The sequence below is a fragment of the Scomber japonicus genome, chromosome 4 (genome assembly GCF_027409825.1).
Source record: "Scomber japonicus isolate fScoJap1 chromosome 4, fScoJap1.pri, whole genome shotgun sequence".
NCBI classification, from domain to species: Eukaryota; Metazoa; Chordata; class Actinopteri; order Scombriformes; family Scombridae; genus Scomber; species Scomber japonicus.
Genome location: NC_070581.1, coordinates 24355686 through 24458235, shown reverse-complemented (window position 1 = coordinate 24458235; position 102550 = coordinate 24355686). Strand labels below are relative to the sequence as shown.

The following is a 102550-nucleotide window of genomic DNA, read 5'->3' as shown; positions in this document are numbered from 1 at the left end:
TCACAATTGAACCAACATGATGGCACCTTTCAGTGTATTTGGAGCCTAAGACTATTTTTACATTGAGTAAGTAATAACACCAGTTTCCAAACATTTTACCAGGTAGTTCCAGTCAGGGATCATATATTAACCCTTCGTGGGAAGTGTAATCAGGGAACTTTGTTGGGGGGAATTTGTTAAGAACTTAACCAGGAAGAGGGGAGGTGGGGGGAGAGGGAGGTTGGGGGGTAGGTGGGGTGGGACAAAGGGGATGTGGGAGGCAATACACAATAACCAGAGGAAAGAAAAATAGCAAGCTTCTGTGATTGACTCTAAAACAGCAGAATCAAGATCAAGCCGTGTAAGCGGTGAAAAAGAGGAAAAGAGAAACAAAACATGAAATAAATAAAAATGAAGCATTTCTAAGTGAAAAGGATAGTGCTCATTTTTAGAATATTAATACAAATTTTTAAGCTTACAAAAAAAAAAAACAAGAAAAGGTTGATGAACCCCAAAGTGATCGTGCCATTGTGGTTTTTGTGGTGTGGTCGACTACGGCGGCCGAGCATGCTTTATTAGAGCTACACTACTGGTCACAGCACCTGCAGGAGGCTTCAACTGCATTCCCACACGAACAAACACTATTCCAACTGTGTCCTACTGCAGATGAATCTCCCTCTGAAGAGAAAACAACCTACAGAACCACAGAGCCTTCAAAGTTTTATAGCTTACTGAAGTGTCACTAAAGCTACCAAAATTGAAAATTAAGTAACATCTTGAGGCAGTTCTGGGTTGACCCTCCTGAGGATATGGATAATAACACATGCACAGACACGCACATACATACACACACACACACACACCTGACTCTATACTGGGGCTTTAGTGTGACCTGTGAGAAATGGAGACATAGATAGCCAACATATCTACTTAACACACACACACTCATTCTCAATTGATACTGATATCTACCTGACTGGCAGATAGTTTTACACATAAAACAATATTTTCAACAACCACACATAAAAAATTACACCCTTTTCAGTTTTTTAAAACTCCTTTTTTGAGATCTACTCAATCAAATAAGGTTGTGGAGGCAACAAATCATGCCATATCATCATAAAATAAACCTCAAATGCCATGCACATCAGCAAATACTAATGTATTCTGTTTTACAAGGAAGCATTCTTAATCTAAGTAACCAAATTACTAAAAGACATCTCTAAATGTACATTTCTACAATGCGACAGGCAACTGTATGACTATGTGCTGTATCTTCATGTCTGACATTAGCACCAAGGTTTCTTTCTTTTTTATAAAAAAGAACAAATACAGACACAGAAGACACAACAGCGTTGTGAAGGCAAATGACTCGTGAAGCAAAATCATTTCGATTGAGTTAAAGCAGCAGTACTTGTAACATTTGCGGTTATTAATTTGCTTTTGACGACCTGAGTTGTGTACTGAAACTGCATGTGACTGTGACCGTGTGCGCTCCTCTCCCAACATTGGCAAACGACTGCAAGCATGCTCGCGCAAAAAAAAAAGGTTCCTCTACAGAAGTGAAGAAAGAAGGCCTAAACGTCTTCAAGTATTAATACAGTTAGGCCTATAAAAACCGCTGGACACACAGTATTAGAACCCAGAATAAACTCTAGGAAAGTTGAAGAGCAGTTATGGTTAGTTTGCATGTTTTCCCCCACAAATATAATATATATATATATATTCATATGTATATAAATAAAAATTCAGTGCTGTAAAAACATCTCCAACTCCATAGGATCTGACCCATCGTAGAAGGCTTAATACGTTTTACTCTTACTCTTCTCATGGCTAAAACTACTGCTGGAAGTATGTAAACTGAACTGGATCTCCTGTGTTAATAGTCCTTCATTGAGAATACAACACTGAGGAAGAGAAGACTTGTTAATATCGTTTCAATTTTTCTCTCTTTTTTGGTTTAACTGCACACAGAGAAACGTATCCTGTTGTGTCGTCTTGTTTTTTGGTAGCAGCAAAGCACCAAGTTTGTGTCAGGCTCTATGTGTGTCAGTCCCTCTGTGTGAGTCTGCTGTGTGTATGTGTGTGTGTGTGTTTGTGTGTGTGTGTGGCATCACTCCATAGTCTCTGTGGGTATATCTGTAAGTGTGTTTGTGTGTGTGTGTGTGTGTGTGTGTGTGTGTTCATCTTTGCATGTGTATGTTGCGGTCTATGAAGAGCATGGCTGCACGTTGGTGCCGTGGGCTGCGTGGGATTGCAGGTCGATGGCTTGGGCTGGCTGCTGTCCCGGCCGGGCGTTCATCAGTGTCAGGTTCCTCACGCAGCCTGTCATTCCCGAGGAAAACTTCCCTCCTGTCATAGCAGCCATGTTTGGTGCTCCACCTGTCACACGAGAAAACACAAACATTAAAGAAACAGTGATAAACAAATAAAACACATGATGGTTTTGAAGAAATGTTCTTCTCTGATATGACCATAGACTGTATAAAAGAAATGGACGTAACATCCGTGACGTCACCCATTGGTTTGTGGACTGCTGCTTGGAAGCTAATAGTTTCCAATCTAGGCAGCGCCATCTTGAAAATTTCAGGTGCATGCTGGGAAAAATAAAAACACAGATTCTACTTATATGGGCATGAGGCAGGGCCATAGGCGGAGCCATGGGCGGAGCGGGGAGGTTGCGATTGGTTATGAGGGCTGGATCTCGAGGACATTGGGCAATAAACCTGTCAATCACGATGTAGCCACGCCCTAATGCACACTCTGCTTTATCGTCTAATATAAAATCAGGGAGGCCAAAATTTCACAAATGAACATCATACTGCATTGAAAAAATAAATAAGCCAGGTAGCTTCACCCAATTGGAAGAACAGAAAATCAAATAGATAACATACATTTTTCAACTTCTGCAGTGAAGTACTTATATGGAGGCCCAAAACTGACAAAATGTAGTAAAGGTTATCAAACAAGCCGAAAATACAACTCCATACATCAGCTAGCTTAACTGAAAATACTGATAGCTAAACAAAGTGGGCACCTATTTCCACTATGGATAATGAAGCCTGTATAGATTATTAGCCAAGTTAAATTATTGCTAGTTAGTACTAACCTGCTATATTTATGGTTGATTTCTAATTTGTTTCTCGTAACACACCCACCTTTGATAAATGCCATAACTGGATCTACTGTATTTCTGTGCTGATTAAGGATAAATCAGCCAACGGTTAAATCTCCATTCTAACTATCTAACTAACACTAACCCTGACCCTAACCCAAAGAAATAGGAAAATGAAGGAGTTGGAAAAACAAAATTGATTTTACCAACTGAGACTTTAACATTTATACTCCATTAATATTATTCTTTGATGTATTAAGCTATATTTATGACTTTTCTCACTTTCAGCAATCCGTACTTTCAATCCACTCACCAAGGTATATACTGCCTTTGGTGTTGACCATGACCTTTGTGCCCTTAGACTGTCCATGTAGTGCGGCTCCTCCATCGATCTGGATGTATCCCTCTTTTCCAGTTCTGCAAAGAAAGAGACACACAGCACGAACTCATCACGAAAACTGTGCATACGCTATCAAATCTTAATGTTCAGGGAGTATTTGATACTGCATGCATGGTGAGAATAATGGATATATTTGATATTGTATATTATAAAAAACAGCTATTAGGTAGGTTGAAGCAATGAGGATTTTAATAATAAATGAAAAGAATCATTGTAGCATTTATTTTTTATTACTGCTGACAATATATGAAAGGATGCTGAGGTATTGTAGGTGTTTTTAATGCTCCACATTACAGTGAACACAATGCTTCCTTGCTTAACGCAGTTGAAAGACAACATTGGTATATAAAGAAGTTACCAAAAAGAATAGAAGATATCATCAGAAATCCTGCAAAATGTTGTTCACTTGTACTCAATTAAAGTGACCAGCTATACTCTTGTCATTAAGACTTACTGGTTGTGGTATTGAAAGTCCTAATGGTTAGTTTGTACATGTATACAGTGAAATTAAAGGGCTGCCGGATATAATATTAAATCATACCTGACTGCTGTAACCTTATGCCATCTCCCATCATTGATCGACCTCCGGGACAAGATCTGTGCCTCTCCGCTGCCCAGCTGGTAACTGGATATCATACAAATCATCAACATTACTTCAACATTAATATGAGCTTAAAATAATAATAAATCATCCAGATTTAAACAGAATTACAGAATTACTGGGCTTAATCACCTGAAAACAAGGTGTCCATTCTGTAGACCGAGGCTAATGAAGTCCTTGCCTTTGCCATGTTCTCCATGTTCCTAGAAAGCAATGTGTCGAGTCAGCAGAGGAAGATGATGTGCGACTGAATACTGTGAAGTACTGACTGGCTGCCCTGTAGTAATTATCCGCACCATGTTCTATAATAGTAAATATGAGGCAATGCAGAGAGAAGTCTCCCTACAGAATTTAAATAAGTGTGATATAAAACCTTCCATGCAAAATAACAATGACAAGAGAAGCCTTCATGCTCATTGTGCAATATGATCACAGATACTTTTCAGAATTGTGTGGTTCAACAGAAATATCTTACAACTGTTGTGCACAGTTCTTGTGTACATACAGTATTGGTATGGTCAAATAAATAAGGAGTGTCTTGTGGTTTGAGTGGATACCTTTTTACTAGCATGCACCTTTCGCAAATTGCGTGCGCCAGTGGTCTCCTGAGGAAAATGGAGGGTGAGTTAGAGAAGCAACATGCATTTATTTAGTGGTGTCAGAAAGAGTCAGGCTCGCAGCCAACATGCCCGACAACGTCACAGTCTCAGCGGCACAAGAATGAATTAGACAGTGTGGTGATGATGATGATGATGATGATGATGATGATGATGATGAATACCTGCACAACAGCCAGTGAAACACTAAAATGAAAGAAATTGCAAATGAAAGAAAATGTAGTATGTATTATTGTTTCATGTGTAAGTGCAAAAACTGACACTGAATGTTATGAGAACTACTTAGTGATGTTTAAGAGTGCTGAAGTGCAGTGGTAAAGGTTAGGATGAGGATTAAGAGATGACGGGAAACGATGTAAGTATCAGACTTAAGATTTGGAATAAACCATGCCTCAGTCTTACAGTTAAGTCTTGTCTCAGGAACAAGACCAGGACCTTGACTTACCACTCCCTGCCACAGGATCAGGCCCTCAGAGGAGCCGGTATTGATTTCCAGTTCGATGGTCTCTGGCGAGTCATGTGCACTAAAACAGACAAGAAATTATAACAATCTTACCCTTGAAGCATTGTTACACCAACTCCTACTACACAAACACTAAAAGCAAAACAGAGTGTAAAACAGACTTGACTTACCCTCTTGGGAAAACTCCTCTAGGAAGGGCGATGTATCCATCATTATTGAAATGAGCTGCATACTGATAGGGTGAATCTACAAAAAATATAGTAAAATACAAAATCAAAACAGCATTCAAATTATAGTGAGGCTGCTGTGAACTTATCCTAACTGTTATGGTGCCCTCCAGTGGCGAAAGAATGGAAGAAACCCTGTAAGATAGAACATTTATAGACAAAAAGAGGAATTTGTTCTATTTTATTTGTTGACACTGAGAATATGCAGCTTTTTAAAGAAGAAATAGCACATTCTTCCTGTTAATGAAAAGTTATTGCTCAGTTGAATACAATGAGTCTTATATAGTCTTACATGGTCCGGTATGACCAGCAGCTAATGTCAGTAATAGATATCTGTATCACTTAACTGTTCTCAACATGCTAAAATATAGCATGGCACTAGTGCAAGTAAAAAAAGATTATAAGTCAGAAAATTGACTCATTAATGTCAGTTACATATCCATATATGTCTAGCTTGATAACATAGCACAGCAAGTAAGTCTGAAGCACCAACATGTCTAAGTTTAGTTTCAAATTAGGTTATTTCTTCTCTGAAAAGTTACATAGCCACACTTTAAATATAATATAAAATAAAATATTGTTTTACATTTCATTGCGTGCCCAAAGTCCATATGCAAATTTCAAAACAAAAAAAACAAAATCTTCAGCGCAACCAAACCAGGCTCCATGATGCAGACTCATTTGACTGTTACTTGTCATTCCTCACACGTTTCATAATCTCTGACCTTTCACAGAGATCGGACTGAACTCACCAAAACCACGGCTCCATGCACAAATACCACATTTAACAACCATGACACTGTGCTCTCAACAGACACTTTAAGTTGTTAGTAACAGCACAAATGTGTGGAGACATGGAGCAGATTTAATGTTCAGACTTCAGAAAGTTCCAGACAGAAAAACAAATATTTTTTGTTGTAAAGAAAAGCAGTTTTAAAGTAGATGGCAATAAGATTTTATATGGTGAGAACTGACACAATGACAGGGGAAAAGAAAAATAAGGGGAATTCCACATTTCCAGCATTTCAAGTATGAAAATTGTGCCATGGGTCAAAAAAGAGGCAGCACGGATCACTCGATCTCCCAACAGAAGTCTATTAACCTGTTCACTTTTAGCATAGATGCAGAATTCCCCTCTCCCAACTTTCCAATGGGGATAAGAGGCTCAGTTGTCAGTTGAGTACAGAGACGCATGTTTGGTTTGTGTTTTTTGTGTGTACGCATGTTAGATGATAAGACAACTTGGGTTGAGCTCAAAAGGGATGCGGGGCCGTGCGAGCTCAGACGGGCCCCTGTTAGTCACGGTCGCGTCAGGCAGACTGAATATTGAGATACTGTACCATTCGCCTCGCTAGCTTCCAAATTCCTCGGGGCCTCGGGGAAGCTGAAGAACTGGCCTGTGTTTGCAGGATATAGCCATGAGAGTGCATGGGTGAGACACACGTAATCATTTAGGGTTAACCCTCCCAACATGCATGAAGTGCAACGCTGGGAGTGGACTGTCTGATCTTAGAGGGGCTTCATACTGTGGAGAATTTGAGTCGTATAATTTCTGTAGGTATGTCTAGTCTTTTTGCTTTGATGCTGAGTTTCTTCATCTACAGGATGCAGGTGTATGCAATAAGTAATGTCCACTGTGCTTTTACACAAACTGGATGCTATTGAAATTGTATTGTTATAAATTCACAACAAATACTATACAAATACAAATCAGCAATTTCTGGCTTTTGTTTGGATTTAATAGTGATGAACATGTAGCCAGTCAATACTTACTTTCTTCACAGTTCAGGCCTGTGTGGCCGGGAGTACACACACACTGGCCGTTGACACAGCTGCCGCCATTCTGGCATTGAAGGTTGCTCAGGCAAACGTATTTCACCACCTCACAATGGTCACCTGCAGGGTGACACACCAGCCATGGATGGAAGGTCAAGGGTCAAGGGTCAAGATCACACCAAAGGCAGAGCGAGTTCATATTGTTAGGAGATTACAGTATATTAAATATGAGGAAAGGAATAACTGTTTTTTGGTTTTACCCATTTTATCTGTATAATGGACTTTTTTTGTCATAGGGGAAGATCTGTTTAAACTAGATTTTATGTCCTGATACTCCTCTAAGTTTCATGTAAACGTTCAGATTATAAATGTGAAATGGGCAGAAAACACAAAGTGATTAAAAAACAGAGTGCTTGTAATATAAGACATACAGTATACATAGATTATAGTTTAGATTATAGTATAGAGTGTCAGGAATTTTGGGCAGATCTGACTTTGCTAAATTGGGACACAAGACTGAGAGCACTAACCTTCAAAGCCATCCTTACAGAGGCACTGGTACTCATATTCAGCACTCAACATGCAGTGACCACCATTCTGGCAGGGCCGGCGGTCACAGGGACTGTCGTCCACACACTTGCGAATGGATCTGTCTTCTGTGAAACTGTAGGACAGATCCACCTTCTTGTTGTTGATGGCAACCTAATCAGACAGGGCACAGAAGTTTGAGCTACCACACCAAAAAAATATTTTGTAACTTTTGTTTCATTTCCTTTTATAAGCACAGCGAGATCTCACCTCTCCTATACAACCCTCAAACATCTTGCTGACATTGGCGGGCTTAGGCAGGATGTCCATGTCGGGAACTCCTCCCAGGTACATGGCGGTGTGGATATTGAGACCCTGGGCATTTCCTGGAGATGTCCTCCTCTCCACTGGGCCGTGGTCGACCTTCAGGTGGCCGGCCTTCTTGTTCCGCTCGGCCACAACTGTGTGCCACTGACCCAGAGAGAGTGGTTCTGTACTCCGAAGGACTGCTTGGCCTGAAAGTGACAGAGATTTTACTGAGTTAGGGATGTAGTGGTAATCAGTATTGTCCATCCAACTATTTATTGAACAGTGTGCCTGTTTTTTCACATATCTCTAATCTAAGTCAAAAAGTCTCAAGTTGATCAGCTACTCTGACTGTAAAACCTTAATTAGTAAAAATGTAACACAAAAGACTGTCAGTCTGTTTCATGTTACATATAGTCAAATTAAAGCAAATACAACAATAAAATACATCATCTTTCAAAAAAAAGTGTCATAAATTTCTGCTAATATTTGCTTATCACCACATCTCACTGCATGTATAGATAGTGTTTCTCAGGAGGAAGTTAAATTAAGTTTTGCACAGCTACAGTTTACTTTACCTGTGCCCAGTTCATATCTGAACTCTACGTGCCCGCCCACCATGGAGATGGCTACAAAGTCCTCCACTTTCATTTTCTTCCCTCCACAGAAGAACACCAGCCCATCTCTGTCCACTGGTTTGAACTCCAGCTCAACACGCAGGTCATCATGGATGTTGGTGAGGGGAGGATAAGCTATGTATGACTCGGTACCGTCAAACAGCGGAGTGGTGATCAGTTCCCCTTGTGAAGGCAAAGAGGAGGAAAATATATCAACATCATATCTCTTTCACAAAATGTGGAATATTTTTATGGGAGATAAGAGCAACTTCCTGTCTTACCATCCATGCATTTGTCTCCAAACTTGCCGAGATGGCAGCGGCAGTAATATCCCAGGCCGTTTTGCTGGTTGATGCAAGTGGCGTCTGGTCCACAGGCCTCTGTTGTAGTTCATGTCACAAAGGATCACAAATAGAGATAAAAGACTAGTTAATGGTGCATCCTGATAGATTTCATGGTAACATTCAGGTGCTTTGATCTGTTTCTGTGGCTAGTTGGAGATTCACATATACCTGAGTGGCAGTGCAGGGATGAGTGGTGTTGGCAATTGCTGCCTGTAAATCCTCTGGGGCAGCCGCACTTGTACAAGCTGGCATCTAAGTCCTCGCACCTCCCTCCATTCTGATAATGATATGAAAAAAAAGATAATTGTATAAGTGTTTAAACATAATAGATTTACAAATAAAAGTATATGGCATTGTAACTGAATGTAGCTGACCTGGCATGGGCGATCTTTGCAGGTGGGACAGTTTGTGACACCGGTAGCGCTGCGGTGAAGATCTTTGAAAATGACCTCCTCACCTTGAATGATCAGCTGACGGATACAGCCTGCATAGTACCATTATGAACAGGTCATCACACACAGAAAACATTCTGCAGCCCATTTTTCTATCATGGTGTAAACATAGTTATTGAACACCTGAATCTTCCAAAATCAGAAGCAATCCAGAACCAATCCAGAACTAAACTCAACAAATGATCTTTATTTACCACCACTGAATGCAAACAACAGTCTTTAGAATAGTTGGATCACATGGGAAGTACAAGTATGGTGGGTTGTGAATATTAGGACTTTGAGTGAGTGGTTTATTAATATCAATGCACACTGTTCTTTACAAAAAGGACAGAGAAACTTAACTAGCTTGAGCAGCAGACGTGGCTCGATGCTTCAGGCGTAGATATAGGCTATCATAACTATACTTGGAATAGCATCAGATGATCAAGTTAAGGCTGCTGGGAAAAAAGAGCCTCGAAGGATAACAGTCACATCTTACCAACAAACCCGGTTTTAATGCCCGCAGTTTTGGCGAGGACTGTGTAGTTGGGATAACCCCCCACATGCAGCACCTCATTCAGATCCAAGCCCTGGAACTTGCCCTGAGGAGAGGAAATGTGCATTTATGGATTATATTAACTGATATACATTACATCAAATGCACATACATGTACTGCAAATGACAATACATTGATAAAAGTACCTGTGAACTGCCATTAATGGGCTCCCCTCCATCTACAATGATATAGCCCAGGGTGTGGTTACGATACAGCTCAACCGTGTGAAACTCTCCCAGTTTGATGGGGTTGGGGTCGCGTATGGTGGCCATGCCGGAGCCCACGTCAAACCTGAGGAAACACAGCAGATTTGGTTAATAATAATGATTCACCATGTTGTATTGTAGTTAATTGGGAGAACTTCTAAAATCAATATGAACGGACCTGAACTCTACCCGACCACCCACAAGTCCCAGAGAGATAAAGTCAGCTCCTGTGGTACTCCTCTGGCCATTGTAGAGGATCATACCTAAACCACAAAAACAAGGTGAGTAAAAACTTAATCCTATAAATGTATACCCTATAATAATATCCATCTTAATAAGTCAATAGTTTTAGTAGTTTTTAAAAAAAATGTATGCAAATTATGTTTTCAATTTTCTGGGGTTAGTGTTAGGCTTTCTCTCAACTTTAATTCTACTTTATTTCTCTAAAATCCCTGAAATAATAATCAGATTCCAACAGTTTTTCACAAAAAATCACAATTTTAGACTAAATATCAGAGTAAGTGACTTGTTAGGATGGACATTTTTTTGCAATACGGTCATTCACACGCAAGGTAAACTCTTTGAAAGCAGGGTGGTAAAACAGCATGCTATGGTGAGGCAAGTTTAAAGCCAACCAAAGCCAAGTTATAACCTGCCATCCGATGTGAGCATCAATGGACGGCAGTCACTATACTACCAGTCATAGTTTTGTTTTTTCTCTTTTTTTTCTCCACATGCCAGGAACACATGCTTGTACAGTATGAGCTACACAGGCTCATGGGGAAATGGGAACATGCCCTCTTCTATCTATATCATCGCTGATGTTTCTGAAAAAGGAGTAATCCAAAGAAAATAGATTGAAAATGTGCGACACAAAGTAAGCTTTAACTTAATATGCTGTGAGTCTTTGTATCACACATTTAAACAAAAAAGGCAAGTGTGCTCAAATTGCTTTTGCAGTGTGTTTGTTACAGTTTGTTACCTGATGGATGGGATCGAATGAGACAGTAAAAATCCAATCATCACATTTAAGTTGTCAGTTACATAAAAATAGCAAAACTAATGTGAGCACCCTTATGATTTTCCAATACATTTACTGTGATGTCTTCTCATGTTACTGTCATATCCTAACACATCTGGTACCAACTGTCAGTAAGCCAAAAGAAACAATACAAATACTTGCAAAGACAATTTGAGCTCGCTCTCTCTTTTTTCAGAACTGCAATAATGTTTAAAGAAATGTGTGCTTTAAACAGCAGTGCTGCTACTGTATGTAGGCAGTGTAGAAGCTGATAAAGTAGACTGAGAATAAAGGTAGGTTTGTTACCTATTATTAAGCTGATGACTAAAATGTTTCCTTAAAATGGTTTAGCGATTATAACTGAAAAGTCTGTATAAAGACATAGGCCATGCACCATCTTGCATCTCTTTCACAGCCCTAAGTCAGCTTTGAGCTGGATGCATTATGTGAAAGTCAGATGCGGCCAAAAAGCAGTACTACCAACATCAGCCTTGAGTTCCTGCGGTTCTCAAGCACTGAGACTCACCGGCGTACAACATGAGACCTTCCCACCACGTGGGTGAGGTGAGGAAGAGAAGGAAGGCACAATGGGAGGAAGATGCAAATTACATCATTGTATACATGAAGAAACATAATAAATATAATACACGCCAGTATGAAAAAAACATGTTTCAAGAAATGTCTCAAATATAATACACTTTACAATTAAACTATCAAGCAAATTTAAGGTTTTAAGTCCTCACCATCAACATTATCAGGTCTAAAGTTGATCTTAATGCTGAAAGCCTTGTAGGCCTTTTTGATGGTAGGAAGAGTGAGGTAGGACAGGGGATCCTGGGGAAAGTATGGCATCACTCTCTCTGAAAACATACATAATAACATGGTTAGACACAGACAACTGCACAGTTCATACTCAAAATATTTAATTTATTTACTAGCATGCTTTCCTACTCTACTCTCAGATATATATCGACTCTGCAGACTAACCATGAACTTCAAGTTTAGTAAAGGCGTCCACTTTGCCCTGTTTGTTGGAGGCGGTGCAGACATATGTCCCCGAATCCGCTTCAGTGACCCGAGGAACTGTGAGCACATTGACGTCCTGGAAACACTTTGGAGGAAGCTCTCCATCCAGCTAGATAAAGGAATAGACACATTGACACACACAATATGGTCAAACAACAAAAAATACTCTCTCTTCAAGCTAGGTTACTCCTACACACTTTGAAATTGATATAAATGATTTCCAAACATACAAAAATGTAGGTTACCTTGGACCATTTGATGTCAGGTACAGGGTATCCAGAGGCCACACAGGGCAAGACTGCATCAGACCCTATTGTCACCTCCTTAGTTTCTGGCAGTGCAGCAATCTGAGGAAGTGCTGTGCAAACAGACAAAAAGCACTGATTTAAAGGAGGATGTTGAAAGTTTACCTGCCCGCATAATACATTATAAGTGTGTGTACACGTGCATGCATTTGTGTACATTATGATGAAAAAAGCGATAAAGGAAAATGTTCTCCTGTGCACTCACACTGGACATTAAGGACGACCTGAGACTCTACTGAGCCTACATCATTGGTGGCTGTACAGCGATATTGCCCGGCATCAGCCTCCGTCACATTCTCGATCTTCAGCATGCCCCCTTTCACCATAATGTGAGTTGGCAGAGAGCCGCCAACTTTACTCCACTTCACTGTGGGCTCAGGGTCACCAACAGCCTGGCATTCAAACTCCACCGAGTTTCCAATCATCACAGTCTGCACTGAAGTACGCACATTGATCATCACCTTTGGCAGGGCTGTGGAGATGGAAGGAAAAGACGAGCAAAAAAAATTGGCTTTTTATTTGGTTTTAACGCAGTAATATATATTAATACATTTGCTGTGAATTTAACAGACCTTGGATGGTCAGCCTGGCAGTGTCCTGAGCCTGTCCAAACACACTGCTGGCTCTGCAGATATAAACACCTTCATTGCTCTGCTCGAGGTTCTCAATCCTACAAAGGAAATGAAATGACATGAAAACAAGCTATGGTTCAGTTCTAACTTTATATCCTACAAATAAGTAACTAAATCAATGGAATTTATTGTTTCAGCCTATCAAACGATAAGTCTGGTGATATTATTTGATATATTTTAACCCTAACCCTAACCCACGAAAAGACCACAACTATCAATGAACAGATCCTACTAACAAGTACTGTCTGTGTATTCAAAGCATCTTAAGCTGTTTTTCTTAATTATTTCAGACTGCCACAGAACCAGCACAGGTTTATAAGTCACCTGAGCACTCCATCCTTGATATGATGATTTGGTGGCAGGGCACCTCCTTCCTTCAGCCATTCAATTTTGGTTTCGACTCCACCTGCTGCTGAACAGGTGAACTCCACAGCACTGCCCCGACCCCTTACCTCCACCTGGGGTGACACACGGACTGCCAATGGGGCTACAGAGGGGAAAGAATGAAATATAATTTAGTTTTTGTTGTGGTTTAGGAAGATCACCGCTATGACCAAAACCTCCAAAACCAATGACATTCCCATCATCCTGTACTTTGTATTTTGTGCTAATTAGCATATGTTATACTAGCAACCTAAATTAAGATGGTGAACATGGTTAACATTATACCTGGTTAGCATTACACCTGGTTAGCATAGCTTTCAGCATGATAATGTTACCATTTAGCTCTAAGTCCCAAAAACCCTATAGAGCTGCTAGTATGGCTGTAGACTGTTTTGTTTGCTTGTTTTTTATATAATATGTTATATTGTCACTATAACTTACATCTGACTGTGACTTTAGCTATCACTTCGCTGTTGCCCACTTTGTTGCCGGCCACACACTTGTAGCTCCCAGCATCCTCAGTGGTAGCCAGGTTGATCTGGAGATCCCCATCGTTAACCTGGGCTCTTGGGGGCAGGTCTCCATCCAACTTGGTCCAAGCGTAGGTCAGTGGTGGAGTGCCATGGGCCAGGCACTGCAACCGGATCACCTCCCCAACCCGCACTGCCACATCATTGGGCAGAGAGGTGGCATATGGAGGGGCTGAATGGAAATAGGTGAAAAAAGGTTAATTAAGTTTAAGTGATTTCTCAAGAGTTTCTCGAAATGATTTAAAAAAATAAGTAGTACACAAAACACAGTTAATTTCAACTAAATCTAGCTTGGGATCATTCATCATCTTTCCTAAAACAAACAAATAAAATGGCAGCAAACAAAAACACTCACTCTCTACATCGAGCATGATGGTGACTTCAGTGGTGCCCATGTTGTTGGTGGCAGTACAAATGTATTCTCCAGAGTCTTGACGGCCCACGCTGGGCAGCACCAGGCTGTTGTTCACTATCTTATGTCTCCAAGGAAGAGGAGACCGCAGCTTGGACCAGGTAATTGTCGGGGCTGGGAAACCTTGAAAGGGAGAGAACAGAAATCTCATTCTGAAATGCCTAATTTATAAACAACAATTAAACCATTTTATTCTTGTTGCATTAACTTTTGCTGACAGTTAGTATGGATTGTTTTATGCTCTCTTTGGTATAATGATGCTTACCGTGGGCGTCACAGCGCAGTGTTGTGGTCTGTCCTTCCACTACAACCATCAGCGGCTCAGGAACAGAAGCCCTGGGCACAGAGGGCACTTGAGATCCTCCCTCAACGATCACCTCCACCCTGGTTTCAGTGGTGCCCTCATTGTTGCGAGCTGTGCAGACATACATGCCACTGTCTTCTAGGCGTGCCACAAGTATCTGCAATGGAGAAAAACCATCATAATACACACAATTTTTTAAATATGGAGTAATGGATAAGGTAAACTGTTCTGCTAGTGATCAGATGTGTCAGTACCTGCATGACGGCATTGGACTCCATTGGTACAGGGCTGCTCAGCATGGTCTTACGGTTGCTGTCCAGCCTGTGCCATGAGACTGAAGGGCGGGGCTCTCCTGATGCCTGGCACTCAAGGTTGATGGGTTCACCCACTCTGACCTGCACGGGCCCAACAGGGGTGACGGTGGCGATAGGAGTCTCTGAGGGCACAGATACAAAAAACTGGTATTGCTCTGTATGTGAGAAGCCACTAGGGGGAACCCTTCTCTTAGAAGTTTGGTCTGTGTGATGATGGAAATGTGAGGAGTTCCTCTACAGAAAAATAGTATGCATACTGATATGCAGGTAGCTTACCTTTGACAATCAAAGACACGATGGTGTGGGTGATGCCGAATGGGTTGCTCGCCACACAACGGAAAGCACCATGGTTGGCAGGGCGGGCATTGGCAATGGTAAGAACAGAACCATCAGGCCCAACTTTGACATTATCTGTGGAAAGGAGCAGCAAATTAAATATTAGATGTGGTTTCACTGATTTTATATGCGAAATTCAGTTTATTCATTATGGGTAGTGCTAATCAGCGTGTGAAAACACTTATTTTATGTCTTCTGTGGGTTGCGAGGGAGCTTTCTAAAGTTGGAAAAAATAAGTGACTGGGCTTGAAATTTTAAAATCTTAACGTCAAGTCAAACTGGAGAAAGAACTATTAAGCTGCATAATAGTGAGTGTATGATCCTGTGTCTTTTGGAGCTAAAGTCAAGATATCTTAGCCTCTAATGCTTGAGAGTTTAATTTGTCTCTGGTGAGTCCCCCAACTTTATAAAAGAGAAAAACTAAATGGCTTGAGTATTTTAAGATATGGTGAGTTATCCCCTATCTTGGATCTGAGGCTGCTTGAAGATATTCAAAAGGGAGTTAAAGAGTTTAAGAAATGTTTTGGGAAGATTACAATGAGTGGCTGAGCACAGCCAAATTCACTTTTTTTCACTCTTCTGAACAGACATCACATCAGTGAGCGAGGGTGCAAATGTGACAGCGGAAGAAATTACTGGATACAGCACACACTGCAAAGCAAACATACTGTATGTTTCAAGCAGAAAAGCCAAAAATAGAAACCACCATGTCATGTTTTCTTATGAGGCTAAATGGCATGTAATATTTTAGTAATCCAAAAATTATTCCCGGGAAAAAGGATGTGAGCTCTAAAATATTTGTTAGAAATTAGTCATTAAATGAAGTAACAGAGGGGTACTTCATGGGTGGATTGCTGCTATAATTGCTTGTAAATAATGATACCATAAACTCAGAACTCATTAAGCAGATTTATTCCTTGGAGGATGTGTGTATGTGTGTGTGTTGTGTGTGTGTGGTTATTACCTGGCAGTGCTTGGTTGTTGGCCAGTTTCCATTCCAGTCTGACAGGCTGGGCTCCGCTGTACACCCTGCACCTGAAACTGGCCGACTCGCCCACACGCACTGCAGCACTGTGGGGCTCGATGGCGATGATTGGACTCTGAAGACCTGCAGCAGAAACCAGGAGTTTGGTCTCCGGACAAGATTCTATTTGAACATAACTGTCCACGATCTCACTTCATTTAGCTGACAGATTATTCACAGAAACTTGTAATAAATTATTATACGATGTGGCCATGGGATAAACTGGCAGCTCATAACACTGCTGTAGTCCAGGAAGCAGTGAATGAGGTTGAGATCATGGGACAGTAGCAGGGAAAATCATTCAATCTGAAGTCACACTTGTCTCCACTGGAAAGTACGACTGGAAAGTTCATTCATGAAGTGAGGCAGTGTTAGTGTGAGAACAACACCCTGCCATGTAATGCCCTTCCCTCAATGTGTTCTCTCCAGCCTCTGACTGATTCTGCCATCAACTGAAATTTCCTTGGTGAGAAAATAATCACTGCCTGACCTCACTGTAGAGTACATCTGGATTAAATAGTTGAAAAAAAGAGCAAAATGGTCTCTTTGTTATTATTCTACTGCAATACAATAAAAGACTCTTGTCAGTCTACGAAGTGACAGAGTCCACATGAAGTGCCGGCTAACTTACGCGAAGAAGATGAAGTGACAGATACAGAGACAGAGGCCTGGTGGATATGAGATCCTGGGTTTCCAGTGTGTCCCTGCGCCCGACAGATATACTCTCCTGAGTCCTCTTGAGTGGCTGACAGGATTCGCAGCTGACTGCCACGAACCTGCACACAGCAAACAAGACATGGAGTTACTTCATTTCAGATTAAGAGAACAGAAATATCAGAACACCAACATTAATATGAATATAGATTTTACTAATAATAATACAACCACTTCTAAAACCTCTACAACTGCCAAAAACTTACAATACAATCCTGTTGATAAAAATGTATATGGGATTGAAAAACCCTGGAAAAACAAAAAAAAAGCATATACACTTTTCTATAGGTGTGCATTTTAAGAATTAGCAGACCTAAGCATAATTGACAGACTAATAGAAGAACTCTAACTGCACTTTGGACAGCAAGCATCTGTAGATTCATGTGCCTACTTGCTCATACACTTAACAAGCTTCAAACTGAAAGGTCAGAGCTGTGCAGTGATTCTGACTCAAATATTTTTCTTTCAGGGGTTTTGGAAAGTTTTTGCTGCTTAACATTCAAAAGATGTAGAAATGAAATACCTTTACCAGAATGTAAGACATCTCCAGTAAATAGGGGCACAATGATACACATACAGTTGTGCGTGAGAGTATTTGCTCTACCTGGTGGTTGGAGGAAAGGCGGCCACTGGCTCTCGTCCAGGTGACTTGGGGTGGAGGATTTCCAGGAGCAAAACAGTTGAGCTCCAGACTCTGGCCTTCCTGGACATCAGCTATAGATGGCTGGATGCTGACAACTGAGGAGGCATGTTCTGCTGCACGAACACAAACATTAAGCATGCACCACATTAGGTTTAAAGATTCACTTGCCAAAATTTTGAATGATTCACAAATCTTATGAGGTGGGCTGATTCTGTTTGGCTACCATGAGTCCTCACCTTTAAGCACAGTGACTTTAACAGGTGCACTATTTGAGCCAATGCTGTTGCTACCGACACACATGTAAATGCCGGAGTCGGACATCTCGATGTTCGGGATGATCAGAGTACCGATGTCGGTGCGGTCCATGCGGGCCTGGAGAGGATATGATTTTTTTCTCATTTTGACATCGAAACAGAAAAGTCACATACTGAAGACAAAACTCATCACTTACTTGTTTCATGTCCTATGAAACAACACAAATATGACATTACGACATGACTACTGTAGCTGATAGTAACACAAAAGCACTACGGCGTAGATCTTTTAAGACAAGACAAGAGTTGTTATTGCTACAGTTCAGACTATCTGTAAATGGATTTTTGATCATGATTCTATGGCACTCTTACTTTGTACATGAACCTGTGTACAAAGTAGTGCCAACATTACTACAATGATTGTTGGTGTTATAATTTGTTAATGTATCGTGATTGGTGATAATTAAATTGAATCTATATGAGACAAAGAATTGATGATTGATGATTGTATAAAGTGATGACACCATTAGGACAGTTAGAATCAACAGTTGGTGACACATTGATTTGAGCCAGAGTATACTTAACAAACCTTACAAAGCATGTCTTAACTACAAAATATTTGACAATCTTGGAATAATCTCAGCAAAATAACCACCATTAAAAATGTCAGGCAATATAAATAAATATCAATCAAGAACCAAAGACCTGCACCAGTTTCAGGACTCATATTTAAGGGCTATGTGTCTCATGACTTTCTAGCTCATGAACAATCAACAACTTGACTTGTTTGTACACTACTCCACATGGCAGCCAGGGGCCCAGCAAGACTGAAAATAAGCTTTTATTAAGTTTGGAAACACCTCAGAGGGAGGGGAATCAGGAGGGGAGGGTCTGGGGAGGGATTACTGTATCCGGGGGTTGTTGGGGCATCCATGGACAAAGCTGCTTAGCTCCGGCCCATTCAACCGTGAGGGAGGCTAAACCGAGCAGTGGCTGAGGCGGGCCCTGGCTCAATGTGTGTCTGAACCCATTGACGAGTTTTCAAAGCAAGCCGTTTGCTAGAGCATACAGAATTTCTGCGTGGTCGCACGGCAGAGCCCGGCTCCCCCTGGGAAAGGCTGACACAACGCAGTGACTCTCTGAGGCAGAACTAAACAGGCCTCAGAGCCCTCACCGAGCCGAGGAGGGCTGTGCAGAAACCAGACTAACACAAAACCCCCTGGAGCAGGGGGGCAGTGGGCTGCGCCTGGCACAGAGCAAAATATGTCTGAAATACCTACAGTACCTACTGTATACTTAGTCCTGTTAATACACTCAGTGGAATGATGAGAGTCAACTTGGTGCTGAGAGCCCAAACACGTCAGCATGGTATGATGTGGACGGGACAAAACAAAGGACTATGTAACACTGTTATTAATAAAACGCAACATAAAAACAAGTACTGCATGCATGTACACTAAGAAGTCAATAAGACTCAACTAGTTGGTTTGAATATTATTGACATCAGCTCTAAATGGACTTTGTGAGCAGCTATGGTAAATTAATGGGTTTTACAAGGTGTGAATTAAGGACATTTGATCATGCATTTAGTTGACAATGTGTGAAGACGACGGTCAGTGGAGGACAATGGATGTGAACTACGAGACGGAACAGACAGACAGTGGACAGATGGACAGACCTGCAGCTCCTCAATACGTCTCTGTAACACATCGATACTGTTGCTTTTAAACTGATGGAAACCATGAGAGGGAATGGCCTGAGCAAACGTCAGAATAGGGTGGGATCAAAAAAAAAAAAAAAAAGAGGGAGGGAGGAGGGGACAAACAGAAGGGAGGGAAAAATACAGGTAAATTGTCAAAATGCTGAAACACTCATAAAAACTGACACAGTATGATGAAATACCATCGGCACTGGACACACCTGAACAGCACAGCTGAATTTGAATATAGTTATGGTTTTAATTAATCCATGTTAAGTCATTATTCAGGCATGGAGACAGCATGAGGGGTCTCACCTGTGGAGGGATTTCTCCTCCATTTTTCAGCCAGGTGAGCTTCGGGGTGGGGGCTCCTGATGCTCTGCAGTACAACCTCAAGGTGTCGCCCTCGTGGACTTCAACATTTTGGGGACTGACTTGGACTTGGGGCTGGGTACCTAGGCCACCTGGGTTGGACTCTAACCAAAACAATGCATGATTATTTAATTATAAAATATAACTGCCACAATATCTTGAGCTTGACAGTTAATATGTCAACAGATGAATTGTTTGGGGCTTGTTTTACTTTTGTGATAAAATAATTTACTTGTTTACCTGTGTCATACTATAATGTGTTATAGTGTTACAGTAGCACAAGTAGAAAAAGTCATTAAGTCAGGAAATTGGCTTAGTAAAGCAATATCTCCCTTCAGTTATCTAATATTAGCCACCATAAGCTACTGATGATACCAGATCAAGGAAGACTGCAGCAGCAAATCCCCTGAGTGTACTAACTTCAGCATAGATGTCTTATGTTGCTTATGAATGCAACTTATCATTCACTAGGGGAAGATTGTGTTGTGTCTTCTTTTATAACATAATCTCACTATAAAGCAAGATGGTGATGAATTAAAGACAGTATTTGTTCTCTGTACAGGTCTCAAAAATTCAGATGATTCAATTGTGTTTTTCAAAAATATAGACCAATTGAAAATGCATTGAAAACTGGTAAAATAATCTGTTTCCCTTGTTTTTAGAAGAAAAACTTACCACACACACATCCATCACCTAAGGAGACATTGCATTGACTTTCCTTCCTTCCTAACCATAAACACTAAGTGCCTAACCTCAACTTGTACCCCAGCCTCACAAAACCTGTTTAGGTAAATCAGTACAACATGACTATATAAACAGATGTATGTCCCCACAACTCATATGAATAATACATGTCCACACACACACACACACAAACACATAGCGTACTTTGGATGAATAGAGAAGCTTGTGCTGTGTGCTCCCCATGAGTGTTCAGGGCCTTGCAGACGTATTCTCCCTGATCAGTTGAGTCCACTGCTGTGAAGGTCAATACACCACCTCTTATCACAGCTCTGGGACTCATTCTGTTCCCTGGACCTCCTGTAACAATCACAGTTACACCCTGTCACTGAGGACATAATCAGCATTGAGGCGATGTTTCAAATGCGGGTTAAGATCTTTGTGACTTTGCATCATTTAAGGAGATTCACAAAATAAGCTAAATGATAACAGAAAATAGCCTTTGTACAAAAACTATGACTATAACTCAACAAGATATGTACCAAAAGCTGATTAAAGGGGAATTCTAGCTGCTCATACCGATCCATTCGATGGCAGGGGTTGGATTCCCAGTCACTGTGCAGCGAAACTCTGCCCTCTGGCCCTGCTGGACATTCAGCACTGAGGGAGTGATGGTGGCAACAGGCTGAGCCCCCTCTGCAGCTACAGAGGAAGACACATCAGTCAAACACTGACTGAAAAACCAAAACTTCCCAGAAGTACAGCAAATGGAGAAATAAAGCATGAGGTGGTGGAGCAGAATATGAGACCTTGTCAGGAGTATGAGTCCTGTGCTTGGACATTATACAGATTAAACTGTGGGGATGCTTGTGATTATAATGAATTGCTCAGACTGAGAGAGAGTGATGACCTCTGCCCATGCCCCCACCCACAGCCTTGGCAGTCTAGATCCTCAGAGCAGATGAAACAGATGAGATGTGGCAGGCAGGCCTTGGCATGGCCCCTGGGCATATTGCTGTCTGCGCCAGTTTGGCTGGCTGCTAGACTTCGTATTCAATCCCGTATGATCCCAGGGTGACAGAGCAAAAGAAAGGCCTCTTTCAGTTGCAAGGGAGGAGTATGAGGCTATCTAAGCAGGCTGAAAACCTCTGGGACTGTTGTAGCCTGGGCGGAGCTGTGACTCTCTGACCTTAGTGATACCAAACCCCAGAGCAGAGAGAGGAATCATTGCTCTCTATGGGACATGGGGGCAGACATGGGGGCCCCAAGTCTACACTTAACACACAAGTAACCTCTAAGAATGGCGAATAATTTGGATTGTGACTATAAAGATGTTTTGTAGTATCTCTGACATGGTTTTTAAATGGTTTCATAGAAGTGTCACTGCATCAGGAAATTAAATTTTAGGGGCCAGTTCACCCAGATTAAGAAAAAATAATTTCACACTTCACTACTTCTAGTGGTACCTCTTCAAGAAAATAGTTTTGGTTTTATTTGTCCAAGTTTTGATACAATGAAGTTAAATTAAACTTCATGTGTACTATTGAAAACATTGACAAAAGACATTCGAGCCAGACCAAAGTGTCTACGGTCATACGAGAGGCTCAGTGAGGCTGGTACTGAGACACAGTGGTGCTTTGAGCTAAAGGCTAATGACAGCATGCTAACGTTTACTAATTAGCATGAAACACAAAGTTCAGCTGAGGCTAGGCTGGATGTCGTTAGTTTTTGACTGAAAAAACCAAATTGATTTATAGATTGGTTAACTGATCAACTACTACTAAGATTTGCTACTTTTCTGTGTCATACATGCTAGTATCTTTGGGTTGTTCTGTTAGTGGAACAAAATAAGTACTTTGACGGTATCACTCTGGACCTTAGGAAACTGTGTTGGACAATTTTCACAAATTTTCAAAGATTCATCAAGAGAATAATCAGCAGATTATTCCATAATGACAATAACTGTTATTTGCAGCCCCAGTTGCAGGTATTGAGTAGAGAGGGACATGAATGGCTGAACCAAATTTCATGACTATCTTGACAACAGATTTTGATATATTTCGGTTTGGGGTGTTGGACAAATCAAATGCCATTGCTGTCCCTGGAACCATGCTGCTAGTATGGCTAATAGTAATGTGTCTCTCCAAAGATAGTATCCCTATTACTCTGGACAATAGCCACAGATTACACTGTCAACAGTTTTCATAAGGACTATTTCTTATCCAGAGAGTAGCTCCATTCACCACCACTGTATTTGTATGGCAGCAGAGAAATATCAAAACATGGACAGATACTGTAAAACAAAACAGAACAGAACCAAAAACTTCTGCTTGGCAAGATATCACTAGTGTTGAGACAGAAAAATATTTTTCTTATATTCTGGGTAAATGGATCCTTTGCCTTCTCGATGACATATGCAGTACGGTTTGACTTCCATCTCTAGATATCACATTTGTCATTTTAAGCACAGCTCCGTTTGACACTTTGAAAGTGGACACCAGTTTGCAACCCACATTCAGCTGTAATGTGATGTAATGAGGTTGTGATGGGATGTATTAAGCACAGTATGATGTTTGAAGCCCAGATGACATATATTTCTCAGTGCAGCAAGTTTCCTTAGGAGAAAGAAGAAAGCGCAGGAGGAAGAAAGGGAAAAAAGGGACACCTCCTCTCTCTGAATGTGGAGACCTAAAAAAATATACACATCTAGGACTAACATTGTATTAACTGCGGAGCTAAATCAGTTGGCAAGATGTAATAAAATGTCAATTTTAGGGCTTAATGAGCAATTAAACCTGCTGATGTAACAAGTTGCTATATTTTAACTCCATTAACTTAAAGTGGTGCTTTTATATAATCAGTAACAGGCTTTATTATATTTCTGTCCCATTTAGAGGGACATTTTATAATATGTTGACAACTTTCTAAGCTTTAACTGATTCAATTATTTGCTGTGATAAAGCATCCTGAATATACTTCTGGATAAATAATGGGTTCATTGTTTACAATGCATGTTTTGTGGATGCCTCTAGTTACTGTATAACACTGACAGTTTTATAATAATGGAGAGTAGACTCAACATTCATGAGGAGTGCCCATAAGAATGATCATGCACTTTTTCCTGCAGTGATGGACCCCAATGAACCCAAAGAGCCAGGTGGGAGCCAGTAATGCTCATGTACAATCTATTAAGTTTGACGCTAACATAAATTAAATATGACTAATTTGATCATTTTACACCACTGAAAGATTTAGGTCCCAATGGAACTGCATACTAACAGCACATAAAACAGCCTGGATGCTCCGGGCTGGCATGTGTGAGAGTGAGTGGAGTCAGTTTCAGTTTGTTGATTGTACATGGTCGCTACCAGGCCACCATATATCCATGCTGCAGAAGATGAGTGCATGCATGATATAGAGAGGGAGAGGCGGGTCCCTTCAGGGAGCCCAGCAGAGAAGAAACCATGCCCATGCGGACTTACGCTTTCTGTGTCCTTCAAACATTTCATAGGCTGTGTAAAACATCTGAGTCTGTGAGGCTTCTGGAGATGGGGGAGGGAAGGAGGTAGGGAGGGAGGAGGGGACAGGTAAACTGACAGGTCAGTTCTCCGGAGTAACAGCCTTTTACCTCCCGGACACACTTATAGTATATCCATTTCCAAACGTGGGCCGCCGTGGTTTTCTCCAATTGATTCCAAAAAGCACCACACACATTGTAAACATGCTAAAAAAACATGAACTTGAATTCAAATGGCACCAACATGATATCAAACATCTAGGAATTTTTTAATTTTTCTATTTCAGCTCATGATGGATTTTCCTAATTATTTAAAGAAATGTTTTGACCATGACTGTTGGTGCCTTTAAATTCATAGCAATATGCAATCCATTTTCATACTTACCTGGTACATGTTACCCAAAAACGAAGTACTGAGGAGTGTTTGTTAGAATGACCATATTGTTTGTATTATTACATGCTTATCTCACACTGAAACACTTGTAAAATCAACATCATGGGTTATAGGATAAACAAAAAGAAAAAAGGATTCTCAAATATGCTTCTTATCCTGTGTATTCATTATCAAGATACAAATACCATAACACACACAAACAGGCACAACTATGACAACTTTGCAAGAGTAAAAAAGAGGTTTGCAGAATAGCCACACGAGACATGCAGGTTAGTAGCAAGAAGCAGTTTTCAAACATATAAAATGAAATATCATAGTTTCATTTTCAGCTGGTAAAAGCATACAGCTTGTGGTTATCCTAAACTGTTCAAGATAGTGTGAGCCCCATTCATAAAATTAGCAAATCACTTTGATCTATTGTCATTATTTTAATCATTTTTCTCTTTTTCACAAAATATTTTCACAGTTATGATAAATACATTACAGTGTGACATGTGTACATTACATCAGTTAGGTATTCTTTAATAAGAAATATTAAAAAATGACTAAGATCTTTACAGAAGCACCTTTGGTTTTATTTGCATCATATAGCCTTTGAATCAATAAGAATTAACAAAAAAAAAGGAATGCAGACCAAATAGTAAATAAAGTGGTTTGAAATGTGACCTGTGAATTTTGAGGTGTAAAATATTCTGTTATATATAAAAATAGTTTCTTAGAAAAACACAACAAAGTAATTTCTCTAAATAGCCTAAAAGTAAACACACATCATACAAGGCAATTGCATTCAAATGGCCAATTCCCTTTAAAACAACTTACCAAAGAGAAAGAGAAGAAATTCTAACATTTCTGATATATTTGATTTCATGGAAACATTTCAGGATAACATATTTCAGTCAATCAAAGAAGACAATGTGTCAATATTGACAGGATGTATATAAAAAGACCATAATATACAATTGTAGCTGATTATTGACAAAATTAGGACTTAAAAAAATGTTTTCTTCCGCATTTCAAGTCAGATCTTAAGTATTTTACCAACTTAAACTTACGAATAACAACTGATACAAACAGCTCAGACTTCTGCTGACACTGAAGGAATTAAAAGATATTTCCACAGGTTTAACCAACTGCATGGCTAATAGCACCATTTTGTTCATTGACATTCATGATCAGGATGACCGGGAGAGTAACACATCAGGCAGTAATTTCAGGAGGGAATACTGTATATATATATATGGAGCGGAACGGCACAAACAAATCAAGAGTATTGGGCTTCTTCCTATTTCTCCTCTCTTGCAGATACACTGAAGTCCTCTTTCAATGTCAGTCGCAGAGTCACTATAGACCCATCGTGGCAGCCACATTCCTCCTCCTCATCATCATCATTACACTCTACAGCTCAGGTAGGGAGGAACTCCAGGAGCCCAAAGTTAAAGATAGACACCAGAATCCAGCACCCTTCTAGTAAAAACCTCAAGCTGCTCTACCAGTAATTGATAAGCAAATAAACCACCACCAATTAATTTGACCCGTATGGGGAGGAAGGAGGAAAGGATAAAAGGATAAAATAACAGCAGCAGCTTCGAGTTGAGTATTGGCAGAAAGTATCACCCACAAATCATTGATCAAAAAGAGCACACATTTTGGCCCAAGTTTAGTGGATGTGTTGTGACTTTGAGCGCTGATTAGTTACATTTATAACTGCATTATATTTGACCCCATATGTTATCAGGAAAATGTAATTTAAACCAAACCCACAAGCTGTATTTCTTCATATAAAGTACAGGAAAAAATCCATTAATAAGAAACAAACAAGGCAGCAAGCTTTAAAAAATGCAACAAGAAGAGCTGGATTGGCAGAATGATGTGAAGATGTGGCTTATATTTTGGTATCTGAGAGCAGAAGGCAAAAGCATTTGGAGTTAGAACTGCAAGCTTATTATTATGCTGTTAACGCAGAGTGTTTACAGTGCACAATGTGAAATGTAGTCAAACAGAGAAGCATGCACCATTCCAAGCTGAAGGGGAAAACTCCAAGTTTAATGGGTGGGGGGTGTGGGGGGGGCTATGGGAGCCAGAGCTGGCAGGGTGGCGGGGAGTGATGGGTTATGGAATGCGGTGCCGTGGATCACGAACCTGGCACGTAGAGGATGGCTTTGCCCTCATCCATGGCAAACATGTTGGAGCCAGTGCAAATGTAAAGTCCAGCATCCTCCGGCTGGACATTCTGAATCGTCAGGATGCCGTTGAAGTCCATGGCACGGTTGGGAAGCTTCCCGTTACCCAGCCTGGTCCATACCAGAGTATAGGCTGGTGACTGTGGAAGGGTGAGCGAATAAATACAGAAAACTTATGAGCTGCATGCAATTGCCCAAGAATGGGACAAAAATTCTAAATATTAGGCTAAAAGGTTGTATTCTGCTTACAACATCAAGGCAGGGTGCACCAATGCTACCAACACGTAATATAAATACTAATTACACATTTAAAATAAAAAAGGATAAGTTTAGAAATTTAGGGTTAGAGATAGACACTACTCTCAAAACATATATGCTAAATACAGTATGGAGCTACAGCCAGAAGATGGTTAGTTAGCTTAGCATAAACACTGAAAACAGGGAAAAACTGCTAACCTGGCTCTGTCCAAAGGTAACACAATTTGCCTAACAGCAGCTCTAAAGTGCATTAATTAACTTGCTGTATTTCATTTTTTAAATCTGGACAAAAAACTAAGTTAAAAGCAACAATTTGTGGTTTTACTGGGGGTTATGTGTGGTCGAGAGCAGTGACTTTTATTGACCCATTGAATAAACCAGTATCAGCACTCACAAGCTAGTCATTAGCTTACTTGTTAGAAAACATTGTGTAAATAGGCAAACTATGACTTTCTCCAACAATGTATGTGATTTTGAGCCAAACAGCACTTCATTTGGTTCATAACTGTAATTTTGGAGGCCAAAGAGGGATCTCAGAAGTATCATAATTATCTACACAGGTTAAGACTACATTTTCTGACTCGCATCAATTTGTCACTGTGAGTTTTTCAACAAATCACTGCAGAGGTGGCAAATGAATTTCTACTTTCAACTTTAGACCTCTTGCTTTTTTCATATTGCTGTTAAGTCCTTCAATTACTAGAATGCCTCACAGCAGATTTGTTACTTTTGAACAGAGCCAGGCTTGCTGTTTCCCATTTCCACTCTTAATTATAAGCTAGCTACCTTCATATTTAGTGTATGTGTAACATGAGAGTGGTATTGATCTTTAAAAGCCAATAAGAGTATTTCCCAAAATGTTTGATTATTCCTTTAAATGCAAAATGATTTAATATAAAATGAATGAATAATAATAATAATAATAATAATAATAATAATAATAATAATAATAATAATAATACTAAAAAAAAAAAAATGTGAAAAGTGTTACCTTGCTCTTTGCAGTACAAATGAAGCTGACAGTGGACCCCACCCTAACAGTCTGGGCTTTGGGCTCCTCAATTGTCACCTCAATGGGTTTGAAAGGGACACCTGGACAAATGCAGAGAATTTATTACCATTTTTAAAAATTTCTGTTACATTATTTAATAATTTGATACAGTTCGAGTACTGCAATTTACAAAAAGCAAACTGATGAACAAAGATTAAACATCAAAACATTTTAATGAAAGGCATAGTCAAGGCAAAGTCTGACATAATATATAAATGAGCTCTGTATCAAATCAGGTCTGCTCCACATCAGATGTAAAGCCTTTATTTAATCAGTAGTAAAGTAAAAAGCTACTTCAAGTTCACTATAAAAATAACTATCAATCCTGAAGGACACATTTGATCCAAAAAACATATTTTGCCAGACTTGTTGTGCATATCTTGCACTTGCAAAACTCCAAATAGCAAGAATGTGCATTTGAAAGAGGTCTTAAATAATCCATGCTTCAGCAAACCCACCGGTGCTGTCTATTCATATTCTTGCGATAAGAAGCATAAGGGGAAAAACATATTTGCTCATCTGGCAATTAAACCAATACGCACTGGTGACAACAATTTCAGCACGGCTCCTGTTGGTGCTGTGCTGGTCTCTGCAGGTACAGACGTAAACACCGGCATCACTCGGCTGAACAGTAGGGAAGTACAGTTCTGCTCCTGCACACACACACACACACACACACACACACACACAGATTAGAAACACACATAAGCTGTCATTCTGTATGTCATCTCTAATAGTAAGTATATCAGTTCTACAAAATATGATCATGTCTTCATTTTACACTAGTTGTGGCCATGTTGTTGACATTTGTGCCGTACCTTGTCTGCGTCTGTCAGTACTGTGTGAGATGGGACGTCCATCCTCTCTGGACCAGTGGAAATAGTGTGGAGGAGAGCCAGACACCTGACACCGCAGAGTGACAGGCCCACCCTGGGTAGCCAGGACCCTCTCCGGATAAACCTTCACCACCAGGGAGGCTGCAGCTGCAAAGAGCAGAGATCATAACAAACTCATCAGGAATATTCTCTGAAAACATCAACATAAAAAGCATCAGAGTGACTTTCACAATGTCAGGTCAGGCAGTAAGATACAGTAGATGTTTCATTTCTGTTTTGAGAAGAAAAACTCGATGAACAAGTTAAGCCAAATCGGGTCAGGGAAGAGTGTAAAATAGCTGAGGTGTCCCCATGGCCTAGTAGTGTAAGACTCATACAATGCTATTGTAATGCCCCCTGTTTTATTGGGGCTTACACGTCATTCCCCTCTCATATCCACCTCTACTGAACATTGTTGAATAGTCAGTTTAAGGCAGTGGTAGAATTGCCTCACTTAAAATCTTCATCAGACTGTATTGTTATTTGGCTGTGAAGGATGTTTGTTCGTATTATTTTCAGTTTCATTTGTGTTGTGGGTTTATTTTTCATCTCGCAGGAGCATGTGTGTATTTTGATGTTTAACTTGAGGCCAAACTTAAATGTATCCTGTGGAGTTTTTGACTGCTAGTAGTCCCCATGCTATTGCTAACAGTTGGCAGAAGTAGGATGGAAAAATCACAGCAAAGTAACACTGAATGGAAACAGAGGTATTTGTTAACAATAAAACTACACAGGATACCTTTAAATATTCTTTACAAGAGTAGTCACAGGTTTGTGAAACAGTTCCAAACTGGAGTATGTAGTCACGATTAATGAACCATGAATTTTATTGCTAAGTTCTACTTATCTTAGCTTCTTTTGCAAAGTTTCACTTCTGGTTTTTTTTTCTTTTAGCAGCATCATACTACAGACTATAACTCAAGCACATACAGCACAAGCATTTATATACAGTACCAGTTAAAAGTTTGGACACTATCAGGGAGAATTTGCCCAAACTTTTATCTGGTACTGTATATATTTTAATGTTTTTTAACATTATCATGAACACAGTTAAGTCATATTTCTACTATAATGAAATGTGGCCTTACCATCATATGGACGACATTTCTGCCTCTCCTGTGGGTTGCCAATATATCCAGGAGCACAACTGATGATGGTAAAAACAGACAGGAAATAATTGAATGATTGTCAATGATAATGTTTTATCTAGTCTAATCTAGTAATCTAATTCATTAATTATAATACTTGCTGGTTATGACACTCGTGGACGTTGCATTCATCCTTCTGTGCAATTTATCAAAATTAACTGCTTGAAATGACTTTTAACTTTTGATCCACATTGGACCTACATTGAGAGAATGCAATGGGTCACCCTTACCGTTCACAGTACTGGCCAGTGTATCCAGGCTGACAGGCAGTACACTGGTAGCCTCCATTTCCAAGGCTCTCACAGGTTGGAGAGAACCTTTTACAAGAGTTACACACATAGACAAGAAGCATGTCAGCTTAATCTTTTGCTGTGAAATGACTGAAGACAATTACATATGCTTCACAAATTTCCAAAACATTACTGTTAGTATTTTCAAGGCAAGTGATGGCAAAGGAACTAAAATATGCTAAAAAAAAAAAAAAACATTTACACTGGAAGCAGATGTCTGAAACTACCGTATTTCACTGAAAGATTTATTTATGTTACAAAAAACAAATTCTAATTTTAGTTGTATATTTATATTATATATTATATTTTTATGTCATGTCTACCCCTGTTTAATCACCTGTTATTTGTCTTCCATCACCAATACAAAAAAAACCTGGAGTGAATAATTTGTTATGCTAGATAGACTCTGGAGTAGGTTAGCCTGGTTGGCCAGAATTCAGAGGCCAAATGTACTGTAGCTTTTTACTGGCACTGGGCAACAAATTCCTGATTTGCTAAAAATGAAATAAGAGTGGATACAAAATCAGATGATGTCATTTAGGAGCTATTTGATGATAGTTGCAAGAGACATCTTAATAATGGAACCTAATCAAACTCAAGAATTTGCCACAACTTGGAATTTGCTGTAAAGAAGAGCAAGTGAGCCGGACAAGAGTCTTGAGCTATAAATGGAGGTGGAATGTGAGGTCTAGGTATCTGTGCCAGTACTCACTGGTTTTCTGGGTCAGTGTGAGGGCAGGCGCAGGGCTGGCAGTCCTCTGGAGTGCCAACAGTGGGGTCGCCAAAGAAGCCTGGGGCGCACTGTTCACAGAGCTCACCCTGAGTGTTATGCAGGCAGCTCTGGAAGGAGAACCATATCATGTTTAGAAATCTGTGCCACAACAATACAAATATCAGTCATGTAATTATTTAGTGCTTCATACCGTGCAGATGCCAGTTTCAGGGTGGCATGAGTCAGAGTGGCCATTGCATTCACAAAGCTCACAGTGACCCAGGTATAAGCCTCCCCCAGTGCGAGTATATCCAGATGCGCAGTCCTAAAACAGACAAAAGGGATTCAGATACATGAAGGATCATTTTAGTGAAGTGCAGTCAACCTGTATTGCCTCCCCTTAGTTCAATGGTTCATTGAGAAAGAATGAACCATTACCTGGCAGGAGAGTCCCTGGTACCCAGGTGGGCAGCGGCACTGCTCCACTTCGAGGGCCTGTGCCAAGCCACTGTAGTTGGGCACCGCAACTTCCATGCTGATATCAGAGATACTGGAGGAGCGCATCTCAGAAGCGTAAGATGCTCGGATCAGGATGTCATCCAGATCAGCCAGGACCATCATCAGGTGTTCTCGGGTGGCAGGCATGCCATCGGGACGCCGCCAATTTTCCTACAAAAAAAAAAAAAAAAAAAAAAAAAGACAGTAATTGTTATTCTAATGCAATAAAACCATGTAATTACAAGGGTATTTCCTATTGTTCGGTCTATTATTGCATAATAGTAGTGTGAAATTTGCCAGCCAGAGGTCAGGTTCAATCACAGACAACTTCACTTCAAAAAGCCAGATGCTCACTGTGTCACTGGGCTGTTGCCACTCACCTCTCTGAAGACAATCTCAAACTGACTATGCTCCTTCGAGCCAACCAGCGAGTTCCTATTCCAGGTCTGGAAGGCTACCAGAGTGATGTCATTACCCTACAGGAGCAACATCAAAAAGGTAAGGGAACACTTCAAATGCATGTAACTATGGAAGAAAGCTGCCAATCAGCATGAGGTCATACTCACGATAATCTGGACGTTGGCATCCTCAATAAAAGTTCCTCTTGAACCAGGCACATAGGAAATGGTGTATTTGAGTTTACCGCCATAGGAACCCACCTAAAACATGGTTAGCAAGAAAGAGACTTTAGATCTTTTGACAGGTAAAACAGTGCTGCAATTTCCCCCATTATGAAACAGAAAGATCAAATGTAGCAAAAATTAGTGCCAGGTGGTTACTTGAAGCTGTTTCTTCCGCATGTGAAAGTAATCATGTTAACAGACAAAATGTTCATTTAATGCCACAGAAGACAATGACAGGACTTCTGACATTTGTACTTTGAACTCTTCTTGAGTTAAATGTCAAATCAAAAACAGCAAAGCATGTAAAACTCAAACAGCAGTGAGTGTTTATCTTCTGTATAATTGTGTGTGACAGAGGAAGTCTATATGGATTATTAACAAAAAAAAGGAAAATCTGCTTTTTGCTACAGTGGAGGACCAATGAAATTCAAAAGGACACATGGAGGAAGGGGTCATGGGGAGTATAGACAGGTGAAGAACTGGTGAGGATGAGGGTTGAACGACAATGGGAAGGTTGGAGGAGGTGCAGTATTTTCTGTGACCTCAAGGGTTGACCCAAGGTTAGGGGAGTAGGTCGCCCCCAAGTTTTCAAAGTTACCTTATCCCCTGTGAACTGCGCTGGGAGCTGCCAGTAGAGCAGATCATCCTGGAGCAAGCTGAAACCTTTGTAGACCAGAGCGTACTGAGAGGCAAAGGAGGAAGGAGAGGCATAAGAGAATAAGCCACGGACTTAGAGAGAGATAGGCAGAGAGTCTAAATCACATGCAGGCAGAGAGGAAGTACAAGCAAGCAAGCATGGTGAAGAGTAACCCCACAACAAATGTGTGACATACAGCTCAACTTTTTAAAACATTTCTTTTCTCTGGTATAAGTGCTATTAAAACATCTATTCTTTGGCTGGTGACAGTTTGATAAGAACATGGAAGTCATGCTTTTGTTCTATCTAACAACTAAAACAACAACTTCCACTGTCATTAAAGTGAAAATGACAGCTTTAGATGTGCTCAAGAGGATGTTTTAAACCAGACAACAGTGTAATGACAGACTACTGTAAAACCAATGTTGTTCTCAAGTGGACAATTACAGTGCACTCTATGATGGTGAGTGGGAGCTATTGAACAAAATACCACCCAGTAGAGAAATGGGATTATGGGAATTATGCATTCAGTGTAAATTCTGCACTAAACCAGTAGAAGACCATTTTTAACTTAACTGCCCTAGGTGTTAATTAACTGTTGAAAGCAACATGCCAGTTTCCTATGTGCCATGAGTAACACATCAAGTCAGTCACTCAGTCATGCCACTTTCTACCTTGCTGCTGTCCCTAGAAGCACTAGCAGAAGTCTTTCTCACTGTGTTCTTGCTCTGAAGACCAAATATAAATACAGCAAGTCACAACCAAGAAACAAAAAGTCTCTTTAATAATACATATAAACCTCTCGCAATCCCTGACAGAGTGTACCTGCAGATGAGGAGAATGGCCTGGGGAGTAGGGTTGGGGTCTGGTTGGTCTAATTGAAGAGGAGATACCAGATGAAGAAGAAGGGGGGCTCAGGTTACGTAAAGACCATTGAGAGGAGGAGGAAGAAGAAGAAGAGGAAGCTGGGACCCGAGAAGATGAAGAGGATGAGGCAGATTTAGATTTAGAGGAATGGGGAGAAAAAGAGGAAGGGGCGAATGGAGGGGAACCAGCTTGTCGACGGGTGAAGTTAGAGAAGAGGGCCCAGACCTGATCATCCAGCTGTCTGACATCACCCTGGAGAGGCGGAAAGTGGGGTACCAGAGTTGTAGAGGATACGTAACCATGGGAACAGTCAATGTGACAGTCAAGCGGTTTAGATGTTAGTTCTGCCGCATTGTACACTAATGATGTACATCACTGTAGGAAGGTGAGCATGCTGAGTTGTGCTTTCCAGTTTGGATCTAGATTCAAACTACGCTTGGACATGCTGCGCACACGAATAACTGTCAGGCTCTTGTGAACTGTACTCACTCCAACAATGAGATCACACAGATAAAACACTTGCATCAACAACTTCTTGCACTTGATAAACTTTCCTGGGACTTTGCATGCCAACTCAAATCTTGTGTCATTCACACACATGCAAATGCACACGCAGAGTCTAACAACGTGATCCTGCTTAGTGAACTCCCATCAAACCGAGGTGAGTCTTCATGCTGCTACATACATCTATGAGCACACAAACTCTCTGTGTGTTAGCCTATAATGAATTCTTATTAGATGTGTGAGTGTTGCCTTTACTACCACAACCTACAGTGCATTTCATACCAAATACCTGGCTAGCTCTTTTGGGTCTGTGGGAGCCTTTACGTTCAGAGGCCATTAGCTTCCAAATGGAAGCATCCTTCCTTAGCTGCTCCTCTGGCAAGTACGAGTCACTCTATTGATGTGGATAAAGCAAGCTCTTTGATCACTTTCCTTATCACTGGGCTGATGGTATTTGGTTTGATGGTGTTGTGGCAGTGTTATTCAAGCAAAGTTAAACTGTATGAAGCTCTTTAATGGACCATTAATGATCAACCATTTACATGGCTCATGTGATGTGGAGCAGAATGCAATTTCTATGTGCAATATGCACTGCGATGTAAATGGTAAAATCTAGGAGACATTTAGGGGCTACTTTAGTAGCCAACCGCATACATTGCTGTCAAAATACCATGCATGTAATAACAAATTCAGTCAGCATCAAGAAATCATCAGAGGCATAAAACACAAGGCGTATCAACAACATATGGAGAAGCACCACGTCAAAATACAATGTATGCCTTTCATTATAAAACCAAATGCCACATCAACAAGTATTTGAAGCATGCCAGACAATGCTGTACTTCAAACTCAAAAAATTTGATTAGATTTCATATTGCCAGAACACAGTCACAACATGACAACCACTGACAATACCTGCTCTGCTCGTTTTATACGAGAGGAGAAAACATCCTTCTATAGAAAGTGGAAGGGCAAACACAAACAATGGAGAGCTATGTTAGATAAGTGAAAACTGGGGCCAGGCCGTCAAATCGAGGCACATTATTTCACCTCATAAATGGCACATAGACCAGATGAAAAAAAAGAACAAATGCAGACAGAGGTTGCAAACATACAGGGAAAGCAATTTGCACAGGTTTGCTTAGAAAGACAGAATGGCTGAGGTTTGAAGTAAGAAAAATTTAAGATGGCAATAGAACAAGAGTGGTCTAAAAGTTTCTGGCGAGTGCTGCTCATATATAGCTCTACTGGGTTCATGGTCTTGTTTTGGCTTCTTCCTCTGATTAAATAGCTGTATATGCTCTTTCACACTGACCTTGTCTCCCTGGTAGCCTCCAGGAAGCTGCCAGTACTGAACCTCCTGTCCCAGATTGTCAAAGTTGCTGTACGACAGCTGAGTGCCTGTAGTGGAAACCTCCACTGAGAAACCATTAGAGATGCGGTTGGTGCGTTGACGATTGACCAGAGCAAATTCCTGGAAGTTCCCTGGTGAAAAGACTGAGGACACCTGCAAGAGCACATTTGAAAATACAATCAAGATTTTGAAACAAAATTTCATGAAAATCAAAAAGAAAATGCAAGCAGTTATTTAATGGTGTGAGGAAAAGTGCACCAAGTCCACAGAACACTTGTGGTTATGAATTGACAAAGCACTAGAGACATGTTTCTTTGGTATTAATAGTTTGTTGATTTGTTTTTATCTCAAAACATATACTTATGTATATTGGACTCAATGTCCTCAGTTCTACTGGCTGACACTGACTACCTTTGCAGATAACAAGCGAAAGAAAGTTCCCAAGGTGCCTGTCCAATTAGAGTTCTTGGATAAATAGAAGAAACAAATTATAGAAAAGCAGGAAAAGAGTTCATGCTGGATTTGCCAGACGTTTCGGAAGCTACTATCCAGCAGTATTAAGAGTGTTGGATGTTTTTTCCCCCAAATTATGGTGCAAAAATGAGAAAGCTGACACTAAATGTGAAGTCAATATATGACCTTCACAATTCTCACCCTTCTGTTCTGGGAAGACAGCCGTTCTCCTTGCTGTTTCTTGCTGTTAACTCTGACTTATCTGTGAGTAGGTGCACAGAAATAATTGCCTACATGCAAAGATATCACTTGATCTCCAGCCAGTGTTACTGATGTTATCTAAATGGCTAGGAACTTCTTAAGGCTGGTGTGATGGGGGCAAATTTAGATTTCCTTGAATTTAGACCACACATTTTGTCTCTCAGATGTAAAAGTGTAACCAGCTTGCCGATAAGATCTTTACTGTTGCATACCAGCTTTATCCATTGGAAACTTATTTATGGTTTGGTTGTACAGGGTCCTGTATAAGTAACCACTTCTTGAAGTATTTCAAGTAGTTTACCTTTTGAATGTACCTGTTGCAACACTTATAAGTCTTACCAGGTCTCTGTAGTAGGTAGAGCTGGAGCACTGCTGGGTGACGCCCATACAGAAACAGGACAGGCAGCCATCTTTGTTTTTCGGGCTAAAATGGAAAGTTCCGGACTTACAGTCGGAGCAGTATGGGCCGTCAACGTTCATCTGCAACACAGTGCCATTTTAGTCAGATACAAGGGAATCTGTCTATTCAAATCTGACAAGAAGGAATGAGGATGCCAAAAGGTGACAACAACCAGAGAGTTGGTGTTATCAAAATGCTTTTTGGGTTTTCCCACCTTGCAGCGACACGCACCACCATTGCAGCCCTCACTTCCTTCTCTGTTACAGTTGTAGCAGTTACCTGTAACAGGGCAGTAAAAGAGATAGTCACAGTGTGTAATACTTCTAAATTGAAAGACACTTTGTTAAATTCAGATTAGTGACAATAAGTGAGTATTTGCAACTTCAGTGAAGATAACAAATGAGTCAGAAGATGAAACAATGGATCAAAATACATTATGTACCATTGTCATCATTGCCAACATGGCATCTTTGTCCAAGCAGTGGGTTGCCAGTGTATCCTGCAGCACATCTGAAATAAAGATAGACAATGTGTTAAAGTAAATATTTCCAGTCAAAGAGGATACATGTTTAACCCAAAGAACAATGAGGCAGGAAGCTGGGAAGTCTGCATGAGGTGATACACTTGATGAAATGTGTCCTTAAGGGAGTCTTCATGACCCAAGGCAGACCTCAATCACAAACAAAGGACTGAGTCATTCAGACAAGGAACATCATAGCTATCCTTTTATTCCATCCAGTATGCAAACGTCACTGCATTACTGTAAGCCATTTATTCAACTGAAAACCCCCAGCTCTGCATTGTATACAACCAGTCTTCCCAGAGAAAAAAAGATAATATTATATTGCTTGCATTGAAGATGGATGAAGCATAGCCACTGCTAAAATATTCAACATATCTCAGATGTTGATTCCATCTCTCATAAATGTGTCACAGCTGAAACTGAGGATCACCTTTGTACAGGAACAGAAACAAACAGAAAATGACCACCAGATACATAAAATAAATAAAAGCTTCACATATAAAGAACTGACATCAGAACAAAGCAGAAGTGAGCATAGTTGGTATGATGAGCCACAGGACAAGATGCTAAACTACTAAAGAAGAAAGTTATTTCTGATATTCTGACAAAGCAAAGCAATTTGCATTCAACCCAAGCAAGCAACAGCACTGCCACCAGAGCAAAGGCTGACCCAAGTACAAGTCTGTGCAGGTTGCCCTGACGATAGCGGCTGTCAGTCTTACCTCACCTGTCCTCTGGAAGGTCCGCAGGTCAACAGTCAACAAACTGCTATGAACTTGCTTTGGGAAACCCTATTCAGTCTAACTTTTAAGACATACAGTAATTTGTAATGTGTAGTTGTCTTTTTCAGTCATTCCAGTCAATGTTGCTTGGATTTAAACATGGGTGATAATGTCCATTATGTCAGGATATTTGAAAATACATCATGGTATGGTAATGTAAAAATACTTAAAAAGAAAAAAAGTTTGTACCTAAAGGCAATTAAGAAAGGACATACAGATAAATATAACATGACAAAAATGTTGTTGTAAGTTACATTAACATGAATTCAATACAGAACTTAAACTTTTATTTCTCCTAAAGATGATATAGCAGTGATTTTGGAAACTGGATCAACGCATTCCAAAAAATTCACAACAGTTGTTGATATGACTGGTCAGTGAGAGACCACTTCTCTTTCATGAAATTGACTGTAGATATTCATGGTTTTCAGGCCCCTCTGAACATTCGTCCAGTGCCAGCACTGGGCCAACAGGTATAAAACCACACTCCATACTTCAAACATACCATTTGGTATAAGAGATCAAACTACATAAGGGCTGAGCCAATTCCACTTTGGCCACCACACCATGAGCTTACTGCTAGCACCCATGTCAAATGATTAACTTTCTACATAAAATTTCCAAAACAAAACACTGGATTCCAGTGAAATATACAGAGGGAATTTCTGGTCCCCTGAGGAGTAAGTCCTAGTTGTTTTAGTGAACCCCTCAATGTCTACTTTTCACCAAGATACATAATCTACCTGGCAGCATGCCACGAAATTTGCTGAGCACATTCATGCGCCCAAGAAGATTAATCCATCAGAAAACAACATTGGAAGACTACAGCTCCATGAAGCTGTACTTCGGCAAAGCTGTGCTGGCTATGCAAGCATGCCGATGTTCAGAAGGTACATTTCTTACCATGTTTACCATATTACTTTAGTGTATTGGAATGCTCACAAACATATGCTCATTAGCAGTAAGCACCAAGTAGAGCTGATAAGACTGTCATGAAGTATTTGGTCATGAACAAAAACATTGGGTAAATTTTTACCTGCTAGTAGTGCTAAATGAAAAGAGAATCACCAACATCATTACGATTCATCCTCTAGGGACCACAAATGCCCATACAAAATTTCATCCATCAATCTGGACCAAAGTGTGTCACTAGCAGCATGACAACATTCCCAATGTCATGCTGCTAATGTTATTTAAAATTTCCTTTTAGCCTCATTACAGTTCAAATTTCTGTGAATAACAAAAATATGCATGTCATTTGATGAACAACATATTACATTAACATGCAGCACCCAGCAGGGTATTACGATTGTTGGTCTTGCCCATCATGTACTGGTTCTTTATCATTGGAGCTTCAGAAATCTGACATTTTAACAAATTTTCTATAGCAAACAAAAATACACACAAGCTTAGGCTCAATATTAAAGTAATAGTGTCCCAGGAAAACTTTACATCTTCAGTGTGAACTGTTCTTCGGAAAGCTGAAGCCATCCTCAATATGCAGAACATATTTCCTTTCATTGATTAAAAATACTCAGCACAGAACACATACCCTCAAAAATAAGTGATTTTGTCTTACAATGACAGGGTGCATTGGAGGTGAAAGGTTTTTCCAGGACACCAACATATATCACCTAAGCCACCCTTGAAGACATACCCATGTAAATGCACGAAAACATGTATGATGGGCAATGGATTTTAAAAATGACCCTACAATGGGTTAGGGGTTGATACCTGTAAAGCTTGAGGTAGTGTGGCCATAACACAAAAAACAAATGTACACATATAGTATGAGAGGTACTAAGCCTAATCTCTCTCTTCATAGCAGGGTTCTGTGCAATAGTTCTGAAAGTCATAAAATACAACTTAAAAGCCATTAGAATCAAATATAAAAATCATAACACCACATCAGTATGACATTAAACATCTGTAAAGTCCTTCTCAAATAACACAGTGTCATAAAAGCAGTCCATAAAGTTCAATAGATGTGATAAATATGGAGCCAAGAGATAAAAACAGTAATAATAATAATAACAACAATAATAATAATAATAATGAAACATGACGAGTTATTCCCTAGTAATCAGGGATAATTCTGATAGGAATGGCCAGCCTTCCCAGGACGACGTGAAGAGACCCATCTTGATTCTTTTTCTGCTTTGCTGACTTGTCTCCTTTTAAGAGCTTCAGTAAGTCCAAAACACCAGAATTGTGAGAGGTTGTCTTCGGCTGAGGCTTCTTAGCTACTTTCTTCGCAGTAGAAGCCAAGGGTTTTGCGGGACTTGATGTCCTTTTTTGACTTGATGTTGTGTTCGATTTCTTTTTTGTTGTGTTGGACTTTTTCTTCGTAGTGGTAGCCTTGGTAGTGGTTGTGATTGTATCCTTAGCAGACTTCTTTGTTTTGTGAGATGAAGAGACTAACTTATGAGAGTTGTGGTTAGATTTACCTTTGTGTGATTTCTTTGAATCATCATCTGAGGACTTTCTGCCATCTTGGACTTTCTTTGAAACTGGTGCATCTGATCTAAATGCTGTATTACGTCCATTGTTTTTCACAGGTCGCGCAGAATCCTTTTTATTAGCCTGGTCAGATTGTTTACGCACCTGCTTGGTTCTTGCAGGTGGCTCCAACTGAAATTTAGTAACTGTTGCTTCTTCTTTAACTTGCTTCGGTTTTGTTTGGCCTGGCTGCGAAACACGTTTAGCTGTCACAGCAGGCTTCTTGGTCACTGTTCTCTTTGTTCCAGGCTTCACTGTAGCTTTAGGTTTAGTTTTAGACGTAGTCCTGGGTTTTTTCGAGGTTGCCCTTACCTTTGTTGCCGATCTTGAGCCTTTACTTTTGGATGTCCTCATGACCACCTGCACCTTTGTGGTTTTTTTCACTGGCTTGGTAGTGGCTGCTGGTTTGTGTTTTCCGTTTCTCTGTGGGGCAGTGGTGAGTTTCTTTTTAGGGAGGCCTGGGGTAGGTATGCTTTTGGGCACTGTGGCTTTACTGACTGGAGGCTGTGGTGTTGTGTACATTGGTAATGCTAAGACTGTGGTGAGGGGAGGTGGAGCCACCCTTTCTTGGGCCGAACGGGAGATGTGTCTAGTTCGTTTCATCTTGTTCATCTCCTGAGCCAGGGCTGTGAAACCATCAATCAGGATCTCTAGCCGTCCCTCGAGTCTGCTCAGACGGGTCTCCATATCTTGGTAGCTCTCCTCAAGCGCGTTGACTTTTACGTTCTTCGCTGGAATCGACTGAATAGCAATGAGCTCCTTCAGTTGGGTGTTCAGATCACCCTGTTGGTTCTCCATAGTATGAATGCTATCCTTCATATCAAGGATGTTGCTTTCCAGCATGCTTAGACGCTGGTTAAAGGTATTCAGGTGAATCCTGAGCAGATGCTGGAAGCTGGACTGTCTGCTCTCTGGGTGGGGTGTGAAGCGTGGAGGTAGTCTGGTTACTGATCTGTTGGGAGCAACTGATGTAATGTGACCATGAGCAGGAGTGGACAGTAAAGACCTAGCAGGGGTGACTGTTGTTCCTATGGTAGTAACAGGCCACTTCTTGTCATTGTCATCACCATCATCATCATCATCACCACTGCCCAATGTTACTATCTCTTTCTCCCAGCTGAAATTGAATACTGCTTCAGCTCCACATCCAACAGGTAGGAAGTCCTCTATCTGCTTGTCCAGGAAGTGGTCCCCACAACTGTCTGCAGATGGCATCTCTTTTCTTAATGTCAAAACAGCAGAATCAGGTATGATGAAGGCAGAGACGTTAAAATTAAAATGATTTATAAGTTGCGTTTTACACCCTTTTCACCTTATCATCTTTGCCCTCGGAGTGGCAAAGATTCATTAGTCAGACAGGAGTCCTCATAAATGTCACATCTACATTTATGTCGTAGAGGCCCAGAAAATACATTTGGCCTGTGCACAGAGATCACATGAGCCAACACCTTCAAATTTTGCTACAAACAAAGCGCACAGCTGAAGCAGAAAGCAACCTTTGAGAAGACTTAAGAAGTTAAAGCAAAGGACAGAAGAAAGCTGAAGTAAGACAAAAGCCAAACAATTCCTCAGGACATATAACATTGTTCTTTCTACTTTGGTAAATGTATTTTCTACAAACAATGAAATCTGAGTGATGACATTCACAGCACCTCAAAAGGCCCCTAATCCTATAACAAAGATACACAATTCTACCACAGTATAAATGACCTTACATTTTGCAAACCAACAAATCCAAGAAAATATCCATCAGCAGAGACACAATAGAAAATGTCAAAGGTACGTTAAGAGAATGGGTGGCAACGATTTGCGTCTCCCATCCCCCAATTGACACCGCTCAATCACAGCTGCCATGAAAAAAAAAACCACAGACATGCTTATATCCCTTTCCTCTGAATAAAACCAGTGGGTGCTAGTGCCAGCCCCTGCTAACCTTGCTGCCTGCCGGCCCGGTAACCCCAAACACTGAGCAATATCCAGATGACCGTGAGAGGAAGGAAGAGAGGAAATGGAAAAGCAGAAGGAAGAGGGGAGGGGGACGTACCTCTCACAGCGTCGACCAGTGTATCCAGGGGGGCAGTTGTCACAGGTTGGCTGACCGTCTGGCTCCAGGTAACAGGTTGGGGAGAATCTATGTGAACAGAAGATCTTATGAATATGCAATTGCAATAAAACATACAGTTTTATCTCTTGTTATTATGGTGCATTTAAGTAGTGTTTCTTCAGCTGTTGCACTGCAGACAGGTTACTTAATCAAATCTGGCACTGAACAGAATATGCACCTATGATCTAAACTTGCTCAAATTGAAAAGACTTTTAGACATGAACTCACTGGTTGTTGGATGTGGTTCCAGGACAGGGACAGGGCTGGCAGGCCTGAGGACCACCTGTGGCGGGATTTCCATAGAAACCAGACTGACAGCGTTCACACCTTGGCCCAGCGGTGTTATGGAGACATAGCTTTTGGTCAGGACACAAAAATATAAAGAGGAGGTGAGATCTGCTGAACAGTTGAATATACCGCACTTAAGAATGACAGTGTGTGCCCACATGTTGAGATTCGCCAAGTAACCATTAGCACATTCCAGTGCAGAGATGAAAGCAGGTTTAACATTGGCGAGAAAGGAAGAGTAGCATGAAACCTACCAGACACCTGCCGGTCTCTGGGTCACAGCTGCTGGCGTGCCCGTTGCAGTCGCACCTTTCACAAGTGCCCAGGTAAAGGCCAGAGCTTGTGCGAGTGTAACCTTCATCACACTCCTGCAACAGCATAGAAAAACACCTCAGGTGAGAAACAAATGATGACAATGAAGAATATGTCTTTGTTCCATTGCAGTAGGTAGACAGACTGCAATTAACATCAAGGGCTGCAGTGGAAAAAGTTAGACGTGTTATTGTGCTATTCGTAACAAGTTGGGGCAAATCTGTGATCGCCTTACTTTTGTGTCTCTCTTCAAACTAAAAATAAACTAGAAATGAAAGTTCATTCTTGACCTTGGAAACTGAAGTGATAAATAAATAAAAAATCTTAAGCGAAGGTCCAAGCTAATTTTTTTATGAGCTTTTTAACCAGATCTCAAGTCTTTATCAGTTTATGAGGTTTGCTCAGATGTCATGGGGATTGCGTACTCCATTTGCTGATGAAGATCACGAGATGCAGATTAAAACATAAAAAGGGAAGTGGATCCTAAGTTAACTAGAGCTGAAACAATTAGTCAATTAACTGAGTCTATTAACAGAAAACATTCTCTAGTTACAGCTTCTCAAAATGGTAAGATTTACTGATTTACTCTGTTTTATACCACTTTCATTTTTCAATGTTTCTGAATTGTTTTTGAATTTTTTCATCAAATAAATGATTAACTGATCAATCAAGAAAATTATTGTCCGGTTAATAGTGAAAACAATAAATAGTTGCTGCCCTGAAATTAAGTGTTTCTGTTGAACTAAAAGTAAGCTCAACTACTTGTCTGAAATCTGTGTACCTGGCAAGAAGGTCCTCTGTATCCCTGTGGGCAGGCACACTCTTCCACCTCCAGAGCACGTTCATTACCAGTGGAGTGAGGAACAGCAACGTCCATCCTGATGTCTGAGATACTGTTTAACACAGGAAGAGCACAAAATACACATGTGGAATAAGAAAATTGCCATACTACTACTACTTATCATATTTAAGTAATTATAGATAAATTGAGTATACGTGATTCCTATTTGTCATATATTGAGGTATATGTATAATGATATGTGTATTGTCAGAAGAACCTCATCATACCTGCTCTCAGCCATGTTGTCTGCGTAGGTGGCCCTGATCATGAAGACAGTAACATCAGCCAGAGCCATCAGGAGGTGCTCACGGGTGCACGGCTGCCCATCAGCACGACGCCACGCAGACTACCAGGAGGTAAGCAGAGTAAAGTTAGCCTGCTAACATTGACAAATGACTCAGATTCAGCCACACAATACCCCTCCATCACCAATGAAACACACCTCTCGGAAAGTGACAGTGACAGTTTGTGGGACACGAGGGAGGGCCTTGGTCTGAGAGTAGTGTTCAAGGAAGATGCCATTGCCCTGGAGAACCACATCTGGCTGACCGTCAATCACCAGTGAGCGCTGAGATGGTTCAAAACGAACGGTGTAGCGAAGCTCTCCACCATAGGCCGTCACCTGGAAGCAACATGGTGAAAAGGGAAGCTTATCACAACAAAACTCATCTCAGAGGTTGAATGGTGGAAAGGTATTTCACCCCTATGATACTGTGGAGGAAGTCACAAGATGTTGTCGATGAATGTTGGGCTTCACTGTGAATTTAAGCCAAACATTCAAAGAAGGCTCACACTGTGGATAAATGGAGCCTTTTCACTTAACATGTTGGGGCATGACTGACTAGGACAGAAAGGGCAGAGAAATCTAGCTCAACTAACACTTTTTCTTTCTCTCCCCTAGCCTGCTCCCTACTTTGTTGTTTAATCTCACCTTATCTCCTCTGAAGCTCTCAGGTAGGACCCAATAGTAGATGTCGTTGGGGATGTTGGAAAAGGAGCGGTAGACAACTTCAGAGGAGCCCCTCTGAGAGATGCCTTCAGAGATAGTTTTAGTGTTGGCACTGTTGGAGAGGGAGAAGAGCTGCCCGTTTACGCCTCCCCGCACCTGAGAGACACAAACAGTTTATCAGACTGAGATGGGAACTGAAATTTCCATTCGCTCAAACTCCAGCCCAATCACTGCTTGCATTCTGAATCTTACCATTTAGTATCTGAAAGGATTTGCTGATACAGCATGACTGCACAAACAGTGAGTCAAACCTTAGCACCAAAAATATTCACCCCTCCCTCTACCATTCAAAGCTCAACAGCTTACTGTACCTGATCTCTATTCCAAGTGGAGCTGGCGCACTGTTTGGTGACGCCCATACAGAAGCAACGCAGACAGCCATCAGGGTTGGCCTCTGACAGGTGGAAGAAACCAGCCTTACACTCGTCACACTGAGCGCCTGCCACGTTGTTCTGCCACATACACACAAAGAAATATTCAAAACAGCTGCACATCTATCTGTCTGTCAAGCTTTTCATTTTCATAGAAGATGACAGCAGAAAAACGTATTTTTATGAAACAATATATGGTTATAATATAATCCCAATGTTTCACTTTGCACTTGACCATAGTGTATGTATACCTTGCAGCTGCATGGCCTGCTGTTAGAGTTGATAGTTCCTCTGTTATCACACTTGGAGTTCACTGCAAGGAGAGAGCAATGGAAAGATGATGACATGTAGGAAGGAAAGTGCACCTGGGAGTGTTCCAGCAACTCTGCATACCTGAACCATGATCACATACTACAGTCTACTTTAAGAAATACCAGGGGGAAAAATCTGATGGTAATCATTACACAGGGTTAAGACCCCCTCATGGTCATATCTGTGGATGACTGAAGTACACAACAGGTAAAAAAAAATCCAGGTGAACCTTCGGTCGATTTTATGGCTGCAACTGAGGTTTTCAATAATCTATACTCACGGTTAGGGACACACTTTCCATTAGGCAGAAGGGGGTTACCCTGGTAACCAGAAGCACACCTGAAATAAATGTGTATATGTGAGATATGATTGACCAAGTTACCATAAGCATTTGTTATGGCTCTTTATTCTTGTTACAATCAATCGTCATTCTTCAAAAACATAGATAAGGTTTTGTAAGTTATATTATCAATAATCATCACGATAACATAATATAGTATAAAGATTACGTTTATCATTACCACCAATCATAATACATTGATACCACTTCTTATAAACCCCATCACCACTTCAAAGTATTTAAACTATTTCACTTTTCTCACTTTTCACAGCGTCTTCCTGTGTAGCCGGGCCTGCAGGCATCACATGTTGGCTGTTGGTCAGTGTCCAGGAAGCAGGTGTCAGAGAACCTACAAAGAGCCATGGGTTAAAATTTACAGCAGTGAGTTAATGAGTAGCATGTTGAATGAATAAACCAGTAATCAAATATCTGAATGAGCTCAGTCTTTGGGGTTAAATAATAGCTGGGTGAAACTGCATTCCCAGCCATGCCTTGATGTGGGTAACCTTGTGTGTTCCCTTATCTGTACTGTAGATGTGTTCTGTGTGTGTGTGTGTGTGTGTGTGTGTGTGTGTGTGTGTGTGTGTGTGTGTGGTCTGAGTGGGTGTCTATGACCTTACCGGCGTGAGGTCTCGTAGTACGGGCAGGGGCAGGGTTTGCAGTCATCGGGGCGACCTCGGCTCGGGTCACCAAAGTAACCGGGGCGACACTTGTCACACTGAGGGCCCTCTGTGTTGTGCTGGCAGCTCTGTGGCGGGGAGAACACACTGCTCATTCTCTCACTCAAAATAGTTTAAGCAGACAAACATCTTTTATTACTCACAAGCTTCCTCCTTCAATAGTTAACATTAAAAACGTGATGTGCGGTATACCCTTATAAAGGACAAGATAATCAAAATGATCACATGTGGGTAACACCATTAGACGAATGGCTTTTTACCAGACAGTGTCCGCTGATGGGATCACAGGCGCTGGCATGTCCATTACAGTTACAGCCGGCGCAGGTGCCAAGATAGGTGCCACCGGGGACACGCTCAAAACCAGAGGAACACATCTCACAGGACAGGCCTGTGTATCCGGGAGGACACCTGGGAATGATAAATATGATTTTTATCAAGCAGGGTTTCATTCTGTTCAAACAGTTTTAATACAAACTATGAAGAGTCAGATTTCTTAATTTTGTAAATGAAAAAACAGCTGACTGAACAGCTGAAGAACAGTCAAAATGTTTTAGGAAGTTTACAATGGAGATACTGACAGGAAACAGGTAGAAAGGGTTTAAAATATATTTTTGTAATTTGCATATATGGATGTTTCTGTACTATTGTTCAGCAGTCTTCACTATAAAACACACTGAACATGTCTCAACAAGTTGCTTTTATTGTAGACTGCTAGCTGACAGCTTGTAAGGATCTGCTCTCCAACTTAACCTCAGTATCATGCTCCGATCTTTACTTGAGGGTTTTTTTTTTCTTACCTGCACTCTTCAACATTCTTAGCATGACCCATGGTGCTGAACTCCACGGAGGTGATATCCATGACGACGTCACTGAGTGCTACGCTGACCATGTGGTTGTCATAAATGGTGCGGATATTGATGCTGTCCAAGTTGGCCAGTGTCATCAACATGTCCTCGCGGCTCACAGGCCGGCCATTGGAGTGCTGCCAGTTTTCCTAAAACAATAATAAGCAGATAAACTGAGCAATGTATATTTGCTCCAAAATTATTTAATCATTTTTGAGGTGAGGAAAGTTTGTTTTGTCGAACCATTACATGTTAGATCACAGGCTTTTACAAATTCTTTGCTTGTTTTTGTTTGAATAACTTTTCTCAACCAAAGACCTACTTCAGTAAATTTGATCTCTTTCTGGTTGACCACTCGGGCGGGGGTGCCGTTGCCTCTGCGGTACACAAGCCTGTGTCCATTTCCAACAAGCATGACATCCGGCTTCTCCACAGGCTCAGTCAGACCGCGGGCCAGTATGTAGCGCACCTTAAACTTCAGGGATCCTCCATAGGAGTCGATCTAAACACAGATGGAATGATTTTCACATTTGTGGTAACAAGTAAAATAAAATTTAGCCTGTAAAGAATTTTCCTCTATACCTTGTTGCCAAGAAATTGGCGAGGCAAGGTCCAAAAAGAGTCAAGGTTGAGGAAACGACGCGACAGATCGACAAGCTGGAATTCTTCCATCTCAGGGTTGATGATGATCTGAGTGGAGGAGAGAGGAGGAGTGCCTGGCCTGGATGGGTAAGTGACATTCACTCCTGGAGGGCAGAAACATAAAAGATTTATTCAGCTTGTGCTCTTACGGTTAGGGTTTTTCCATTTGGCAATATATTATCTCTGTTATCATAAGCCTCATGGTTTCAGTGCCTTTGTAGTCTCCATCATCATTGAAACGCAGACTCATCTGGTTGCGGTAGCGGCCGGTGCTCTTGCAGTTCTTGGTGATTCCAGCACAGAAGCAGGGCACACAGCGACCCGACACACTGAAGTGACCCTCAGGACAGTTGCCTGGAGAGAACAAGATGAGAAAAAAGACACAAGGCAATGTATAATCTTACTGTAACTATAATTCATTCATAGTTTGTTGACCTGTGGTTAAAAAACATGAAGGGTCAGTACCTGGGTTTGGATTCGATGTGAGAGTCAGCACTCCGTCAGGGATACCAAACACTAGGCCTTTAGCATTGATGGCCTCACAGGTGTATGCCCCCTGATCTGATTCCTTCACGTCACGAATGATGAGGGTGCCACGCCCATTCTCACTGGTCATGGAGATCCTAAGAACACAGAGATACAACACAAATCATCACTTCATCTCTTATAGTAAGCAAGACTATCCCGCCCTTTTCTCATTTGGCCTCTATGTCAACTACAGAGGAAGACTCTTATTTCTGTCTCTCCCTTTTCCAGAAATATAGTTGTGTACAAATTCATCAACTTTAAGTGCCTAACCACACACAGCAGGTTACACCCAGAATCAACATTATGAAACAGCTTTAGGAAAATATTTTTTATTCGCAGAGGTCATGATTGCAAAGCTGCAGTTACACCACAAATATGCCAGTAATTAAAATCACAGGTTTAAATATGATTTGAGGCAGCATTGAGATGCTGATCTAACACAGCTGGCAACCATAAGACTGTGGTCTCAAAAAAACCTTCATCGAATGTCAGGTGAGAGTAGTATACGAAAGAAAATTCAGTCATTTTCAAATCGTCATGGTCTGCTGCAGATCAATTAGGCGAGATTGGCTTTAAGCAGATGCAGATGTTTTGTTTGAGGCAGCTTTCCAAAACAGTGCAACACATGTTTTCACTAAAATAGTACCAAATTAATATTTAAACATTCAGAGCATTCAAAATCATTTCGACAGTATTATTTTAAACCCTGAATAATCTGTAATGCTGTTAGTCTACTGAGTTAGATTTAATTACAGTACTGATGAGGTGTGGAGAATTTCTCATCAAACCCACCTGCCACTGACGGGAATGTGTCCCCAGTTAAGTCTCCAGGTGATGATGGGTGTTGGCACTCCGACAGCCTGACAGGTGAATGTCACCGTTGACCCCCGCGCTGCCTGAACAGACTCCTCTGGCGGGCTTGTCACAGAGGGAGGGCCTGTAATGTGTCAAGAAAATGAGTGACGGTGTTTAAGCCACATAATAAATGAACATGTGGAAGAAGGTTGGCATGTGACTGGAATTTGCCGATCCAGTGAATCTCATAAATGCCCCAAAGTCAGAGGAAATATAATTTGCTGCTATGGACGGACAATTCCCTTTCAGTTCTCAGGAATGGACAGTTCACAAAAAGCTCAGTGTCTCAGTCAACACATGTGTGAAAAGAGTCTGGTTCACAGCAAATTAGTCACAGTATACAAAGGAACTCAGAGGGTGACTATAGAGACGAGCCAAAGAAGCAGAGAGAGACGAGTGCAAAAAAAAGTGTAACAGAAAAAGAGTGAAATAAGCGTGAGAGAGAAAGAAAGATGGTAAGAGCAGTGGACAGCTGTTGGTGTGAGACTTACTGCAGCCGTACTCATCGGAGCGGTCAGGGCAGTCTGGCTCTTCATCACACTGGTAACTAGCTGGGATGCAGCTGCGATCGCTCAGGCATTCAAACTGCTCAGGAGCACACCTGTCACCAGGACCCTTGGTGGCTGCAGGAAGGACAAAAATGGAGATTTAGAGCAGCTTTTAATCACTCGTAAACATTAATGTCAATTCAGGCTCAAGAAAGGGTTTAAATCAAAATAAAATGAGACTTACGGCAGTCTGTTTCATCCGAGTTATCCTCACAGTCATTGTCTCCATCGCAGCGCCAAAGTTTGAGGGCACAGCGACCGTTTTTACATTTGAACTCGTTAGGTTCACAGGGAGATGGTGTACCTGTAAAAAGCCAGAGTATAATTACAGTAGAGTGCATGTTGATGTTCGACAATATGCAAATAACCAAGGCTGTATTACTTACCACATCTGAACTCGTCGCTTCCATCCGAGCAATCCCTCTCTCCATCACAGATGTAGTCTCGAGGGATACACTCTCCGCTCTGGCATGTGGCTTGATCCACTCTGCAGGGTCCAGGTATGCTAGGTGGGCGTGGGGGCTTCTTGGTGGTGGTTGTGGTGCCAGGAGTTGGGGTGACTGGAGCGATTGGCCGTTTTAAATCTAAAACAAATCTCTGGTTAAACCTAACAGCTGTGCAATTGGAGATACTGGATTCTACAGGAAGTACAGATGTTAATCTAAGTGAATATATCAACACATCACCAAGCCACTATTCCATGCTATAGCCGACCATGTTACAACCTGCCGGTCAGTCAAGCTGAGGCCACTCACCACAGTTGATCTCATCACTCATGTCTCTGCAGTCTGCTCTGTTGTCACACAGGTATTCCATCAGGATACATGCCCCATCACCACACCTGTGTTCATCTGGCATGCAAGGTCTGATGCCGGGGGCGACTAAAAGAGATGCAGATGGAGGAGGATGGGGGCGATGTGTAGAGGGATCAAAGACATGCAAGCCAAGACTACAGTACAGCCAACACACTACACTAATGTCATATCACAGCACACATAAAAATAGTGATGTGGAAAAACAACAGCATCCTGAGCCCCTCAGCTATCAGATAACTACAGCGAGTGCATCTCAGGCATGTTGTGAAGACTATCTTTCTTCACAATTTTCAAGGGATTATTCAAACATTTTTTTTATATTTGTTTTGCACAAAATGTTCTGCCGGGTGTAAATTCTGTAACCTGATATATAAACAGATAGGGTAGCTAGATAAAAAGACGCAGATAGATCAAAAGGTAGATAGACAAAGTGATATATAGACGTTCAGGCAGAAAGACCAGATAGAAAGACCGACTACAGACAGCCATAGATACTAGATGAAAGACAGGCAGACTACATAGATAGACAGAACCCTATTATATGAAGTGAAGTACATGAACATAAAATTGCCATTATGCTTTATCAGTGACCATGCCTGTATACAGAGCTGGTGGTGCAGTAAACAGCAGTATTCCTAATCAAACTCATGCCATGCAAAGATCCTTCTTATTCACTGTGCACTACTGAACTTGAGGGGCCATACTCAGAGGTCTACTTTACTTTGGTGCTTCCATGCAAAACATTCTTTAAACCACATGACCATTACTTGTACTTCAAAGTCAAAGTAAAGATCATTGTAAAATTCCAACATCATGACAAAGGAACTGCTCGACTGTTCTTTCTAAAAGGCACTACAATCATCCTACAGTTTCTACAGTACAGTCGGCTCATTATGCAGCACGCATGACACAGTACAAACCTGGCACTGCTATAGGCTCCACTGGAGGCACAGGTAGAGCTACAAAACCAGAGGGAAAGGTTAATGACACCGCCTACCCCTCTGGTGGAACATAATTTGCTGTCAACTTACAGCAAATTAATGTGTAAAAGAGTCAGTCACCTCATGACTGTGTTACATACTGTTGCTAAGGTCCCTGAGGCCTTACCTTCCCCAAGCTGTCTGAACTGAAAGCCCTGGACTGATGTCACGTAGGAAGCGATGGCTCCCTCCTTCACCACATTGTACAGCACGCTGTAGATCTGCTCTTCATTGCTGTTGTAGTCAGAACCCACATCCAACTCCACGAATACATCCACGCCATCCTCTCTTATCACCTTCCTGCAAGGAGCAAGAAAGGCCAGTGAGACCACAGTGTGTGTGGAGTGTACTGCAGAGGGTTATACCGGAAAGTTCTTCAGAGGTAAGGTTTCTCTTTGGAGGAATTGCTCACTACAGTCTTGATGAATTGCTGACTACAGGCCTACACTGTTGGCTTTGTGCAGTTTGGAAAGAGAGAAAGAAATATCACCTGGCCAGGGTTAGACACCCAGGCAGCGACACACAGCTGCATGGTATCTATACTTTGGGTGACACAAAGTGTGATTTAAAGGATTTGTGTTCTTACTTAATGAGGACCACGCTGACTGTCTGCACACCTGGAATCCTGTTGTACTCTGACTCCAGCTGTGGAGGGAAAACCAGACTCGGTTAGGTGGAAACAAGCCTGAGCCTTACTCTCAGACAAAAGGTCACACATGCTTAAATCAACAAAGTCATAAATCACATGCATGAACCTTATATGGTAGTTTTATAATATACTGTACATGACCACCACTCAGTAGGCTTTATCATATGAGGAAAGAACGTACCGTGTCCACCACTGCTTCAGAGATCTCAATAAAGGCTGGAGAGAAGATGTCTTCAAGCTCAGGGCCGTAAACCAGGGAGTCGGTGAAGTTGACGAGAGCTCTGTAATAATAAACTAGAAACACAGAGAAGGGAGGAGAATCTGTCAGCTAAACCACACAATAACTGACAACAACCACAGGCTCAGCATTAATGTCCATCTGTTGCAGAATTTAGTGATTATAAGCCTTATTCAGGCAGTACAGTAAGCTGTAAAGTCTATTAAAGACAATATAATACTGTTCGGGAATTATTTTTCCAAGGAAAGCCTTTGGTGAAATGTTTGAGAAAGAAAAACTGAAGAGCATGACTGCGGCTTATATAAGAGCCACATACAAATTATGGCGTCTATTTCCATATCTCAATTGTGGTTGGGTCTCCACCAAAACCAACAACTGCAGTGTTGCACCACACATAGGCCCTAACAAGAGGCACACGCTGAAAAAGGCAGTCTCTGCCCCCACATACTCAAATATAACCATGAAATTACAGTATCACAGCATGTCTTCCTCTCCAACTGGGTCTTTCTGTGGAAATGGACAAGGAGATGCATTCTCGGCATACTCACAAAAAACATAAGACAGATACTGATAAAGCCCCTTTGTCGGAAAAACAGCAATGAGTGCACTGTCGGAAACCTACTCAATCAGGGCTCAAGACTTAAGCATCCCATTGTCCACAGAAAATGTGTTTGGGATAAACGTGGGATGCCTCTGGGGCTATATTTTTTATTTTATTTAGTTATTTATTTTAAACTACTTTGGAAATAAACTGAACCAAGTAGATCTGTCTGTCTATCTATACGACACACCCACATACTGTAGGTTAGGTTTATGCATGAGGGAGGTTGTTGCGTAGTGTAGTGCATGTGTCATGTACTAAAGTCGGTGTGCGATGTGCTAACGTGGGTGTGTCATGTAGATCTGAAAACTGAAGATAGACCCTTCTTATCAATACAACGGAGCAGGTCTGTTATTAAAGCTACTATCACTGTCAGGCTACTCCATGCGAGACCTGAAATGTTCCCAAGGTAATGGTCCATCTATCCCAACATCCCAAATAGCTTGCTGGCAGGGCCTTGCAAATATGTTGTGCTGGTTAACCAAAACATAATGCTAGCCTGGCTGTGTGTGAGTGTATTAGCTAAAGCATATATTTACACGATTTCAATATATAGGTCTTCTTCTTTTGTTCTAATCTAAGACTTGAACACCTATCAAACATAGCATGTACATAGACAGTAGTGATGCACACCATTGTACAGATTGCAGTTATATCGGTAGGCACCACGGTTAATCTGTGGATCGGGCAGTTGGGGTCATAAAAAGTAGTGCGGGTGGTGAAATAACACATCATTAATGAGGAAAATATTAATGATATTTTCTAAAATGTGGACATAGCAGAGAACAGAGATGATGATCTGCAATCCAGTGCTGCTCAACTTCATTTTCTTTTTTTAATCAGGCACAAATTACTGACTCACAACTAACCAAATAAACAACTGGAAATACTAAGAAATATACAGACAATAATAACAATTATCTCTACAATCATACAACAGAGACCGCTGGAGAAATTGGGGCTCTCAACACGCTACAGTCTTTCCAGTCCGCTGTATTGCAAAGGCACAGTTCACCATGGAAACGCTTACACTTAGCGAAAGCAGCATGTCTAATCATAAAAGTAAATCATTAAAGAAAACTCTCACGCATCAACAAGGGCAGATTAAATGATTTTTTTTGTCAGCCGCAGGCAACCTCTGTCTTCCTTTACAAAGTACAGAAACAATATTTTGATTTTAAAACACTTAAAATTGTTTTTCGGGACTGGGCTGAAAAAAAGTTTGTCTGGACTCTGTAATCAATTCAAACATTCAAATACAAAGTATGTGGACATCAGCCAAAATAACACAGCCATGAGTTGGCACAATGATCTCTTGATTGAACGCTGATGATATCAGAGAGTTGCATGCTCAGTGGGAGTTTGAGTCTGGGGCTCTACTGTGCCAGCAGCTGCAGAGGAAGAAGAAGAAAATCCTCTGTGAATGATTGGGAAGCGGGCCTCAACATTCCCTCCACCAAGTCAAACACATCAGGCAGGCAGGCAGGAGGGCAGTGGAGGGGGCTACAGCAGGGGTTATATTAGTAGCCTACAGAAACGGCTATGTTAGCTGGTCTGACTGCTCTTTAAAAATATAGGTCAACTGAACCTGAACTTGAATATAATGCAGCCTGTATTCTAACTTATATCAAACAGAAGCTGCAAACCAGACACTATTAGTAATGTATGGGATTTATATCGTCAGTAAAATGACAATTATTTCACATAAACTGATTCACTCTCAAAGCCTCACACAGCTGGTAGGTATTACATCTTTAGTGCCTATAAGTGTCTGCTGAAAGCATCCTTGAGTTTTCTGCTCCCAGAAAATGACTAGACTGTGGCTGACCCTTCTCTCTAATCACTTGAAGAAATATAGAGAGGGAAAAAAGACAGAGTTCATCTTCGTTTTGCACACTGATAATAAAATTCTTTTTTTCCCCCTTCCCTCCTTTTCTAGTACTCATACTGCCCAACATGAAAAACTCCACCCATTTTCATCATAAGTGAGTTACAACACACCATGAAAAAGCTTTTTTATGCAATGTTACTGATTTATTTAAGTGCTTTGGCAAGCAAGCAGTGACACAAACTCCACTGGGCTTTTTGCAATATTCAAAACAAATGAATAAAAAAAGTAACGCTTATAACATTTTTCCATTTGCTTGCATCTTTCACATTACATATACATACAGATTTTAAAGAATCAGCTGTTTACAAAATTGTTTTGACTCAGCATTATGATTTTCTGCATGTCATATGGCAAAAAAGATGTTTCAACTTAATCAGCTTCCTACTCCAGTTATATATAGATTTTTGATACATCGTCACAATCTATATATAACTAACTGTATAAGACATCTTGATGAGCCATATGAGTAACTCATTATCAACCAAAATGTCAGCTATATCATTATAATTCTAATGTCAAAGGTTTAGCCCATGAAACTTAAAATAGCCCGGTCCGTAGGGTGCCCTGTTCTCATACTGCTGCCAGCACTTTGTTAAGACAGGCCTGCCAGCCTCTGATTTCAGACTGGCAGTTTGGGTTTAGGGAGGAAGTCAATATTTGTACTGTTTTCTTACAGTCAGATGCTACTTGCTATGCCAAAAGCAAAGAGTCACGTTCTAAGCGGTCATCTGCTGAGCCTCTATGTGCAAATATACATGCCCAAATATGTGCAAAACAATAAATATGCTACACACTTAAAGAGGGCAGGAACTATGCAAACATTGGTGTATATGGTGTCCTCCCTTTCCATTCTCCTTTGGTAACTATATAACTATATAATATCACTGGACATGTGGATACTGACAGCAGATATTTATCATCATTACCAGGAGCAACTTAATTAGAAGTTAAAGATTTTGTGTCTCAGATGAAGACTGTGTGTTCTCCATGTTAAAGACCTGTGGAGAAGACTATGTTCCACTGCCTGACATTTGGCTGGTAAAGAGCCATATCAAACACTACTAAATTTCCTTTTCTTACTTACCCAACACACACACACACACACACACACACACACACACACACACACACACACACACACACACACACACACACACACACACACACACACACACACACACACAACTGGCACTACAAGACATCCCGTTCCTGGTGAGGAAAGGCCTCATTTATGACAAAGTAAACTGAGCACTGCCTATGAAAACAGTCAGTGAGCTGAACATGCACTGTAACAACAGAACTGCAGACTTGAGTACAGCCTGGCAGGATGCTTGAGTGCTAACTTTGTAGGCTTTTCTGTCAGACTTATAGGAAGAATTGTTGGGCCTGAATGTAGAACCAGAAGACAGGCAACTTCAAAGTTACTCATCAAAGCGCTTCATTTGACCCGCATATAATCTAATCACTTGAGTGGGTACTCGCCGCCAGGTCAACAGCGGCTCGTAGCCCCAACTCTCTCTGAGATTGCCGCTTTTGACGTTTCGGGCTGGCAAGTGTGGAACTGCCGCCGCCTGAGATCCTTTGATTAGAGCGCCGGGTTGTGCCCTGCTGCTAACGAGCAGCTCTTTTACTCCAAGACCCATTCTCCCGTTCATCATTCACTGTTTCCAGCGGGGGGGAAATCCCCTCGTCAAGCGCCGCTACCATCAAGGGTGATGAAACTATCAGAGTACAGACGTGACGGGTGGGATGAAAAAAAAAAAGAAAAAAAAAAGGAGTCTGGAAAAAAAGCATTCCACACTCTTAATTCACAAACTTATTTAGCTATTAAAGCTGTTCAGCAGAACTGTGGCGGCTTTGTGCAATGGGCCCCCTCCGAACACATAGAGGCCTATGTAGAAGACAAAGACTTGATTGAGCGAGTGAGCACGGCCTGGCCTTTAAAGCCCAGCCGCATTGGGCTTGACCTTCAACCCTCAAGGCAGCGCCCACAGCATCGGCCCAGTGCCACCCGAGCCACTGAGAGAAGGAGGGAGTGAAGGAGAGCCAGAACCTAGAAGAACAAAGCCCAAACCACACTATACCAGCGATCATATGAAAAAAATTTTAATAACTCAAGTTTTTCTCTTCCCTAGGCTTTTCCTCCTTCTCTCTCTCTCACCCCTGTCTCTTTACAAATATTTGTCTATGTCTCAGCATAATATACACTCTTATGCCAGCTGCCTCGTTCTCAGCTTTACTCTTGTAGACCCCTCTACTTAACCCTGGTGGCCAGCCAAAACTACTCTGTCCATTGACCTCTAAGGAACTCGAGGGAATAACTTCTGGCTTCACTATTAAGCTAACCCTACTGTGCTCTCCCACAGCTTGTACTGTAATCATTAATAATATCACAGCGTATAATAAAGCACATAAGCACATCTTCCGACTCATGTTGTAGTGATTATGTGAAACAGCTGGTTTATATCATAGGGGTCAGCCATCTACATGACTTTGAAGTGAGAAAAATCACTTCTCAAATTAAACTGTGGAGCATGTTTTTGTGGTTGACTGTCCACAAAGACAAACAGTCATTTAACATCTCTTTATAAAAAGGTCTTTTCGACTGGAAACGTGCAAGTGTTGTCATTCAAGTGCAATGAACTCTATTACTTTACGGAACAAGCCCATCATTTTTCCACTGGCATCAGAAAACACGGGGAGACGCCTGCAAGACACTTGGAAAAACAGAGTAGCTAGACTCAATCACAGCATGCCCAAGCTGAGTCTCCCTTGGAATGTTATCTGAGAGTGTATTTGGAAATGAGAGTGCATAACTGAGTGGAGCAGGTGACAGGAGAGTGTGCCAAAGACAAGAGGAGAGAGGAAAGAAACCGGAGCAATAAACAAGAAAGACATGCTTGAGGGACTTACTGTGATCTGGATCAACTGGGCTCTGTATGTTCCTCATATGTGAAGAGTCAAACCAGCGTACTATGGCAAGAAATGAGGTGCGAGGGGGCAAGGAACAAGGAACAAGAGGCAAGGGGGAAACGAGACGTGGCGCAGAGGTCGACGGGGTACAAGGATCAAACAAGGAAAGCGGACACAAGGACCAGGGGAGAAGGATCAAGTTAGCCAAACAGGTGCGAGAAAGGTTAAAATTACAGGACAGTTAGAAAGGAAAAGGTTGGAAGCGAGGAGAGAGAAAAATAGAGAGTGACAAATCAGAAAGAGAAATGCACCAAAAGAGTTGTCTTAACAGAAACAGGAAATAAAGAAAAGTCTCAGCTGGTGAGAATTAAAGTACAGAAACAAACAGAATGAATTCATCAAAATGTCTTGGAAAAATAGAAACTAAATAAACATTAGGATAAACAGTCAAGAAAAAGTTTGTGTGAGAAATTCACCAAATGTTGTCGGAAAAATGTTAACATCAACCCTGTGTTAGCAATATCAACAATCATTACCATCCACATACTAAACGGGACAATGGATGCTGGGAGACTTTGTTTGCTGTTGACTAATGAGTTCAACGAGCGTCTGTCTGGAAACACATAAGGAAGTCTGCTTGCATGACAGTGTCAGGGAGAAAAAGGTCGGCAGGGATCTCTTGACTCCTCTTCAAGTCCAAAAAGAACAAAGGGGATATCCTCCAAACCAAACACACACTTCCACGCACTGCTCTTCACATCTCTCCTGTCCAACACACGCATCCACCCTGGGGTTTTTGCATTGACTCTGGGAGGAGCTACTTCCTGTTTTCCCACCAAAATGGAAATAACTGGGCACCATTATAACCTTTTTCTTTACCAAACGTTAAGCCCTATGCGCTGGCACGTGCACCACTGACCATGTTCTGTTTTGCAGTGACTCATTCATTCTTCCACTGCTTTGGGTGCAGTTACACTGTGAGGTATGTTTTGAAATGTCAACTGAGGAGGCCTTTCAGTAGTCCTGAAACACAGATGTATTTGAGGAGAGGGACCCTTGAGTATAGTTTACGATATATTTACGAGTTTTGAAGTATCTGTTCACTGCATTTCATTACAAACTGGACTGGAAGTAAATAAATACATATTTGAAAAAGTGTGTACACTGGAACCGACGTGCTGACAAGGCTGATTTTCATGCTCTGATCCAGATTCTGTAAGAGTCCACTCCATACGCTGTAACAGACAGCAATAAACAACAGCTCCTTCATAATCAAGTGACTGTGCTGGATCCAGCTGTTTCACAGCTGCAAATACAAGACACACATATGGCTTCTAATACACCATTACTGTAACTGTGGCATGTCAGAAGAGATGAGGTTTAGGAAAAGTTGGTGTAAAAACTTTTGGACTGACTGACACTGCTGCTGTCCAGTGGCACAGTCTAACCCAGCAGGTGAAGAGCAGGTACATGAAGTTTAAGAAGTGATTTTTTTTTTTTTTTTTTTAGGAATAATAATTTTAAGTTAAGAAGCAGGAAATGGTTGACAGAAAACGAACCCTACCCAAAACCATCTGACATCTCCCCCTAGAATGGTGACCCAGACTAATTAAAGCTAATGAAGCATCCGGTGGTTCAAAGGCTGCTGATATGTTGCGATCCTTGTCTGAATGGGAGTGAGCGCCAGAAAGAGGGAGGTAATCACTTTATTATTACTCCCAACTCTTTTATGTGCATGCTCATCAACTGAAACAAAGCAGTCATTGTGTAACAGCAGCAACAGACATAAAGATAAAAGAAAATCATTTGTGAGTGGTGAGCGCTGGTGCATTCAGAATATACTGTACATGGACTCAATGTATTATCCAGCGGAAGAGAAAGAGTTAAGGGCTTAACAAATCCCAGGAGAGGTATTATTTATAGTATATGGACACTTGAGTATTCAACCAGGAAGCCCCCGATCGACTGCTGAGCTTTATCCAAATAATCTCTCTGATCTGGGAAAACTACGGGACAGCTGAATACCCAGCCAATAACCACATATTCTAATTCTGTATTTGTTTTGTTACACAAAAAAAACATTTTCTTAGCTCCAATTTTAGGTATTCTCTTCTGATGCAGCATACATTGTGACAGGGATCATTAAAATAAACATAGGTATCAGTTACAACTGTTCATGACACTGCCACGGGGGAAAAAAGAGACATTTCAAATAGTTGCACACTCTCTCTCTCTCTCTCTCTCTCAATGAAGCTCCCGACATCTCGTTTCCTAAAGAGGAGCGGCACAAGTCAGTTCTCCAAGGCAACACATTTGTTATTGGTACACACAGTGTAGCATCATGGGGCTGGGTGCAGTAATAAAGACTCAAGTTAGTGACTAAGGCCATTCAGCAGCAGTCTTTCAGAACAATGCCTGAGTACACTGTGCACATTCACACTACCAAACAACCCAACTAAACTACACACTTTTAGTGTCCTTCAGCAGCACAGCAAATATGTGTTATCATGCTTTTTGTGGCTTTCTGTTATTTTTTAATACAGTTCTGATGTTGGATGAGTTTAAGTTCCAAAACTTGAGGGGAATATATGTAAAATGCTCTCTGCAAATGAAAACCCAGCCTGCTTTGAATGCTTTACTTTGAAAAGTTACTTCTACATCCCCGTTGAACTGACATCAGATTGGTCGCCCATGCCGGCAAATGGCAGTCCGTTTTGTAGCCTTTGTTGCTAAGGTTGTTCTATGAGTCGTTCATGTTGTCAACTCGCATATTTCAAACTGGATTAAGGCTCGGACATTGTTTGGCCTTACAGCGATAGGAGCTAAAACGGCCTGTTTCAGACAGAGGCTGAACTGAGGGGCTGCATAAAGGGCCAGTATAAGATAAATAAAGAGTTTAAACGTATTCCAGTAGAGTATAATTCCAGAGAATGCAAATATAGACCTGGAAACGTTCATTATACATCCACTTTAAAACCGCCTTGTCCACAAATTAGAGTAAGCAATCTGATTATAACGTGTGGCAAGTTTTTTCCTGTACTGTCTTTTTTTTTGGGGGGGGGGGGGGGGGGGGTTCTTGCATGTTGGTGTGTGACCACCTTGAGGGCCCCCAGCAGTGCAACAACAAAGACCACACCAAAATAACTGCAGCTGCCAGCGTTCGTCCCTCTGTGTAACTACCCGAGAGGCTCCCTGTATCTGACACACAGAGACACACACACACACACAGAGACACACACACACACAGAGACACACACACACACACAGACACACACACACACAGAGACACACACACACAGCTACTGAAATGCATATCTCACCAACTACCCATGAAGAAGGCTGAAGTACTGAGTGGGTGGCCTGGCCCCAGCCCGTCCGCTGCCCGGGCCAAACTGACAGACAGGGTACATTACTCTGATGTATTGTCCTCTTATGCTGCATCATCTGTTCTCCTCTAGAGATAACGGGAGAATCTAGACCTGAGTTGTGTTTTTTCAGCAAGCACCCACTACCACTTGATGTGATTAGAGGTAAAAACCAGCTGAGGCTACACAAGAATGCAGTAACCTGTCTGTGAGGTGGCCACTACTTGAGTACTAGAGGATCAAGGACATCTTGACTCTCAAGTTTAAGCAAAACACCTCTAAAGACTTCACACAGAACAAACCTCTCAAGTGAGCTACATCAAATCAAAATGTCACTCAGCACGTTTATAACACTATATGCTGATATATGATCACAATTTAAACATTTAGTCTAATTCCTATGCAGTGTTTAATGTTTAAATGACTTCCACTAAATGAACAATGTCAAACAGGCTAAAGTACTCTGAGATATGAATTTTCTCAAGCTTAAGATCCAAAATTAGTACTGGGAAGAACTTAACCCCAGCAGCCCCTCATGATCCACTATTAATAAGAGGACGTGGCAACATTTGTTTCTTTGGTTTCTAAACAAAGTGGCCAATATACTTGGTGCAGTGGGAATGTCTGTAACGGAGCCTGTGGAACAAGGGTAGGCTCTCACAGATGAGATAAACTGGATTTTGTCTCCCAGAAATCTCTTCGGGGATCTGAATGTGGAGGTCAGAATGGGAGGTTAGGAGGACATGGGACGCAACCTTCATATCTCCGGGAAAGATCGTAGACTACGATTAAGAGGGAACAAAGCACAACAATGGACAAAAGATGTTGAAAATAGCCTCATCTCGACAACAGTTTAGACTACGTTTTTTTTTTCCACATCTTCAACGTGCAAGTGTGAGACAGAGGTAGAGGGAAATGGAAATTACTTAACTTAAGGCAAATAGTAACACAACAGGATATAAGACTATAATGGGTGCAACTGTGGCACTTACATCCCTCACTTTACAGTAGTGGAGGGGGAAGGAAGGCAGACACTTGGGTCTGGACAGCCAACAGGACAGAGACATTCAGCTAAGTATTCAGCATTCAGCACAGGAAACCGAATTTCCTTCCCACTGCTGTTACGCTCAGATCTATATATGGAAATAGCCTCCTCCAGTCACAGCACCATGATCATCACCATCATACTAAGCAAAATGCAAATGTCTAGCCACCTTTGAGATAAGACAATATATTAAAAGAATATACTGCATAATCTAAACCTCATATTTAATTGCCACATTAAAGCAACATTGACCTTTATGTGGTTTGGATAGGCCAGTAACTTAACGGCAACAGAAGCAATAAACCAGAGTAATGGGGGATGTTTGTAGGCTCATTTTGCACCACAAAATGTGAGCATATAAACAAAGACTATTTTCCCATCCAATGCCGTCAACACAACACAAACTGGCTTTGTATTCTCTTGACTTTCATATTCTTTTTTGTGCGTTTGTATCTGCCAAACAGACTCTAACCCGGGGATAAAAAGCACCAAAAAGTTCTCATCAAGTTTTGGAAGAGAAGCGCACACTTCAAAACAACCACATCTTTGCTGTGGGAGGTTGAAATAAAACCTTCAACTACTGAAATGTTTACTGGAAAAAAGACAGTCTCTAAGTCTCAGTTAATCAGTCTTTTTCAATATTACCTAAACATTTTCTAAGTACACTGCTTAAAAACAGACTCAACCTTCAATTAAACCCTACTAGCTTTATTCAGCGCAATCACATGTTGTTGACACCAGACACATTAATGTCAACTGTGTTAAAAGCTCCTCTGGCTATTTTAACTACCCATATTCAGTAGAGGCCTCACAGCAGCAGTGCTATTCCTGTGAACAAGACACATTCTGCTAAATGCCCCAGCTCTGATGTCAGCTCGCAATGCTGCTACCAAAACAATTATTCTGCCATGATGTAATCAGCTCTGCTAACCTGTCAAGTGCCAGTGTCTGGGACCAAGGGCAAACTAAGAAGCAGCAGCTATTATCAGACCTTTGTCCTTAATAAGCAGGGACAGTAGAAAAACTTTAAATTACAAAAATTACAGAGCTAATGTTATTTGGATAAACTGATCATATATTGTTGATTTAAATGTTTATTTTCTAACCTGAAAAAAATGCTAAAACTTAATAAAATAAAATACAGGGATTGTAAATGAACACAGCTGTGGAACATCTGTGCAGTGTTGCAGTGGATCTATCAACGATTGAGTGAAATCAGACACTGAAGAGTATACAGGAACAGATGCAGCAGGTATAAATCCAGCTGTGGTTGAGTATCAGAATGTGTCTATCCATGTAAAGTGTTATTAATTGATACTCTTTACTCTTGAAGAACATCCAAGATTGAACTAACATGACTCTTTGTTGTTTTGTCTGAAATGAAGAGAAATGCAGACACGACAAAATGAAAATGGGCCCAAAACTGAAGAGTTACTAGCAGTGACAAACCACAGGCACAATTTAAAACAAGAGTTAGACCCATCATCATCATGCAGAGATTAATAAGTTAAGATCCCAAGTATATAAATTCTTTTCAGTCCACAGAACAAGGGTCTGGAAAAAGCCAAAGCTATAGCGAATGGAATGCAAAACAGAGGTGCTGTACTGCAGCATTTATTGTTCGTCATGCTTTCATGTATCTTATTGTGCTGTCACCTCTGCCGATGCTTAACAGGATGAAAGAGGAGAGGAGATGTTTATGTCTCAAAGACAAAGCTGAAGCCCCATGTTATGACCAGGCTGTGGCAAGCTGGAAAGGAGGGAGGAGAGGGTGTAGCAGGATGTGAAGGCATCTTCATGCAGGCACAGGCAGACATCATGCACACGCACACGCACACGCACACGCACACACACACGCGCACACACACACACACACACACACACACACACACACACACACACGCACACAGGCTGCATCCAGCCACTTAAGTCAGAGTCACAGATGGAGGAGCTTTAGCAAGTTGAGTGATCTTCCACACGTAAACAAAATCAGTCACAGAGAATTGTTAGCTTTACTATATTTTCTGATCCCTTACTTGTGCTCTCAGGGGCTGGAGGCCATGGTGTGCTTCCATCATCCTCTCCACTGGGCAGATCTTTGGAGTCACAAATAGAAGTACAGGAAAATAGTCAATGTTCAGGTTCAAGAGAAGAAAAAAAACATCCTTTGTTTACTTATGCGACAAGTAGGACATAAAATCTCCAATGAAGTGAAATTGTAAACAGTCAGTCCTCTAAATTAGGAGTTTATATGGAGGAGGAAATAATAAAAAAGAAGTATTTTATTCTGCATCTCTGAGCTTCATTTAATACATTCCTTCATTTTTAGCTTTGTGATGAGTTATGAGGTAACAATGTTAGGAATGCTTAGTGAAAAACACAAACTCTCATCAATTAAGGGCAGCTGTTGCTGTGGTTTTGTGGTCCTCCAGCCTCTATCAAACCCACCTCCTGAGGCCTCATCAGCAGCAAAGTCTTCGTCATCATCCAGTAAGCTCTGGGACGCCCGGACATCCTTCTCTGCCTCCAAATCTTCTGGCAGAGGGACCTCTCCCCACACCTTGGAGGCCTGAGTCACCTGCAGTAAACACAAGAGAGATTTATAGGGGTTGAAGTGTCCGCTGAGGAGGGCTACACCCAGTGCTATACATGGACCCTTGAAGGGTGGAGGGAAAACAAAAGCTGAGACAGGAAACAGGGCATTGTGAGGTGTTTACTTTTAACATTTATTATCTCTTTGAAGCCCTCTCCAGAGTTAACATGCAAATAAAAGCTCACGGCACTGGCATAAATAGAGTTCATTCAGAGCTCAACGTTTCTTCACTGTACACACGTCAAAAGGAATCATTACTATTGTGTGTTGTGTGTTTTTCTAATCTTAATGTGGTGGAAGTTGGCTACATAGATTCACAGCTGACTGCAATGACCCACATGTGAATGCACAAATTGCACAAAACTCAGAGAGCCAGGGAAAGCAGCTGAGGTTGAAATCCGAATGACTGGATGACACAAATCTGTTTAAGTATGCTTTCAACTCCGTCCCTCGCGGGTAAAAACATCTAACATACCACAACTAGTCCTTTATGACCGGTTCCTCGCTCTGGAATCAGGAAGGAGTCTATCACGAAAACATTATGTCACCTCTTGCAGCAATAAAAACATCTCCAATGTAGTACACTGGAGGACTAGTTGCTTCCAAATCAGACTGTGATCATCATGTCAAGTCATTCAGTTATAGGAATGGAACAACAACAGAGGTGTAACTTAAGGATGTGAGTGATACTGACAATGCAGTGTCTGGCCCCAGGTCACAATAAAGAGGTAATATGTTGTTACTTTTTTGGCACAGACAATCATTTTTGGTGAAGAAAATGTCTGTATTGAATATATTTAGCCTATGTAGACATTTCACTGGATAAGGGAACATTTTGGCCTGCTGGTGCTGCGAGATGAAGAGTTGACCACGGCCAAAACCATTAATCATTCATGTTCTGGGAACCATGATTTTTTTTTATTTCAGTCCATCTCGTAGTTTTTGAGGTTTTTCAGTCTGGACCAAAGTGGTCACTGCCCAACAGACCAAATGACTGACCGACCAATCAAGAGATTGACATTGCCATTTTCAGAGCTATGCCGCTAGGGTGGCTAAAATGGGTTTTGTAGAAAAACATGTTATTATTCCTAGAAGTGGAAAAGTCTCAGGTATCATACTGGCACTAGTATTGAAAGATTTGCCTTTTTTTAAATGCCCTTTTAACTAAGATAGAACCCATGTTTGCCTTGGTATGGAGCAATGGTGTATGAATATCTCAAAAGGATTACATCAGTGTACATATCAATCACAACTCTAATTCTAAACCCACTCAAAGTCAAATAAATAAATAAAAGGAAAGAACTGTCTCTTCTCACAGCTCCTGATAGACCCATACAGACACTCAATGAGGAGACACAAAGCTTAGCCAGCTGTCCTCATATCTGATCATCTTGATAGGGTTCAATGTGCCAGGCCAAGTGGAGCACGGTGTGGGCTTATTATCTCTCCTCTCACCATCTCAGCATCCAGACTGCCCAGACTCTACTGGCTATAAGTTTAGATACGACACTGGCATGATGCCACCCCTGGCATTTCCAGTTGGCATGGCCCGCCAGTTCCTATTTCCACCCAACTCTGTCATGGTAGTTTTCCCATTTAAATGGATCCAGCTAATAAATAACTCGATTTATCCCCCCAAATCCTCTCTCCCCTGACTAAACACCCTTACAACAACAATCCCTGGCCATTTTCAAAAGGAAACTGCTGACTAACCAAATTCCTTTCAGTGGTGCCGACCAGCCAACCATTGGTGTGATCATCTCCTGCTTCCCACTCCCTTGGGATGGGGTATCATCTGGACACACTGTGTGCCATCTGGGCAAAAACCACCACAAACTAGTAGTAGGGTTTGATGGATGAGTCCATATTTGCAGCTGATCTTAAAGCTACATGTTAAGACTAACTTGTTTGAAGCGGTCAGTCTGGCATCACCTCAAGCAGAGTTGGGAACTACGTACGAATTTGCTTTCTCACTAAGCTACTGCATTCTAGTTGAAAAAGCTAGTGCAACCTTTGCCCTCAGTCTAGGAGTTGAGACACGTCATGTGTTAAAGTTATCTCTCTCTTGAGATAAAGATCTTGACCAGCGCTGTTATTCTTTGAAGTCTACCCCACCCACAGGATACTGGCCTCTGGAGCTCTCCTTTCGCTAGTAACTTGTTGCAATGTCCAGTGGGCCATATGGCTGCCATGTATGTGCATGAAAAGAGCAGGCATGCCCATGCATGTGTGTAAACACACACACAAAAATATCAAAGCAGCATCTGACACACGGACAAATACATATTCCAGCCAAAAGGAATTCTACTGTTTACTTAAGAATTACTCTGCTCACAATGCACAATGTTTACACTTCAGGACCAAGTAGTGGTGGCTCTACAAATAAAGGAGCAACAAATCAATGCATAATCAGTGACAGGTGACACTACACAGAAGCCTGAGGACAAGCCTGAAGTTTGCCCAGCTGTTGTTTTCCAGGACCAAAAGAAATAACTGCATTTTGGTGCATGAACAACTGCTGAGAGATGGGACAGAAGCAGAACATTTTGAAAAGTTTGATCCGACTGAAATAACTGAGCGGAGTTCCTTTCAGGATGGTACAACTGTCAGCTGTCGTTGAGTTTTCCAGCTGGAGATGTGCATCTCCACATCCAAACACATGTTAGCTCCTCAACCCATTAATTTAATTTCACAGTCACTGGCTATTATCGGATTTTCATGCTCCTTTGTTTCCCAAAATGGATAACAAACTGATTACAGCCACTACAAGCTTCCCTGTGTTCAATGGATTTAATTTCTAAGACTACTGTTCTCTGGCAGTGAGATAAAACAAGTCTGAAATTTAAACATGTGATTTCTAGTATCATCACATCAATATCAAAGCATCTGTTCTTTCCTTATTGACCACCCAGACTTTAATACTCTTGCTTTGCTGGCTACCTGCCATATGTTGAGACATTGTAACATCAAACTTTTGGAGGCACTTTGAGTACAACAACAGTTCATGAACTGACTTCATAGACGAGATTCTTCAGACCGCTACATAGATGAAACACTTTGCACCACTCACTTTTGTTGAAAGAGCAAATCCTCTAACAAGTAACTGATATTATGAATGCACAGTAAGATGGACAATGAAGCTTTGGGTAATTGGATATTTGTGGACTGTTAGTTTTAGCCCATTAATTTGGCAGCTTCAAAATGATGTACCTACCTTTCAGGATATTTGTTTAAATTCATTTTAGTATGAAATTTGTAGTTTGGTGGTGCATTTAATTCAAAAGGAAAAGCTGGTGATATTCTGTATTTGTGTTATTATTAATCCTATACTATCCTATCCTATCCTAGGAATAAGCAATTTTAAGGAAAAACTCAGTAGGATATATTTGTTGGCTTTACTCTTTTTGTTTTTATAAGATTTATTGATGATAAGAAAAATACAGAATATCAAGACTTATTCTTTAAGTCAAGTCAAGTTATCTCAAGGCGCTTTCCACATAAAGCAGGTCTAGACTGTATGTTACAGAGACATATAATTCCCCCATGAGACACTTGGCGACAGCGGCAAGGAAAAACTCTACTTTTAAAAAGGTTTTTTTTCCTTGCTGCTTTAAAGGGTATACTATGCATGATTTTCCAAATTAAAAAAAATGTGTAGATTCATACAAACCTAATCTGACTCAATCATCACTTATGACCCACTAATAGTGTGAAGAATCAATGTCAGTCCTCTAATCTTCCCTTAAATTCATGTCACTGAGCAAGCGGGGTCGGGACATTGTGGGTTTTATTAAACAGCTGGTCCCATCTCTTCCAACTTTCCTACTCTTCTAATCATTGAGTTGGCTCATCGTTCTCCTACTGTGATAAATTGAGGACCTGTCAACTTGTGCGGAAGAAAAAGGAACTCATGTCTATCCGGACTTCAGTGCTGGGTTACCTCAGAAACTTAGACAGTTTGATCCCATAAAAAAAGCTTTGAGATCTGGACATAAAATACTCTCTGTCCTGCCACGCTGAGTTATTACTAAAGGTAAACACTCACTGTTTCACTGCTGTGATGATTCAGAGGTATTCCTTTGTGATATCCCCATGAAATCACCCTAACTCCACAGGTGAGGAATCAGGTGATTGACTAGCTGGAATTTATGAGTGACTTTTGATAAGAAACTTTGTTGCTACTGAGGCATGCTGTGTGTGTGTGTGTGTGTGTGTGTGTGTGTGTGTGTGTGTGTGTGTGTGTGTGTGTGTGTGTGTGTGTGTGTGTGTGTGTGTGTGTGTAATACAATAATACTTCTCCTTGCACTCTTCTGACACTTGCACAGCTTAAAAAAGATGGTTCCAATTTATTGTAGTATAGTTGTATGGGGTACATATCCATAGTCAGTGTACTGCCTGCAGTAGATTTGGGTCAGGACGCCTCCAGTTTGGAGAAGGAAACCGGAGTACAGGCACGGATCTAAGCAATGCTGTATACATGGCCAGCAGCAAAATATTTTTTAGCCACCTAAATGAAGCCCCAACTAAAAGAAATCAGTATCCATTTACATGTATGCATCTTTATAATATTTTCACTCCGATACCTTGCTTGCATAATGCTCTTTCCTGTGACACCAATTGGTTAACACCTAAATCCAGATATCCAGATATTTTCATTGGTTGTAATTTATTTTGAAATGCATTAACCCTAACCCTTACTTAAAGCCATTCTTAATCATTATATAGGTCATCATTTAGCCTAACACTTACTGAGATTCATTTTTTGTTATTCCTAGATTTTCTAAAGAAATGTAAAGCTTTATCTGATTGAAACTATCCATTACCTCCTTTCATTTCTTTAAGACATCCCGTTTTACTTATCTTCAAACAACCTGGTCTTTGAGTTTTTTGAGTTATGGAAATAATTGATCTCTAATGAGTGGTAGCGCATGTAAATGTATGTGTATAGCTTTGTGTGGGTATGTGTACATTTACTGTGTGTATTTTGGCATTTTTGGGGGGAATCAGTGTGTGGGAGTGGCTGGACCTGGGAGAACTTATGTATGTGTAAGTGAGAGTGTATTTGCCTTGTTTTGCTTCATGTACTTTATTTTCTGTATATTTGGGTTATGGACGAGATGGTTCATCTTAAGTGGAAAAGTGTAGGTGTGTTTATTTGTGCTTGAGAAACAAACCAGAAAAATGTGTTTAATTTATCTGATTCACGCTCTGTTCTCGCTTTCTAGCTTGTTTGACCAAATCGTGTAGAGCTGGTAAAAAAAAGGCCAACTTTGAATGCTGCATATTTACAAACACCAACCAACAAATCTTTCATAGTATGGCTTTAAGCTCTGAAATCGGAAATTCCTGATTCAGCTACTAAGCGTGATTCGCAAACAGCTTTGACAGGAAATCAAACCCATTGGGCTTTGCAAGGGATATGAGGGACACTGTGAGTTTGGTTTCTTGTTCTGCTGCCAGTTTTTTGGTCCAGATTTCAGAGGGTCTTAAGATACCAGAATCTTATATGTTGGAGCTTCCTGTGCTGCACCGACAAAGAATTCTTGCAACTACAGCATACTGCATGAATGATACAGGAACAAATCATGAAAGTGACTGAATGTTTACAGCAATGTGAGCTTAAGGTGAGTTTAAAGTCTATAGTATGCACTGAAAAATGGCCGACAGTGATATAAACACAAATAAATTGTAGATGATGGACCCAACCATCCAAAACCACTGGTATGGCCCTTCAAACGAATCCTTTTAAAAATGACAGTGTGTATAAATGCACTAACACACACGTGCAAACATACACCCACACTCTCCTGCACACATGCACTAACAGACACATGCTATCATACACCCACACTTTAGCATTCCCATCCTGGTTACATCTCTGTGACAGCCAAAGCCTGTCAGAGACAGCGTGAGAAGAATTCCTCAGGGGACTCGATTCGCCCACTCTGCTAATAAACCCACTGATGCAGCTGCAGGACAATCTGTGAGAAACATCTTAAAGGCATACCCAATGTGTTACAGAAAATAAGTAGCTGGACCGAGCTCATACTAGACATGAGTCTCACATGAAAATATTTAACACTGTTTTCTGATAGAAGCTGCAAAGGTTTAGGATTCAAAGTATCTCCTGAGCTCAGGCAACCGATCTGCTTTTCATCCCCACCAGAGCGTGTGATAGGCAAACATAGAAAGATGAAAGCCGAAAAAAAGGCAGCAAACCATATTGCTCATTCCAATCAATTGATTCAAACACCAAGTTGTGACCTTTCAAGCAAGCAGTGCACGAGCACTCACGTTAAACCTTCACAAGATGAATTCCCAACCTCTGTGACCCTTCATCCCTCCCTAACCAACCCTCCTCTTTCTTTCTCTCTCTCTTTCTAAGACTAACAATATCTGCTTAGACTTGAAGTAGCAACATGTACTAAACAGGAATGGAATGTAAACTGCAGAGTATTAAGTGGATGAAAGCTTGACACACTCTTTTCTTTAGGTAGAGTGGGCTTGGGGAAAAAATCCCACCGAGCACTACCAGGCACCAACAAGGCCTGAGCTACAGAACCCAAGCACTCCCTTTACTTGACCCTCTGCTATCAGTGGAATAGGTGCAGGAGTATTAGCAGGGTTACATTAAATCAGCACCTTGATAACATAACAATAAATTATGTGTGCAAAAGTACACACAGAGATTTGGATGAATTTCAAAAGCCTTCACAGGATAAAAGGTGCAAGAACAGAGTGCATAACATTACAAACTCAAACTCATTTTGAGAGAATAAAAAAAAGTTCCCAAATTAAATACTGATATTGTTTTTTTTTTACTGTTTTGACACTTGTTTTAGCTGTGCAGCTGTGGTCATATGCGGTATTAACACCTTCTTTTTTTCCTTTCCTTTCCTTTTCTCATGTAAATCAGTGTACATTTGTGTGATTATGTGTTGGCTGAATGGAGCAGCAGCACCTGGCAATCATGTAAAACACTAAACCTGGGATTTGTCAACAGAGTCAGGCTGGACACACCTTTAAAAATTGCATGATTGGTGCCAAACTACTTTACCTCGCAAGTTAAATGGCAGCCTGCTCGGCCTTGGGGGGTTTAAACATTTAACCCAGACTAAATATTCCTGCAGGTTTGTTTTTAACTAGCAAGCATCAGCTCACCCCTGGCTCTGTTGAGGGATGGGTGCTAGGTTAACTTGAGCCTCAGAGGAGTGGGCCTGGTTAGCCGCCAAACTTCAAAATTCAATACACATATACTGAAGTGTAAGGTTCAGTGTCAGAAGGAGGGCCAAGCTTCATGAAAAAAAAAAATGAAAAAAAAAGGTGAACATAGTACGGTTGTGGCGGCTGCTTGCCATCCACCGCTGTTGGCTTGTCTATAGTGCAGTATTGTAATATTGCAGTTATTGGGACAGCACTACCAACAAACATGTTTTACAGCCCTAACACACACTTGCTGATCTTCACATATAGGTTTTTGTGGTGTGCTTGGCCTTGTGAAAGAGTGATGAAAGAGAAGGCAAGAGAAATGTTCTTTTTTCCATGCACTTGAGAATTCAGAAACGTCCCAAGATTTTTGACAACAAAATTATGGCATCAGGGCAGCTTTGTGGAAGTTCATGTTTGTGCGAGAGATTGAGTTTCCTATGTTTTTTAACCCTTGCTTGGATTTGGTAGGTGAGCTGACAAACTGCCACTTCTGACACTAAACCTCCGCCTGGGCCCCTGCTTTCATAAAGGGCCCGATGAGTGAGGCCCTTCTGCTCTGCACAGGTCTTTTGACATTTCTTCAGGGATTAATGCAAAGTGTTTGGAGGTGGAGGAAGTGGAAGGAAGGCTCTTCATTCAACAGACAAACACTCTTTGACAATGTGCATGAATTGTCTTCCCAATGTGTTCCATGACTAATACTATGGGGGCAACAAACATGCCAGATTTTTCCTGGAAAAGGGGAGGGAAGGGGAAGGGGGGGGCCAAGGAGTAAAAAGTGAAGGATAAGTCCACATTTTTAAACGCATGCTTGGAGTGCCGGCCTTGTCTTCTTCCCCCGGGTCATTCATTCTCTCCCCCACACGGCGGTCATGCCATGCATTTTACAATAAGCTCGGCCTCCCACTGGAAAATGGAATTAGGGGCTTTCTCGACACGCATGATGCCTTTTCAGATATGAGGATTCTCCTGGTAGTGCAAGGTGATGCAGCAAAGTGCAATACAATGAGAACCTGATTCATTAAATATACTTAACAGGTAACTGCGAGGGCTGTCGGTGGCAAAAATCTTTATTTTTCTATGTGGTGTATATTTTAAAAGAATTTAACTGGATGACTTCAGAAATTAATAAATGTTGAAACCATGGAGGTGTTAATGAGTCCTGTCACTCAAGAATCCTATACAATGGAAAACGATACCCGCAATAGTTTGATATGATCGGAAAGAAATAAAATCAAGTCTGCGGTGTGTTTGTGTCTGAATCTGTCTCTCCATGTGAGGCGCAGATTCAAAGATTCTATGTGGCAAGAAAGCAGCGCCTCCAGCTAGACAGCATCTCACACACACACACACACACACACTCCTCTCCCTTTACACCAACCCTCTGTGTTTAGGGAGGCATGTCAAAATAAGCATTCAGCCTGTGCGGACTTGTGTTTGTGATCCTCCACACAGCACAGGAAAGGATGCCTACAAAGCTACAATTGAAGTATAGGAGAAAAAAAATGCAATGAGTTTTATCTCTGTGGCTGTGGTGGGATCAAAGGAGCAGGAGGGTGAACTAATAAAGCCCTGCTAATACACACATGTACACTTGTACGTGCTTGCAGGACTTTAATACCACACCTATAAAAACAGCTATAGCTTTTTGCTTTAACCTGCTCTGTGTATCAAAAGTCATAATGGTTATACAAATAAAGTGCAAACTGTTGCAGAAGAATTTCAATGTGACGCACACAATTACTTTCATCATCGATCAATCTGGCAATACTTTTCTTGATTGTGGGGAAAAAAAGCATTCACAATATCTAAGAGTCCACAGAGACAGCTTTAATCTGCAATCGTCCAAAACTTGACCTTACTTTTACATATGAGAAAATAAAAAGCAGCAAATCCTCACATTTGAGAAGCCAAACTTAAAAAATGCTGATTATTCAATTCTCAAAAAAGCTGCAGATTATTTTTCAGTTTCAGATCAGACACTCCACATTGGCTAAACACTAAAATGAGTAAAAGTGATTTCAAAAGTCCTAGCCTTTCCTATTCTTAACTGTATGAGTGTGATCTGTGCTGCACCCCTTGTTTAAATCAGCCCTAAATAGAACAATTTGTAAACTGGGGGTGAGTCACCATAATGTATTTTAGGCCAAAGGTTACTGGCTGGCGACACAACGACCAGACAGAGAGTAGAAATCGTATGCCATGAAACAAGACACCGTGACCTAACGCTAACCGAAATACTATCACTGATGGGCTTTTTTCAGCACAATCACAAGACCCACAATTTGTGTAAAGAGCAGACAGAGGGAAAGTTCATCTTAAATTGCCAAACAAGTTTTTTTTTCCAAAGCTGAACTCGGATATTCCCTAACAAAATATTCCTCATGTTATTTTACAGGTAGCTCAAAGTTGTTTTTAAAAGCCAAACTGCATTACAATTTCACTGTGGGTGGGATAATAAAGCGTGAACGCATTCCACCCAAACGTCCGTAGGCGTGAAGACCCAGTTGACACCCTGTGAAGCCCCGTCTTTTCAATTATCACCCCAGCAGGGGCCAGCAGGACCCTCCGTTAACAGACCACCTAGAATCACAACCGCAGCTCGTCCAGTATAGTGGAACCTTTAAAGGCCTTCAGCATCAATGAACAAAAGACCTGAAACCACCCACTTATTTACACATCAAGGCATTAAGAAGTGCATAGACACACACGGACAGCTGTACACATGCACGCAACTGGGAACACACCTCCTTAAAGAGGCACACAGTTATCAGAATGCGGTATCAGCAAGGAATGAACCTATTCTGTTTTAACAGGGCGCTGTGGTTTGTGGGAGAGGCCTATTTATTGGTTTGGATGCTCTTTAAAACTACTGTTGCTCTTACAGTGAGAAAAATATTCCAGTGAATGTTTCTAGTCTGATGGGTAAAACAAGTCAAGGCTAAAATATCAAACTTACAGTAAAGACAGAGCAAGGCAGTAGATTAAATGTACCTGGCAAAACACAACTAAGTCCCGTCTCATCTGACCTGCACGTCAGATAAAACATAAACACTGTGAGAGTAATTCGTGGGGCTATAAATAGCATGTTTGTTTCCGGTAACATTTCTGAGAGAGTGACCTGCCGGGGAGGAGGGGACTGAGGGGGGCCAGCTCCAGTTCCCCCAGACGACAGCTGATGGGTGAGGTGCTGAGACTGGTGGCAGCTCGGAGGGGAAGAGCAGCTTCAACTTGGCCAGCCCCAGCCTGTTTATTTATAACAGAGAGTGAGCCTTTGAAAGGGCTGCTGTGTCACTTAAGATGTCTGCTTTGCTTCTCACTGGCAGAGCTGACACTGCACCACAGCAACACCTATGAACAAAAATTGACTTAAGCTTAAGCTGCAGGAAACTGATGTTTAAGCACTGTGGACTTTATTTTACAAGGGAAGCCATTTACATTTTGTAGGGGCAGTTTAACATATACAGTATAAAGCTCTCACACTTCATAACTTCATACTCTGTTGTATTAACATGTTATCTGCTTTAGTTTTTACAGTATTAAGTATTTAAAGTTTTCAAAAACATACTGCAGAAATGATTGTGTATTTCAGTTTTATCATTAACAATCTACTAAAAGGATTTTTTTTAGAACTAGATAAGTGAAAACTTTGACCTGCTGGTGGCACTGGATGAAAAGTCAGGGGATATATTACCAAATTGGTTTGCAGGTAAAAGGATTTTGCCTTGGTGTTGTGGTGTATAACAGACAAAAACATACACACAATTAAGTAATCTTAAATAATATAAAAAGAAAGAAAGTAATTTACAAAAAAAAAAATTGATGTGCAAAATTAAGATTATGAGATTTCACATAAGTATAACATGTAGTGTACAGGCCTTGTTGAATCATCTGGGCACCATTCATATCTGCACCAAATTTTCAGGCAATCTATCCAATGGTTGACTGGACCAAAGTGATGGGGGGAAACTGACCAACTCAATCCAATCTTTTTTTTTTTTTTTTTTTTTAATTGAAGAGACTGAAATGAAATGTGCAAATGTTTATAGTGTTAACAGTTTGTGCAATGTGCAATAATAATAACAGTTAATAATAGAGTTGTATGAATGTAGAGCACCATGTTAGATCAACAGTCCCAGATGTGCAAAATTAAGATTCTGAGATTTCACATAAGTATAACATGTAGTGTCCATGAGTGGGATAGTGGGGGTCCCAGGCCATGTTGAATCATCTGGGCAACATTCATATCTGCACCAAATTTTCAGGCAATCTATCCAATGGTTGACTGGACCAAAGTGATGGGGGAAACTGACCAACTCAATCCAATCTTTTTTTTTTTTTTTTTTTACATAATGACAGCTTCAGCTAAGTTGATTTAAAGGTTTGCGGGACAGTTAGGCTTTATCGGAAGTAGCAGAAGCTGCCTGATGGCTTTGTGATTAGGCTCTGGTTTCCCCTACGCTGATGTCAGTGGCAGTGTTAGATTCACCCTCTTCTCTTTCTCTCTCACACATTCTCGCCTCAGGACCAACTAATCTGACACCACCTGTTGACTTGGCCACACTCACATTGTCCCACATAATTACAGGCCAGAACTAGCTCAGTCTGTCAACTCACTTCCCCCCCAGTGTATCATACCCGATTAGTTCATCATTCCACTGTGTGGGAAAAGTGGACTAAGTAGACCACATCTCTGCAACTACGCAGCTTATGCAACCATTTCTGGAACATGCTAGACCTTTTGAACTAGCAGCATGTTGTATGGGAATCTTTCCACTGGGATGCAGAAATGAAAATGTTGCATCTTTACCATAACAGGATTGCTGATGAGCTGACTTTGTGAGAACCGAGTAGCTTCCAAGCACTTTGGTCATGGAGTGAATACCCTCCATGCGCCCTTGCCAGAGGGAGTAATTTCATATTGGTAAAGCCAGTTTCCACCAGTTCCCAAGGTCATGCTATTTGGGATGGCGATCTCATAATTAACTTGGATTTGGCTAGGGGTACTATGGTGAGGTTTTTGGAACGTGAAGCAGTTCCAATATGTTGAGCATCTCCAACCATGAGTTTCGGGTGGTCTTTGTTTGGTAACCTAAGATGCACTTTAGGCTTAGAACATGACAACAAAACCTGCTGTTAAACTTAACAGACCAACTTTGTTGGGCGCCATCTGCACTTCAAAGTCTTTTGCTTTTTTTCCCACAACTTTCACAATAATATTCTGTTAGCTCTGCCAAAAGTTCACACTACCAATAGGCTGTGAGAACAAAAATATTCCTTCTCAGCTGTTTATCCCATTAATATAAACATAATAGGGCTGCAACAAAAAATATAGATATGCTTATCTCCAGATGTTCTGTGCAGCAGAGTAAACAAGATACTGCAGCCTGATGTTGAAAAAATCATCAAAAGGAGAGAAGGGAGAGAAGATACTCAGAGGTTATCCCTGTCTTTCAAGAGCATTCTACATCCTACCCATTGGAAAGTACCTGACAGCTGTTTTTTGCTAACCGGTGCATCATGGGAAACCTGAAAGTGGGAGTCGACAAGGGACAGGAGAAATCAGATCTGGCTTGATCTTACTTGCAGAGCAACACAGAATATCCACGGGCAACAAGAAAAGGTCAGCTTTCATCACAGCCCACAAAGACAGGCATGAAAATGGTTCTGTAATCTTAATCATTCATCTCAAATAGACCACATAAAAGATTATCATCCATGTGAGCATCACGGGCTAGAGTTAGAAATCTGAAACATATTACAATACATAGAGCCATTCACAATGGGTACTTTGCACTAGAAGGTCACCTGATACTGTTGTAAGTACAATGACGGACTACTTTGTGTCCTCGGGCATAAACAGCATCATTCACTGTTGCGGTAGATTTTTAAAAAATTTTTTATGATTAATAATGCTTGGGATGCCAGCTTTCAATTATTCAAGTAGTGAACTTGATCAGAATAAAGAGTCGGATAAGTGATTCTTTCTGTTAAATATCCATCAACTGACTCCAGCAGAAGACAATTCACCCTTTGAAAGAATGAAAGTTCTTATTGTGAAAAACCAAGAAGGGAAATCATTGTGAGCCATTGTTTATTTTATAACTGGACCAATAAAACAGAGTAAATGCTAGCTAAACACTTTATTTGTATAATGTAGGACGAACAGTAATGAGAGTGTGGGAGCTGTTGTTTAATATTTGGTTTTGTAAAAGGCCACCATGCCTTGAACTGCTAATACTACATAATAAAAATCTATGTCAAAGTGTTGAAGAAGGGGAAAAAGCTATGATCATGGGCTATACAGGGCTATGACAGTATCATTGAAATGGACAGCATGTCTCCTAGCAACATCATAAGAAACACCCATCCAGAGGCCTGAATCTTAGGCGTTGTTTCCACAAATATATCCAAAAAATGTTTTATTCTCTTTTGAAAAAATGGAAAAAATGTGCACAACAGTTGCTGTGTCATAATTATATATTATATTTCCTAACATAGAAAGTGAGGACAACTCAAATAGGTGGGCCATCTGTGCAAACGCTTAACTAAAGGTTTCACTCAGTACACTGGCTCCTCTTTCTCTGCAGATAAAATTAATCCATTCACAACAAACATCGGAAAGTATCATTGCTGAATCCTCATTTTAAGCAGTCACGGTTATGGATCATTATAAATAACACTATTATGAATGCCCTCAGCTGTTGACACATTACATATTGTATGTTTTGGCAGAACAATGTCATGAACCAATTCCACAGCAATGAACACAAGGCCATTCATGTATTTGCCATTTCTGTTTCAAATGCCAGCATACTTCCCAAGCCATCCGCTTGTTTTTTTGGATTTGGGTCTAAACGAGGCTGTGAGGAGCACACTGCCAATGCCTGTTTGGGAGGACTGGTGAGGGCTGAAAATTCAGTTACAGAGGCGTGTTTGGCTCGACAATCCAACAGCTGCTGGTCGCTTAAGTCATCCTGAAACAAAATGCTACTCTCATTTTATGATGGAAAGTTGGTCGCACTTAGTGTAGCTTGTCAGTGAGAATGAAGGAAATATATCGAGGCAGGTGACTTCTACAAATCTATGTCAAGGACCACCACCAGCTGAGTTCCCATGCATGTAGACGGGAGATCTACGAGGAGAACAGAGGTGGAATTCCAGGAGGAGATAAAAATACCTCAGGAGCTGCGTACCTGCAGGTGTTATTACACCCTCCTCTAGAGGCCCTGTAGCCAGACTGGGTGCAGGACAGAACAGGGGGCAAGGTCCAGGGTGGAGATGATCAAGTTTATTACTGATTTAGCATTTAATTTGCTTCAAAAATAGAGCAACTTATTACCTGCCATATAGAAAAAGATAAGCAGGCATTAAAAAGATAAGCAAGAACTGCTAATCACTGCACATTCACCAGAGCTTCTGTCTATTACTGTAACACTCAGGACAGTCATGTATTTATTACTTGTGCTTAGTAACCTGAATTATATTTGGCCAGTATTTTCAAAGATGCTTTTGTGCAAGACTCTCCCCAATGTAAAACCCTATAAATGCAGTTCCCAGATCCATTGCTGGTGTGGTTTAATACAGTAGGCCGTCTGCTGCTGTGGTTGGCAATCCCCTCACCTCCCCATTTGAGGTTGCGGGCTGGACAAGGACCAATAAACAGTGAAGAAAGCCATGTTTCAGAAAATGCTGTGAGTGGTGGCAGGCACAGCCAACTGTTGCGCAGCATACTGGCACACCCACATTAGCGGAGCACACACAAAAACTGACTCAAGATCTCTTCAGATTGGTATGGCTGTGAGTCAGTTTGAGGATATTTTACACAGAGCACAGTTTTCTGTTTATACTTCATTTCAATTTGCTTTCTTGCCCTCTGGAACAGAATGATGAAATGACTTTGTTTTGACAGTATCCAATTTTTTTATTACCAAAAATAGACATGAATGTTTTGAAGCAAATCCACCCACACACTGGCTAATAGATATGCGACCTTAAGCTTCAGCCTAACAAGGGACTTTCCTGGAGGTTGTCTCCTAGTCTTGGTGAAGGAAGTCATTTATTTCCCCCAAATCAAAGGATCAAGGCAAATCTTAACCATCCTCCGAAAAGCCAGTGTGCTTTACTTCTTTAACGATACCCTAAAGCAGAGAAATGGGAACATTCCTAAAGCGAATCATTAGGTTCGGCATGTGAGAGGGGATCAGGTGCCCACTTTGTCGGCGTGAAATGCTTTCTTCCTGATTGGCTCTCACCTTCCCCATTCACAGTTTAAACCCCTTGAATTCAGACTCCTCCTGTCATCTCCTGACAAAGGTTCAAGGGGCATGACACTTGCAAAGAACCGGATTATCTTCTGGAGGATGGTTCAAGGAGAAGAATCTCGGGAATCTAAGAAAAGGTGAAGGTTGGATTTCTTCAGGTGCAAAGCACTTTTGTTTTGGCAAGTCAAAAAAACACCAACCCCACAAAATAGGATTAGTAAGCCTGTCTTACTTGAGCTAACCACTGGCCATTCCATTAGGCTCATGTTTCATTTTCATCTTCACTTTCTACTGCTTCGTAAGCCCATAAATGTGCCTTCTGAATTTCATTCGTCAGAACAGAAGCAGTCACTCCTTGTTAGTGGGTGGAAATTATGAGAAGAATCACTTGGCTAAAACTTTTAACAAGTTTAGGCAGCTGTTGTTTTAACAGTTGAACATTTGCACAAGAAGTTCCTTATACTCTTGCAATGCCTCCAACTTTAGAAACAAGTATGGAAATCCAAGCCAGCCAAACACTAAGTCAGGCTCTGAGCAGACTTTGGATAAGCAAACAGAGAGTGCAGGATGAAGATATGGCTGTGAATGAGAGCTGGGGGAAAAGCTGTTGGATGGGAGATAAACAGTAGTCCCCTCATTACTTTTGTCCAAGGTCAACAAGGGGCTCTGCAAGAACCTCTTGAGACGTCTCTGACTTTTACTGCATCATTTATAGTTTTAAAGGCTTTAAGTCTCGCAATGCATCTTACCATATAGAAGTAAGACATGCTAAAATATTCAAATATAGTAACAAAGTCACAGGAAGTTTTAATTTTAATCTTTGCATTGTGGTTAGTAATGGTATTTAAATCAATTGAAATGGCTACTACTGCTTGTTTAACTTAGGAGAAAACATTTCACTATGAGTCATGCCTAAAAGCTGTTAACTTCTGTATTTAGTTACTGACCGTATTGGCAGAATAACGGGCAGTGTATTAACTTACTTAGACTGGCAATCTTTCTGTCTAGACTGTTTGCCTGCAGGGATCATTCACCAGTCGATCAGACATACTGAATGGCACGTTATGATCGTGTGGCTTTAGCCGTCATGATTCAGAAGTTGATTTAAAAAAAAAGGCAAATGATTCCGCTTGAAAGAACGTGATTCATAAAATAAATCGGTAAAAATGTCAAGCACATCTGCTTTAAATGCTCCTCATCTAATGTAAATTTATTGTGATAAAAGAGCGTTTGAGTAAGCCTGACAGCTATCCCATTTTTTTTTTCCTTTTTTCTTTTTTGATGAAGTCAGGGATAGGAATTCCCCCAGACAGGACCACGCCTGCCGGATCTTACGCTTTGAGAGCCAGATAAAATCCCAAAGCTAAATTAAACACTTCCTTTACTTAACTTACCCTTCCTCCACGAGATAGTCCCAAAAATAAACTGGCGGCATGTTCACAGAAGAACAATACCTAAATGCTAACGCTACAGCCTTAACTACAGACATAAACAGACATAAACAGACGGGGCCACAGTCATATTTTGTATGAATTTACTGTATGATGGAAAATGGCCGATCTCTATTACCTTATATGTAGGTTACTGAATATCACTATGGTATGGAAAATAATGCAATGTCAAATATTCATGCAGAAAATTAGACAACTTCTACAACCTGCATCTTTTTTTGGGGAGTCTTTGCCATCATTCCCATCACTTATAATAACTTTAAAATGCTATATTTTAAAACAGTTTGGATTTCCTCACGCCAGCTAAGATAATACATGCACACTGTCTGCATCAAGTTCAACTTTAGTGAACAATGACATGTGTATTAGTGCCACTGATGGACAGCAAGCCACCTTGAATTGAATTTTGATCTTTGAGGGAACAGAGCCAGACAGGAGTCGATGTTGCTTAACTGTGTAAACGATTGTCTGCAAAGGTATCAGCCAAACTTGCTTGGTAGGTAGCTAGCAGGGTGGCTTTTGTTCCCCTTCTATAACTCGTTAAATTAAATTAAATGATGTACAATCCTTAGAACAAAATGCCAGGGGGCAACCACTGTGATTTACAATAGCATCTTCCCAGCTTGCTATCCTGTTAGCTCGCCAGCTACAGTATTTCATCAACTTCCCCCAACTTCCCCTGCAAGTAGCCCTTACATCACCACTTTACTGTGCCACTTTCTGGTGTGAACAGGATTAAACTGCTTTTTTTTTTTCTTTTTTTTTTTTTTAGCAGAGACTCAGTGTGCCCACATTTCAGAATAATGAGTGAATGATATTGATAATAAAGACCCTGGTTGAAAAAATGCATTATCCTCTGAAATGCACACACCCACAATAATATTTTTGTATGGTTGTGTTTGAGCTAATGAGTAATAATCTCACCACTGGGAAGCTAATTGAAAACACACACCTCTATTGAGGTTATTTGCAGACCTAGCAAACACAGGCTTTTTAACAACCCCTTCGTAAAAAGCTCCCATTACAATTAGCCAGGAGCAGGACGTAAAAGTCAGCACTTAACTTAAAAAAACGTGGGTCAATTGATCAGAAGCCGTCATTCCATGAAGTTAACTTTTACCGCAGGAGGTTTCAACATTTATAGCATAACATTAACATATAATGTAAAAGGTTATATTGTACTCCTGAATAGTTTATTATACCTGGCGGAAGCATTCCTGACTAGTGATGACGTTTTTAAGGCATGATCATGGATCAACCTGCAAAGTACAAAACCTGTTATTATTTAAGGCACGTTTCTGTTGCAACTCATGTTGATGACTATAAAGGGGGGAACTAATCAGGACCGTATGGACTCCGGACTACTTTATCTTGCACTTGAAAGAATTTTTGTGATTTGGTTCTTTCTGGACTGGTTTGAAACAAATGCTGCAGGGGGTACAGGAGGTGCAGGGGGTTCATTTTAATAGTGCCTTACATTCATAGACTTAAGAGGATGCATTTGGCTTTGCACCAACTACACAACAAACCCGGGGGCCGACATCTGAAGATCATAAACAGCGTCTGGGAGTATCTTCCTCTCAGCAGTTGACAGACAAATTTCACCTGCCCTCATAATTCAACAACAGGCTTTAATTTGAAGGTGTGCTTACACCTACAAAGACATCTGTTTGCCAGGAGTTTATGCAATAATACAAGAAAGCAGGAGGGCTAACCTGCCCATTCATTGGAAGCAGATGTGAGGGATCCATTTCCTACTATAATAAGAGGTAATTATAGGCAAGGGGCCCTGTGTGTCCGTGTGAAAATACACCGAGCTCCGGTGGTTAATCAGCACAGTGAACCCGACAGGTATCCAAGAGACACCAGTGAAACTAACGGCAGTCTGCTCAGTGTGTGACTCATCACTGTGCTAATGGACAAGCCAGCACAAGCTAGTTCATGACCTTTCAAGGAAAAAGAAAAGAGGAGAAAGAAGATAATTTAAGACTCAGCTTTCACTTACATCACTCTTTCTGAACAAGCTGACAGTTCTGTACAGTAAAGTTCTGCTGTCTCAGACAATGGGTAATAATATAAATAGCACTGTACATAGATAAAAATGTTACAATAAAATACAGTAGCATTTCTTTTGCTTGCATTTTCAAGTGATCCTTCAGGTATTCACACCAGCAAGAACTCATTCCTCAGCTTACTTCCAACTATTCCTGGCCAGGGGACTGGAGGAGAGCAGGAGGAGTGCAGCTAAAGTCAGCCAGCCACGGCTGAGAAGACAACCCCTTACAAAAATACATGATAATATATATATCAAGTATTTGAATAAATGTTATGAACAGTTATTGGCTATTTTTCACTGTCAAGGTGTTAACATCTTTAAGAGACAGAACACGAGGGATCACGCTTACCAATTCACTGCTCGACAGAAATATGTTTCCACTGATTCATGCAAGACGTGTTAGAAATACTTCCATAGACATATTTTATGTTGAGTATTAGCACCACATGTTCAGAGGTGACACTCAAGAGTGCAAAGGGAAGTGCAACTGTCGTTTTTTTTCTTTTCTGAAATATATTTAAAGGAACCTTTGACTTTACAGCTGTCAGAAGCAAAAGGAGAGATGTCTGTAGCAGAACTGTGATATTTACAATGGTTATATTTATATTTTATATAGACTGGGCCTATATGACGGGTGGGTATATAATATCAGTAGCTTGCAATAATGTTGGAAAGACAAGCCCCACCTCTGGCCAGCAGTAATAGCACTGACAACCCCTTTAGAGACATAGCACCCAGGGGTTATCAGACCCTAATCTCTGCCTGTCTGGCCAGCCCTAAAAAAATAGGTATGAACAAACAGCTCTACTCTCGTTCTTCTATTATCTCCCCTAAATCTTGTTTTCTATTATCCCTGTACCAGGAAAGCCCTGGTGAAACAACAGACTGAAGTTAACCATGTGCCCACAGGCAAGACTGATGTCTGTGCCAGAGAATCTGACTGCAGTCTGGTGTTTGTGCCAAGTTTTAGCCCCAGTGTGCCCTCATCTCCACCCCTTGTACCCATGACAGGGTCATAATGGAGCCTCAGCAGGTGGAGCCTGGTAGGGAAGACAGGGCCTCTTCGTCCCTGCGCTGCTGAAAGAGCCTCCTCTCTGTGCTCACAGTCCACATAAATCACACAGGCCCTCAGTTCAGGGGAAGAACCATTTAATTACCCCTTTTAAAGTAATAATTGGCTGACTTGGCTGGAGGTGCTGCCTGCATGAGGATGAACAGAAAAAGTGAGGCCTCCACTGTCTCTGATGATTACGGAAAGAACATCAAGGGCAACCAAGATCTGTAATTTAGATTAGCAATGGGTATGGCTTTGAATAAAAAGAAATCAAGAAAAAAAAAATCTGAAATTGGCTTTTGGGTGTCAGATTTAACGAAATATCACGACAGCCGTGCATTGATTAAAAAAAGAAAAAGAAATTGTGCAATGTTAAACAGCTGCTGTTCAGCTTAATAACCCAATCCCTCTTCAATGTGGTGTGATACTAGCATTGTTGGTGGTCACCAGCTCCTTCCTGTAAACGGCATGTCTCAAGTAAGAACAGAAGCTGACTCATGTTTCAACAGAACTTACATACTGGTGTGTCAGCTTTGAGAAATACAGAGAGATGAACCTTGGGTTGGTTCCAAAAATATCTTTGTAATAGATCTGCTCATCTGTAGCTGTATGTGTATACCAGATTTGAACAAGAAGTAAACTGAACTTTTCAGAAGTAGATAAACAAGCCCTTAGTCTGAATATTCAGATGACTCTCCATTCCACGGAATCAACAGATGGTTTGGGTGGAGAGAAAATTATATATAGCCACTTTAGTCGAAAACCACAGAAATTCCCTTTGCCTTACCAACTGCATTGCGAGGCCAACCTTCAGCTTCAATAGGCCTGCCAGGTACTGGTAGATTTGCATGCTGTCAAACCTCTATGCACATGATGGATGCTTAGTTACTTTAGTATTCCTATTTCATTGGATTTAGGCAGTAATAGTCTACATGGAGAAAAAAAAAAAGATAAAATCTGAAATCCTTCACTCAGCCTCTCCCTGACAGTGATCTGGAACAGCTTCAAGACAAGTGTATTTTAAAATGATCAGAAGGCTCAACGGTGATAGTTTCCAGCAGCGCACAAAGAGCTGTGATTTTAATCTTGTGAACTGCTCGACTACCAACAGGATCCACATTCCACTCTTATCATGGCTTAATTTTAATTCCTGCAACTTCTCACACAGAAGTGGCTGTCTTATGTGCTGCTGTGGAGTCTCACACCCTGTTTCTCAAGAAGCTATGCGTCTCCTGGTAGCCAGACTGTCATGAAGTATCAATAAAGGTTCTGCGAGGTGGTAAGGGAAACAAAACCAGTGCAATTGACTGTTCAGTAAAAACCCTCCAAGTAGCAATTGTGCAATAAAACCATAGCAACCAAAAGCTGGTGTGGCACGCCTGTCAAACTTTGGATTTCTCCACATGCTGAAGCAGTATGCATGGGGCTGCAGTAAGAGCAATACTCCATATATATAAAGAGTTCAGACAGTTGTGTCTTTTGTTGCATTTCCACAATCAAAACCACAAGAGAAAAAAGTACAGGGAACAAATGAAAGTGTCTTTATTTGCTCTGAAGGAAGCTGCAGATGTGAAACTATTTTACTACCTACAGTAGCTGAGGCCAAGGAGCATGGAATGAATTAACTAGGTTAGTTTGTGGGGTGTTATAATGAAATAACAGTCTCATCTTTCAATTTTCCTCAACATACTGAACTGACTCTAAACTGCAATGCAAGAACAATGATGCTCCTTTATTCTCACATCTTCTTCATGAATCACCATATAGCTTCAGCCTCAGTCTTTTAGCATGATGTCATCAGTGTCAGACAGTAACTCATTATTTTACATCATGTTGCAGTAATGTAATTGCTTCATTAATGAGCAACGGAAGGCATTAAAATGTCAAATTCAGCGATTTCACTACATTAGTTACGTCATTTCTTAGTTACATTATCTATTTCTACATGTGATAAATACCAGAGATGCAATAAGTGGGTGTAGAGAGAGTTGTTTGATGGAACTGACAGCTGAGTAACAAAAGCAATGCGTACTGTAGTACATTAGCTCTACTGCTGCAAGCGGCACCCTGCCAGCTCCATGGTGCAAAGTCCATGTAACGTCCAATTTCGATTATGTGTGAATACAGCTGTAAATACTGAATTACCACTGCAGTGTACTTTTTTGCATTTTTTGCCTTCAGCACGCTCTACCCAGGCGCCACTTGGTGTAGGCGAGGAGTGAGGGGGTATTTCCAGAATGTATGTCTGACAAGGACAATCTTCTGTTGTGTGCTACATGTGTGAAAGTGCAACTCTGGGAAATTTCTGCACATGATTCTCCAGATATTTTCATAGTTCACAGTTCATAAGTGTAGACTGCTAGTTACTAAGAAGGTGGGGCTTAGTAAACAAGTCAATTGTATCAACATGTGTTGCAATAGTATGAACAGGTCACGCTTACTGTGTGTTTTGTTAAGGTATTATTATATTAAATGTTATATAATGTGATTTATTATCAGCCTATTAGCTTATCATGGATACAAGTTTTCTGCTTCATTTATTGGGCCTAAGCATTACAGGTCAAAGATCTGTTGAGTGAGTTTACTTTTCATTAAAAAATACAGCAGGTGAATGAGTGTGTGTATGTGTGTGTGTGTGTGTGTGTCTGAATCAAAGACTTTTTCCATTACAGCACAGTTTGGCTCATGGCACGGATCATACATCTTCAAACAGCAGCAAACCTGGATGGAAAATATTTCCAACCAAGTAAGTTCTGCTCAGCTGTGATGGAAATTCAAATATCACATTCTAGCTGAAAGGGAAAAATACAAACAACGAGGGCTTGTACTTTGGCATAATTAGGTCCAGGGGAGTTCATTAATCCTTAGATCCAGCATGTTACTTGCCAAGTTACTGTATAAAAAAGTTGGGTTTTTCTGCTTTGCAACTACAATCTATGACAAAGCTGACAGACCCAAATGAAGCAGATCTCACTCTGCAAGAAATAAAAACTTTGTCATAAATACCTCAGCAGCTATTCAGCATGACAAAAAAAGGCTGAAGGCACAGTGGAGATATTTAAATAAGACTTGCTTGTTGAGATATGAAAGCAGAAAAACTACAATGACAAAAGATTATGGGGGATTTGTCATATATAAACATACTTCAGGAGATAGAAAACAGATTTAAAGTAGAAATAAATTGGTGTATGGGGGTTAGAAAAACAACCAAACAAATACTCTGGGTTATTTCTCTCAGCATATATAGAGCAGGACATCTGAACTGCAACACAGGAAAGCCTGAATAAACTTTGCTTCGGGGGGTCGGGGGGTCCTCTTGTCCTGTAGATAATTCCAGATTTCATTTCCCCAACAGGATGGTGACTCAGCAGGGGACAAAACAAAAAAAAAAAAAAAAAAGTTTTAAACCATCACAAGCCACTGCACCAAAACAATAGACTGCCGGCAACCTCTCTCTCAAGCACAGACGCGTTTTGCGTTGTTGGGCTCTAAAGATATCTCGTCACCGAGCAAATCACTTGTCCAAATTGCTTGTCCTTGTTGCTGAGGCACACTGGTGGTCAGATGGGTAGAAATGAGTTCTGTACAGCAACACCGATATATAAATACTGGTTTACCACTTGTTTACAGTGTGCAAGAGTCGACACAGTGAAAGCTACTAAAAAAAAACTGAGCAACTAGAAGAAAGGATAGAGGGTGAAAAGGACAGACGGAGAAAATTCCTACAAGAACAAGAACTGCCTGAGTGTGTGTGTGAGTGTGTGTCTGTGTGTGTGTCTGTATAACAAAGAGAAAGGGTTGTTATGTCTCGAGGGACGACAGCTGACATGATAACACAGACCAGACTGGTGAAGCTCTCCTGTCTCTCCTGAGGGAACTCTGAAGCCTCTTAGCAAAAGGGTCCAATACATGAAAACTGAAATCTTGCATTAAGCAGAACCGATATGACATTTTGCAGCACATTACTTGTTGCTATGCAGGATCCTGCGTCTGTAACTGTAACTGCATAACGTCAAAAAAGGTATCTGGAGCACTTTTAAGAGCCGAGCTGATCGTTCACTTAGTTACTGTTGCCATGCCTGTTGAGCTTCTTGTTCTTGCAACATCTTACACAGCAGTTTTTTTATGATAACAGTGGCAGATATATTAGTTATTTTTAAACTGGTGCTGGCTGAGGTGGACAAAAGCAGTTCTGACTAATGACCTAAGTAAGCTGACTAATTAGTTTCCAGCTGACTCATTTTTAAAAGTAGAATCCAGTAAAAGTCTTAAAAAGGTCTTAAATATGCACTAAATGGCTCCTTGAATGATATTGTCAATTAGTTGTTTAATGAAAAGTTATCTGATTCCAACTTTTCAAACATGAGACTTTCTGCTTTGCTGTTTTATATAATACTGAACTGACTAACTTTGTTTATATATATAAAAAAAAAGATCCTTATCAGAGCTGTTGGACTGTTGGTCAGACAAAACAAGATAATGTGAGGGAGTTATCTTGGCTAAAGAACACTTTCTCATTACTTTTTGACATTTTATAGACTAAACAATCAAGCAATCAAAGGAAAAAATACACTTATTAAATCGATAATGAGAATAAAGGTTGCAGTCCATGTCAGCATCCTGTAGAAGCTCTTGAATTGTGGTGTATACTACTGTTACTATTGTAGGTAATGTTAATGAGCCAGTTAGCATTGATTACAGCTTAAGTTGAAGCTGAAAAAACACACTGATTTAATCCATTCCTCACACTTTGGTTCTTATGCTTTTTGGTTTTAGAGAGGATAAGAAAAGTATGCCACCTCATGAATGCATAAAGGCGGGGTGGGGTGTGTGTGTGGGGGGGGGGGGGGGGATAATCAGCTCTCCGGTGTTTAAAAAACATGGGACCTTTAATTTGTGAAATAACTGGCTAATTAGACTCCAGCAGACTTGCATGACTACCTACTAACAAGCTCCTTGAATTAAACAAAAGTTAGCCAAAAGGGGAAGCGAGTGTTTCCCCTGTATTTACTTTCCAATGAGCCATTACGCCCCAAAACCTGCAAAAAACTGCACTTTCCGACCTCCCTCTGAGAACATTAAGGGTTTAACAACAGCTTACGTGAATTTGCATCTCCTTAAAGGTTACAATGAAGCCTTGCGAAGATGGAAAGCTTTTCAGTGTCACAGGTATAGACTTGTTATATAGAAGTGGAGGCAGGGCTCTACTAGTCTTGTGTTCAGGAAGTGAGAAATCATCAGCTCTGATAAGACACTGGGGTGGGATTTTTTTTTATAAACACTTGACGGGATGTCAGTGTCAAACCTAGTTTTTTAACACAATAGAGAAAGAAGAATGATAGCTTTGCTTTAGAAAGCTCAAGTACCCTGGAAAAAAAAACCTATTCTGTTCACACGCCTTTGGTGAAAAGGGCAGCAACCCCCATCAGTGTAGCTGTAGAAGTTTGTATAAGTTGGGAGGGACCATACAAGACAATGCAGCAGCTCTAGAGTAAAAAAAGAAGTCGAATGCCCACTTCACATCAATGCCATTGGTTAAGACAATGGCACTCAATAGGACACCTTCAAAGGGAAGGTGCAGTACAGTTAACTTAGCATTTCAATGAATCTCTAATAAGTGCAAGCGAGGGTCCAGCCTGGGAAAAAAAGCCTGGTAATACAATGTGAAAAGATTGAGAAAGACTGTTTAAGATGGGGAAATCAGTCAGTAGAAGAGTCTGTAGAAGTCTATTACAGTCTTTTGTTCTTCTTATCAACCCGAGCGACTGCTGTTAGATTTAAAGCTCACTATTTCCGGAGGAGCGGAGTCACCATTGACAGTAAAGTACATCAAATTAAAGAGCAGCTCGGCCGTTATTTCAACAAAAATGAATGAACTCCAGAGCACACAGGAAGAAGAAACTCAATATTAAAGTATTTCCAAACATAACAGATACATCTTTTTCTAGTTTTCAGATAAATATCCATCATTCCTTCTGACTGAAAATAGCAAGGGAGGGGGAAAAAAATCTTACATTTGTGATTTGCAACCCATAAAAGCTGTCTGACCATTAGCTGTTTTTATTGCATGTGGTGTAGACGGTGTTTGTCCTCAGGTCATCCTGTGACCTCACTATGAACTCTGTTGGTTTTATTGCACCTGTAGCTTCATAACGCAGGAATGAAGACTGATATGTTCTTTGAGTATTTAACTCTTTAACTGCAACCAACTATTCTTTTGACTGTGAGCAGTTACGTACATAATATGTGACTAACAGTTACAAATATAAAACATAGATAATGCTTTGTGCAGAGGATTATTTGCTGCATTGCGAGGAGGTCAGGCTACAATACAAGTCAAAGTTTTGGACACACTTTCTCATTATAGCAGGGCTCTAAACTTCTTTGTCCATTGGCCAAGTGGCTGGTGAATATTCAAAGTTTACCCCCACTCAATAGATCACCATGGTTTTTTGGCTTGTTAGTGAAGCATATCTACCAGCTCTTGCATATTTTACCAACATTAGGCTGGAGGCTGGAGCTAATTTTAAGCCGTGCATTAGAATAAAGGGGAAGATGTGTCCAAATCAATATGGCAACATGAAATTGGTAAGAATGTAGTATCTTGCCCATGGGCAATTCACCAGTAAAGCAACTATTTGCACATACTGGGCCTTGAACTAATTCAATTCAGTTAAAAGTTGGCCACTTAAATCACAAGGCCATGCTCCACACTGAGCATATAATCATTTCTCTCCTTTGCTCTTCTTTGTGAGAGTTTTGACCGCATAATTTAATCAAATTGAAAATAAAACACAGGAGTGATAATCAGAGAAGCTTATAATGCATTACCTTCTTAAGAGCTACATATTTAAAACTTCAATTACTTCAACTTTAATTACAGTCTGGCACTCACGCTGATAGAGGCTTCTGACCAATCTAAAAGGGATGATCCACCAATGATAAGCTGTGATTGGAAACAAAAGCCATCCACAGACATGCACTTCAATGTAAATGTCTGAAGAGGTATGAATGGAAAGAGAGGGAGTCTAGTTACAACAGGCGGCACTCAAGAATATGTGAGCTCATGTCAGCACATGCACAGCGTTGCTGATGTACCAGCTGAGGTGCAGCTGTGTTTGGATGCTACACTGTACATGAAAGCACAAGGCTACCACATCCATGAAGCACACACTGCATTGTGAGAAGACATCAGTTTGTGTGTCTTTGTCCTGAGTGAGGTGAGGATGAAAAAACAATAGATTTTAAGTCATATTTAAGGCTGATATATCTCTGTAAATCTAAATTCCTCACATGCATTGCAGTATATGCATCTCACAAATCATTGTATTTTGGCTGCAAACAGACAATGACATCAGTAGCAAAGAAAAAGAAGTGTTAAAGTCAGGTTTGGGCATGCTGTAGCATACAGTACAGACCACACTGTGAATCCTTAAAAAAGGACCATATATGGGATTTTGAGATGTTTAAGCTCATTTACTATAAATCATGCATACTTCACATTACGGCTGGCAGTTTTCCAGAGCATACTACAAGTTAGAAAAGATTATCATCATGTGTTAATGTAGATGTTAATACAAATCAATCTGAAAATCGTGCACTGTGTATGAAGCAGTAGCGTAACTTTAACTGAAATCACAATGTCCACAGTGATAGAATAACTTCCAATAGAGATTAATTGATTAGTCGCTTGAAAGAGAATCAAGCAGCACCGATATTGTTCATTGATTAATCTTTGGATGCTGGGACTCTTAGTGGGAAGACGCGATTTCATTTCATTAATTTGGGCTCTAGTAAAATATATTTGCACCTTTTCCAGACATTTTAATGACCAAACAACTAATCTTTTAATTCAGGAAATAACCTGAGGATGAATCAATAATGACAACAACTTGTAGTTGTTGAGTTCAATACTGAAAAGGAGTAGAATTGGCCTTTAAATGAGCACTTCTGACCTGGTTGAAAGTTCATTTCTTTATTGAAGTTAAATGGAGACAGTAAAAAGGGAGGGAAGTGGTTAAAGCATATAAGATGCATATAAAAACATTAAACACTGCAGCATCATTATAAATTTAAAACAGATTTCTTACAGTAAAGCCAGGCGCTTTAAACGAGCTCTTCACCACACATTGTACCGAGCTACAGGCTGAATCAAAGCTGACCAAAGGGTTGGATGCACTCCTGTTCAGGGGCAAAGAACCACAAACTAAAACATTTTAAACTGATTCGACTGATATTTTGAGACAATAATGCCCACAGAAATCTTGGTCTAGTTAGTTTACCACATCAAAGCTTACCAAAAAACTTTTAAAAATGACTGAATGTTAAATGGTGAGAAGATGCAAACAAAAGAGTAGCTTAACATGCACAAATTAAAAGTGAGAAGATTCATTAACTATGTTCAAGGAGCTAATTTTTGGCTATGAATGAATCATGAGGAACCCCTACTGAACTATGAAACAGAGTCAGGTTCAGAGTCCTCACCTCCCTGACCTCTATATGGTCCCAAGTCACACTTCACTGCAGAGTCAACAAATGCCAGCCTGCACTCCATATGTGCCAATGTGCTCCAAGAAGGGTGAGCCACTTCAGTATAGCATTGTCCCATAAGCCAAGATGGCCTCTCTCCTGGGGCTATAATTCAACAATGCAATGTTTACTGAACCCAGTCTCCAAGCAATTATGTGAATGGGGTCTGGAGGGGGCAAACCTTCCCTACTGTTCAAACTCTGAAGTGGAGTTGATGTTTGCACTGCTGTGCTTTGCAACTCCATACAATCCTCATTGACTCTGAATGGGAATTAAACACCAGGTAGCCCAGTCTGAAACGACAAAGAGCCACACAGAGAGACCAAACCACCTCGCCCAGTTAATGCATTTTCCCAGTATAGACTAAATAAATCATCAGATCGAGACTGTCAGTGCATAATATTTAGCCGGGGATGAAAGGGTTGAGTTACAACACAGTGGAGAAACAGAACAATTTACACCAATGACACACACACACACATAATATATAGTCATTGGAATTCAGGCCGCCCCCCCCCCCCCCCCAACTCTAGTCCTACCCCCCCCCAATGAAGTCAAGGGACACTTGTGACTGTCTATAATGGGAGAAATCTCTGTGCCAAAATTGTCAGCAGTAATGCTCACGGCGGGTCTGATGTCATACACCAGAAAACAAAAGTAGAAGAAGAAGAACGAGAAAGCGCAACAAAGCAGATAATCCATTCTCGCTTGTAAAAAAACCCCGAATGTGTCAAAACAGATTTGTGAGAAGCTGTTTTTTTTATTGGATACTGACCTGTAAAAATGCTCCTGTTGGATCATTTCTCACATTAGTAACTACTGGTAGTTCACCGCAGGATATGGGTACTCATTTGTGATGGAGAGCTCCAACCCATCGAGAGTTTTTATTGACTTTGATTGTTTGAGTTGATGCGCATGACCCCGACATTCCAGCAGGGAGAACGGAGGGCCCATAGTAACACCAGTACGTGCGCTTAATTGAATCAAGAGACAAGTCAGGGCGGCCTCCGCATGCTGGAGTTCAAAGTCGTAATGCAAGAAACAGATGCTTGTGGTTCCAGATAATTCAGTTATATGTTGGTATTGTTGTGTTTAGGCCTGGCAGTCAATCAAGGCTGTGGTAAAAGTGTAAGAGCCGTCTCCTATTACCGTTCAATGTCAGCACACAATAGATGATGATGGCACTCCGGGGACTGGGGTAGCTTTTTGTGGATCGATGATACTGAAGATACATAACTGGACTGTGAAGGTGGAGGTAATACGCCTTCTGTCCCAACTTTGTGTGAACTGACACAAAGTGATAGATCATGTCGTCCGCGGGATAGGCTAGACGCTCAATAGCATGTCACCGCTGGATGTTAAATATACCTTGAAGTCATAAAAAATTTTTAACACTATAGCTTTTCAGGCATCTGGCCTATCACTACTCATATCCAGCAGGTGAAAGATTTATGTCTGCTGGCCGCTGCAACAACGTCCCATCATTCAAAAGGCTTTGCTTCAAATCGAATCAACACCGAGAAGTCACAGATATCTCAGCCATGACAGCTCTGTTTATTAGAGGGCATGAAGGTGAGAGACCAGACGGGATTTCCAGAGGGTGGAGGTCTATTCTCAGCAGCAAAAGCAATCTTCTATATGAGTCATAACACTGATAAAGCAGCGTAAAGATAACCTATCTAAATGAAGTATTATGAATTAGAACAGGATAGACACTCAAAAGTGCATGGGCAGTATATTAAAGCTGAAAAAAAATGTATCATTGTACCTAATAGAGGGCAGCAACAGTTTTGAAAATCTATTAATTAGGGATGCCACTGCTGATTATTTTCATGATCGATTAATGTGCTTAATATTATGTCGATAAATCAATTAGCAGTTGAAGCAGTCGAAAATAGTGGAAAAGTGAGTATGAGTCAATGGTGATGTTTTTAAATGTCTTGTTTTGTCTGACCAACAGTCTAAAACCCCAAAATAATACATTTACTGTTATAAATGACAATGAAAAGCATTAATGATCACATCTGAGCAGCAGAAACAAGTATATTTTTTGGCAGTGACTAAAATGATGAATGCTGTTTATCTCTGTTGAATGTAAAAGTCTATATATTTTGGCTTCTGGGCTTTTGGTTGGACAAAATCAGCAGTTTCAAGACAAAATCTTTGGCACCTGGACATTTTATACATGAAACTATTATCAAACAATAGAAAAAATAGTTAATAATGAAAAATATGGTTAGTTGCAGCCCTGAGAGCAGGATGAATAAAACCAGAGGATGCAACTAATATGATGCTCTCCCACCTGTAGTAGATCTTGGATGGGTAAGAAAGGCAGTGCATGAGTGGATGAGATGTTTTTCTTACTTTTTTTAATTATATAAAGTCTTTTTTGTGTGCAAATGGACCTCACTTTATACTAGGACTACTATACTCCAGGAGTAACTCATCAATGAGGCAGACAAAGAAAAGAAGTCCGTCTGAAAATGTGTGAGGACACAAAAGACTAAAATGATGGTGTTAAATGCAAATTTCATGTATTTTTAGACCCCCCTGTCAAACATCCATACATATGTTATGTAGTGTAGGCAATGCAAGGAGCAACCTGACTAAGTTTGAGAAGGTTTAAGACTCCAGGGAGACTATGAATAGCTTGTTTCTATGGACAAACTTAGACCAGCTTCACTCATCATGAGGTTCTAGTTTGTCATATTACTTTTAAAAGCATCTTTACGGTCCATGCTGACATGATATGAGTGTGTGTGTATGTGTATGTGCAGGAATCTGTTATGCAGTCCACCTGCATGTGAAGAGCTCTGCACCACCACACCACACTATTCACTGAACATAAATAGCAGCATCAACACATGCTCTTTTTCTTCTGCCTTTAATAGGACATAAAGGCACAGATTTGTAACTTTGACTTAAGCTCTGGGAGAGAGTGGGGGGGTTAAATGATTTTATAGGCCACTTTTAGTGGGTGAATGAAACACTTAACCCCCAGTGGAGACTTTTATAAGTGAAAAGAAAGAGCAACACAAAAAAAGAAAGTTTTAATCTCACTTACAGTGACCAGCTGGCATGTGAGTATAGTGAGGAGGATAAGTCCACAGATCGAAGTGGTCGGAGTGCCCATTTTCCACCAACCCAGCACAGGCTGCAACTGCTGGGGAAAAAAAGGAAAAAACCCGAAGTCCTTCACTCCTCCTGGCCACTGGAGTGGTGTGTTATCTGCACCGTTTTCAGACTTTTCTTCACAGTGAAGAAACCCGACTGCTCCTCTGCGCCCCACACCCGGTGGGACTTCATCAACAGGTAAAAAAAAAAAAAAAGAAAAAAGAAAAAAAAGGAAAGGAAAAAAAGGAAAAAGAAAAAAAAGGATCCTTTCGTGCCTCTTTTTTTGTGCACAGTCGTTAAAATATCGACTCGGAGAGCACTCCAAACTCGCTTCTTCCTCCCGTGCACTCCGAAACTTGGACTTGTTGTGGGACTAAATGCGGTCTTGCAAGTCAGAGGGAAGTCCTGCGCTGGGACAGAGCAGACAGACACAGCGCTGCCGGAAAACTAAAAGGCGGAATGGAATTCAGGGAGTGCTGAAAGAGAAGACAGCTAATCCCAGTGAGGGGGAGACGCCACCTAGTAGACCCATAGCAGCTTTGTACATGACCACACACTCCTCTCATGTGCCTCCCGAAAAAAAAAATACTCCCGTGTTCATATAATGTAATATTAGTCAGTATGATGAAGGATGTGTTGAGATATACTGCAGTGTTCAAATATGCTCAAAATTTCACCTGAGCAAAAGTTAAAGCAGCAGAACTGATATTAAAAGTAAAAGTGCCCATTAAGCAAAATTAGACCACAGACCCCCATATGGTAAGATTTAGTCCCAGGGTCTCTCCTCTAATCAGAATTTTGCTTTTAGATGTTTTATAACAGAAAAGTGAAAAAACCCATGAACAACATAGTCACACACTGTCACTGTGTTACTTAAGGATGGGTTTATAGAGATAATAAATTATTCCCCTTTTTGTTGGGGACCCCCTGGAACCCTATAAAGGACCCCTGCAGGTCCCCAGACCCCACTCTGAGAACCACTGCAAATCAATACAACTATTCTGACTGGTCACCTTTTATTCTATGGTGAAACATTTCTATCCTAGTGGGAGTGGTCTCTTCCAGCATGCCCCATCCATAGGGCCCAAGGGGTCACTGAATGTTTTGATGAGTATGAAAATAATGTGAATCATATGCGATGGCCTTCTCCGTCACCACCTCTCATCCCAGTTGAAAACCTATTGGAGATTTTTTGGACTGCAGATTTAGACAGTGCTCTCTACCGTGATCATCAAAACACTAAATGAGGGAATGTCTTTTGGAAAAATGATGTTCACCCCTCCAGTAGAGTTCAGAGACTGTAGAATCAATGCCAAGGCACTGAAGCTTAGTGAGACACTTTACGTTGGTTTTTCCTTTAATTTGTCACTTGTCTGTAGTTCTGCCGAAGAGTAACTGATAACAGATTTAATAAGCAACTTTCATAAGAAACCACTGTAACTGTCACATAAATATAGTAGAATAAAAAGTATACTACTCAAGTAATAAGTAGGGCAAGTTCATTTGTATAGCACATTTCAACAACAAGGCAATTCAAAGTGCTTAACATAAAACATAAAAGGCATCAGGACTGAATGTAAAAGCAACATAAAGCAATATAAAAAAAGACAAGGTGTTAATCAAAAGCCTCAAATTTGATTCAATAATTTAAAAAAGTACCCCAGAATTGTATAGTAGTGTGTTATAGTCTATGGAGTCCATAGTTACAGTCCACCACTGAGGTACTGATTAACAATTTATAACAGGATAAGTGAGAAGTCTGATAAAAGGGTGGAAAGCTAATAAGCACATTGATATGTCAGAATCACACAAAAACCCTTCACACATTTTAAAGTATGACATTTACAGAAAAGAACTGAGTCAGAAAAGCTAAATGAAGAAGATTAGACCCACTCCTCAGTGATTTGGTGGTTTTCTGTAGGAAAGACACTTGGTACACGCCTGTGGTGAACTATTCATGCCCTCGAGACACATATTTTTCAAAGTGCTTAATGGCATTCCTGAAACTTGGGTTCACTCCGATTCAGTTTTACTCAATAATTAAATGGCAATGACATGTGCATATGGTAAGAAAGTGAACAGTAAAAAAGATAGAAATGATCAGAAAAGTGATAGAAGTACTGTTGCAGACTAAATCAAAATAAAGCTCTCTGACTGAACACAGTATGTTTGAGCATTAAGCGCCCTCTACTGGAGATGGAGGAGGTACTACACCTAAAACATGTGTAGTGGCTACAAAGGCCCAACTCAAGCAATAAGTAAAAGTAAAGACACAATTAACATGTTATGACATAAATATAAAAAAGAAATACAGAGTAACTACATGTCAGGATAGAAGTCAGCAGCCATGTTTGTGAACTCTCCTACTATGAGTGTAAAGAGCATACTGTATCACTCAAGTTGACCAAACAGCTGTTTCCAATTAAAAGATGAACCCTGAATAGAAATGGAGTGGAGCTGCTCTCATTCGCTCACCAAAATAGGCTAAAAGGGAGATGAAGAGAAAAGGCTTATCGAGCTGGCTGGTATCCAACGAATGTAACGTCAACATCAAAGGAAAGATCCTAGTATATAACGAGAAGGGCAAATGGAAAAGATGAGATATTCTGCTCATTTCCCTTCCTTTTTTCTTTTAAATTACTGGTTACTTTATGTCTTCAAGAACACTCTTGTTGAGCTGATTGAGTGGTTAACAAGTTGGGCTGCAACTAACAATTATTTTCATTGTTGATTAATCTATCCACACAATAAATCACTTCAAATCAAATGTCGATCACTTTGTCCTGAAGCCCAAGATGGAAAATAAAATGTCTTGTTTTGTTCCCTCCAACAGACCACAAGCCAAAGATATTCAGTTCACCATCACAGAGGTCTAAAGTAACAAGAAAATATTCACATTTAAGAACCTGGAACCAGATCATTTCAGCAGTTTTATTATAAAATGACTCAAAACGATTATGATGATTAATTATTAATACATTTTCTGTTGTTCAACCTGTGATGAGGAATCAAAGGTCACTTTATTTGAAGGATCACAAGCCGGCAGCCATTGTTGTCAGGTGTCAAATAATCAACTTTTGTAATCTTGGTTGTTTGACTTTTTAACTTTTTGTGGGGATATAATAATGACGACCACCGTACAGTATAAGCTGAACCCAACAGAAGTTCAAAAAGACCACAAAACAGGAATCTTTTAGACTTTTCTTGGATACAAGACAGTTAACTGGTCTTTGACTGTGAATATATACTAGAGGCATCTCGCTGACCACAGTGGTCTGATTTCGGGACTCCTCCCTCAACTCCCTTCAGCTGAAAAGTACTGGAAAATTTGTGTCAAACATGTTTCACAAAAACAGTTTCAACCCACTAATATGGGTCCCAAAACTAACGTTCCCTTCAACAAACAGTTTATGATACTTCTGTATCCTTGCTTCAAGCGTTGCCAACATTGGCAAAGTCCTCTGTAACTCACTAAAACCATATTTGGAGTTCAATCACATGAAGTACATCATTGTTTAACTTTTGCTATCAGTTGTGAAGTAACTTACAGGTAACACATTCAAAACAAGGACCTGCCTAAATATGATGCCAAAATATTCTACATTAACACTAAGGGAAACACATAATGTAATAATTAGTAATGACTTTCCTCCTTTTAGAGAGGTTTATGTGCTACTACAGCTGTTGAGATTCATGTTGGGGTCAAAAGTTGAATTAACTGTAAAAGCAAATAAGCAAATCTTAATATTCAGGCTCATTCAATGGATTTATGGGACTACTGAGAGACAAGTTAACGTTGGGATATTACGTAATGGTTATGCCCTCACCAGCGGTCTGCATGGACAAACCAAATCTGATTCACTCCCAGTTTTGTTGCTGTGCTTGCAGTCTTTACACATTATTAGATTCAGCCATGCGGTACGGTGGTGAAGATGTCCGATGACTCACCATACCACCAGCCAGCTCTGTGTATTACAGTAGAGTCCATGCTGATCAGAGTACCTTGCCAACTGGAGCTGGTCTGTGCAGCTGCAGAAAACAGCTGTGACAATGAGCAGCAGATCAGCCAAAGAATATGAAATGCATCCGCTCTCAGTGGTGGTCAAAGCCCCTGGAGTCTGATACACATTCTATTATACTTGAAGAAATGGGAGGAAACACAGGAGGGTTTTTCTCTTTCCTTTCATTCAGCTCTCATGTGGGTCAGATCTTTCGTCTCCGCCTTCATTTTTATCAAATAACTCCACAAATTCCTATTTGGACAAAACAATCAGTACACTATAGAAACAGGAGTCAGCAAAGGATATGTCTTTTAAATAACTGAACAGAGTACAAATTGAACATGATGATTATCGACTCCCGCCGCCAAGTATTTTGGGCCCTATTAAAAGATATCAGATTGGGCACCAACACCAGGCACAGGCCACGCCAACTATCACCTCCAGAACTCAACCAACCCATTCAACGCTTTAAATTACTTTTAACTGTGCAAGCTTGTAACTCTCTTGTAGTCCAATACTAACTGCATAATATATGCTGATTGAGCTGTAAAAATATAACACTGACTGTGAAGACATGCATACAACAATATAGCAGAACTATTTGATATTCGACTGATACCCTCTATAAGTGCTCTAGACATCTTTTACAGTCGATATGTAATCTTAATGGTAAATTCTTATTCTAAAGCATAAGATAAATATAACTTAAATATAAATTAACTTCTTCACTTAAAAGAAATGAACATTATCATTTATAGAATGAGATAAACAAGACAATGAAATCCACATCACATTTTTTGAGGTAAGTATACTATCAGTTCTTATCTTAAAAAGGATGTAATCATTTTTCTTTTTTTATAATAATAAAAAGAAATTCCCACATTTCTCCTTCAGTTATGCTAAATGACATGTCATTCAACACAAAGCTGCTCACCTTTTTCTTCAGTTTGAAGGTAGGGCTGGTTCATTATTAGGAGGTGGACAGGTCTGTTGTACCTGAAGATGCATCTGTTGGTGATGGCACCAGGAGCAGGGACAACTGATTTAGTATTAAAGCTGCTAAAAGTTGACCTGCATTGATTAAATGTCAGCTGAAAGAGGAGTGAAATGCAATCACTCAACATTTTCTGTGAATATATTAGCAGTAACTAATGTTTGGGGAGCTAAAGTTACCTTAGCATGTTTCACTGTGGACTAAGTTTAGCTAGCAGGTTAATTTCCACCAATTCACTGGTAGTAATTACCACACCTGGTTTGGCAGGACTGAACCACTTCATGAAAACAGAGAGGGGGGTTTGGGCAATACAGAGGTTTTGGATGGTTATTGGTAAAAAGAAGAAACATAAACCGTTTGTTTCATGAGCACAATTTAAGTAAAATACTTGAATGCCTATTAATGATGAATGATGATAGGTTAATAAAGATTCACTAATGTTCTGATAAGTGTTCAAGCCCATGTCAGT

The 102550-nt window shown here is 40.7% G+C and overlaps 1 protein-coding gene across 1 annotated transcript; it reads right to left on the bottom strand.

Moving 5' to 3' along the window:
• Positions 1–2074: 2074 nt before the first annotated feature.
• Positions 2075–97509, bottom strand: hspg2 (heparan sulfate proteoglycan 2). The gene is made up of 86 exons (XM_053318211.1): positions 97037–97509; positions 65265–65394; positions 64853–64912; positions 52945–53057; positions 52701–52759; positions 52242–52414; positions 51071–51200; positions 50706–50914; positions 50504–50623; positions 50263–50394; positions 49709–49853; positions 48854–49011; positions 48602–48742; positions 48329–48492; positions 48069–48248; positions 47699–47895; positions 47162–47309; positions 46842–46969; positions 46484–46570; positions 46162–46220; positions 45821–45882; positions 45510–45650; positions 45121–45294; positions 44632–44811; positions 44417–44535; positions 44130–44241; positions 43291–43404; positions 42977–43104; positions 42689–42775; positions 37283–37350; positions 37055–37119; positions 36780–36920; positions 35688–35879; positions 35288–35326; positions 33827–34120; positions 32963–33046; positions 32308–32400; positions 32122–32217; positions 31682–31912; positions 31455–31568; positions 31244–31371; positions 30472–30558; positions 30182–30240; positions 29037–29201; positions 28761–28871; positions 28159–28259; positions 26869–27049; positions 24301–24360; positions 21398–21520; positions 21026–21178; positions 20081–20241; positions 19745–19822; positions 18049–18184; positions 17774–17925; positions 17087–17231; positions 16396–16539; positions 15372–15506; positions 15036–15217; positions 14743–14938; positions 14421–14600; positions 13977–14237; positions 13476–13638; positions 13092–13189; positions 12725–12991; positions 12460–12572; positions 12176–12323; positions 11932–12048; positions 11715–11732; positions 10346–10430; positions 10108–10252; positions 9904–10006; positions 9348–9457; positions 9142–9250; positions 8911–9009; positions 8591–8812; positions 7977–8221; positions 7709–7880; positions 7176–7298; positions 6743–6799; positions 5346–5421; positions 5158–5236; positions 4653–4700; positions 4228–4298; positions 4036–4119; positions 3408–3511; positions 2075–2361 (listed from the first exon to the last, which is right to left on the bottom strand). Exons 1-86 carry the CDS (start codon positions 97103–97105, stop codon positions 2189–2191), a joined length of 11103 nt encoding a protein of 3700 aa, XP_053174186.1. The 5' UTR covers positions 97106–97509; the 3' UTR covers positions 2075–2188.
• Positions 97510–102550: the final 5041 nt, after the last annotated feature.

Coding starts and splice junctions, on each gene's coding strand:
- hspg2 (XM_053318211.1), bottom strand. CDS start 97,105: ATGGGCACTCCGACCACTTCGATCTGTGGACTTATCCTCCTCACTATA. Junction 48,743..48,853: donor CACATCGAATCCAAACCCAG/GTACTGACCCTT, acceptor TGTTCTCTCCAG/GCAACTGTCCTGAGGGTCAC. Junction 46,221..46,483: donor ACAGGAAGACGCTGTGAAAA/GTGAGAAAAGTG, acceptor CATTTATTTCAG/GTGTGCTTCTGGTTACCAGG.